Source organism: Antechinus flavipes, chromosome 3, assembly GCF_016432865.1.
Source record: "Antechinus flavipes isolate AdamAnt ecotype Samford, QLD, Australia chromosome 3, AdamAnt_v2, whole genome shotgun sequence".
Taxonomy (NCBI): Eukaryota; Metazoa; Chordata; class Mammalia; order Dasyuromorphia; family Dasyuridae; genus Antechinus; species Antechinus flavipes.
The window spans coordinates 594,936,694-595,080,872 of record NC_067400.1 but is presented as its reverse complement, the minus strand read 5'-3'; positions in this window follow the sequence as shown (position 1 = coordinate 595,080,872).

The window sequence follows — 144,179 nt, the reverse complement described above, 5'->3', positions numbered from 1 at the left end:
TCATCAAGAGCATCTGGTATTGGTTAAATACCAAATCAATGGAACAGATTAAATGAGGGAGAATCAAGAAACAATGGAACTCAATAACCCAGCATTTGATTAAGTGGAAAATATAATTTATCCACAGGAAAAACTCCTCATTTGATTGAAAAAAAAAAGTGTCTACTAATAAAACTGGAAAGTAGTCTGGCAGAAATTAAGCTTAGACCACTATCTTACACCACACTCCACAACACAATCCAAGTGGATATATGACCTTGATAAAAAAGACCATAATAAAAAACATCAGCCGAGAAGTGGATCATTTCTGTTTCACAGCTATACGTAGGAAATGTGTTCTTAGCCAAACCAAAGAGGGATAGCTATGAAAGATAAAATAGATAACTAACTCAATCAGCCAACCAACAAGCATTTATTGTTTACCGTGTCAAGCATTTCTGCTCAGCTCTTGAGATATACCCCCCCAAAAAAAGCCAAAATATGGATTTTGGTATCAAAGAGCTCATTCGGTAATGGGGAGACTGTGTGCATACAATTATATACATACATTATATGTATTGTGAAAATGGGGGGAAGACCTCATGAAGTGGGGGAGAGGGGAATGGGAATTTGGAGGAAGGTGAGCTAAGTCTTGAAGATAGTGAACAGAGAAGTCAGGAGGTGAAGATGAAGAGGGAGGAATTCCAGGAATGGGAGAACAGAGTTGGGGAAAGATGCTGGGGCTGGAGATGAGGTATCTTGTGACCTTGAGGAGGTCAGTGTCGTTGGATTGTAGTGTATTTGGAGAAGAGTAAAATGTAAAAAGACTAGTAAGATAAAAAGGCACCGGATTGAAGGCTTTTAAAAGCCCAATAGATTTGATCCCAGAGATAATAGGGAGCCATTGAAATTTATTGAGTAGGGGAGTTGACACGGTGCAAGTCTCATACTTTTCACATGCTTGGGATTGAAGCCCCCCCCCCAACTCAGTGGGGTGAAGAACTGGTAGAGGAGGAGATGGAGTACACAGGAAGGAACGACCACTGCCCATCCTTGGCCGTGGCTGAGCAGGTCAGACAGAGAGCTGCAGAGAGACAGGACTGAAAGCCAGGGTGTGCTGGGGCCAGTTCTCATCCAGGGCTCCAAAGAATTTAATTTTTAAAAAAAATTTATTTTTATTTATTATTATTATTTGTTATTTTTATATATTATATTAAACCATATTATTAATATTATTAATTAATTAATTTAATTTTTAAAAAGTGTTTAATTTTTGAGTGTGAGCATTTAGCAGCAAATGTTACAAACTGGGACTTGATTTATTGTTTTGTTGATTGTCCAGACTTAAGAGAGGGATAGGGAAAGTGTCTATAATGCAATTTAAACATAAGATTGTATCCCTTGCCTAGCCCAATGCACACCATGCACAAGTGAGCACTGAATGCAGGATCCGATCAATCAGCAGCAGTGGGACAGAGGAGATTCGGCATTCATGGGCCTGCACTGGAATCCCGGCTCTAGAATCCCCCACCTGCAAACATACACCAGGGTGATGGCTCTTCTCAAGGAGCTTGGGACCCCCCCCCCAATTTTCTTTGGGTCTCAGTTTCTTTAAAGTGAGAGGTTGACTGAAGACTTCTTTTTTAGCTCTAAATCTGACCTGGTGAAAGAGATGAATGAATAACACAGTCTCTTTTCTCATGAAAATCTGCCCTTTATTCATTTCTATCAGCCCTTCTCCTCCACCTCACCACCTGGGGTCAAAGGGGACCCCCCAGCGTCCTCATCCCGGGGAAGCCCCCGCCTTGCACCGGCCTTGCCCGTGCCCCATGCCCCATAGCCCAGCTGCTCCCCAGCCCAGGTACACACTGTACCTGGAGAGATCTATTGCAGAAAGACAAAGGTCGCTGGATGGGGGGTGGGGGTGGCGGGGGAAGCGGGATCCTGACTCCGGCAGGGCCCCGGCCCCTTGTCCTGAAGGAGAAGGCAGGATGCTGCTGGGCCGGGCTGGCCACTGGAGGGCTCTTGGTGGGGCGGTCCTAGGGTCCGGGGGCTGCCTCTCAGAGCTGGGGCCATGGTTGTGGAGAGACCGTCCTAGCCCTGGCACACCTAGGGCAGGGCGTGAGCAGGGGGACAGACAGGTGGACGCTGTGGGCAAGCGGCAGGAGGACCCAGACCGTCCATCCTGGCCCAACAAAGAGCCCTTAGAAGTGATGAGACCCTCCTGCAGGGAAGCCAAGAGCGGGCAGGGCCCTTCTCCAGGCCTGCCGAGGGGCCCCGAGGGCCCGGTCACCCCCACCTGCCCCACGCCTGCAAGCGACAGAAGACGTCGGGGGTCCAAGGAGGTCCCGGGCAGCCGAGGTGGTCACGGCTGGAGCAGGGCCAGGAGTCAGCACAGGAGCCTCCCCCGTATCTCCACATCAGGGTGTGGGGCAATTGGCTGTTCGACAGGGGACCTGGGCTTTATGATGGGCTGAATGTTATCATCCCTGATAAGAGGCAAATGTGAAAAAAATGAAAGCAAAAAGAAAAAAGGGAAAATAGACATCAAAGTGCAAGGGGATCTAAGGACACTCACCTCAGCGGGTATGCAGGACTGGCAGGCTGACAAGGCCGGGGGACTCGGGGGAGGGGACAGGCTGGGGTCCCTGGGCCAGGGTCTGCCTACCTAGGACCCTGGGGGGGCTGGGAGATCAGAGAGAAAGGGGGGAGGAAAGAGAGAGAGAGAGAGAGAAAGAGAGAGAGAGAGAGAGAGAGAGAGAGAGAGAGAGAGAGAGAGAGACAGAGAGACAGAGAGAGAGAGAGAGAGAGAGAGAGAGAGAGAGAGAGACAGAGAGAGAGGGACAGAGAGAGACAGAGAGAGAGAGAGAGACAGAGAGAAAGACAGAGAGAGAGAGAGAGACAGAGAGAAAGACAGAGAGAGAGAGAGAGAGACAGAGAGAGAGAGACACAGAGAGAGACAGAGAGAGAGAGAGACAGAGAGAGAGAGAGACAGAGAGAGACAGAGAGAGAGAGAGAGAGAGAGAGAAACAGAAAGACAGAGAGAGGGACAGAGGGACAGTGAGTAGGCCCCTGGGTTCATATGAAGGAGCCCCTGGGAGCCAGCATAAGCCCCCACGGCCCCGCTGCCATTTTGCTTGGGTCGCTCTCTGGTTCCTGTTGGTCTCCCCTTCCTTCTCTCCAGCCCACCTGGACCCTCTCCCTGGGCCCAGCTGGTCCCTCCTCGTGCTGACCGGCCACAGGTCCGGAGGAGGGCCCAGAAAGAACAGACCGAAGGCCAGACTGATCAGCAGGAAGACCCGGGTTCCAATCCAAGCTGCAGGAACTCGGGTTAGTCTCTCCAGTTAGCAAACGTTTATTAGGGATTCCTGTCTGCCAGACCCTGTGCTAAACTCTAGGACTACAGAAAAGGCAGGGCCCGGCCCTGACCACGGAGCTCACATTCTAGTGGTGGAGACTCTCCGGGCCCGAGGTTCCCCACGTGTGACGGGTCAGACTCGGGGCCTTGAAGGTCTCTCCACTGTGCATCTGTAAGTCTGTGATTCTTTGGTCCTTCCCACAGGGCCTCCATTCCCCCTCACCGCCGGCCGAGGCTAAGGCTTCAGAGTCAGGGACGCCCAGCCCTTGGCCGTAAGGGTCTGTGCCCGGGACCCCCTGGGCCGCGAGGGTCTGTGCCCGGGACCCCCCAGGCTATAAGGGTCTGTGCCCAGGACCCCCCAGGCTATAAGGGTCTGTGCCTGGGACCCCCCAGGCTATAAGGGTCTGTGCCCAGGACCCCCCAGGCTATAAGGGTCTGTGCCCGGGACCCCCCAGGCTATGAGGGTCTGTGCCCGGGACCCCCCAGGCTATAAGGGTCTGTGCCCGGGACCCCCCAGGCTATGAGGGTCTGTGCTGAGGACCCCCCAGGCTATGAGGGTCTGTGCTGAGGACCCCCCGGGCCATGAGGGTCTGTGCCTGGGACCTTCCAAGCCTTCGGCGGAGCTTGTTCCTGGCGCCACGCGGCTCCTCCTGCCCCTTTGGCCTCTGGGTGGGGCTGGCAGATGCCAGGGGGCCGGGCATCCGGAGTGCCAGGCAGGAATGGCCCTGGCCCTGGGCGACTTCACCCCATTCCCAGGAAACATAGAGGCCTTCCCCAGCAGCCGGTCTTTGTCCCCCAGAGAGCTAGAAAAGCAGCCCCCTCAGCCAAAGAGTGTGAGCGTCCGACTTTACAGAATGGAGAGGAAAATGGAGATGACCTTGGGCGGGACTGACCTTCAGACGGGGCAGGTGCCCGCCGTGGGGAGACCGCGCCAGGAGAGGCCATCTTTGCCCCCAACCCCGAATCCTGACGCGCCCAAGCCCACCTGAGATGCCCGGGGAGCCCCACAGCGGGAGGCCGTGTAGCCCTCTCGCTCTGTCTCTCGGGGGCTTCAGATCCGGGGGGCTGTTTCCTCAGCTCCCCTCAGTTCCAGGCCTCCATTCAGGGCTCAGCCCGAGTAAGGCCTCCTGCCCCAACCCTGCACTTTGAAAAGGGCCCTTCCAATCCTGCCCTTACTCTGAAATGTGTATTTATGACGTATTTCCCCAATAAAACGCGAGCATTTCATTGCGGGCAGGAGCTGGTGCCCCCAGGGCCTCATCCTCGGGGGGTGAGAGAGGGAGGGAAGACCCCCCCTGAGATTTCATTTGTACAGAGAACTTCTGTGAGGAAACTCCCTCACCCACCAGGACGAGCGTCTCCACATAATTTATTGTCCTCGGGAATTGTCTGGAGACCGAGCGGTCAGTCTGTGTCAGAGGCTTGTCCGGCTAGTTCTTCCTGACCCCGAGACGCTCTGTCTCTCCACTTCCCCATCTGGCCTGGTATACCGTAGGTGTTTAATAAATGCTATGGTTGACTGAGATCGCGGCATTTAGAGCTTTCGGGGCTCCGGGGCCTTGGAGAAGTTCAGTTAGCCCACGGCCCCGCTGGTCAGTTGTTCTAGGGAAGGACTAAGACGGCAAAGCTTTGTCTCCATCCAACTCGTTACCGGGCCCACGGATTCCTTGTCCGCCAGCAAGATTTGCATGGTCCCCACCCAGTCTCCCAGGGCCCAGCTCCCTTCTTCCCGGGCTTCCTGGAGCCCACGGAAATATCTGCGGCCGCCAAAACCTAAGCCTTCTCCTTCCTCGTGACTCCCAGCACAGAGAATGACCCCGAGGAAAGAAGAAGCGGACGAAGGTCGTATATGGTTTTTAATTTAAAAATGTATTTATTTTTGTTTTATTTTTTGAAGGTCCTATTTCTAATTTGGCAGATTCCCCCCAGGCTCCCTGCTGATTTTCCTAATGTCAGGTTGCATGGCCCGTGCTTGTTTCTGGGAGATCTCCCCTTTAAACCTTCTCCAAGCTACGGGTCTGCCTCCATCCCGTCTCAGCCGAACGCCTCTCCTGACCGGCCCGTCGGCGCAGACCACCACCAAAGTCCCAGCGTCCCCTGGAGTCTCGGCGTTGGGACAACAGACCCCTCCCAACCCTGAAAAGGGTCTGCAGGATAGACCGCGGCCGGGACCATGAACTTGGGTTTAAGGATCACGTCACCACATTTTTCTCAAGAACCTACTATGGGATATTGGATTTCTGGCCATCCAGGGGAAGGAGGGGGAAATTTGGAACACAAGGTTTTGCAGGGGTCAATGTTAGAAAATTATCTGTGCAGAGGTTTTGAAAATAAAAGACTTTAATTTTTTTTAAAAAAAAAAAAAAAAAAAAGAACCTACTATGTGTCAGGTATTATGCTAATCACTGGGTGCTACATTCATTGGCAAGCTGGGGTGTGTCCGTGGGGAAGGCAGCCTGGATGGGCCCATGCCATAAAAGGTCTGGAGAAACTGGGAGAAGAGAAGACTTAAGGAGAATATTGGGTGTTTTCAAACACTTAGGAGTTTTCAAGGGGCAAGGGGATTTGCTTGATTCTGTTGAGTTTCAGTGGGAAGAACCAGGCACTATGGATAGAAATTACATTTCTGTAGATTATAGCTCCACAGAAAGAAATCTTTTGTATAAATGTGTATATATATATATATATATATATATATATAATTTTTTATTTTTTTTTTTTTATTATAGCTTTTTATTTACGAGATATCGATGCATAATTTTACAGCATTGACAATTGGCAAACCTTTTGTTCCAATTTTTCCCCTCCTTCCCCCGACCCCCTCCCCCAGAGAGCAGGTTGACCAATACAGGATTTAACATATATTTTAACATATATTGGACTATCTGCCATCTAGGGGAAGGCGTGGGGGGAAGGAGGGGGAAATCTGGAACACAAGGCTATGCAAGGGTCAATGTTAAAAAATTATCCGTGCATTTGTTTTGAAAATAAAAAGCTATAGAAAGAAAGAAATCCTTCCTAATCATTAGAGATCCGCAAAAGAGGAGTGGGATTTTTCAGGAGCTCTTCGGAGAAGGATGAACCCCTATCAAGAAGACTGGAGAGAGGGAGGCCCCTTTGGCCCCAGCCAGGTTACAGTTTCTCCTCTCAGGAAGCCTTTAGTCATAGGGTGAGAGATGTAAAAGCCGGGGGGCTTCTTGTTTAACACTCTCGTTTTACAGATGGGGAGACAGACTCCCCAAAAGGAAACTGACTTGTTCAAGGTCACACAGTACTGGTACCCAGGTCCCCTAACTAAGGGGGGACAAAATCACTGCCCGCAGGAATCCGGTCCAGTCCTGTCCTCGGGCCCCACCAGCCCCCAGCCCAGTCCCTGCCCATGCAGGCATCTCCAGACCGCTTGAGAACCCCAGGAAGACTGGTGTCATTGGGACTGCCCCAGCCCCTTGGGGGCTGCAACCGTGATAAAAATCTTGCAGTAGAGCTGAGAGTGAATAGAGTAAGAGGGAAAAAAAACCTCCCAGTGCCTGACATTCTTTTTAGGATGCCCATAAAAAATAATGTAACCTGTAAAATCCTCAAGCTGCTTTCTGGCCCGTAACTCCCTCCGGCCCCCCTAGGCCCCATCCCAGCCACGGCTCACCGCTCAGCCCGAGTCGTCCTGACCCTCGGCGTGTGGGGGCCCGGCAGCTCCGGATCGGGGGGAGAGGGCACCTGGGGCCATTCTCTCTCTCCCTGAGCTTGTTTCCTCATCTCTAAAATGAGCATCTCGGACACGAGGATCCCCAAGAGGCCCAAATCTCGGGTCCCAGGCTAAGACTTCTCTGCCCCCTTCACGCCTGGACACGACTCACCCAGCTCGGGGTCTCCTCCATCCTCCGTCATAGAGGCTAATCTTTTGGTTTTACAAATAAGGAAACTGAGACCAAGGGAGCACTCTGTCACACAGCTGAGAAGTTCCAGAGTCGTCCCCGTGGACCCAATGTTTCTTGAGTCCGAGGCAGCCCGACCTACCCCCTGGAAAAGCCCCCTGTAGTGACCCGATGCGGAGGGAAGTGAGCGGAACCAGGAGAACACGTACCCGGGAACGGCAACATTTTGGGGTGATCCGCTGTGACTGACTTAGCCCCCATACAGTGATCGGAGGCGATTCTGAGGGCCCCGCGACGGAAAATGCCGTCCATCTACAGAGAGGGAGCTGTGGGGGCTGGACCCAGACAAAAGCAGACCAGTGTTCATTTGTTTTAATTTTTTTTCTCTGGGTCTGTTTCTTCTCTCACCACATGACTAATATGGAAATATGTTTTACACAATTGCATGTAGGTAGTTTCTATCAAATTATTTAGCATCTTAGGGAGGAAAGAGACAGAAGGGAGGGAGAAAAAATTTAAATTCAGGATTTTGTAAAAATGAATGTTTACAATGTTCTTTATATATAACTGGAAACAATAAAATACTCCTTAAAAACATTAATTAAAAAAACAAAATGGCCAATGAAATCAGGCTCCGGGACCCACGGGGGAGGGTCTGCCCCATCCCCTCTCCTCCACTGGGACTCCGGAGCCCTCTGGTTCTGGCTGGGAGAAACCTCCCAGGCTGGGAAGGCGAGAATATGCCGGGGCAGATCCTGGCTCCGGCTCTCGGGGTGAGTCACCGACGTGGGAGTATTCTCTTGGATCCGGAATCCCAACTTTTTGGTTTTGGTTCCTGGGAATTACCCTCGTCGAGGCGTCAAGGACCAAACTGCCAGTTTCCTGGGTGCCTAGGTGAAGGGCGGGGTGGGGTAGCGCGGAGGTGCCGGTCGGCTCGGACGGAGACGGCCTGGCAGCCGACCCCGTGTCTGTGGGCCTTGGCTTCCCCGTGTAGCAAACCATCGCTGGGGCAGCTAAGAAGAGCACTCGCCGTGGATTCAGAAGGACCTGAGTTCAAATCTAGCCTTGGATACTTCCTAGCTCTGTGACCCCTGACTTCCTAAGGGGAAGTTTCATAAATCACGGGTCTTTTTAGGAGATAGCAAAAGAGCACGTGGAAGGTATTTGGGAAACATAAAGGCTCTAGGTCTTGATTTATAATCAGAAGAGGTGGATTCAAATCCTGGTTCTATCTTTACTCTCTGTGTGACCTTAGGCGGGCTATTCTCCTTCTGTAAAAGGAAATTCCCTCCTCCGTAAGAGGGGTTCGGAGTAGGCCGTCTCTAAGCCTTGAGGTGGCTTAAGAGATAGGATGAAAGACCGGGAATCAGGCAGACCTCGGTTCTAAGGCTGCCACAAACACTTCCTAGCTCTGTGACTCTGAGCAGCTTATTTAGCTTCTGTCTGCCTCCGTTTCCTCATCTGTAAAATGGGGGCAATAATAACCTCCCAGGGTTGGTGTGAAAATCAAATGAAATAATATTTGTGAAGTATTTTCCAAACTTTCAAGTACTATAGCAATGCTGCTGCTGCTGCTTCTCCTCCTCCTCCTCCTTCGCCTCTTCTTCTTTCTTTTTTCTTCCTCTTCCTCTTTTTCTTCTTCTTCTTCTTCTTCTTCTTTCTTCTTCTTCTTCTTCTTCTTCTTCTTCTTCCTCCTCCTCCTCCTCCTCCTTCTCCTCTTTCTTCTCCTCCTTCTCCTTCTCCTTCTCCTTCTCCTTCTCCTTCTCCTTCTCCTTCTCCTTCTCCTCCTTCCTTTTCTTTCTCCTTCTCCTTCTCCTTCTCCTTCTCTCCAAAGTTCTCCCTCCATGAAGGGCCTCTTCTGGATTAGCAGGGCATTTAGGGCCCAGCCCTGGCCCTTCTTTCCTTTAGGGCCAGGGTCAAGGAGCAGAGCTCGAGAGGGAGGGGAGTGAGAGGAGGAGGAGGAGGGCAGCAGTCTCTGAAACATCACCTGACATCTCGGGGCAGCCCCACATAGGTGGAGAAGGCTGAACATTGTGTTCCAGAAGCCATTATTTCACATCACAAACTTATCAGAAATCCTTGCAGAGCAGGGCCTCGGGGAGGACTTAGTGATGTTTCCCAACCTCCCCAGCATTCTCTCTTGTTAGAATCCAAAGTCCCCATGCAGTCCCGGGTGAATCACTGGCCCTGGTCACCCCCACTGCCTTCCCCCCTCCTCGGCCCCTCCCTCCCTCCCAGGGAGGGTCTCCCAGAGCAGCCTCAGAAACTCAGTCCGGCCTGACTCTTCACCCCTCCCCAGGGCTGGGGTCATTTCTAACCCTGTTCTGTTGAGCAACGGAGACTCAGATTTAATCCCTTGCCCACATTATAAAAAGCCCCGGCCCTGGGGCTGATGAACAACCTACTTTATGATCTCTTCCTGGACCTCAGTTTCCTCATTCCTGCCAACCTTGGGCAACCCACTTCATTTAACATCTCAGGGGTGGGGGGACGGACTTTATGACCTCTAAACATCTTACAAATCTGGGATCTTATGAGCCCTCTTTTGACCTCTATTTTCCTCATCTGTAGAATGGGTTGTACCAGATCACAGGGTCACAAATTTTAGCAGCAAGAAAGCTCCTTGGGATTATTTAATCCCACCTTTTCATTTTATGAGGGGAGTAACTTTAAAAAAGGCAAGTGGTTTCATCGGGACTTGGTACTTTGGAATTCTATCTCCTATGAGCTGTATAATACCCCATTAAAGGGGCTATGTAGCATGTGGTTGTTTAATCCTTCGGCAGCTTTGGGACCCCATTTGGGATTTTTTTGGACAAAAATAGTAAAAGGATTGGCCGCTTCCTTCTCCAGTTCATCTTACAGCTGAGGAGACTGAGGCACACAGGGTGAAGTGACTTCCCAGAGTCACACTACTAGGAAGTATCTGAGGCTGGATTTGAACTCGGGTTTTCCTGCCTCCAGGCACGATGTCGCACTTAATGGATGGAATACTGGACGTGTGGGTTCAAATACTGCCACCAGTTGTCAGGCTCTAAGCAAGTCCCTAACCCTCTGGGCAAATCGCTCAGGCTCCGAGGGCCCTGGTTTCCTCCTCTGCGAAATAAGGAGAGTGGGCAGGAGCTCTCTGTGTCCCTTCCTAAGAGCCGGCTGACAGATGGTGAGGCCGTGAGTCCCGGGCAGTTCTGCGGCAGGGCCGGCCCCTTCCTCATCTGCTCCCCGGCCCTGGGCCCCCCTCAGTTTGCCATCCCGGCCCAAGAACCAGCAGAAGGCCCTGGTGCCTTTAAGCTGGGAAGCGCTGCCCTTCGCGGGAAGGGGAGGGCACCGGGGAGGGGGCCTCCATCCTTCAGGGAGAGGAGCCCAGACCCCATCTCGGCGAGATGGGGTCAGCCCGGGGGGCCTTTCTCTGGAAGCACTTACTCCACAATTAATGGGAGAAACTCTCATCAAACGAGGGACAAATCATAAAGTTAGGGAGATGGAAATTAGGCATGGACAAACGATCCAGGTGCAGGGGAGATTTATGGGGGAGGCTGTATTATAGCTAATGATTTCTGCTAATGATTCTCCGAAGTATAAAGTGGCACCGAGCCCGCTCTCAGTGGGCTGACACAAACCTTTTGGGCCGAGTGAAGGACGTTCCTTGGGAGAGCGGGGAGGGGGCTGGGCGGGAAGGGAGGCCGGCGGGGAGAGCGGGACGGGCCGGAGGGTCCCCAGGCCCGGGCTCGGGCCCCAGGTTCCCAGCCTGCCTCGGCTCCCGGCCCCCGGGGAGACGGTAAGAATAACAGCCCCAACCGACATTCACGGCGTCCTTTAAAGTTGGCAAAGCGATTAACGTGATTGTCACCGAGGAACCGTGATGGGAGAGGTGGGGAGTGAGGGGAGGAAAAAAGGGCCTGGGACTTCAGGAAGGGGGTGAAAGGGAGACACAGAGACAGAGAGAAGGGGGAGAGAGAGAGAGAGAGAGAGAGAGAGAGAGAGAGAGAGAGAGAGAGAGAGAGAGAGAGAGAGAGACAGAGAGAGAGACAGAGACAGAGACAGAGAGAGAGAGAGAGAAGGAGAGAGAGAGAGAGAGAGAGAGAGAGAGAGAGAGAAGGGAGAGAGAGGGATGGAGGGAGACAGAAACAGACAGAGACAGAGACAGAGAAACAGAGACAGAGACAGAAAGAGAGAGACAGAGAGAGAGAGAGAGAGGGGAGGATGGAAGGAGACAGAGACACAGACAGACAGAGAGAGGGAGAGAGGGATGGAGGGAGACAGAGACAGAGACAGAGAGACAGAGAGAGACAGAGAGAGAGAGAGAGGGGAGGATGGAAGGAGACAGAGACACAGACAGACAGAGAGAGGGAGAGAGGGATGGAGGGAGACAGAAACAGAGACAGAGACAGAGACAGAGAAACAGAGACAGAGACAGAAAGAGAGAGACAGAGAGAAGGGAGAGAGGGGAGGGATGGAAGGAGACAGAGACACAGACAGACAGAGAGAGGGAGAGAGGGATGGAGGGAGACAGAGACAGAGAGAGAGACAGAAAGACAGCGAGAGAGACAGAGTGAGGGGGGAGAGAGGGATGGAGGGACAGAGACAGAGAGAAAGAGAGACAGAGTGAGGGGGGAGAGAGGGATGGAGGGACAGAGACAGAGACAGAGCGATCTCCCCAGCTGGGGTCTGAGGCACCTTCTCTTTCCCTGAAAGTTCTGGCTGTTGGAGCTGGGTGCCAGCCCGGGGTGAGGGGAGCCAGCTCGCCGCTGAGGGAGCTGCCATCTTTCAGCCGGGTCCCTGGCACTGACAGCCCTTCCTACTGCCAGGCCTTTCTTCCCTGGAAAGACAGCTTGGGAATGCTGGTGAGAGCTCAGCTCAAGTGAGAGAGCTGGGGTCAGACCTTGCCTCTCCCACCTACCAGCAACTCCCTTGGCCCTTCTAAGCTTCAGTTCCCACAGAAAGGGAAGTAACGATGTCCGTTTGACGGGGGCTCTTCCCCTTTTCTGTGCCCCGGATCCCTTGGTGAAGGCCTTAGGGTCATCAAAAACTACAGAGAATCCCTGAGGGAAGCGAGGATGTTCAAACAGGCCTTGGCTTGGGACTGCCTCCAGTCTCTCCTGCCTAGAGCTTGTGTTCATGTTGTCTTCTCCGTTAGGCGGAGGAAGGACGTCTTGCCTTTCTTTGTACCAGCGGTGGGGATGACCTCGGGCCTGGCACACAGTCAGCGCTTAATAAATGCTTGTTGCCTTGGGACCAGCGGCCTACACTCAGTCCCAGAGCCTGGCTCCACCCTCAGCCGAATGCAGAGAAGGGACCCATGGCTTCCCAGGATTCCCGCTGTTGGCTCCTGGAGGGGGGGGGGGTCCTATCCGCTCCTGTCTCCCTCACGGGCTCTGGCCGTGCTGGGTCCATTTGACATTTACTGACACGGATCGTCCCCCTTCCTGCATCTCCCGCCAGTCCTGAGTCTGCCTCCATCTGAGACCTTGAGGGGCTTCCGGAGGGGGGTTGGACCCGAGTTCGAGTCCCAGCTGGGCCTGAGGGAGCCGCTCCTCCCCGTCTGTTTCCTGGGCCGCAAAAAGGACCTTCTTGGAGTCCGCGCCCTTTGCTCTCCCTCTGAGCTTAACGTTCCCGGGCCTGGGCTCCGGTGGGTTTGGGCTCAGAGCCCCCGGCTGCAGCGGACAAAAGGCCCAGGGAGGGTCAGGAGGAGGGGGCGCCTCAGAGACCACTAGTGCCTGCTGAGAGGGTCGATTGGGATCTATTTATGGCCTGAGGACAATGCGGAGGGCGAAGAGCCAGGAGGAGGGAGGAGGGAATCTGGAGGGAGGGAGGCCCGGCAGGAGGTGGCAGCTCCCCCCCAAAAGCTGATTTTCCTCTCTCCATCCTCCTCCTCTTCCCTTCTCTGCAGCAAGTAGCGTTTCTCCCCTTTCCCTTCCCTTCCTTCTCCCCTTCTTCCTCTCTTCTTCGTCCCCTCCCCAGTACATTTTGCAGTCCCCCCCAGGGATGTATTTCAGCCAGATGGGGGATCTCTGCTCCCTAGGAGAGCCTTCTCCCTCCTTAGGAGACCCTCACTCTCTAGGACTGCAGATTGAGGACCCGCAGACCCCTCCTCCCGGCCCGGCCCTCCCTAGCATCTCCCCCTAGGGAGAGAGGAGGGGGAAGAGGGGTCTCCGGGGGGACGTGTCCAGGCTGCCCACATCCCCAGTCTGAGGCCTCTCCCTAACCACACTCCCTGAGGCCGCCGCTCCCTTCTCTGAGACCACAGGCAGAGCCCAGGAGGAGGGACGGCCGCTCTGAGGCGAGGCAGAGGCCCGAGAACCGGGCAGTGGGAGCTACGGGCAGTGGGAGCTATGGGCAGTGGGGGGCTTCGGGCAGTGGGAGCTTCGGTCAGTGGGAGCTTCGGGCAGTGGGAGCTTCGGGCAGTGGGAGGCTTCGGGCAGTGGGGGATTCGGGCAGTGGGGGGCTTTGGGCACTGGGGGGCTTCGGGCAGTGGGAGCTTCAGGCAGTGGGGGGCTTTGGGCACTGGGGGGCTTTGGGCACTGGGAGGCTTTGGCCAGTGGGAGCTTCGGGCCTGCAGGCTGGCTCCCGGCCACGCCAGGGGCTCGGGCTGAGCCTCAGCAGGAGCTAAGAGAGGCCGGGCTGCCGGCAGTCCCAGATGGATGGCAGGAGGAAGGTGACCTTGACTACGGGCAGGTGGGAAGAGCTTCTGGGAAGCTGAATCACAGGCCAGGAGCATCCGACCCTGGCTGGGCTCCGGAAGGGGGCCCCAGGCGGCCTCAGTGTCCCCACCTGGAGAGCGCGGCTGAAACGGGCTCTGCCTGCACCCCAGGCCGGATTTCGGAGACCCCTCGGCCCCAATCTGTGAACAGATTCCCTTGGGACCCCCTGCTCTGGGAGCGTTCGCACAGTCCCTGGGGCATAGGGAGGGCCCCCTTCCCCCCCCCCAATCCCACCTGAGCCCAATTTGGCTCCCAGGCCCTGGGATAAGGTTTCCCGCCGCGCTCCCATCTCTCCCTGGTCTCACTTTCACGGTTCTGGACCAGGAGACTCGGGTGGGGGGGGGGGAGAAGCCGGCCCCCTCCCCCAGCCCCAGAGCTCACTCTTATTGGAGACTCCATCAGGCGCTCCCTTTCACCAAGAGGGAGCCCACCGGGATGGGGCAGGGGCAGGGGAGGGGCTCCGTCCTCCCCGCCGATGGCCGTGCTCTCCGCCTGAACCTGCCAGTCCCCCTCCCCCGCCCCTCCCCCAACTCTGCCCAGCTTCCATGGAAGCGGAAATGAGATCTGAAACTTCAGCTTGGAGAAGCCGTGTAGCTGATGCTGCGATAAGAGGCCCCGCTCGCCAGCTGGGAGCTGCTCCCCACCCGGCCCCCTCCTCTCTCCCCCTGCCCTCCAGCAACAGGTCTGAAGCTCCGTAGAAGGGAGAGCTATTCCCAGCACCCCCTCCCCCCAAAACATTTCCTCCTTGGGGTTCAGTTCTCTTCAACAAACATTTATTAAACACCGACTGTATGCAGAACTGGCCAGCGAGTGGCAGATTTTCAGCTGGAGGGGACCTTCACAGGACACGAATTTTCTCATTTTACAGATGAGGAAACTGAGTCCCGGAGAAGTTAATTTAGTTACCAAAGGTCACACGACTTGTAAGTTTCTGAGACAGAATTTGAACTCATGATCCCACGAGTAATGTCCAAGCCTTCTTAATCCCATGGACTCTAGCACACCAGGGCTGTCCACGGGGGTTTTCTTGGCAGAATTCCTAGAAAAAGTTACCGTGTCTTCTCCAGTGGTTTATGGCAGACAGGTGACTTGTCCAAGTAAGTAACCAGGGGGCCCAATGAAAGAGTACTGGACCTGCAGTCAGGAAGACCTCCCCCGAATACAGACACTGGCCATCGTGCGGCCATGGTGCAAGTCACCTCTATCAGCCTCAGTTTCCAAATCTGTAGAATAGGACACGAAACTAGATTATTCCTGCGGTTCTGCACCTAAGATCCTGTAGGCTTTACATGCTTTTATGAGACATTTATAAAGTGCTTAGCACAATATCCATCCGATATAAATGGTTATTCCTTACTTTTCGTCCTTCCAATTCCACCTCAGCCTACTGTGGCTCAGTTTCCTCATCTGTTGAATGGGGATAATCCTAGTACCCACTTCACAAGGCTGTTACAAGGATAACATAATATTTTAATGTGTTTCACAGAAGGGAAGGCGTCCCCTTTGCTAATCAATCCTGGTGCCTCTTCTCGCCCCTTCTCCCTGTCTGTTTATCTCCTTCCCCTCCCCCGTGGCTGTTATTATTAGTTATTTAAAGATGGATAAAACTTGATCTGGAAATTAAACGGGAGTAAAGCCAGGCAAGCGAGGATGGGGACAGTCCCGGACCTCGAATCCAAGAGTGATGGGGAGAGCAGTGTTTCCACCCCAGTGTCCTCAGCCATTGTTGCATCAGCCCCAGTTCCTGAAGACCCGGAGCAGAAAGTTCTGATCACCAAAGTCTCTGGTCCTGTCAGGTGGTTCAATACCAGGAACTGATAGGATTTTATCAGGAGCATCAACACCTGATTTGCCTAAGACACCCTGAGGGCCGTAGTGCTTTCCCATCTGATTTTTGGCTGAAACTCCCCAAATTGCATCTCCCCCACTGGAAGGTGAGCTCCAAGGGAGCAGAGGCCGTCTAACCCTTCTCTTTGTGTTCCTCACAGAGAACTTAACAAATTCTTTATTCTTTCTGTCTTCATAGCAGGGCTTTGCCCTGGGCGCCAACATGGAGGTAAAGCACGAGGCTTCCTCTCCTGGGAACACTGTCCTAAAGCCTCCTTTCCCTCCTTCACCACTGCCCCGAATCAAACAACCCCTCGTCGTGCCTTTGAATGGGCAGCATTCTGGGCCCAGGGAATGCTGTGAGCGAAGGTTCAGATACAGATGGGGAAACTGAGGCAAACCGGGTAAAGTGACACAGGGTCCCACAATCAGAAATGTCTGAGTCCAGATTTGACCCCACGTTTTTCTGACTTCCTGACTCCAAGCCTGGGGCTCTAACCACTGCATCACCCAAAGCACGGGCAGGAAGAACGAAAGTCATTGTCTCTGAAAGTCCACCGCCAATCCGCAGGTAAGTTCCCCAGAAGAGACAAACATCTGTCCCTTTTGCCCGGATTTATCATCACCTGGGAAGTCACAGCAGAGACCTGAGGAAGGATGAAGGACAAATTAGTTCTGATGGAAGAGGGAGGGGAGAGGAGGTCTGGCAGATACTTCAGCAGAACATCCGAGGGCAGTGGAAGGGCCCTGAGAACCTGGCAGGAGGAAGAAGAGAAAGGCAGGAGAATGAGGAAGGAACGCCATCTGGTTCCCAATTCTGATCGCAGCTGGCACTGAGATTGAAGAAGAAATTGGGAACCCAGCAGACTCAGAGAAATTCCTTGGGGGATTAGGGAGGAGAATGGGAAGTTCTGCGTCAAGGGCCCTTTCCCCTCTTACCCTGCTTGTCTCTCCCAGGAACTGTACTAGGAAAGGGAGGGGAAAGCCTGGCCAGTGGCAAAGTGATAGTTAAGATAAGGATGTGGAAATCCTATTACACCATCTGGAGACTGAGCTTCACCCAGAGAACAGGGACAGGAAGAAGCAGCCAGGTGCAGTGTGAAAAGTCATTCGATGATCAAGAGCGGCCATCCTCCCACTCAGCGGCATGACTACCCAGGGACCTGTTTGCCCCAAAGGTCACCCTGCCCAGGCTCACTGATTCTGACAGATTTCCTGAGGCCGTTGGATAGCCTTTAAGGGACATGGCCTAGATGAGTTGGTGGCAGGAAGGTTAGGGATCAGAATTAACTGAAAATAGTTTTTCTTCAGCTTCTCTGCTCACCCTGGCTGCATTAATTTTGTTTATGCAAAAAAATTTCAATTTCATGAAATGATATATTGTCACCGTTTCTATCCCTTGTTTGGTTAAAAATTATCTCCCTTGTCATTTCAATCAATCAATCAATCAATCAACATTTACTGGGCACGTACTATGTGCCAGGCACTGTGCTAACCCTCTGGAGATACAAAAAGAGACAAAAGGTGGTTCCTGCCCTAGGTGCAAACATGCAAACAAATATATAAAGCAAGCTATATATAGAATAAATATATTTATTATAAAATGTATATTATATAATAAATATATATATAAATATAAATAAATTTAAAAATAAATAAAAGGAAATAGCTAACAATATGAGAATTAAAGGGAGATGGAGAAAACTTCCTATGAAAGAAGAGATTTAATTAGAACTTAAAGGAAGCCATAGCTGCGTAGGATACACCGTCAGGTTCTTTCTAAGTGTGTGTGTGTGTGTGTGTGTGTGTGTGTGTGTGTGTAAGAGACAGACAGAGAGAGCTAGTTTAATATTCAGGTTACCTATTCAATGTGAACTTATTGAACATATGGTGTAAGATGTTAGTCTAAACTTAATTTCTGCTAAATTGATTTCTCATTTTTCCAGAAATTTTTGTCAGAGAGTTCTTTTCTCAAATAATGTATGTTCTTAAGTTTGTTGAACATTGGATCAATAAATTTAATTGCTTCTGATTATTTTTTCTCCAATCTGTTCCACTGATCTACTTTTGTACTTTGTAGCCATCTACTAAATAGTTTTGATGATTACGGCTTTATCTCAGAACTTCTTAAACTTTTTTTTCACTCACAACGCCTTTTTACCTGAGAAATTTTTATGTCATCCCAGATATATAGGTATGCAAATCAAACAAAGTCATAATTTTGTGACTCCTACGTTCAGTGGCAAGACTCCATATGGAATCAAGAACTACAATTTAAGAAACTAGGTTTTGCCTGATAGAACTACCCCCTCTTTATTTCTACTTTTTATTTAGTACTTCACTTGAGATTTTAGATTTTTATTTTTCCAGATGAATTTTATTATTTTGTCCATACTGCTTTACAGAATATCCCCTTCATGTTTTGGTATCCCCTCCATAGCAGTAAATATATAAATTAATGTAAGTAGCATCATTTTTTATAGCTGCAGTTTAACCACAGGGATTAATATCTTTTCAATTGGTTATGTTGTCTATCTCTTTGGATATTGTTTTGTCATTGTATCTATACAAATGTTGAATGTATCTTGTAGATGGATTTCTTTTTGGGCACTTGTAATTATATTACAAAGTTATATTAATTATATTATATATCACTAATTAATCAATTATATTGGAAATTGTAGTGCACTATTCTTATGTAATTATTTGGAATGGGACTTTCTTTCTTTCTTTCTTCCTGAATTCTATTATTTATTTAGAAACACTATTGATTTTGTGGATTTATTTCCTATCTTGTTACTTTATCAAACTATTAGTTAGTTCAGATTCTTTGTTGATTCCATGGGATTTTCATGTTGCCAACAAATAGGGATAGATTTATCTCTTTTAATTTCATTAATCCTTTTAATTTCTTTGCGATTATTCTTATTGTTAGGGTTTTAAAAATTTTATCAAGTAACAAAAAAGGAAGGAGTTAGCCTTACTTTACTCCTGTTTTTACTGGGAAAATTTCTATTCTTTCCCCATCACAAAATAATGCTAATTTTGGGTTTCACTGTTAGCTTCTTAAAAATTGAAGGGCCGTGATTTTCAATGTGTCACTGTCCCAACAATCCCCTTAATTATTTTATACACTATCTGGACTCCAGAATTGCTGAATTCAAACATAAGACAATAAAATACAAATCATATCTAGAAGAATTAAAGTCCACAGTAGAGAATGATATCAAAAGGCAGAATATGATAAGAGCCTAATTGGTGACCCAGAAAACAAGAAGCAAGGTGGGAAAATGGAAAGAGCATTGAGTCTAGAACCATAATGTCATTAGGATCTTAGAGGTAATCAAATAAGACAAAGGGACTAAAAATGATTTTTGTAATGTTTTGATGATCTCAAAAGAAGAAAGGAAAGGGAGGGGGAAAGGACACAGTAGGGAAGAAAACAGGAAGAATGTGAAAGGGAGAATTTTATCTTATATAATTAGAAGGCAGAAGTCAAAGTCTACACAAATGAGGAAGAGGGTGTCACTTGGACATCACTTTCATCTGAAACGGTCAAAGTGTTTTCTATAGGAATGTGTCTAACTCAACTGGGAAAAAGGAGAAAACAAGGAAAGGAGAAAGGAGAAAGGAGAAAATAAGCAGGAAGTGACTAAAACCATAAAACATCAAAGTCAAAACAAAAAGTTAAAAGCGATGAGTTTTAAAGAAAGATTTAAAAGGCTACAAAAAAGGGCAAAAATCAGATACTGAGCAATGGATGAAAAGAAGGAAGAAATGGGAAATTGTCTGCATTAAGCATAGAACATTAGTACTGAACAAATTTCTATTCCAAACCACTTTTCTTCTTAGTAAGAGTGGACAGAGAGCCAGGAAAAATATCAGAGAATAGGGTAGAGGGCAATAGACAATTAACGAATATAACTGTGAATGTGAATAGGATGGACTTACCCATAAAATGGAAGACGTTAGTGAAACGCATTACAAAGTAGAATCTAACAATATGTTGTGTAGGAGAAACACACCTGAAGCATAAAGGTTCATATAGATTTAACATAAAGGGCTGGACAAATGTTTATTGATACATTGATTGATTGAATAAATGATTTATTATAGTGTGCATTTTAGAGGAGATTCTTATTTAGCTAAATAAGGTTGAACTGATGGCCTTTGAGATCTCTTCCAACTCTGATGAATATTCTTTTCTTTTAAAATCCTGCCTAAATTGACTTTTTTTTTAGATAGCCTTCCATACCTTTATCTCACTCTGACTGACATGGTTTTCTGCATTTTTTGGGCAGCCAGTCTCTCTAGTGGTACCATAATCAGTTCTTTTGTAGGATTATTATTATTTTTATAATCCAAGGTTATGTTTTTTGTTGTTGTTATAATTGATGCTTTTTTAAAAAATTGGAATTATTTGGTGTTACTCTCCTTTACCATTGAATTCTCACTTTTAACAAAGAAAAATAGTTCTGCAAAACCGACACCCCAAAATAAAATTGTCTTTAACATTCCTATAATTTTCTACTTTTCTCTCAAGAGGACACAGTGTGTTTCGACAACTGTTTTCTAGAACCCAGATTGTTCATTGCAATTGATAGGAGTTGAATTGCGGATATTGCCAGCATCCTATTGTAGCTCCTCTTCACTGCCATCACACCTCTCATGATAATTACCTGGCTGGTCACCTTGCTTCAAGTATCTCCTCACTTCAGCTCATCTTCCGCTCAGCTATCAATCTTCCTGAATCACAGATCTGACCTTAATACCCTACTAGTCAACAAACTCTAGTGACTCTGTATTTCCTCTAGAATAACAATATAAAATCTTCCTTTTGACTTTTAAAGCCCTTTATAACCTGGCCCCTTCCTAGTTTTCCATTCTCTTACTCCTTATCCCCTTACACATATTCTACAATCCAGTGACACTGGTCTTCTCCCTGTTCTTCCCACATGACATTCCATCTTCCAACCCCAAGTATTTTTCCTGGCTGTGCCTCATGCCTGGAATGTCCTCCCTCTTCCTCTCTATCTCTCAGCTTCCAAGACTTCGCTCGGGTCTCAGCTAAAGTTCCACCTGCTTCAAGAGCATCTTAAGTGTCTTCCCCTCTTAGAATCTCTCCATGGTATCTTATCTATATCTTGTTTGTCATGGGCAGCTAGCTAGAGCACTGGGCCTGGAGTCAGGAATACTTGAATTCAAATGTGTCCTCAGAGACTTAGTATCTGTGTGACCCTGGGCAAGTCACTTCCTACTGTTTGCCTCAGTTTCCTCACCTGTAAAATGAGAGGGAGATGGGAATGGCTAACCACTTTGATTTTTGCTAAGAAAACCCCAAATAAGATCTGTGATCTTGAGAGAAGGAATTGATTTTTGTCTTTGTATCATCAGCCTTTCACCCAGTGTCTGGAACACAGTAGGTCCTTAATGAATGTTAATTGTCTGACTGACTGATATTATCGTACCATAGTACCATATGGTACCATATGGTACCATAACCATTGTTATCTTTGTCCTGTTTTATTCACTCTACATGTCTTCTCATGTTTTTCTGGTTCCCCCATTTTCACAGATGATTCCTTTTGACTCAATAATGTTTCATCATAGGCACATATCACAAGTTGTTTAGTCATTCTCCAAGTAATGACACCCATTTTCTTTTCCTTTTTTGCTATCATAAGGAGCTCTGTTCTTAATATTTTGTTATAAAATATTATATTATAAATATTGGATATAAAATAATTTATTAAAAATTATAAGAGATTGAACCTTTCTGTCACAGACTTCCCTGAAATATATACCCAACAGTCAGATCCATGAGTCAGAAAATTTGTACCTGATAGGGACTTTTCTAGCATAGCCCCAAATTGTTTTTCAGAATGAGAATGATGGAACATTAGCTCCATCAACAGTGTATGAGTGTTGTTAGATATAGCATTATCTTTTCTGTGTTTTTCTATTTGTATAGTATGTTTTCTCTTCCTAACTAGGTCATGAGCTCCCCAAGGGCACACACTAAATATTCCTATTTTTTTGTACTATCTCATTGTGCCTAAACCACTGCTCAGCCCACATTGGGTGCTCAGAATATTGACTTCCAGTCCACTCCCACAGATTGCAAATCACGTACCAGTCGGCCGTGATTTACGCAAACATCTGGACTTTATGTATTTATAAACCAGATATATGGGATGGGGTGGAGTGGGGTAATACTTTGAGTCACTTAAAAAAAATCTTCACTTTATTATAGTAAGAGTTGCCACAGGCATCCTTTAAATAAAGAGATTCTCTGTGATATTAAGGGCCGTGTTGGGTAAATGGGTTGTGGACTGGTCTTGGAGTCAGGATCACCTGGGCTATATCTTATCTTTGACACTTACTCACTTCATGACTGGGTGTTTCATTTGCCTTCAACTTCCTCATCTACACACCAAGGAACTGGAAACTGAGTGGATGCCCCTCAGTTGGGGAATGGCTGAATAAGTTATGGGATATGAATGTACTGAAATATTATTGTTCTATAAGAAGTGACAAACAGGCTGATTTCAGAAAAGCCTGGAAAGACTAATATGAACTGATGCCGAGTGAAGTGAGCAGAACCAAGAAAACATGGCAACAAGAAGATTCTGTGATGGCCGTGGCTCTTTTCAATGAGATAATTCAAGGCAGTTCCAATAGGCTTGTGATGGACAGAGCCACTTGCATCCGGAGAGAGAATTATGGAGTCTGAATGTGGAGCAAAGCAGAGTTTTTTCACCTTTTGTTGTTATTGTTGTTATTTGTTTGCTTGTTTTTTTTTTCTTTCTCATTTTCCCCCCTTTTGATCTGATTTTTCTTACACAGCATGATGAATATGGAAATATGTTTAAAAGAATTGCATTGCTTAACCTATACTGGATTGCTTGTTGTCCAGTAGGGAGGAGGGAGAGAGAAAATTTGGAACCCCAAAGTTTGCAAAGGTGAATGTTGAAAACTATCTCTGTATAGTTTATATGGTGTAGTATATAGTTATTTACAAAGATATATATGTGAAAAAATAAAAAAATTAAAAATTTTAAAAATATGAAAACACACAAAAAACTTCTTCATTTACAAAATGGATCCAATCATACTTCTGTCCCCGTGTCACGAGGTTCACAGGAGATAACATGTGTAAAGAACTTTGAAGTTTGCAAACAAAAAACCCCTTTATCTCATTCTGTGCCTCACAGCACAGCTGGTGAGGTGGGTACTGCAGCCAGAAGCATTTATTAAGGAGCATTTATTAAGTGCCTTCTACAGATACCATTCTATCCATCGTGCAGGTTCCTCACTGGCCACAAGGCTTCCCTGCAGGGATCCTTCCAATACACGGTCCCCTAGTAGATTTCAAATCAGATTTGAGTGATAAAAATGCCGTTTGCCACAGCTCAGGGTGACCTCTCTGTATTCTTCTGGGGACTAGAGGGAGAGTAAATGCTTCCAGGATTATATCCTCCACTGCTATTGGGCTAGCTCCTCAACATCCCGGCTTGCATTGTCACCTTGGGCATCCCGGAAAACATCGCCCGTCCTGGGAGGGGAATGGCGGCGGCGCCCCTCGTCTCTACATCAGTGGGAAGAACGGGCTCTGCCCTCTCCCTGCCTGCTCCCACTCTGTCTGGGACCCTCCTCCCAGAGGAGCAGGGCAGAGGAAAGACACAGAAAATTCAGATCATCGCCAGTTCCGAAGTGGAATCATCCCATCCAGTGAAAAGTGGAAGGAGGGTTGCAGGATCTTAGGGAAGTCACAGTGGCTGGAGGACTCAGTTTCCCCATCTGTCAGATGACTGTGTTGAACAAAACAGGGCTCTGAAATCCTTCCGGCTCTAAATCTTTGGTCGTTTCACAGATGAGGAAGCTGAATCCCAAGGAGGGAAAGGGACGAGCTCACAGCCACCCAGTTGCTGAGCTAAGTCTTTAAATTTTGTTCTCTTTCCATTACATTATAGTCACTTCTTTCTCCCCATTTTCTTTCTTACTGGCGGTACCCAAAACCAAGGAACAGGGCAATCCTCAGCTTGAGGTACGGGGAAAATATCAGTTTGGAAGTCAAGGGATCTGAATTCAAATTCTGGCTTTATCTGCCCAGTGATCTCTAAGCTCAATTCCAGTTCTATGAGCAACCCAAGCTTGGGCAGCTCCCTTTCCTTTTGCTCCCTGCCCTGATCGTCCTGGCAGCCTAGAAATCCTCGAGGGGCCTTGATTTGTTCTCCGAACCCCCCACAGGGAACGGCGAGGTAACCCATAAGGAAATCATCCTCCTAGAAGGGGTGAAGCCTTGAGGCCCCACCCCCACCCCTGGGGAAGCTGAGACTGAGGAGGGGGCTGGGAACGGTATATAACATCTCAGCTCTCTCTGATCAGTCACGCTTCCTAATTCAATAAGGTGAGAAGGAGCATAATTTGATCATATTTGTTTTGCATCACTGGAAAAACAGAAAATGAAGGGCTGCAGAGCTGCACCAATTTACTTCATCCGACCTTGATTAAAAGAAAATTAATTGTTGCATCTCTCAGGATATCACGGGCAGCAGCCAATGGCTCTCTGAATACCACAAAGAGAGGGAGCGAGAGATAGAGACAGACGGAGAGAGGGAGGGAGGGAAGGACAGGAGGAGAGCAAGCGGGACCCCCCATCTTTGCCCTTTTTTGCTCTGGGGAGAAAGTTAGTCAGAGTAGGGAGAGAAAGAGAGAGAGAGAGAGAGAGAGAGAGAGAGAGAGAGAGAGAGAGAGAGAGAGAGAGAGAGAGAGAGAAACAAAGAGAGAGAAATGAGAGAGAGAGAGAGACAGAGACACACAGAAAAAGAGACAGAGAGAAAGATAAAGACAAAAACAGATATATACATATATAGAGAGACAGACAGACAGACAGACAGAAAAACAGAGAGACAGAGAAAGATAAAGACAGAGACAGAGAAAGAGAGAGACAGAGAGAGAGTCAGAGAGAGACAGAGACAGAAAGGGAAAGAGGGAGAGAAAGAGAGGAAGGGAGAGAGTTTGTGAGTGAGTGTGTGTGTGTGTGTGTGTGTGTGTGTGTGTGTGTGTGTGTAGAACAGGGCAGGGATGAATAGAGGGCCCCCCTCTCGGGAGCCCATCCCCCTCCCTCCCCCCAGATTCCCCACTCACGCATGGGATTGTGGTCTGGAAGGCACTTTAAAGGTCATTTAGTCCAATCCCCTAATTTTCAGAGAAGGAATCCCTCGGGCAGGGAAGTGACTTTCCAACAAAATCACAGGGCAGTAAGGAAATGAATCGGGATTTGAATCTGGGCCCTCTGCTGCCGGTTGCCATGTCTCTTACATGCTCTAATGTGGTCGGGCGGCTCCCTGTGTCTGTGGCTCTCACTCCGAGCTTCCCTTGCTCCCTCAGAATCCCATTTTCTTCCTAAAACTCATCTTCAGAGGTCCAGACCACACCCCCTTCCTCTCTCCTGCCATTTTATAGACCAGGAAACTGGGATTCATGGCAGACTGTAGCTGCAGAGCTGGAAGAGGCCTTAAGCTTCCTAATTCAATCCCCACATTTTCTGATTAAAGAAAGCACAATTAGAAACCAAGTTGGGGGACCCGGGGGGTCGCAATGTTGCCTCTGAAAGATCCAGGTACAGATCGGCTCCAAACCAAGTAAAGGATGGATTCTAGAGAGAAGGTTTAAATGGGCCAGCAGAACTGGGCAAAACCAGTAAAACTGGAGAGATTTTCACACAGGCGTGTTTAGGAAAAGTCCCTTTTTCCCTCTCTGTGGTGGAACCTCGCTCAGATGAGATCTTGCACACGTAAGTGCTGTAATGAGGCAAAGAGCGCTTGGGGGGCTGTAACGGATCCTGAATTCTGTTCTGAGTGGGTTTCTGCTTGCTCATGGGGCTCGTTGGAGAATCATGCTTCTATTTATCTCCTGAAAGTGACTTAGCCAAGCCCACACAGCTACCAAATTGGGAGCCCAAATTCCTTGATTTCAAATTCAAATTCAGAGTTCTGTCTCCCTTAAAAATCTGGTAGGCCCTGAGTGGGTCCCAGGACCCTCCTTGAGGCCTTTTGGACTGAAGGCCAGCCCCGTCCCCCTTTGCTGTCCCCTGCTTCCCTCCCGGGTTTGAAAGCCCTTCCTCTACCATTCGGGGGTCTCTGTGAGGAGATGGAGATGAGGGGGTTTCTCGGCCTCGGGTCTGATTGGTCTGTCCCCATCGAGGGGAAGGAGATCCCTTTGGTGGAAGAGCTGGCCCTCTGTCCCGCCCGCCCCTGAGGTGGGGAGCCCGGTCTAGGTATGGCACGGAGGGAAGGAGCTGGGGAGAGAGCCTTGGGGAGCTGCTGGGAGGCTGGGATCTGGCTTCATGAAAACTTAATGCCTCTTAGAGGCTGTTGATTTTATTTGTTTGTTTGTTTTTTTTCTTTTTTTTCTTCCCTCCCCCCAAGAAGTCTCTTTCATTAACTGAGGCTGTCATTCCTGGCATTAAATTTTCATAGAGGGGAAGAGTAGAGCGGCAAGCTGGGAAAGTGTGCTCAGGCTGGACCACGGGACCGACGGGGACCCTCCGGGGCCTGAGTTAGAGGGGGTGGGAGCCAGGACGCTCAGGCCTTTCTCTCTGGGCCTTCTTGCCAGTTTGGGAGCCTTCTTCTTGTGGAAGGGGAGGATGAAGGAGGGAGCAGTGTGGGCCAGAGGAGGTTGGGGCTAGCCGTGGGAGACCCTTTCCAGGGAGCTGCGGAAATGGTCCCAGCCAAAGAGTATTGGGAGACATCGTCCCGTCCCCATTTCCCAAAGCTTGGGAAGGAACTTGGGGGCAGGAAGCAGGCCAGTTGCCTAGCCAGCCCCCAGACTCCTTATTTTGTGATTTCCTGGTTTTCTCACAGTTGGAAGCTAAGTTATTGAAGATCAAAGAACCATCTTGTTTTTTTTTCCCCCTGAGGCAATTGGTTAAGTGACTTGCCCAGGGTCACATAGCCAGGAAGTGTTAAGTGTCTGAGCTCAGATTTGAACTCAGGTCCTCCTGACTTCAGGGCTGGGGCTCTACCCACTGCACCACCCAGCTGCCCCTTGGGATATGTTTTAAGGAAGGACAGCCCTTTTCCAGCAGTTCTGTATCTGTTATTGTCGGTGTCCTTGAGGGGATCCAGGACATGAGAGGGCATTGGATTGGACTGAGGGAGGCCTGCGTCTATGGCTCCTAAGAATGAGTAGCCCAGAGAGGTGGGGGAGGGAATCCAAGCAGGCTCTGGACCCACCTCTCTCAGGGCCAGGTGTCCCAGGCGAGGGTCGCCTGGATGGCACTACAATGGAGCACCTGGTGTGGGCATCGGACCCTCCCTCCAACCCCATTCAGCCTCAGAACAATCACTGAAAAGGCAGCGGGAGAGAAAGGGAGGCAGTGAGGGGCAGGGGAGTGGCCGAGCGGAGGAACATATGCTCGGGAGGGTGTCTGGTTTCCTCTGGCCTTTCCAGGGAGTCCTAGGAAAGATGGAAGAAGGAGGGGACAGGACGGGCCCAAACTCCAGCCAGCCCTTCCCTCCCCCCCAGCTCAGTCAGCCCCAGGACCCGCTTCCCCGGGTGGGAGCGCCCCATTGGAACAGCCCCTCCCTGACACCGTGGAGGGGCAGCCGAGTCCTGGCACACAGAGGTAGGGGCAGCCCGCCCGCCCTGCCCGATCTGAGCATCCCTCCTTCCGGTCATCGGGCTAAAGGACCGAGCTCTTAGAGCCTCCAGTCCAACCCGCTAATTGTATAGATGAGGACCCAAAATGACTGGTTCTCTATCCCAGGGTCACTAAGCAGCAGATGAGGAGACCAACACCGGCCTCTGATTCAGCTCTTTCAGCACTTATCATCATCTTCAAATAATCACACGGAGGCAAAGAACGACTGAGGCTGGGGAGCGATGGGAGAGGGGGCTGGGGGCCTAGGACGGGCGAGCGTTGTTGGTCAGGGTGACCCATAAGGCACAGAGACCAGTTGTTCTAGCAGGAGGAAAGGGGATGGAAAGGGAACGAACATTTGTAGAGTGCCTACTATGAGCCAGGCATTGTGGGGGATGCTCAATATAGGCTAGAGAGAGCCCAGAACATGGAGGGAGCCCAGGCTAAGGGTTCACATCTCTCCTTTGACGTTGAAAATCAGCAGTCAATTAACAAGCACTTATTAGGCACCTACTGTGTGCCAGGCACTGTGCTAAGTGTTAGGAACCACAAGAAAGGCAAAAATGGCTCCTACCCTTAAAGAGCTCCCATTCTGAGATGCTCTGAGACTTTAGGTAATTCTATCACACTCTCTGAACTACTTTCTCACCTCCAGTGTCAATCCGTAGGCATTTATTGAGCGCTGACTAGGTGCCTGCTAGTAAGGCTAGTAAGGGAGAGAGCAAAGGTCTGGAGTCAGAAACAAGTCCCAATCCAGCCTCGGACACTTATAGCTAGGTGACCGTGGGCAAGTCACTTCTTCATCTGCAAAGTGAGCTGGAGAAGGAATTAGCAAACTACTCTCTTTGCCAAGAAAACCCTAAAATGGCTCATGAAGAGAGGGACATGACGGAAACAACTCAACAGCAATCCTGCTGGGTGTGTTGAACTTGGGACCCGGAGAAAGGCAAAAACCAGGTCCTGCCCTCAAGGAGCTTACGGTCTAGTGGAGGAAACAGCCTGAGAACGACTATGTCCAAACAAGACATTGAGAGGATAAATTGGAGATGATGAGCAGAAGAAAGACACCAGTATTAAGTAATTCCCACTTTCAGGGTAAAGAGGCAGCCAGGTAGTGCAGTGGATAGGGTGCAAATCCAACCTCAGATACTTACTGGTTCGTGATCCAGTTATTGCACCTGAGCCTGCCTCAGTTTCCTCATCTGTATGATGGGGGACATTATAGCACTTTACCTCCAACATCTGTTTTAAAGATAAAATGATAATAATGATAGTTAGCATTTATAGAGCACCTAATATGTGCTAAACATTGTACCAAGTGCTCTACAAATAGAAAGTCAGTCAGGAAAATCAGAAAGCAGGCTCTGTGGTCTCTCGCTCTTGGGGTTTGTTGTTGGACCTGTTTGTGGCCCTCGTTTCCTAGGGCACCGAGAAATTAAGTCATCTGAGGCAGGATTTGAAGTCAGTGCTTTCAGAATCCAAGACTATCACATTAGTCTCCTTGAATAGATACACACTATCTGTGGAATTTCATTCTTTTGAATTCTGTCACATGGAAGAGGGATTAGACTGGATCTACTTGGCTGTAGAACAAAAGAGCAATGGGTACAAGTTTCAAATAGGTAAACTGAGACTTGTCAAACAGAGAGGCACTTATTTAGTATTTCCCAAGTGCCAGATGCTGCGCTAAGCCCTGGGACTATACAAAACAAAAAAACAAGAACAAAAGTCAGGCCCTGCCCTCAGAGATTGCATCCTAATAAGGAAAGACATAGAAAAATTAGCTGAAAGCTGAGGATCCCGTATTGATGGGTGGATGACCACTGTCTATTAGTAGGGATTCTTTCTGAAGCATGAATCGGACTAGACGCCTGGGAAAGAGAGGTCCCTTCTAGCACCAGGTTCTGTAATTCTGTGAACCGGCTGTGTTTGGACCTTTGGCTATGGGCCTGTCCATTCTGGGGCCTCAATGGCCCCATCCATGTAACAGGGTTGGGCAGATGGCCCATAATGGGCATAAAGTGCAAGGCACTTCAGGAATAGAAGGCAGTGCAAAGATATCCACAAATGGGCAGGAAGATCATAATGGAGGGAGAAGTTCTGACCGGGTGTGTCCTAATGTCAGCGGTTCTGGTCTAAGTACTCGCTTGGCCCTTTACTCAGGGCTGGCCCGGACTACCGAGGCCGGGGAAGAAGGGAGTACATCCATGTGTAAGCCATGGGGATAAAAGAGAGGAAAGTATTTGTGGGGAGGAATACGCCAATGTTTTAGAAGCACAAACTATTAGCTAAAACTAATAGTTAAATTAAATTAAAAAACTAAATAGTTAAAACTAGAAGCCAAGATGTCAGTGGCAAGAGGCTGAGAAAGCACTGTTCCAGGGTGCTGAAATTTGAGGGGAAAGGGTTTCCTTCTGAACCACCGCCTTCCCTTCCATTGGCTTCACGCCCACAGCTGACAGCACAACTACCTCATTCCTAGGGTCCTACCATTCTGGTGCTCCTTTCTAGGTCCTCTTCCCCTGGGACAAAGGGAGGTGGTCACTAATTCTCTGAAATGATTGCTCTCTCATCCCTGAGTGAAATTTTCCTGGGGACTACATCATCCTCGAAGTGCCCCCACAACCTGCACACACCATTTTTGATCGGGTGGAAAATAAAATAGTTTTTGATGCAGGTGGAAAAAAAAATTAGTTAAGGCTCTATCTCGAAGGGACCTTGAGTCTGACCCCATTGTGGTACAGTATGGATTAAAGAAACAGTTCCTGATCTCAAGCAGCTTATAGTCTATTCTAGGAAAAATATATATGAGAAAAAGAATATGCAAAACAAATAAAAGGTATTATTAGCCCTTTACTGGGAACTCTCTTCCTCCTACTTACTGGCTTCCCGGCTTCTTTCACGATGTAACTCCAATCCTAAAAATAAGAGGCTTTTCTTGGTCCTCCACTATCATCCGTGCCTTCCCCCTGAGAACACATTTACACTGCATTTATCTTAGAAGATTGGTTCCTTGAAGGCTCCTTGAAGGCAGGGACTGTATTTTTTGACTGTATCTCCAGCACTTAGCACAAGTGCCTGGCACATAGTAGGTGCTTAATAATTCATGCTGACTGATTGATGTGGTGAGGGGTGGGGAAAGACACTGGATAAGTAGATCCAGAAAGACCTGGTATAGAATGAAGCATCTGAACAAGGATCTGATCTGGAGGTAGAGGGATTCCAGAAGTCACTTACGGTGACCTCTGGATAGCTTTACCTGTGAGGAAGTTGATCCTGCTATCCCCCAAATACATCTAGTGCGCTCACATCCAAACATTTGCTCCCACCATTCCTCTTTTGTGAGCTATTTTCCCTCCCTGTGTTTGCTTTTTGAATTCCAATCTATCTTTGCTGTCTCCTCCAGGAAGGCTTCCCTGCTTTATTCTACTCCTCTTGGCCCCGGTCAAGTTCTGTGTTCTATGTTCTGAGGTTTTATGTATACTGGGTGGTGCACTGGATTCAGAGTCAAGAACTGGGTTCAGATCCCACCTCTGCCATTTGCAACTGATGTGATCCCTTCTCTCTGCCTCAGTTTCCCCACCTGCAAATGAAGACATTGGACTCAATGGCCTCCAAGGCCTCTTTCAACTCGAAATTTTTGATTCTGAGATCCTGAGAGACAAACAGCCAAGTCTCTAGGATTTACCAAACCTAAGATGGAAGGAATTCCCAAGACTCGTGAAACTCTAGAAAGTGTTTACTTTGGAAAAAAAGAATTTGCCAGATAATCTTGTCTTAAAGAAGCAGTAGGCAGAGTAACTAGAGTGAGAGAGGGAGAATCAGGAAGGTCAGAATGGCTCAGATCCCACTTCTGACACCGGCTGTGTGACCCTGGACAAATTCTTTAAAGATTGCAAGCCACAGTTTCCTCATCTCTAAAATGAGTATGAGAGAAAGAAAGAGTCCTATCAAATTCCTTTTATGACACAGGTATAGTGCTGATACCAAAACCAGGAAGGGCCAAAATAGAAAAAGAAAATTATAGACCAATTTCCCTAATTAATATTGATGCAAAAATCTTAAGCAAAATATTAGCAAAGAGATTATAGCAAGTTATCCCCAGAATACATGATCAAGTAGGATTTATACCAAGAATGCAGGGCTAGTTCAATATTAGGAAAACTATTAGCATAATTGACTATATCAATAACTAAACTAACAAAAATCATATGATTGTCTAAAATGAGCATGATAACACCATAGTACCTAAATCAGAGAGTGATTGAGAACCTCAAATGGAATAATTTAGGTAAAATACTTTTCAAACTTTATAATAAATAACATAAATAATAACAAATGCCATTATCATTAATACATTGATCATATGGTACAGCATATTTTGGTAATCTGTTTTTGTGTATTATCCCTCAGCAGCAGATACTTCTACTACTGTAATTGTGACTACTATTTTTGCTACTGCTACTATTACTACCACTATTATGATTACTATTACTAATTCTACTATTGTTACCACCACGCCCATTTTTACAACTACTATTGCTACTATTACTATTGTTACTACTGCTAGTACTATTATAATTGCTACTACTACTATACCATTACTAGTATTATTGATACTACTATTCTACTATTGTTACTATTATTGTTGCTACCACTCTAGCCTTACTGCTCCTATTGCAAATATTACTATTATTGCCACTACTACTCTACTATTACTACTACTACTATTACTGCTACTCCAACTACTATTGTTACTACTATCATTAGCTAGCTGGCCAGTTAGCAAACATTTTACAAATGAGGAAACTGAAGTGACTTGTTCAAGATCACACAAGTGCCTGAGGTGGAATCTGAACTCAAATCCTATAAACTTTGTATCTTCCCCAAAGCCACAATGATCCACACAAAGTAAATATATAGTGCTTGTTGTTAAATGTTTGTTGAATGAATAAATGGTTTTTTTTTTTTTTGTTCTTAAGTTAGCCTTGCTCTTGCACCTAGTCTAGCTAACTGGACACCATGAAACCCAAAACAGAGCCCCTGCCCCCAAAAGGACTTTTCTTCCCAGCTTCAGAGGTACTTCTGGTATCTTCCAACAAGCTCTTACTTCAGGTCTTACTCAGTCTACACTTTTATCTACTTTATCTTGAATAGACAACAATAGACTGGAACTACTGAATATTTTACATCTGACCCCTCACCCAGCTGAGTGCTTAAAATGCTGATGACCTGGGTCAAGCAAACTTTCAGAAAAGTCTTTCTGGTTCAGTGCTGCATTGATTTTATAAAATCTGTCATCTTCTAACCAAGACCCACAGCACTGCTTTCTGGCCATCATCTTCTTGTCATACTCCAGCCTCTATCCCCAACCCAGCTTTCCATCTTCCATTCTGAGATCCTGGGCTTCTGATTGGTGAAAACTCAGTCAACCAGGATCCATGACAGAACTTTTCCACTCACCTTCATGCAATAATCTCATTTAGAAGGTTTACAAATCACATATATCATCTCTTTTGACCTTCATAACAACTCTGTCAAATAGGTGCTATTACTAGCCCCATTTTACAGATGAGGAAACTGAGATTTTACCTATCTTACATCTCTTTCAATCTTAATAATTAACATTTGCACAGTGCTTACTCCATGATGAACGCTGTGCTAAGCACTTGATAATTATCATCTCATTTGATCCTCCCAATAACTTTGTCATGTAGGTGCTAGTATTATTCCCATTTTACAGATGAAGCAAATGAAGCAAACAGGTTAAGGCATGTGTCCTACCTCTCTCTTTCCCTCCCTTCCACCTATATATTTGAGAACAGGAATCTGAAATGGAATTGTTTGACTCTTTGTGACCCCAACTTGGGATTTTCTTGGCAGAGACACTAGAGTGGCTTGCTATTTCCTTCTCCAGCCCACTTTATAAACTGAGGCAAACAGGGTGAAGTGACTTGGCCCAGGTTCACACAACTCACAAAGATGAGTACTCCTGAATCCAAGTCAGGTTCTCTTTGCACTATGGTTGCCTTAATAATGCCCTTTGTGAAGGAAAAAAGTCACATTAATTGTCCTGTAGTTCTACTTGGTAATACTGGGACTTCCTTGATCAAAGTTCCCCTTTATGTGTCTTCCCCTGTTAGAATATAAGCCCTATGAGTGCAGGGGCTATCTTGCCTTTTGTATCTCTAGTGCTTAGCACGGTGCTGGCATGTGGTAAGCAATTTTCATTTGCTCTTTCACGACTTCATTCATTTGTAAGACCTATGTATGATTTCACTAGTATGGCTATTCCCTCCATCTCTGGTACCAATAACAATCCCTATGCCTTAGTAGGAGCTTCATTGCTCTCAGGTGTCAAAAATAGCTCTGTGAGGGCAAGCTTCTCTGGATTTAGCTAATCTGGACCTCAGACATAAGGGATCAAGGGGAGAGGGGTCAAGTGATTATTGAAAGCCTTTTCAATTTGATAGGACAATAAAAACAACAACAACCTTTTAAAGCCTACTATGTGCCAGCCATAGTGTAGTCCTGAGAAACAAAGACAAACTTCAAAAGAAAACTCTTCCATACTCTCTGTTGAAGAGAAAAACAACATATATAGAGAAAAATAAATATAAAATATATGCAAAGTGCCAGCTGGATCTTGAAATTCTCTAAAATAATAACTCAAGTAGTTAATCAATAAACATTGAGTCCCTACTATGTGCCAGGTACTGGGAATAACAGATAGTCTCTACCCTCAAGGAGCTTTTGGTCTAAAAAGATAATTTATATGGTTCCATATAAAGAATGAAAGACTTTGCATATGTTATTTCACTCAAACCTCATAACGATCCTGGGAAGTAAAGTTATCCAATATTTTTATTCCCATTTTTCAGATGAGGAAGCTGAGAATCAAGAGGGATTGTTCAGTCACATGACCAGTAAGCTTCAAAGGCAGGATTTAAAATGAGATTTTCTTGGTAGGAAGGAAATTCTCTAAAGGCTGGTGGTGACATAGTGGAAAGAATACTGAACCTGACAACAAGAAGAATAAGTTTAAATATGGCCTTAGACATTAACTAGCTATGGTACAGCAAGTCATTTACTTCTCTGCCTCGGTTTCCTCAACTGTAAAATGAGGATAATAAATTGTTGTGAAGATTAACTAAAAATATTTGTGAAATGCACTGCAAACTTTGAAGCATTATCTGTTTTCCTTACCCTAAGCTCAGTGTACTATTTGCAGTGCTATTTTTATCTTCAGAAACTGACACATATATAGTGATTTAAACTTTACAAAGCACTATATTTGTGTATGTATGCATATGTGTGTGTGTGTGTGTGTGTGTGTGTGTGTATCCTCAAAACAACCATGGGTAGTATTGCCATTTAAAAAGCAACAACCCCTGGGTGGTAGATACTTTAGCTAATATTATCTCCTTTTTAATATAAGTATAAATAAATATAAATTTAATATAAATACATTTAAGTATAAAATAAATATAAATAGAAGCTATGAAGTTAATTAACTTGCGTTCATATAATAAATTTCTAAGACAGTATTTTAATCCAGATTTCTTTTGATTCCAGGCCAAGCACTTTTTTTTCTACTATATCATTCTGTTTTTAAATACTTTAAGGATCTTTTATTTTATTAGTGAGTTTTACTTTCACTAATGGTGATCACAATTCCCCTTTGATATAGTATTAAAGAATTGTAGATTAAAAAGAAAAACTCATTACCCTCTGGTCAGCCTAGTGATGGGACTCTCTGACCTCAGTTAAGTTAGTGCTTGGACAGCAGATACATAATCTATTGTAAAGTCCATACTCAAAGCCTTTCTAGTATGGTAGAATCTTCTAGTGTCTCTATTCAGCTGACATAGTCTTTGAAATTCAGGGTCACCTCTCAGACTATATAATGAGATGTTAAAGGAAGATGTTAGTGGAGAAAAGGCAGTGACAATAACATGTACATTCTCCTAATTGTAAGGAAATTCAATTCAATGTACATTTATTAAGTAATTACTATATGAGAGACACTATGTTAGGCACTGGGATACAAGGACCATAACAAAATATGTGAAATACCATGTTAGGCACTGAGATACAAAAACTACAACAAAATGGTACTGCCATTCAGGAACTTAAATTCTATAAGAGGTAGAAGCAATGGAGAGTAACAAAAAATTTGAATACAATAATTTAGGAAATCATAAAAGAAACATTCTCAGAAATTAAAAATAGGAAAATCCAAACTGATAGAATCCAGGGGATACTGACAAGAGGAGGCTCAAGTTTACTCTCCCAGAAGTGTAATTGCCAAGTTCCGGGGCTTCAGCAACAAAGAGGACAAAGAGGAATCCAAGGACCAGTCCCATATCCAAAAGTACCAACTTGAATCAGTCAAGATTTCAAATCTTGTGAGAATATTTTCACTTGTCTCTTCCTTTGAATGAACCCTCATTTCCTTGTAGGGAGAGAGGATCTAGAGAATATTTTCCCAATTTTTAAGGAAGCTGTTCTGTTTTCTTTTTCTATAGATTCAGATGAGTTCCTGGTGGGGAAAAAACTCCAGACTGGGATAAAGGAGACTTAGCTTCCCAACCCTTTCTCCATCATTTAATAGCAGAGGTAAGTGAACTACAGCCCGTGGGCCAAATCCAACCCACTGTCTGTTTTTGTATAGCCAACAAAAATGTAAAAACCTTTTTTAGCTCATAGACTTTATAAAAGCAGGTGATGGACTAAATCTCTGACAGGCTGTAGCTTGTTGATCCCTCTTCTATATTAAAGTCTCTTAAACTGTGGGTCATGACCTGATATGGGGTTTCATAACTGAGTGTGGAGGTCACCAAATTACAATTTATTATCAGTAAATGTTTGCTTCCTATACTATTTTATGTATCTATATACATTGTGTAAAACTTTCTACATTCTAATATATTTCTATATTTTAAAAATGTTATATACCTATATATTGCATTAAAAAATCTATATTCTAGTATATTTCTATATTATAAAATTTTATATAACTATATGTTGCATAAAAATTTCTACATGCTAATATTTCTATATTCTAAAATTTGTACATACCTATACATAAGTTGCATAAAAATTTCTATATTCTAACATTTTATATTCTAAAAATTTTATATACCTATATATGTTGTGTAAAATCTCTATATTCTAAAAATTTTATGTAGCAATATATGTTGTGTGAAAATTTCTCAGGTGAAAAGGATTCAAAAGTGGAAAAAGTTTAAGAAGTATTGCTCTATAGAACTGGGATTCCTATATACAGAATTAAGAGGATTGTTGTTATTGTTCAGTCATTTCTGGTCCATGTCTGGACCAAGTGTATGAGACCCTTCTATCCCCCATTATGTCTGGAAGTTAGGTTTGGTGATCTCTAAAGTCTTTTCTTGTTCTAATTTTTGGCTTAACTCACTTCTCTGAGCCTCAGTTTCCCATAAAATGGGGAGTTACTTCTGTCCTGACTTCTTCATGGATTTCAGTTGCTATGAGAACAAATGTTTGATAGGATGGATTCTATTAGGCCAGTCCCAAAATTTGTTCTGGTGAGTGTATCCTCATATCTTATATATAGAAGGGCATTGCTAGTATCTGTAATATTAGTGGAATGACAACCTGGCAATAGAATCACTTCACTGATATTCCAAAAGCACAGGAAACTTTTTTTTCACTTAATAATATTTTATTTTTTCCAATTATATGTAAAGATAGTTTTCAACATTCACTTTTTTTTGTTTTTTTTTCAACATTCACTTTTGATTTTTTCTCTTTTCATTTTCTTTTTTCTTTAATTTTATTTTAATAATATATTATTTTTCCAAATGGCATGTAAAGATGTTTTCAATTTTTATTTTTATAAGATTTTTAATTTCAAATTTTTTTCCTTCCTCCTTCTCTTACTTTCCTCCTCCCCATACTAGCAAGCAATTTGATATAGGTTATACATATACATTTATTTTTAATGTATTTCCATATGAATCACATTGGGAAAGAAAAAAAGAACAAAAGGGAAAAACTACAAGAAAGAAAAAAAAAGAAAAGAAAAATGAAAATTATGTTTCAATTTGCAATCAATCTTTAGTTTTCTCTCTGGATGCGGATGGCATTTTCCATTCAAAGTTTATTGGAATTGCCTTGGATTACTGAATTGCTGAGAAGAGCTAAGTCAATCAGGTGGTCATCACACAGTCTTGCTGTTGCTATGTTCCTAGTTCTACTTACTTTACTCAGCATCAGTTTATGTAAGTCTCTCCAGGATTTTCTGAAACCAGTCTGTTCGTCATTTCTTTAGAACAACAATATTCCATAACATTCATATACTATAACTTATTCAGCCATTTTCCAACTGATGGGTATCCACTCAATTTCTAGTTCCTTGCCACTACAGAAAAAGCTGCTACAAACATTTCTGTACATGTGGATCCTTTCCCCTTTTTTATTATCTCTGGGATCCAAACTTAGTAGGAACACTGCTGGACCAGATGGTTTACACAGTTTTATAACCCTTTGGGCATATTTTCCAAATTGCTCTCCAGAATGGTTGGATTAGTTCACAACTCCACCAATATTCACTTTTGTAAGATTTTGAGTTCCAATATTTTTTCTTTCCTTTCTCTCTCCTCAAGACAGCAAGCAATCTGATATAGGTTATATATGTACTCTCCTTTTAAACATATTTCCATATTAGTCATGTTTTGAAAAAAAAAATCAAAACAAAGGGGGAAAACCATGAGAAAGATTCAGTCTCCATAGTTCTTTCCCTGGATGCAGATAGTATTTTCTAGCCAACTGTTGGAATTGTCTTGGATCACTGTATTGTTGAGAAGAACTAAGTCTATCAAAGTTGATCATTGTACAATGTTGCTGTTACTGTATACAATGTTTTCCTGGTTCTGCTCGCTTCACTCAGCATCAGTTTATATAAGTCTTTTCAGGCTTTTTTGAAATCTACCTGCTCATCATTTCTTGTAGCACAATAGCTTTCCATTATATTCATATACCATCATTTGCTCAGCCATTCCCCAGTTGATGGACATCCACTTATTTTCCAATTCCTAAGTATGGGTATTTAGGGCTATGAGGTGGACCAGTGGATAAAGCCCCAGGCCTGGAATCAGGAGGATCTGAATTCAAATTCAGCTTCAGGCACTTACTAGCTGTGTGATCCTGGATATGTCACTTCACTCTGTGTGCCTCAGTTTCCTCATCTGTAAAATGAGTTGGATAAGGAAAATGTAAAGTACCCCGGTATCTCTGTCCCAAAGAGAAAACCCCAAAAGGGGCCACAAAGAGCCACAAACAACAACAAAAAGTGCTAAGTGGTGGGAATACCGATACAAAACAAACCTTATCCTAAAGGAGCTTATTTTATTGTGAGACAAAACAACACATAAAAGGAGCTTATTTTGTTGTGAGACAAAACAACACATAAGGGGAGTTGGAAAGGGAGAAAAGGATACCCTTGAAGGTGTAAGGAAGCCAGGATGAAGGGAGTCTGGCTAGTGAGACTCAGCATTCCAGGCTGGGGGCTTCTCAAACCCAATCTGGTCTCCAAATACTGACTCAAACAGAGAGAGAAATGAGCATGGGTGGGTGTTCTTGATACCAAGATACTTGTGTATGTGTTTTATCTGGACTTCTCCATGTATTTGTTATTTAGAAAGCAGGCAGGGACTGGCTGGATGGTCTGTACACATAGGGGTATGGTTGAATTACATTGAGCTCTACTGCTTGGGGAAGTCAGCTTCCTCACTCCTGCCACCTCGACATAGATACATCCCCAAGACATCTATTTCTGGGGCCCAGAATAACAAGGATGTCTACAGCAGATCTGTCTGCAGGGAGGAATGAGATAGAAGGGAGGGAGACTGTCTCCTGATGATGCTACAGTAAACCTCCCTTTCCCTGTCCTCCCACCAGCCTCCTCCTTCCTTGGCTCGCCTCCTTCCCCCATCTTCCCGATTCATTAGTGGGAACAAAAGGATGCTCCCAAGAACTCTTGTTTCTATTCACCAGGCCTGTCTGCCTGGGAATGGGAGCATCCCCTTCTTTTCTGGCACTCTCATTATCTAATTCTCTACCCTACAATTATCGGTTCCTAAGTGATATATTATCCTGGAAGCTGCCCTGTCCCAGATGCTCCACAGTGCTGGGGAGGGGGGATGCCTTTGAACTAGTCATATTTGCCCATAAAATGCCAGCCCTGAGCCGTGGCACATCAAGGGTGTCCGTTTGGCCTCCTCCCCTGCTGACCTTTGCTTTACCCTTAAGCTTGAGCGGCTCCTTGAGCTGGCTGGCACCCAGATCTGCCACTGGAGAATCCTAGAACTCCCCCTCATTCACCTCCACTCACCCCCAGAAACAATACACACACAACCCCTGTATTTAGGGGCTAATATTAAAAGGATTATTATTATTATTAATAAGGTCCATCAGAGGTAAGAGGCAGAAAGGAGCAGAGCCAGAGAGTTCTGGGTTCAGATCTCATCTCTGATACCTACTTCTGAGGCAAATCACACACTCTGAGCCTCAGCCAGCACCCTGAGGTTTAGCTCCTAAGCCATCTCTGCAAAGATGTTAGAATCCTTTCAGTGAGTAAAATCTGGTTTTTACTCCATGTTCAGCTCAAGGTGCTCCCAGTTACTAGCATCCAGCCCTCACCATCTCCATCCACCCGTGAAATTACTCTGATTTTATTTAATATTTATTCATCCATGTGCTTATTGTTTCCTCCCCTAAGAATGAAAGCTCCCTGAAGGCAGGAACGACTTCATTTTTGTCTTTTTAACCCAAGCACCCAGCAAGTGCCGGACAGATGGAGGAGGCGGGGAGAAGAGGGAGGGCTTAACCCATGCTGCTTGACTTGGACTGAACATTTGAATCTTCCATGTACAAGACTCTGGACTAGTTTCTGGGAAACACAAAGATGGAAAGAAACCTAGTTTAATGCTGTCCTTCAAGAAGCAAAGATCATAAGAAACTACACAAATCAAGATAAACAAGCAGGATGAGTGCAAAGGGTCATGGAGCCTTAGAGTAGGACGAATCCTTGGAACCCACAGAGCCTGTTCCCCTCATTTGGCCAATCAATCAGTAAGCATTTAGAAAGAGCCTACTATGTGCCAAGCTCCCTTCCTGATGTTCCTAGGTCGTTTTTCAATGGTTTCCACGTTTTTGTGACCCCGTTTGGGTTTTCTTGGCAGCAATATTGCAGTGGTTTGCCATTTCCTTCTGTAGCTCATTTTATAAACTAGGAAACTGAGGCAAACAGGGACTGGCCATATTTATGAGAATCTCCAGTGTGAATGAGGGTCTGAGAGATTCTAAACTTGCTTAAAGTCACACAGGTATTGGGTCAAGCCCACATCTCTAGACTTCAAGTCTAGCCTCTTTCTCTAAGACTACCATACTTTATTATTGTTATTTGTTTTATTGATTTCAATTTTCCATCACGTTCAATTCTGAAGCTTTTGCAGGAGACCTTCCCAGGTACAGTCCCCAATATGTACCTAGTTATCTGCATGTTTTCTTCCCATTAGAATGTTAGCTCCTTGAGGGTACTCCTTTGTACTCCCAGCATACTGGATAGCATATATTAAGCACTAAATAATTGCTTGTTGACTGACTGACTGACTAAGCACACTACCTCTCCACCCCCAGTGAGTCATCCAGACAACAGAGATTTTTAACCTGTTATGTGTGTGGAGGATGCCATTGGTGATCTGGGAAAACTTAAGAACTCCTACTCAGATCAAGTTATCAAGAACATTTATGAAGCTCCTACCTATACTACAAAGAAAAAGCACACTGAATAAATTATGGTATATGAATGTTAGGAAATATTATCATTCTGTAAGAAATGACCAGCAGGATGATTTCAGAGAGGCCTGGAGAGACTTACATGAACTGATGCTGAGTGAAATGAGCAGGACCAGGAGATCATTATAGACTTCAAAAACGATACTATATGATGACCAATTCTGATGGACGTGGCCCTCTTCAACAGTGAGATGAACCAAATCAGTTCCAATGGAGCAGTAATGAACTGAACCAGCTACACCCAGTGAAAGAACTCTGGGAGATGACTATGAACCACTATATAGAATTCCCAATCCCTCTATTTTTGTCCACCTGCATTTTTGATTTCCTTCACAGGCTAAGTGTACAATATTTCAGAGTCCGATTCTTTTTGTACAGCAAAATAACTGTTTGGACATGTATACTTATATTGTATTTAACTTATACTTTAACATATTTAACATGTATTGGTCAACCTGCCATCAGGGGGTGGGGGAAGGAGGAGAAAAGTTGGAACAAAAGGTTTTGCAGTTATCAATGCTGAATAATTACCCATGCATATATCTTGTAAATAAAAAGCTATAATTAAAAAAAGAAAGAAAAAGCACAATCTTTGCCTGCTAGGAAGCTCACAATCCCCTGGGAAAGAACATGCAAAAACTTTGTATAGACAAGAAATATACAGTATAATTGGAAAGCATATCTGAGAAAAGGCCTCGGTATTTAGCTTCTTGCAGAAGGTGTGATTTTTAACTACACTTGAATGCATTCAAGCCAGAAGACAGAGGTGAGGAGTGAGAGAATTCCAGGCAGAAGGCATTGGAGCATTGGGGAGATGGAGTGTCTGCTGAAAGAAATAGCCGAAAGGGAGTGAAGTGTAAGAAGAAGGGAAATGGAGGAAAAAGTCTAAGGCTAAGAGAGGCTTTAAAAGATGAAGAGAGTGTTTTATATTTGATCCTGAGAGCAGTGAAAAACTGCTAAAATTTATTGAGTAGGGGTGTGCGACATGGTTAGATCTGTTGCCTTAGAAAGATCACTACTACTAAACAATTGCTCTCAGAATAATATTTTTAAATGCACAAAATATAATATATAGGATTACAATGGAAAACAATTATACTAAAATAGTTATTGAAATATTTTCAAAATTACAAGTTAATGGAGCCCAGATGAAGGACCTTTTTAAAAGGAGGGAGAGGAGAGAAAGCAAGTCAGTAAAAACTAAGACTGATAGTATTTACAATATTCTGGCACTTAGCATAGTGCCTGGTACATAGAAGGTACCTAATAAATGTTGATTGATTGATTTTCTCTCTGCCTTTACAATGAAGGCAGGGAAGTGCATTTTCTCAACTTCTCTTAGTGACATAATTTGATCACCATTATCACCTAGCATCCGATTTCATTGTTTTGTTCTTTTCGATGATGTTTTTTGCATATATTGTCAACTTGGTTCTCTGACTTCCTGCATCAATTCATATAAGTCTTCCCATAGGTCTCTAAATTTCTCAGATTCATCACTTCTTTTATAGAAAAGTAATATTTCATTAACAATAATATGTTTAGCCACCTCCTAAGGACGGACATCAACCCTATGTCCAATCGTTTGCATCACAGGAAATTCTGTTATTTTGGTGTCAATCTTTGACCTTTGAATAATTGTTCAGCAGTAATGAATCAAAGGATATGGACATTTTAGTCACTTCCCTTTCTGGTATATAGTAGGCATATAATAAATGATTATGGAATTAATCAGTTAACCTTGCTATAAGAAAAATTGGCCATGGTTCAGTGAAGTTATGGGGAGATATATTCAGAAGTTGAGTACAAAACCTGGCTAGGAGGTATCTAAGTAAGATGATTATAAGCTTGAGGGCTAGAAAGAAGGAATAAGCATTTATAAAGCACCTATTATGTGCCAAGCATTTTACTAAGCATTTTACAAATATTGTCTCTTTTGATCCTCACAATAGCCCTGCAAGGAGGTGCTGAAATGGAAACCGACAGAAATTAAGTAATTTGTCCTGGATCTCAGAGCTAGTACATGTCAGAGGCTGGATTTAAATTCAGACTTTCCTAATTCCAGGAACTTTATCTGCTGCACACTTAGTTGCTTCAGAGGTCCTTGGACTAGACCTATTATTTTTACAGATGTGGAAATTGAGGTCTAGAAATAAGAAGGGATTTGCAGGAGGTAACAAAGTGATAGACATGGGCAGCTAGGTGTCAGAGGGGGTAGATGGCCAGGTCTAGAATTTTAAAAAACCCTCATCTTTGTGAGTTCAATCTGACCTCAAGACATTTCCTAGTTTGTGAATCTGGGCAAGTCACTTAATCTCTGTTTGCCTCAATTTCCCATCTGTTAAAAAATGAGCCAGAGAAGGAAATCCAGTATCTTTGCCAAGAAAATGGTAAATGGAGTCATGGAGAGTGGGACAAGACTTTAAAAAAAACCAACTGATTGGAGATAGTGATAGATGAAGGAGCAAAGGATTCTGGAGAGTATCTGCTCCAGTTTGAACCCAGGACTTGTGGGATTGTCAGCTGTGTCTAGTTTGGCAGCACAAACCCCATCATGTGCACAGGGTACATACAGTTCCGAGTCGGGCACCCCCTCCCAATTCTGTTGGGTCATGTAGAGCCCTGGGCGTTACGGGTGCCCCTTAGGAGGTGTGTGTGTTGTGTGTGTGTGAGTGTGTGTGTGTGTACAGTGTGTGCGTGACAGTGTGCACTAGGTGTGTGTACAGTACGGCATGTGTTTGGATATCAGGAGTTGGGGATGTTTAGTAATTAAATCCCTTTTCATCCTTCTGCACCTGTCTCCTTCTGAAAGCTGAGAGAACAGACGTCAACCGGGACAAGGGCTGGATTGAATGTAGGCAATTCTGAAATATTTATTAGCTCGCGACTCCACTCAATGGAGGGGAAGGAATGCCAACTAATCTGCCCGGCAATGCTCTGAATGGGGGCATTTTTCAACAGTGACTTATTATATTTCAGCTACTTTGTCAAAAATGGTATCATTTTAATCTGCTTCGGGGGCAGGATTGTTGGGTTTGGCTTTTTGGTTTTTTCCCCAAGTTCTGTGGGTATCATCTCTGCCCTCCTGACCCTCGCTCCTCACTCCACTTCACCCTGGCAGACCCCGGGTCTCCTCCCTTCTCACCACTGGCCAAGCACAGATGCCTCCTGGGACAGGGAGGAGTAACCCCAGAGAGGAAACAGGGAGATCCCAAGCCTTCCAGGGTCGTGAGGCCTGCTTAGTTCCCCCCTCTGGATCTTAGGATCCTGGGTGTCCGGGCAAGGACACTTGCACAAGCACAGAGTAGGTCAGCAGAAGGAAAAGAAAGGAGGGAGGGCTGGGGCTGGGGTGACTGGGGTGACTTTGAATGCTTAATCTATCTGTATAATGGAGGAAAGTGTGTGTGTGTGTGTGTGTGTGTGTGTGTGTGTGTGTGTGTGTGTGTAACAACGAAGTCTCTGCAATTTCTAAATCTTCCAACTAGGAAAAAAAATCAACCAACCAGATTTTCTTTTCTTGTTTTTCATTAAAAAAAAAGTTATATGGAATAGCTCTCTTTAAGGGGGAAAAGGAAAAAATATGGGAGAAATTTAGGTGATGTAAAAATAATATTAATAAAATTTATTTTTAAAAAGAATCAATGAACTAACAGACATTTATTAGGTACTAAATATATTAGGTACCACATTTAGCACAAATCTGTGATACAGCCCAGAAATGTAAAGACAAATGTGAGACATACCCTGCCCTCAAGGAGCTTACATACTAATGGAAAACCAATTGGCCATGTTAGTACATGGGACCAGGGGAGACACTGGTCTTTGGACTAGCAGGGGAAGGCCCCAGTATCCGCCTCCATTAGTGACTCAATAAAGCTTCCCGTGCCCTGGCATATCAGCCCCTGGAAATGTGAGTTGTGGCTAAATTGGAGGATTTCTTGAGGGCAGGATGATAATGGAAGAGCTCATGAGAGAATAACAGAGTTGGGGAGAAAGAATACTGAACTTAGAGTTAGGAGAGGTCTTGGTTTCAAATCAGTCTTAGACAATTAGTAATTGTGGGATTCTGGGAAAATCACATAACCACTGTCTGTTAGAATATAAAGTCCCTGAGAATAAAGAATGTCGTGCTTTTTCTGTTTGTATTCCCTAGCACTCAGAACAGTGTTTAGCGCGCAGCAAGTGCTTACTGTTTTTTTATTCATTCATTTTGTCCTTCTGAACTTCAGTTTTCTTATCCACAAATAGAGTGATCCTCACACTTACCTACCTATCAGAAGTGATTGGGTTCAAATCCTATCCCTAATATGTACCAGCAGTATGACTAGGGGTGCAAGTCACCTAACCTCCCAGTGCTCTGGCAACTCCCTAAAACTGTAAGTTTTAGAAATTCCCTGGGCCAATGAAATCACAGGTCCAGACCAAAAAGATGCATATATATCTACATAGATAAACTACTGTCCTAACCTATATATCTGCGTGTAGGCAGTCACTGATATAGAGGTAGACATAAAACTGATAGAAATGTATCTACATAGACATAGATATAGATAAAGACTTAGACTCACAGACATAGATATAGAAGTAGACATGAAGAGATAGACAAAAACAGACACAGCTGTAGACACAAGAATAGATATAAATGTAGATGTAGATATAAATATAGGTGTGAATAAAAACATCGATGTAGATGTTGTCATAGACATAAATATAGGCAAAGATATAGATGTAGATATAGACATAGAAGCAGACATGAACATAGACATAAATGTAGATGAAGACATAGACATGGATGTAGATAGAGATTGACATAGATATAGAAGTAGACATAGACATAAATATAAATGTAGAAACAGATATAGATAAAAACAGACATCGATGTAGATGTTGTCATAGACATAAATATAGGCAAAGATATAGATGTAGATATAGACATAGAAGCAGACATGAACATAGACATAAATGTAGATGAAGACATAGACGCGGATGTAGATAGAGATATAGACATAGGTATAGAAGTAGACATAGACATAGATATAAATGTAGATATAGATAAAAACATAGACATCGATGTAGATGTCGTCATAGACATAGACATAGATGTAGATAGAGATATAGACTTAGAGATATAGACATAGGTATAGAAGTAGACATAGACATAGATATAAATGTAGAAATAGATATAGATAAAAACGTAGACATCGATGTAGATGTAGATGTATGTAGTAGATATAGACATAGACATAAATGTAGGCAAAGATATAGATGTAGATACAGACGTAGATGTAGACACAAATGTAGATGAAGACATAGACATAGATGAAGATATAGATTTAGATTTATAGACATAGACATAGATGTAGAAGTGGACGTGAGTAGACATAGATAAAGACATAGACATAGAAATAGACAGTCATAATTGTAGATGTAGACATAGATATAGATGTTGATGTAATCATAGATATAAATATAGAAATAGACTTAGATGTAGATATAGCTATAGATATAGACATAAATGAAGATAAAGCTATAAACATACATATAGAGAGAGGTAGTCATAGATATAGATAGAAATGTAGATGTAGATATAGAAGTAGACAGAGATATAGATATAGCTGTAACAAAATTAGACATAAACATAAATATAGATAAATGTAGATATATAGATATATAGAAATGTAGATAAATATAGATATAGATATAGATAAATATATGTATATAAACATCAATGTAGATGAAGACATAGGCATAGGTGTAGATATACATTTACACATAAAGGTAGACATAGAGAAGTAGAAAGACAGAAAAAAATCTAGACAGAAATATAGATATAGACATAAATGTAGAAAAAGACATAGACACAGATATAGATGCAGATGTAGTCATAGACATAGTTGTAGACATAAACATCAGTGTAGGTGAAGACAGGCATAGATGTAGATGTAGTTATTGATTTAGCTATAAATGTAGACATAGATATAGATAAGAAGTAGTCATAAAGATGTAGACATAAAGATAGAAGTAAATGTAGGCATAGAAATAGGTGTAGACAGAAATGTAAATGAAGATTAAGATGTAGACTATATTTACATAGATGTAGATGGACATAGACTGATAGAGACACAAAGACACAGGCATAGATCAACTGATTTCAAGTGCCCATCTCCAATAAAATGTTCTCAGACCTCAGTCTTCCCAGGATGCAGGTAAAAATGGAGTTAAATACCTTTCTCTTTTTTCCTTCTTTCTCGAACATCTTCCTGTGCACCCCTCTAAGACTACACTCTACAAAGGCATCGCTTCTCATTGGGTGTGTGCTACATAAATGAAATCACAGTTTGGTCTACAATGGGGGGGAGGTCTATAGCTCTGACTGGGGCCTTTATTACTGGGGATTTATGGGGAGAAGGCTCTCTCCTCCTGGGCGGTGGGTCTATTTCTGGAGAGATCAGGGAGGGGCTTTGTTCTGTGAACCACTTCAGGAAGGGAAGGGGGCCAGCAAGGAATTGAGAGCCTGCACACTGGCCTGCAGTGTGACCTCTGAGGGATAATGAATCGCCTTGGCTGGCTCCAGGAAGGACATTGTTCCCATGTGACGAGGTCTAAAATCCTACAGAGTTCTTGTATCTTCTCCCTTCAGGCAGAAAGACTAACAGAAAAGCAAGCAAGAAGGGAGGGAGCATCTAAGAAACTCCCCAAGTAATGAGGATGATGCTGATGTGGGTGATGATGGCAGTAATTATTACTCATATTTACAAAGCTTTCCTTAAAGACCTTAAAGTGCTTTCATAGCAATGTTCTCATTTGTTCTGCAAACACCCAGGTGAGACATACAGGGGGCAGGGCTTTTAATAGGATTGCCATTTTGCAGACAGAAAGACTGAGAATCACTGAGTTAATTGGTTTGTCCAAGATCTACCAGGAAGGTCCCACATTGGTGTGGCCATTAATTTCAGCAACCAAATGGCCAGAAGAATAGTGGGGAGACTGTAGGGCCAAGGAAAGAACATTGACTTTGCAAATAAGAGGGCAGTTCAAATCTTGACTCTGACTCTTTTTACCAATGTGAATCTGGGCAAATCATTTAACTTCTCTGGGCCTCAGTTTTCTCATCTGTAAAATGGCATGTAGTGGAGTCACTTCCAATTCTCCATCTATGTGTCCAGAACTCAGATTTGATCCTTGAATCAGCACTGAGTACCAGCATGACTTTAGATGAATAACTTTCCTTTTCATGGACCTCAATTAGCTCCTCCATCATCTGAGGTTTGGACTAGAATTTATAGCACCTTTTGGTTCTAGTTCCTATGATCCCCGCCCTGATAATTCTGAATGTCCATCAACTCTCACCTTCGGTTCCAGAAGGCCAAGGGCTGGGCCCCTGCCGAGACTCCTCCCATGCAGCAAAGTACAGATCGCCCCTCTTCCCCTCCTCCCCCACCCTGACATCCTGATCCCCCTGGAGCTTGGCTTCTTTATGGTTTGGCCTGCTGCATCATGCCCAGTGAGTAATTAGACACGGCCCCCAGGGACGACAAATGCATTAAAAAGGGACGCCGCTCACCAGAAGCCAAAAAGCTGTTATTGTTTTCCACAGGGCAACAAGACTGGTGATGTTCTCAGACCCCAATCTTCCCAGAATGCAGGCAGAAATGGGACTGGAGACCTGGGGGAGGAGGGACAGTGCTGTCTCTTCCCCGCTTCGGGTTTGAACATTTTTTCCCAGAACCTCTCCCTAGTCTGATTCTCAGGATTGGGCCCAGTTGTAATCACCAACATAACTGGGAGACCACTGGCCTTTGTGTTATTGGTCCCTGGCCAACCTGGGGAATGGGTCATGGGTATATGGCACCAGTCAGAGTACTTTGCTCAGGGGTCTCTAGGATCTGAGGTAGAGAGTCTGCAGGCTTCCCTACCACTCCTCCCCTGGTCTCTTTCCCTGATGTCTTCAAAAGGCAAGGGTTTTTAACCTGGGATCCATGGACAGAATTCAGAGGATTCATGAACTTGGGATTAAAAATATATATTTTGCAAACTGTGCTTTATTACCATTGATTTCCTTGGCAATCATACACACTTTATTTTTATGCATATCAGACTATTTTTCTGAGACCACTTTTCACTGGTCTGCAAAAGGGGTCCATGACAAAAACGGTGAAGGCTCCCTGGCATGTGGTACCGGGATTTCTGGCGTTTCTCTGCTAACCATTGCGTTAGGGCTCACTCTTCTGTGGTGTCCACACGCCATCCACAGAGGGCTCCCGATGCATCTCACCTCCTCCAGCTCCCCTAGATCTCTCTGATACAAAGAGCTCCTGGACTTCATCACTCCCTGCTTTCCTAGACAGTATGTTTCAGTCCTTTTCAGGCTTGTCTGACTCTTCATGACCCCTTTTGGGGATTTTCTTGACAAAACTCCTGGAGTGGTTTTCCATTTCCTCTCAAGCTCATTTTACAGATGAGGAAACTGAGGCAAATGGAGTTAAGTGACTTACCCAAGATCATGCACTAGTGAGTATCTGAGGGCAGATTTGAACTCAGGCCTTTCTGACTGCAGGTCAAGCATTCTCTGTACTGTACCACCTCACTGCCCCTAGACAATACGTTATCCAGAAAAAAACCTGGTTTTGAATTCAGAAAACTTGGCTTCAAATACTCATTCTGTCTCATCCTAGTTATATAATGTTGGGCATCAGTTTCCTAGATAAAGTGATGGGGCTGACCAGACAGCCCTGGTTTCCTTCTCATATGATATTGTATCCTCCTCCAATCTCCTGTCATCATTCTTATCACCCTTAAGGAAAGCCCCATGATGCACATCCAAGAATCTATTCTTTGAGTTTTGGAATCAAAGAATCTGGATATTAGCTCTGATTCTGTCATCACCTGAGCCTCAGTTTCCCCCGCAGAATGAGTATAATAATGATTACACTACCTGCCTCCTAAGGCTATTGTTAAGAAAGTTGTTGATAAAGATGGACAGAAGCAGCTACACCCAGAGAAAGAACACTGGGAAATGAATATAAACTGCTTGCATTTTTGTTTTTCTTCCCGGGTTATTTCTACCTTATGAATTCAATTCTCCCTGTGCAACAAGAAAACTGTTCGGTTCTGCACACATATATTGTATCTAGGATATACTGCAACCCATTCAACATGTAAAGGAGTGCTTGCCATCTGGGGAAGGGGGTGGAGGGAAGGAGGGGAAAAATCGGAACAGAAGTGAATGCAAGGGATAATGCTGTAAAAAATTACCCTGGCATGCGTTCTATCAATAAAAAATTATTTTAAAAAATAATAATAATAATAAAAAAGAAAGTTGTTGATAAACCTCAAAGCAAATTATGGAAAACTTATATATTATATACAATAACTTGTATAGTATATGTGGATATACTATTATAACATCCCCATGTTGATAGAATTGAGAATTGAAAAGAAATTAGGTTAGACTTGGCCCTCCACAGAAAAGGCAGCTGCGGCCAGAGGAGTAACTTGCTCGCCCGAAGTTACCCAGATATTCAGTAGTAGCAGGGCTCTCCATCCCTATGCGCACTCTCAGTCTTTTCCAAGAAGTCTTTCTTAATCTCAATTTTAAATCCCTCAATATATTCCGTCTATATCTTGTTTGAATGTAATTGTTTGTATGTTGTCTTCCTTTATCAGACTGTGAACTCCTGGAGAGCAGGGACTGATTTTTTTTTTTGACATAGCACCTGGTACATAGTAGGTGCTTAATAAATGTTTGTTGACTTGACTTTACTAGGATCAGATAGTACCTGCCTTTGTGTCTTTCACAAACCCAGCCTAGACTCTCTTTCCCTCCCTCACTGTCATTACCAATAGCATCACCTTCCTCCACCGCCATTATCACCTCCCCTCCATCCTATCAAGGCTATTTTCTGAAGCATTTCTACAGATTGAGTTGGGGTTGGGCATTGAGCTTGTCAGATTGCAAAGATATGTTCTCTTCCTTTTGAGGGCATCCAACCCTCTTGTTTATTTTCTTTTTTTGGAGAGCAGAGATATTAAGCAACATAGGAAACTCTCAATATGAAAATTGTAGTTCAATGACTCTCTGTAATCAATAAATTTGGAATGCTTTGGATACTGTAGATTGAGTCAAGTCAAATCATTTAGTCAATAAGCATTTATTGAGCACCTAATGCTTGTAAAGCACAATGCTAGAGACATACTCACAAAAAGAGATAAAAAGCAATCTGGGTGCTTCTGCTGTAATCAAAGTCTATGGAGGGGAAATTGAAATAATCAATGGAGGGAAAGCATTAGGATGAAAGGGGAACAGGAAAGCCTTTTTGTAGAAGATGGAATTTTAGCTGGGATTTGAAAGAAGTCAGGAGATGGAGAAGAGGAAGGGAAACCTTTCAGGCCTAGGAAATTGCCAGTAAAAATGTCCGGAGCCTGGAGGTGATTGAGCAAGGAGCTTATTTACTTATTGAGCAACATGGCTTTATTTGCCATTTTAAAAAGATCCCTTTGACGGTTGAGTTGAGGATGGCCTGGAAAGGGGAGAGCCACCAGTGGGTTACTGCAGTAATGGAGGAACAGGGAGATGAGGGCTGAGGGCAGAGTCAGAGGAGAGAAGGGAGCAAGCAAGAGATGTTGCAGCAGGTAAAATCAACAAGCTTAGCAACAGATGGGATATGGGGAAGGATACTGAACTGAGCCAACACATTTTTATTATTAAGTATTGCTATAAGTCAAGCACTGTGCTAAGCATTGAGTACAAATACAAGGAGAAAGACAGACTCTGCCCTCAAGGAGCTTTCATTCTAAAGGGAAAAGACAACACATAAAAAAAGCCAAAAATGGGGGTTGTGGAAAGAGATAAAGGCGTTCCACATGGAAGCTTGGGAAAGAATGCAACCTGGAAAGAACGAAGACATGGCTGGCCCTGGATCTTCCTTAAAATGGAGATTTTGAGAGGAAACGGGCTATGAGAGAGAAGGGCCGTGGGGCTGGAGTGAGCTTCCAGAGTGAAAGGGTTTCTATGTCACGGGACAGAAAGTTAGGAGAGCCAGGAGTGTTAAATGACTTACCTAGAATTCAGTGTCAAAGGCCACACTTTATAAGTCAAAGTTCGACTCTGAGAAATCTTGTATATTTTATATATGATGACTATATTGTTTCTACCAATTCTCCTCCATTAAAATGTAAATTCCCTGAGGTCAGGGATGGTTTCCCTTCCCCATCCCAAATGTGTTTCTTTGTGTCACTAGCACCAATCTAGCTGCAGAGCAACCAGCAGCCCAGGTATGAGGCCATTCGAATCTGCCCCAGAGTGATGGTGGCAGAGGGATAGATAGGAGGTGCTGGGAACATGGAAATGACAAGACTTGACAATCAATTGGATAGAGAAGGTAAGTGTCAGAGATGAGGAGAAGATAATATGGAAGCTGTGAGCCTGAATGACTGGGAGAGAGTAATGGTGCCCTCAAAGAGAATAAGAAAGTTGGGGAAGGGCAAAGTTGGGAGGAAAAGTAAAGAGAATAAAAAAGTTGGGGAAGGGGAAGGTTGGGAAGAAAAGTAAAGAGAATAAAAATGTTGGGGAAGGGGAAGGTTGGGAGGAAAAATAAAGAGAATAAGAAAGTTGGGAAAGGGGAAGGTTGGGAGGAAAAATAAGGAGAATAAGTAAGTTGGGGAAGGGGAAGGTTGGGAGGAAAAGTAAAGAGAATAAAAAATGTGGGGAAGGGGAAGGTTGGGAGGAAAAGTAAAGAGAATAAAAAAGTTGGGGAAGGGGAAGGTTGGGAGGAAAAGTAAGGAGAATAACAAAGTTGGGGAAGGGCAAGGTTGGGGAGGAAGAGTACTGCATTGGACATGTTAATTTGCGATGTCTGTAGGATGGGCGAACTCAGTTCCTCCTGACTCCTGGGCCAGTGCCATAGGGTATAGAACAATGGCTCTGGAGTTAGGGGGAATTCAGTTCAAGTCCAGTATAAGACACTTACCAACTGCATGACTCCGGGCAAGTCACTTAACACTGCCTCAATCTCCTCATCTGTAAAGTGAGAAGGAAATGGCAGATCCCTCCAGTATCTTTGACAAGAAAACCCCAAATGTGACTCGCGACTGAAACAACTCAAGTCACCGCCACCACCACAAGGTAGCGTTTGAGTATCCAAAAGACAATTGTTGACTTAAGACTGAAGCTCAGGAGAAAGAAGGGGGTCTTAGATCTGGGAATCGTTTGCCTAGAGAGGATCCCTGACTCCACAGGAACTGACAAGATCATCAAGAGAGAAGTAAGTATTCAGGGAGAAGAGAAGAGAGCTCAGGACAAACTCTTGGGGAGGATTAATGGACCCAGTGAAGATCCAGCAAAGGAGAAGGAGAAAGAGACGTCAGACAGGGAGGAGGAGTGACCCATTAATTATACCAAGCAGACTCATAACAAATGCTTGATTGATTGCACATAGTAGGCACCTAACTTACTGACTGAATACATAGACCCTCTGGACCCACCCTAGGTGACAGCCCTACACCGTCAGCCATGAGATTCTGGGAGTGGAATAACTTCACTTTTCCATGCTTTAGTTACTTCCACTGTAAAATAAGACTGGGACTCCGATGACCAAGCAATCTACAGGCATTTATTAAGTGCCTACTATGTGCCAAGGGCGGAGGTGCAAATACAAAGAATGAGACAATCCCTCCTGGGAACGGGTCAGAACTGAGGGCCCGGAGGTCTCTTCCAGTCCCAACATTGTCTTTTTTCATTAAAAGAATATTGAGGGTCAGTGAGTTGATTTGTAGAACGGGATTGTGGGGGGGGGGGATTCTTGCCCAGATGGAGGGAAGGCTCCCGGCCGGGCTGCTGGGGGGACGGGCAGGGGAGGGGGCGGCTGATCCCAGGTGGGCCCGGGCCCCCCCTCCTGGCCGCAGGCCTCTGGGGGGCCAGGCTTTGGGGGAAGGGGGTCGGGCGGTAATCCTCCTCAGGGTCCCGGGCCTGGGCCTCGGGCAGGGAAGCAGGGGGAGGAGGCGGGGGTGGAGTCCGGTGGCAGCCGCCCAGCCGCGGGCAGACAGGCGCAGGGAGCCCTGGCCCGCGGGCGACCCCTTTAAGGCAGCCGGGGGCGGGCGGGCAGGCGGCCTCTCTTTGCTTGGTGAAACTGTTCAGTTTTAGGGCAGGCCGGGGAGGGGGCGGGGGGAGGGAGGGCACACCTGTTGTGGAACTTGATAGAAGGCTTATTTATAAACGTCCAGAGCTCGGGATTCCTGCAGGGCTGAGCGGGCCGCTGTCCGCAAGGTGAAGGTCACCGAAATGCTTGTTTATAAAAGCTGTGGCAACTGGGGGAGCCATAACGGGGCAAAACGAGGAAATTAACAAGCCCGAGGCGGGCACGGCCAGGGATGGCACGGCCCGCCCCAGGCGCCGGCTGCCCTCGCCAAGGCTGCGGCCCTGCCCGCTGCCAGCACCCTGCCCCCAGCCCCAGGCGCCTCGGCCCGGCCGGCTCGGCCCAGAGCGCCCCTCCCGGACCTAGCCCCCCGCGTCTGAGGGGGCTGTTGCCGCAGTGCTCCCCCTGGTGGGTGGGGCCTCCTCGGGCCCTTCTGCCGGCACCCCGAGAGCTTCAACTGCCCCCCAAGCTCCCCTCGGGAGCTGCTCCCCCAAATTTTCATCGAGCGTGTCCCGGCTTATGGTGTCTTTCCGTCACGAGGCTGGGGGAGCGCTCCCACTAGAGACTGTCCCCCTCTTCTTGGGAGGGGCACTCTGCGGGGGGGGGGGGCGGCTCTGGAAGGCAGCAAGCGGCCGGGAGCCTTCCCCCGCCCCCCACCCACCATCTCGCTGTTGAAATCCCCATTTCAGGAAAGCTCTGTTTTCCTCTGGTGACTGATAGCAGAACAGGTGGTCTCGGCCTGAGCAAGTGTCAAATGAACCAGCGGCTCAAAGTGGGCAATTTGCAGCTCCCTTTCTCCGGCTGACAGGCTGGAGCCCCTGCCTTCCTGCTCGTTCCCTGTGGGCAGCCCTTGGGCTTCACCGAGAAGGCCGGAGGGAAAGAATGACCTCACCCTACAACACACTCACACTCACTCACACTCACACTCACACACTTGCACAGGACACGGGGTGGGCACCGGGACGTACTCATACACAAGCAGACTCATGTTCGTACAAAATACCCCTGCTTCAGTTTTCAATTCAAAGGAACATCTTTCCTGAGAATCTGGCCTATACCGAGACCTGGGGCTAGGTACCAAAATGACCTTCCTCTCTCTCTTTGTCCGTCTCTGTCTCCATCTTTCCTGTCTCTCTCTCTCTGTCTCTCTGTGTATCTCTGTCTGACTCTGTCTGTGACTGTCTTTGATGATTTGTTGTCTCCCCCCTCCAGGTCTCTGTCTCTGAATCGGTTTCTCTCTATTCTATTTCACTTTCTCTCTGTGTGTCTCTTTCAGTCTGTCTCTGTCTCAGTCTCCATCTTTCCTGTCTCTCTGTCTCTCTGTGTATCTCTGTCTGACTCTGTCTGTGACCGTCTTTCCTGGTTTGTTGTCTCCCCCCTCCAGGTCTCTGTCTCTGAATCGGTTTCTCTCTATTCTATTTCAGCCTCTGTCTCTGTCTCTTTCAGTCTGTCTCTGTCTCCATCTTTCCTGTCTCTCTGTCTCTCTCCTGTCTCTCTGTCTCTCTGTGTCTCTGTCTGTGACTGTCTTTCCTGGTTTGTTGTCTCCCCCCTCCAGGTCTCTGTCTCTGAATCCATTTCTCTCTATTCTGTTTCACTTTCTCTCTGTGTGTCTCTTTCAGTCTGTCTCTGTCTCTGTCTCCATCTTTCCTGTCTCTCTGTCTCTCTCCTGTCTCTCTGTCTCTCTGTGTCTCTGTCTGTGACTGTCTTTCCTGGTTTGTTGTCTCCCCACTCCAGGTCTCTGTCTCTGAATCGGTTTCTCTCTATTCTGTTTCAGCCTCTGTCTCTGTCTCTTTCAGTCTGTCTCTGTCTCCATCTTTCCTGTCTCTCTGTCTCTCTCCTGTCTCTCTGTCTCTCTGTGTCTCTGTCTGTGACTGTCTTTCCTGGTTTGTTGTCTCCCCACCTCCAGGTCTCTGTCTCTGAATCGGTTTCTCTCTATTCTGTTTCAGCCTCTGTCTCTGTCTCTTTCAGTCTGTCTCATCTCGGTCTCCCTCTGCCATGTGCTCCCCCCACAACTGACCTCAGGCACACAAACATATGCTCAGTTTTCTTCCCAGATCACCTCTTCCATGAAATGTGAGGCATATTCCTCACGTCATATCTATTTTCTCCCTCAAGCTCATTGCAAAGAATTTTTAAGAGGAGCCGAATTTCTGCTCGTCACTCCTGGAAACAGGGAGGGATTGGCCCACAGAGTTCTCCCGCAGTAAAAGTTGCTCTTCGGCTGATACTTCCACTCTCCTTGTGTCCCTACACACACACAAACAAACACCTATATATGTACACACACACGTACCTACACACACAATATATCAAATATATCTGTATAATATAACTATATTATATATACAAATAGATATCTACACATATCACATATATCTATATAATATATACACAAATATATCTATATAATACATACACACACAATAAACATGTGCATGTACACACAATATATTCACACATGTACATGCATTTAAAACACAAAATTGTGTACACATACATGCACATACGCACACTTGCCCAATATACAACACACACAAACACATATGCACACAATACATGCATATACAACACACAAGAATATACAAACATACACACCCTTGCACATGTATTGCAACAGTGTACATATATACACAAATAACAGCAACACAACACACATATGGACACATTGCAGTAAACACATGTGCAACCCACCATACATATACATGATGCAATGTGTGCATATGTGCACACAAACACGTGCCCAATGCACATGTGACATGTACACACACCTATATACACCATATATAACACACATATATATACACAAACACATACACATGCACACGTGTACATCCATGTGCATACATACCCATATACAAATCCACACAGTTCTTCTTCCATACAACTGCATTAGAATCTAGCCCACATCCCTCCATCTTTTCCAGGAGAAGAGTTTGAGATACGGGGTCACATCCCTTGCTAATATACAGGTTATTCTATCGGCAGAATTCCTCCTTCGGCCGGGTTGTAATCCTGTCCAAAAAAGGTTAGTGTGGCCTGACTCAGTCTTGAGGGAGCCCCATGAGCACTGCGGTTTCTAGATGGCCCCCGACCGCTGAGCTGCTTAGTAGATCTCAGGCTTTAGGGAGAGGAGGAACCGAGATTCCTTCTGTATCACTGTCATCGCCATAGGAACCCAACCCTATGCCCCCAAGCCTGCCTTTCCCCGAGCTTGGAATCAGGAGGGCCCTGCGGTCAAGCCCCGGTTTGCCATCTTACTATTTGTGTGACTTTGAGGCGAGTTACATGTTGTAGCCTAAGTTCTCTCATCTGCAAAATGGGGATGTTACTTTAACGGCTGATCTTCCAGTGTTCCCATGAGAATCAAATGAAATCCTGGTTATAAAAGCTCTTGGTAAATGTAAATGCCAAATAATTGTGATCTATTGGTAACATTAATACCATCTTTTTATGCTGGACATCCACTTAAAAAGGAATTAAATAATGGTTAACCTCCCTTCTTTACAAAGGTGGGGGACTATGGCTGTAGAATAGGGCATACAGGACAGACTTAGCTGATTGGTTGGCTAATTTTCCTGATTTTTTTTTGTCTTTCTTTTAAAATTCTTTGGTGCAAGAGAAAACTTGTTGGGTAGGGAAATAAAAATGATGTGAAAACAAGAGATGAATAATTTAAAAAAATAATAGTGATATGCTAATTTATACTTTAATATATTTAACATCTACTGGTCATCCTGCCATCTGGGGGGGGGGGGGATGGGGGTAAGGAGGGAAAAAATTGGAGCAAAAGATTTGGCAATTGTCAATGCTGTAAAATTACCCATGCATATAACTTGTAAATAAAAAGCTATTATTAAAATAAATAAATGAATAGTGATATGTAATGCTTTAAGATTTTCCAAAAAAACTTTAAATACATAACCTTACTTAAGCCTCACAACAACCTTATAAGAGTATTTTCAGGTAGTGATACTGGGGCTCAGGGAAACAAGGAATTTGATAGGATGGTGTGGGTTAATAAGTCTCAAAGATGGAACTGGAAGCCAGATCTTTCTAACTCCTGATCCTACAATCTACCCTACACTAGATATAGAATACTTAACCTCTTTATGTCCTGGATCCCTTTGGTAGCCACTGTGTTACAGCCTATGAACCCCCTCTTCTAAATAGTGTTTTTAGATGAATAAAGTACGGTAATCCCTTCCACATTAAGACTTTCCCCATCATGGTTTCATATATTGTGTGTTGGCATGAGAAATTCAATGGGAATTTTGGGGGAATTTTGCAGAAATCTTAACACATGAAAGTCTGAAGATGACATAGAAAAAGATCTAGAAACTTAGAAATGTATAAAAACATATATAATGTTGTATAATATCATATTTTATCTTTTAATACCATAATAATTCAGACTTCTTTGGTACAAAGGTAGGACCAAAAACTTTTATACAGATTTTCCAGATTGTGGGGCATTGTACCTCTAATGAGCGGAAGTGATGACTATAATGAACACAGTATTATATTGATTGTTAACCAAATATTTTTAATTTTAATTTTTAAAGCTTTTTATTTTTAAAACATACATATTTTTCAAGGGTAAATTGAAAAACCCCGTGTTCCAAAATTTTTTTCTCCCTCCCTTCCCTTCCCCGCTCTCCTAGATGTCAAGTAATTCAATATATGTTAAACATGTGCGATTCTTCTATACATATTTCCATAATTATCATGCTGCACAAGAAAAATCAGATCAGAAAAGAAAAAAAAGATAAAGAAAACAAAATGCAAATAACAACAAAAAAGTGAAAATAGTATGTTGTGATTCATACTCAATCCCCACAGACCATTGGAACTGGCCTGAATCACCTTGCTGTTGAAAAGAGCCACATCCATCAGAATTGATCATCACATAATCTTGTTGCTGTGCACAAAGTTCTCTTTGATCAAATATTAAAAAAAAAAAAAACCAAAACATTCAGCCAAGCATGATGGCACACCCTTGGAATCCCAGACACGGGAGAGGGAGACTAAGGATGGTGGATCTCTTAAGCTTAGCATAGTGAGCTAGGCCAATGGAGGATCTGGACAGTTTGACATTAATATAATAATAATAATACTAGAATCAATCAGCAAATATTTTTGTTTAGTAATAGACATATCTGATTATCACACTATTTTGAGGTTTTCCTGGCAAATTCACTTGAGTGGTTTGCCATTTCCTTCTGAGACCAGATCTGAATTCAGTTCAAATAAAGTTCAAGTAAAGATAAGTTTTCCTGACTCCTGGCCCAACACTATCCACTGCATTACTCATTTATTAGGCACTTACTGTGTGCAGGGCATGTGTCAAACACTTCACAATTATCTTATTTGATCCTCACAATAACCCTGTAATAAAGGTATTGTTATCATTCCCATTTTACATATATAAAAACTAAATTTAGCAGAGGTTAAGGGTCAGGCAGTGAGGAAGTATTTGAGGCCAGATTGTAATTCAGATTTTTCTGACTCCAAGTCCAGTAACCCTAACCACTTGCAACCTAGCTGCCTCAATATAATATAGTGATCTACAAGAAAACAAGGAGGGGGTGGGCCCAAAGGGATAAATGAGCCAGGTCAGAAATAAAGCAGATCAAAATTCCCTTGATATTCAGTAGTGTGATTGGACTCCTGCATTGTTTTCCAATCTAGGGAATAAAAGGAGACCCAATGTTAAAACAAACAAACAAACAAACAAACAAAAAAAAAAAAACATTGGGATACTCAGGGTAAGAGCCCCTCAACTAGACCATGCTGGCTCCCGATGGGACTTATTAGTGAGAATCAACTAGGCTGGAGATGGTTTATTTCGTGGAAGGATGTTGTGTTTTTAAGGCACAGCCATCAAAACTAATAATGCACATTTGTATACCACTTTAAAGGTCACAGAGAATGATCTTCTCACGAAGCCCCAGGAGGTAAATAGATATTATTCTCCCCATTTTACAGTAGAGAAAATTGAGGGTTAAGAAGAAAGATGGCTACAAAATAAGTGTCAGATCTGGGATTTGAACTCAATTGGGGAACGTTTGATGCGACATATTATTCCTGTACCTTGAGAACCCGGAGACACCTCCCCATCCCGATGAGCCAACATCATCCTGGGAGGACTGTGGGGGCAGAAGTTTCCATTTATTCACTCTAAGATAAGTTCAGTGCTAATAATAGCCTTGCAGTCTGCACAGCACAATGGATTGAGATCTGGCCTTAACAGGAGGAGGACTTGGGCTGAAATCGTACTTCTGAGTAACTCTGTGATCCTGTCCTCCTCTGGGAAGCTTTTAAGCTGCAGTCCAGAGTTGTGGCCCGTTGCCTGTAATTCCTACTGGCGGATCCCTTGGGCTCTAGAGTTCTGAGCTTCAGGGGGTCTCCCAATAGAGGCACTTCCTAGCTGCTTGACCCTCCGTAAGTCACTTAACTCTGCTTGCCTCAGTTTCTGCATCTGTAAAATGAGCTGGAGAAGAAAATGGCAAACCAGTGTGGTATCTCTGCCAAGAAAACCCCAAATGGGGTCATAAAGAGACAGACATGATGAACGAAATTTCTATTTGAGTTTGAAACCATTGGACTAGGTGATCTCTAAAGCCCCTCTCAGCTCTGACATCCTGTGTCCTAAGTCCCTTCCCAGCTTTGACAATCTGTGTTCTATGATCCCTTCCAATTACCATAATCTTTGTTTTAATATTTTACATTCTAAGACCCTCTCAATTTCTAATATTTTATGTTCTAAAGATCCTCCCAGTTCTGACCTTCTTTGGTGTAATAAGGTCCCTTTCATCTTTGAAACTGCTAAGATCTCTTCCAGTTCTGATATTTTATATTTGAATCTCCTATATTCTGAGATCCTTTCAAGTTCCAATATTCTATGAGAGAAATTCTGTTTTAAGGCTCTTCCATTTCTAAAATTGTGGGTTCCAAAATCTCTACCAGTTCTGATAGTCTATCTACTAATTTACTATGTTCTAAGAGCCCTTTGATCTACGCTCTAAGTTATTCTAACATTCTATTTTCTAAGACTCCCCCTCCCAATTTTAACAATCTGTGTTCTCAGGTCCATCAGCTCTACCATCTTATATTTTAAGGCCCTTTTCATTCTGAACAGCCCTCGGATATTCTATATTCTAAAGTCCCTCCCAGCTCTAACGGCCCAGGAACGTTTCCTCCATGTTCATTAACGGACATCTTAAGTACATATGTACCAAGGGTCAAAGTCTCCATTTCATGACTCCCTTTGGAACAGGAATGGGACAGCCCCATGATGGAGCATGGCCTTAATATTTCCCTTCGGGGACCCTTGTGATTTTGTGGTGTAGGTGCTGCAGAGCAAATGATGGAGCTGCTTCCTATAGGATGTTAATGAAATGTGCGTTGTACTGTATCTGTGAATCAAGAGCTGGCAGCCTGGGGCAGGCAGCCAGCAAGGGCACAGGAGATGATTTTGGATGCCAAGCACTCAGCTCTTTCAATGAACGGCATGAAAAAATATAGATCCACCTGGAAACAGCAACCCCATTCCCACAGGGAACTATCTGCGGACCCTGAAAGAGAAAAATAGCAATCTGAAACTGGGAAGCCTAGATTTAGAAGAGCCCTGGCCCATGAGCCACTGATGAGAAAACTGAAATTCACAGACATTAAACAAATTAAGGCTGAATTCGAACCCAGCTCCTCTGACTTGAAAGCCATTGCTGTTTCCATTATATCAACATTATATGTTGAATAGCATAAAGAGTATGAGAATGTAAGCATAAATATAAGACCAAAGGCCATTCTCCTGAAGATAAGAGGTCAAAAGATATGAACAGGAAGTTCTCAAAAGAATTGCAAACTATTAACAACCACCTGAAAGTCGGCCCCAATGACTAAGAATAAGAAGAATGCAAATTAGAATGTAACTCCAGTCCCTCCATTGGTTTGGGGCTCTCCCTTTGTTGGTAGAGATCAATGTCCTGCTCCTCCTAAAGGGTGGGAATCAGTAGGAGAGTTTTTTTTCTGTTTTTAATAAAGTTTTTTTATTTTCAAAACACATGCATAATGATATTGGTAGAAATTTGTATATCAGAATTGCACATATTTAACATGTATTGGATGACTTGCTGTCTAGAGGAGGGGGTGTGGGGAAGAGAGGGAAAAGATTTAGAACACAAAATTTTGCAAGGGTGAATGTTGAAAAGTATCCATGCATATATTCTGAAAATAAAAAGCTTTAACTAAAAAAAATTGTTGATAGATTGAAAAAAAATTCATAGTTTTCAACATTCACCCTTGTAAAACCTGCTGTTCCAAAATTTTTTCTCCTTTCCTCCTCTCCACTCCCTCCCCAACATGGCAAGTAATCCAATATATGTTAAACATGCAATTCTTCTAAACATATTTCCACAATTATCATGGTGTACAAGAAAAATCAGCTAAAAGGGGGGGAATAAAAAGAAAACAAAATGCAAGCAAACAACAACCAAAAAAGTGAAAATATGTTGTGATCCACACTCATTTCCCACAGTCCTCTCTGGATGCAGATGGTTTTCTCCATCACAAGACCATTGGAACTAGCCTGAATCATCTCATTGTTGAAAAGAGCTATATCTATCAGAATCAATCATCCCATGATCTTGTTGCTATGTACAGTGTTCTCTTGATTCTGCATCAGTTCATGTAAGTCTTTCTGGGTCTCTCTGAAATCATCCTGTTGATTATTTTTTATAGAACAATAATATTCCATTACATTTATATACCATAACTTATTCATCCATTCCCCAACTGATGGGCATCCACTCAGTGAGAGAGAGATTTCACCTGCAAATATCCTGCATAAAATAATGGGATAAAAAATGGGAATAATCCATGTGGGAGGAAATATGATAAAATAAGCTTACTGGGGCACTATTGGTAGAGCTGTGAATCAGCATTTTAGGAAGTAGCTTGGAATTATGCAAAGTGACTAAATATATCCCTTGCCCTTTGACCCAAAATTCCAGTACTAGGTTTATATCCCAAAGGGGTCATTGATAAAAAGAAAGTTCATAATTTTATATCTATATGTGTCTCTATGTGTATACATACACACATGTATCAGAGCAGCATTGTATATGTGTGCATGAATGTGAGCAAAGAATTAGAAACAAAGTAGATGTCCATCAATTAGGGAATAGCTAAACAAATTCTGATACATGAATGTAATGGAATATGACTGTGCTGTAAGAAATGATGAATTGACCATTACAAAGAAGCATGGAAAAAGCTACAAGAACTAATGCAGAGTGGAGTAAGCAGAGCCAAGAAAATAATATACACAATGACTACACAATAGAAATGCAAAGAATTCCCCCCAAAAATAACCCCAAGTCTTGCCAAATTATCAAGAACTATGTACACGACTCCAAAGAAGAAAGATAAGAAGAGATCCTCTACTCTACCCCTTTGCAGAGGTGGGAGGGCCACAAGTGACACATATTGGATATATTTTCATTCTTTTTTATGTATTGATGAGTTATGCTGATTTTTTTCTCTCTTTTCTCTTTTTGAAAACATATTTGTTTATTAGTTATCAACAAAGCCTAGCAGCAAGAGATAGAAAAAGAAATCTCATTTAAAATAACTGTAGACAATATAAAATATTTGGGAGTCTACCTGCCAAGATAAACTCAAGAAGTATCTGAACACAATTGTAAAACATATTTTACTTAAATAAAGTTAGATCTAAACAATTGGAAAAAATTGCTCATGAGTAGGCTGAGCTAATATAATAAAAATGACAATTCTACTTCAATTAATCTACTTAGTGCCATACCGACCAAACTACCAAAAAATTATTTTTTAGAACTAGAGAAAATAATAACAAAATACATCTGGAAGAACAAAAGGTCAAGAATATCAAGGAAATTGATGAAAAAAATGCAAAGGACAATGGCCTAGTTGAATCAGACCTAAAACTGTATTTTAAAGTGGTAGGCATCAAAACCATTTGGTTCTGATTAAGAAACAAGGAAGTGCATCAGCAGAAATAGATTAAGTACCCAAGATACAATAGTCAATGACTACAATAACCTACTGTTTGATAAACCCAAAGATTGAAATAAGAACTTACCATTTGGTAAAAATTGCTGGGAAAACTGGAAAATAGTGGCAGAAAGTAGGCAAAGACCAGCACCTCAGACCCTATACCAAGATAAGGTCAAAATGGGTTCATGATTTAGACATAAAGGGTGATACTATAAGCAAATTAGGAGAGAAGGGATAGTTTATTTCTCAGATCTTTGGAGAAGGGAAGATTTTTTTTTTTTTACTAAAAAAGAACTAGAAAACATTACTATATGCAAAATGAATAATTCTAATAATTAAATTAAAAGGTTGTTGCACAAACAAAACCAATGCAGCAAAGATCAGAAGAGAAGAAAAAGCTGGGAAATAATTTTTACAGTCAGTGTTTCTGATAAAGGCCTTATTTTTAAAACATACAGAAAACAGACTCAAATTTGTAAGAATTCAAGTCATTCCCCAACTGATAAATGGTCAGTTTCAAATTTTCAAATGAAGAAATTAAAGTGATTTATAATCATATGAAAAAATGTTCTGAATCACTATTAATTAGAGAAATGCAAATTAAAGCAACTCAGATGTACTGCTTCATATCTTTCAAATTGGCTAAGATGACAAGAAAAGAGAATGATAAATGTTGGAGGGGAAGTGGGAAAACTAGGACACTAATGCATTGTTGTTGGAGTCGTGAAGTGATCCAACCATTCTGGAGAGCAATCTGGAACTATGGCCAAAGATCTATCAAACTGTGCATGATCTTTGACCCAGCAGTATCACTACTGGATCTGTATCCTAAGGAAATCATAAAGGAGGAAAAGGATCCACATGTGCAAGAATGTTTGTAGCTGCTCATTTTGTGGTAACAAAGAACTGGAAAATGAATAGATGCCCATCAGTCCCAACTGATAGACTGCAGTATATGAAGGTAATGGAATATTATTGTTCTATAAAAAATGATAAACAAGTTGACTTTAGAAAGGCCTGGAAAGATTCACATGTACTGATACAGAATGAAATAAGCAGACCCAGGAATACATTGTACACAATAGCAGCAAGAATGTGCAATTATCAAATATGAAAGATTTGGTTCTTATCAGTAGTTCGTGATCCAAAACAATCTCATGGACTTTGGACAGAAAATGCTATCTGCATCCAGAAAAAGAACTAAGGGGACTGAATGTAAATCAATACATATTATGTTTATTTCTTTTTTTCTGTTTTTTTTTTCCTTCTTGCATGGTTTTTCCCTTTTGTTTTGATTTTTTCTCTCAATATGATTCATAAAGAAATATGTATTCAAAAAGTTAATATATGTGTACAACCAGAAAAAAACAATTAAAAATTTTTAAAATAAAAAAAATTATAATGATTATACATGTATTAATCTATACCACATTGCAAGCTCTTTTGGGGGAGGTAAGAGAGGGAGAGAGAAAAAATTTGGAACTCAAAATCTTTTTAAAAAATGAATGTTGAAAACTATCTCTACATGTAAGTGGAAAAATAAAATACTATTGAGAAATAAAAAAGAAAATATTATTTGTTACTGATTTTAGATAGCGTCCCAGGTGATCCAATTATACTTATCTCATTGTGAAAGAATATGAGCTTGCAAATTCATCAAGATGAGGATAAAGCTTTCTGCACCTACCAATCTGTTCAGATATCCTCACATTTTAAAAAAGAAAAGAAAGTTCAATCTATAATGCTAAAATGTTTTAAATTACAATAATAATTTTTGTGATATTAATATATATTTATCCTTAAATATGATATTAAGAATTTAAATTTTTAAAAAAATTTCTATAACTATTCTCATTTTATAATGAACTTGAATTAGGAATTTCTTCATAGTCATGTTAATAAACAGATGAAAACTTAAAAAATATAATTTGTTATGTGTGATGGCTCTCTGGGAAAGGATTAGGGAAGAAACTGGGGAAAGTATGGTAATGCAAAAAACAGACATCAATACAAAGTATTTTTAAAGAAGAATATAAAATCTTTGAAGACAGACTTTTGGGTTTTGATTTTGGTCTCTTAGAGAATAGATATTAATAAATATTTTTTAATTGAATTTGTGGGCAGGAATTTTAAAAATGTTCTCTTTGTATCTCTGATGCTTCCCATAGAGCCTAGCACATTGTTGCTTAGTCTTTTTTTTTTCCAGTCATGTCCAACTTTTCATGATTCCATTTGGGGTATTCTTGGCAGAGAAACTGAAATGGTTTGCCATTTCATTCTCTAGTCCATTTTACAGATAAAAAAAAAAACTGAAGAAGACTGGGTTAAATGATTTGCTTAGAGTAACACAGGTAGTAAGTGTCTGAGGCTGGATTTGAACTCAGATCTTCCTGGTTTTACAGAGTGACTTGTACATAGTAGGTGCTTCATAAATCTGTGATGGATTGGGATTGGATTGGATTTGGAATCAAAGGGCCTGATTTTGAATGTTGGGGTCTTTTGATTACTACTCCTTCTACTTTGGGTAATTTTTACTTTCATGAGTCTCCGTTTCACTGCTAGATAAGAGTCAGAGACAGACACAGAAATGCTGGGAGAGGGAGGGACAGTGGGGCAGAGAGTTGCACTAGATCAGAGAATTTAAAGGAAGCATTAGAGGTCATCTAGCCCCACCTCCTCATTTTGCAAAGAAGGACACAGGCCCAAGATGGCAAAGTACAGTAGTAACTAACAGAGCTCAGCATTTGAACTCAGCCTCTTTGATTCCAACCAAAAGCTCTTTCTACTACATATTTCTAAGGTTCTCAAACTTTTAGGAAAGAGGATGTGGAGGAAGAAAAGGGGAAGAGGGACAAGGAAGCAGATTGGTGCGCCATTTTGATGTTGGATCTTGGATATGTGATCTCAGGAAATTCTCTTGTCCTAGTCCAATATTTAATGTCATCCACCATCTGACTTCCACTTGTCTATTTTATTTCACTTTATTCCCCTTCAGACACTCAGTTCCCATCAAACAAGCCCCCTACACTTCCCCTTCCATCACAAACCATTTTCTATGGCTAAATCTTTTCAACTGCTCTCACCATTTCCTGGAGGTTTGCCCTGCTCACCACCCACCTCTGAGACTCCATGGTCTCCAGCAAAATACCACCATCTTCTTCCTGCCTTTTGTGAATATGCCATCCCTAGAAGCTATGGCTTTGTATATACTATATACACAGACTGGTGTCTTCCCTAATAGAATGTAAGCTCCCACACCAGAGACTTTCATTTTTGTCTTTTATATCCTTCGCATCTGGAACACAGTAGGCATTTAATAAATGCTTATTGGATTGGAATTAGAGGGACATCATCTGTGAGTTGCCAATCTTTAAGAAGAAATCCCAGGAATCAAATGTAATAATATATGTACAATACTTTGCATATCTTAAAGCACCATATAAATGCTAGCTTTTCTTCTTCCTTCTCCTTCTCGTCTGCATTTTTCTTCATCATCCTCATCATCATTACTATCCTTATTACTTCACTGGTTTGGCAGCTGTTTCCATTAATGGAAGTCCCTGCTTTAAGTCTATAAGTTGCTGCGTTTTTTTAAAAAAAGATTTATCTCTTGATAACCAATTCTCTAGTAGAGCACAGGCTCTTTATGAGCACTGTGTGGATTTCTTCTGCTTGATTTTACTTACAAGCTAAAGCTTTGCGGGGGGGAGTAGTTATGAGAAGCAATGAGGAGGAGAAAGGATTAATGATACCCTCAAAAAAAAAGAGAAGATAGAAAAGATCATCTGTGAAATATTTTTTTAAATATATAGAAGAGAAGAGAAGGAAATTCAAAAGGGGACAGATAAAGCAATGCTGATGCTTCCATGTTAAATTTTATATATATTTCTAAAACAAACCCAAATGTATATAATGGATAGTCACAGTTTCCTATATAATCCTGTTTTTCAGTGATGTCACCAGATCCCCGAATTCTAACTCCTACTTCTATCTGGTGACCTGGTCCCCAGGATCTCCTTCTGGGTCCTCCTTGTACCTCAGTCTGACTGGACAGACTATAAGATGTTAGAGTTGGAACATTGCTGGAAAAGATTTTAGAACACTGTCAAATCTAGGAGAGATCATAGAAGGCAGAATAACAGAGCTAGTAAGGATTTTAAGCATAAAATGTCAGATCTAAAAGAAACCTTAGAACACAATGTTAGAGCTGTAAAGAACCTTAGAACATAGAATATCAGAGGTAGAAGGACCCTTAAAACACAGAATGTTAAAGCTGGGAGGGTTCTTAGAATATAGAATGTCAAAACTGGGAGGGCCCTTAGAACAGAGAATGTCAGGGCTGGGAGGGCCTTTAGAACCCAAAATGTCAGGGCTGGGAGGGCCCTTAGAACCCAAAATGTCAGGGCTGGGAGGGCCCTTAGAACAGAGAATATCAGGGTTGGGAGGGCCTTAGAACCCAAAATGTCAGGGCTGGGAGGGCCCTTAGAACCCAAAATGTCAGGGCTGGGAGGGCCCTTAGAACCCAAAATGTCAGGGCTGGGAGGGCCCTTAGAACAGAGATTGTCAGGGCTGGGAGGGCCCTTAGAACCCAAAATGTTAGGGCTGGGAGGGCCCTTAGAACCCAAAATATCAGGGCTGGGAGGGCCCTTAGAACAGAGAATGTCAGGGCTGGGAGGACTTTTTGAACACATATTAGAATTGAAGAAGACCTTGGAAATCAACCAGTCCAAATCCTCCCAAACATTTTCTCATTCCTTCTGTTTTGCTCAATAAGACATCATTTTTGTGGAAAGAGTCTCCCTGGAGTTAAGGGGCCCTCAGGGTTTTCTAGTTCTAGTTCTGGCACTGTGAGACCCTATTGTGTGAATGAGTGGGATGACCTGAGACATCAGTTTCCTCTTCTGCCCAATGACAGATTAGACTCTATAGAGTCTCTTCCAGCTCTAAAATCCCATAATGATTTCTAGGAAATTAGGGAGGAAGAGGTGTGGAATATAGGGAGAAGGTCAATAAAGCATCCCAAATTCCTGGCACAAAGTTAAGGACAGAAATGCCTTTCAGGCTGGAGGCTAGATGCTGTCTGTGATAAGGAAAAGACCTTTGTAAGCATCTAATCTAAATTCTTTTCTCCTTCTTTCTCTTTCTTTCCTCTGTCTTCTTTCTTTTTTTTCTCTTTTTTTTCTTTCTTTTTTCTTCCTTCTCTTTATTTTCTTCCTTCTTTCTTCCCCTTTTCTTTCCCTCCCTCTTTCCTTTTTTCCGTCCTTCCTTCCTTCCTTTCTTTCTTTCTCTCTCTCTCTCTCTCCTCTCTCTCTCTCCTCTCTCTCTCTCTCTTCTCTCTCTCTCTCTCTTTCTCTCTCTCTCTCTTTCTCTCTCTCTTCTCTCTCTCTCTCTCTCTCTCTCTCTCTCTCTCTCTCTCTCTCTTTCTTTCTTTCTTTCTTTCTCTTTTCCTTCCTTCCTTTCATTCTTTCATTCTTCCTTCCTTCCTCTCTCTTTTTTTTTTTTCCAAATTTATTATTTCATCACTGTTGAGAATTCCTTGGGTGGGAATCCCTTTTTTACTAAAACACATCCACCACTTTTAGTCTGGAGAGTTGCCTTTGTACACTGATGTTATTTGCCCATGTCAGAAGGCATTTTTGAACTCTGGTTTTTCTGCTTCCAGAAGGCCTGGTACTATCTACTAATGCTTCTGCCTCCCTACCTCCTGGTGTAAACATTACAGAAGAAGCCAGCTGAGAATAAGAGAGGTTAATTAAATTCATAGGTCATATAAGCAGTGGAGCAAGGATTCCAGCCCAGGTCTTTGGACCCCAAATCTAGGGTCTTTCCAAAGGCCAGTGAGCTGAGAGGGAGAAGCTGACTCCAGTCCTGCTGCTTGGGGAATCTATAGATCCAGCCAGAGACTTCTTACCTTGACTGTAACCTCCCTTAAAACAGGAAGCATCTCTCCCTAAACCCAAGCAGAATTTTGTAGTTTGAGGTTCACATGCCAGGCCCCTTCTATCCTTTGCTATCTCTGGAAATTTGTCCAAAATTATGTTCTTTGGTTCCATGACGCTATCCCTCCATCTCCTCCTCTGCCCTTCTCTTTTCTTTTTGACTTCAATCTATCTCAACCTCGGGATCTTAGGAGCACTAACAGGCTTCTAACCATTCTTTATTCACTGATCGCTGATTCACGATTACCCCACTAATCTTTTTGTTTTCCAAATATCACCCAGTTTGGAGGAATGGCTTACAAATGGGACGACAGTCAGAATATCCAAAGATCTTTCTGGGCTCAAACACTGGGCTAAATCAAGTAAGTTGACATTTAACAGGGGTGAATATAAAGTCTTATATTTGGGTTCAAAAAATCAATGTCCCAGGTACAAGATGGCGGAGGTATGGTTGGATTGTGTAAAAGATCAGTATGAATCAGCAAGATCAACTCCAAAAGTCACTGTGAGTTTGGGTTGCTTTAAAGCCATTATTTAAAGGAATCTGGAGCATTTGGGGGGGAGGTTGGGTGAGTTCCTGCCTTTATTCCTCCATCTTCTTGGGCTGCTTTAAGAGAAGCATAACTTTCAGGAATAAGAAGGTGGGAGTCCTGCTGTTCCTGTCCTGGGGTTTTGTGTTTATTCTAATAAGGACACCAGGCAGGTTGGGGAAGGGTGATTAAGTAAATTATCCGAGGATCAGCTCAAAGACTGGGAGTGTTTAGCCTTAGTTAGGAAGAGAATCTGAGAGCATGTTGTCAAGCAATTCATGGTCCATCACTTGATTTGTTTTGATTGTTTTGTTTTGATTTGTTTGGAACCTGGAACAACAAAGGAGAGTTTTCAAAGGGAAAATTGAGGCTGGATGGGAGGGTGAACTTCCTAAGCATTAAAGGTATCCAAAAGTGGAATGGGTCCTCTCGGAAGTGATGAATTCCTCACTGGAAGATTTCCCCCAGAGATTGGAGAATCACGAGTTTGGGGTGTTCTTGGTGGGGGGGATTGTTTTTTAGGTACTGGGGTGTCTTTTCAATTCTGAAATTCTTTGATTCTGTGAAATCCTCTCCTTTTCTGGAGATTGTCTCACTATTCGGGGCACAAATCGGCAAGTTTCCCCCCAAATCCCATCCCCTAAAATGGGGCCAGCCCCTTCCCCTCCCTTCGATTCTCCTTTCTCTGGTGGGGTGAGTGGAATGGAGGGATTATCCCCCAAAGGGGTGCGGGCAGCACTGGACCCCCTTTTAGAGGAAGGAGGGAGAGAGCCAGAGAGAGAGGGAAAGAGGGAGGGAGGGAGAGAAAGAGCAGCTCCTGTCCCCGGGCAGCCCTGCCAGGAGCTCCCTGCCTGGTCTCATATATCTGTCCCTGGATAATGTATATCCTGCTTATGGAAAATATGCATAATGTACCTTATACCCCAAACTGGCCTCAGTCCATATTGCATGATCTAAAATTAAATCCATTTCAAATATACAGTAGATCGAGTCAAACTAATATAAATGAAACATGATTAATAGGCCGAACACCGGGCTTAGTTAGCAGGCCTGGCTTCCCGGGCTCTGGCTGGCTTGGGCCAATTTTCTTTTTTCTTTCTCCCCCCAGCTCCCATCTGCCCCTCACCAGCTCTAGACCCCGCCTCGGGCAGCCCCCTAAGCCTGGAGGCTGGGGGCTCGGCCGGGCTCCCCGGGGTCCGGACCCTCCCTCCTTCCTCGGGAGCCCCAGGCGGGCCCCTGATTCAGGAGCCCAGATTTCCCCACTCCCCGAGCCGCCGGCTGAGCAAAGGAGCAGCATTCTTGCCATTGCGCCGTCACACACACTGGCAGTTATTTTTAGCCTGTTGGCGAGTGACTGCTCCCAGCCCAGTGTTCCCACCGTTGGGGACAAGCTCGGCGAAGAGCGCACTTGCGTGCTGAATGCTGAGCCGGGAGGGTGTGTTTGGAGCGCGTCTCTAGGTGCCCGCCGGCGTGCCCTTTCGCACACACATTTGAATATGGCTCCAGTGATTGCTGGGAGTGGGAGGAGTGGAAAGGTTGGGGGAGGGGGAGGGAGGAAGTCGAGTGGGAGGAAGAGAGGGGAGCATGTGGGTTCAGGAGGGCTTAATGAGCCAATTCTCGCTTTCCTCCCCAAAGGAGGCTCCTCTGGGGCCCTAGAGCATCCCCTGAGACATGATCACCTATGTGTGCCGGGGATGGGGGCCCACTCAAGCTGGCCATTCCCTGGGAGAACCTCTCTTTGTTGTAGGGTGGTCCTTCTACTCTGTACGCCCCCCACTCCCCTCGGGGTAAGGGATAGGGTACCATTCTCTTCCCTAGAAGTCCTGGAGAGGATGTCATTCAACTGGCTCATTTTACAGATGAGGAAACTGAGGCCCAGGTAGCCCAAACTGCTTACCACAGGGGCAAGTTGTGGCAGAATCAGGACTCAAATCCAGATCTCTGGAGGCCAAATTCGGCATTCTCCCTGCTGCTGCCCAGCTGTCTCTCCCGTGTGCTTCCATGAAGTGCATTTGCTGAGGGTGGGGAAGCCTCTCTCTGGGCTGAGAGCGCCTCAGCTTCCATCTGGCTGCTGGAGCTCCCTCTCCCGCGAGGGCTGCCCTGTCCTTTCTGGGACCCTCCCTTTGTCAAAGTGAGTCAGCGTGCATTTGTTAAGCACCCACTGTGTGCACTGTGCCCCTTCCCTTGCTGATCAGTGGCTTTCCTATGTGGAGCTCTAGCTGCCTCTCCATCTGTCTGTTCTTCCTCTGGTGAGTGCCCATGGATTCCTGGTCCTCAATCATAAGCATTTACTTAGTATCTACTATGTGCCAGGCACTGGGGATAAAAAGATGAAAACAGTGAGTGACCTTCTCTTGGGGCAGACAGCATGTGGACGGATGGAGAGACAGATATACATCTGTATGGGATTTATATTTGTGTACATGTATTTCTTTTGCAGATATATACATAGACAGTTGTAGAAATAAACACATACATACATATGCACAGCGCATGGCTTATAGGCATGTGTATTTATTTTGCAAATATTTGTAAATATATACATACAGATGTATGAGCAAACATACATAGACCCACCTATATTGCACATATGCATGTGTGTAAATGTGTTTATTTTGCAAATATTTGCAAATATACACATACAGATGTAGGAATAAACATATACACAGTGCATGGCTTATAGGCATGTGCATATGTGTATTTATTTTGTGAATATACAGATGCAGGAATAAACACATACATACAAATACACGTGTGTATTGCTTATAGGCATGTGTTTGTGTATTTATTTTGCAAATATTTGTAAATATACAGATGCAGGAATAAACACATACATACAAATACACATGTGCATTGCTTATATGCATGAGTATATATGTATTTATTTTGTAAATATTTGCAAATATACACATATAAAGATGTCTGAATAAATACATACATACATATACACACGTATTTCTTATATGCATGACTATATATGTATTTATTTTGTAATTCTTTGGAAATATACACAACATGTAGATATGTTGTCTATATAATTTCTAATATTTGTAAATGCATACACACAGAGGCAACATGTTCTGTCTTGTGCAAATATATGTGAGCACACACAGACACATGCATGTGTGAATACTAGCTCTAATGTCTTTTATAAATATTTAATATTCACATATTTGTGGGTGCGTTTAATATACCTATTTAGACAACATGTATAATACATATTGTCTATATATGTCTCCTGCAAATATTTCTATCCGTGACAATGTATATGCTGTATGTTGTCTGGTTGTCGTTTGCAAACATTTGTGAATCCGTTGACACCAGGGTTGTGTGCACCTTGCCTACATGTGTGTGTATTTACAAATATTAGGGAAAGAAGCCCCCAAACAGGAGGGAATTGGCGGCAAGATGGCTCTGGCAGCTCGGGGAGCCCTCCTGGCGAGGGATGCTCTACCTGAGCTCGCGAGGAAAGCCAAAGATCTGTGTGAGGAATCCTTCCCCTGTCTGTGCCTTGGGTGAGTGCTTGTGGGTTTCATCTGTCTGTTTCCCTTGTCCCTTTCTTTTCGTTTTGTATTGCTCAGATCCGTTCCGCGGAGGCTCGTAAGATACCTACTGGGTGCAGGGGATCTCGCCGGCTCCCGGCTCGGCTCTGCGCCTGAGTTCCGGGGCGCGGGGGGCGCGCGGGGGCACCTGTGGATCTCCTCCTCGGGAGCTCTCTCGGTGGGTCTGGGGGTCTTCCTTCGCCGGGCGGCTTCTGGTGTGTACGTGTGTTGTGTGCACATCTGTGTGTGTCTCCGGGAGGGGCGGGGGGCGGGGGGGGGGGGGCAGTTTGCCTTTGTGCTAGCCGAGGCACTTGTGTTCCCCATGTTTGCATAAACTAGACGCAGGATACAAGTTAGTGATGAATTCCATGAATACTAATCTGAGACTACCCTTGACCTTGGGGTCAGCGAGAGATCAAAACCGAACCATTTAATATTTTCCTTTTGCAGATCAATAGGAGCATAAATTCCCTCTCAATGACAACTATAATTTCTAACAGATCTATAGGACGCATGCATGCATTTCAGGCGGAGCCTAGCAGCCCGGCCAGTTGGGGAGCAGGCGAAAGGAGTTTCTTGGCTTTTCTGCCATTGAATTTCTTTTGCCTTTTTTTTTTTTTTTTATGGCTCTGAAATGCTATTTTCAGCAGCTGCTGTCATATAAATATCTCTTGTTTTTCTTCTCCTCTTTCCCTCCTGGTGAAAAGGGCAGGGGACCTATTGAAAATTCTGCTTTATCTCTTTCAGTCGGGTTCAAGTACAGGTCGAATAATCGATCCCTCCTCCTTTTCTTTTTTAAGTTTCCTGTCGTTCTTTTGCCCAGATCAGCAGCCGAGGGCAGTTTGCTTTATGTAGATCTCCCCGGAGTGTGTGTGTGTGTGTGTGTGTGTGTGTGTGTGTGTGTGTGCTCCAAGGGAGCCTGGGTGCATGTGTTCATGTATGTCCGGGAGAAGGGACAGTCTGGCCCCGAACAATGACAGCACCTTCTCCCAGACTGAAGAAGGGCAGTGGGAGAAAAGGGAAAAAGGAGGAGAAAGTTTCAGAGCCGAGACAGGCATAATTAACCCTTCCAGAGCTTTGTGGGAGAAGGGAGGGAGGGTCAAGGAGAATTAGGGGGGAGGGGAGGCAGAGGGGCAGGTGGTGTGGGATGGGGCTGGGAGCAGAGGGAGGAGGACACAGAGGGAGGGACCCGAGTCCCTGCCAGGAAAACCTTGGGGGAAGTTCTGTGGGCTAGGAATACCCCAGGAGGGGGGGAGAGAGAGAGAGAGAGAGAGAGAGAGAGAGAGAGAGAGAGAGAGAGAGAGAGAGAGAGAGAGAGAGAGATGGAGGGAGGGGGGGCCTGGGAAACAAAAATCATAGAAAACAGAACATTAAGGAGAAATTTAAAACAGACAATGTCAGAATTAAAAAAGACCTCAGAACGTAGAACACGAGAGCAGGGAGGGACACCAGAATGTTAGCTCTGAAAAGGGGAATTAGAACACAATGTCAGAGCTGCAAGTACCTCAGAAGATAGGAAGTCAGAGCAGGGAAGGACTTTAGAAACACAGAATGTCAGAAAAGCTAAAGATGGAAATAACCTTAAAGACCTTCTAATTCAATCTAATCCAACCCCCTCGTTTTACAAAGAAAGAAATTGAGACTGCAAGAGGGGAAGTGACTTAGGAAAGAAAAAAAGGCAAAGAGAGGAAAAGAATGTGAAAGAGAATGAGACTGAAACAGAATGAAAAAAAGGAAAGAAAAAAGAAAGAAAAAGAAAAAGAGAGAAAAAGAAAGAAAGAAAGAAAGAAAGAAAGAAAGAAAGAAAGAAAGAAAGAAAGAAAGAAAGAAAGAAAGAAAGAAAGAAAGCTGAATTAAACCATTAATCTGCCTGGATTTTCCACTTCACAGAGTAATCTGTTTGGAAATGACTGACACAAAGTGGAATGTAAGATTGCCAACCCCCAGCCCCCCTTCTGCAAATTCCTTGTTTATAGAGAAACAGTGAAAACAGGAGGCAAGCCCTGCCCCCCCTTCCCCCTCCTCTCCCTCCCCCTCCCTCCTCCCTTCCCCTCCCCAGGCTGCTCACAAAGCCTCCCAACTCTCAGCCACTGAGGGAGGGTCCGGCCCAGGGGCTGGGGGGCTCAGGCAGAGGACAGGAAGCTCATCCGGCAGGGGGCTTTTATTGCTGGCAATCAGAGGCTGGTGGCTGGCAGTGGCTAAAGGTGGAAAGCAAAGATGATTTAATTTATAGAAAGGACAAGGATGGCGCGCAGCAGATTTAATCATGGGAGAGTTTGAAAAAAAAAAATAAGGACCAGGCTAATGTCGTAATTTACATTTCAGGATAATAAAGAGAGAAAGAATGGGGGTGGGGGGGAAGCCAAGGGGAACCCGGGGCCTGGGTTGGGGAGAAAGGGAGCAAGGAGGGGAAAAGGAGAGGAAGGGACAGAGGGAAACGGATAGATTTGCCTAGAACACCAATAAATTTCCAACCAAACCCAGAAAGCTGAACACAGCCCCTTAAAAGTGCTGGGAAAATGGACCATCGATTTTAGACTTGATCTGCATTCTGTATTTTAATAATGCTCTCTCCCTCTCTGTCTTTCCTTCTCTCTCTCTCTCTCTCTCTCTCTCTCTCTCTCTCTCTCTCTCTCTCCCTCTCTTTTGCAAAATATAAAAGCTGATCTGATAAATATTAATTTGAACCATCATAATGTATTTGAAAATTCCAGCTAAAATGTCACCACATGGAACATTAATGTAATATTTCAAGGCCCTGAGAGCAATACTCATATTGATTGCATTTATTTTACTCTGGGGAGGAGAGATAATTCTTCAATGTGGGACACATCTGGGAGCCAAAGACGCGAAAGGGGAAGGGGAGAAATGCAAAATTATATAGATAGAAAGATAGATATGTAAAAAAATACACAACAAAAATCTAAGGAAATCTTGGCCACCCCCATCCCCAAACATGAGATTTGAATTTCTCAGCGTAGCACTTGCCAAGCCCTTCTAATTCAAGTAGGGAATGAAACCCCGTTCATCTCTCTGGAGGGGAAATAGGGCCTCCCTAGGAGGGAAAGCTCTCTGAGCTTCTGGAACAGCAGCCCCCAGCCCCTGGTGGGTACCAGTATGTGTGGGGGGAGGTGCCCAATTTTGTGGAGGCGATGGGCCAGCATTCTCTCTTTCTCTATTGAAATGTGGTGTCCAGGGAGATAGCAAAGAGAGGGGGAAAGGAAAAGGGAAAAGAGAAAGAGAGAGAGAGGAGAAGAAAAGAGGGAGAGAGAGAGAGAGAGAGAGAGAGAGAGAGAGAGAGAGAGAGAGAGAGAGAGAATGAGGAGGAGAGAGGGAGAGAAAGAGAGAGAGAAGAAAGGAAAAGAGAGAGGGGGAGAGAGAGAGAGAGAGCAGGAAGAAGGGAGAGAGAGAAAGAGAAGGAGAGAGGGAGAGGAAAAAAGGAGAGAGAGAAAGAAGAGAGATGAGAGAAAGAGTGGGGAGAGACAGAGACAGAGAAAAGAGGAAGAATGTGTGAGGAGAGAGAGAGAAGGGGTAGAGACAGATACACAGAAACACAGAGGAGAGAGAGAAAGAGATAGAGAAAGAGAGAGAGGAGAAGGAGAGAGAAGTGAATAATGGGGAGAAGAGGCAGAAGAAGAAAAAAGATGGAAGTGAGGAGAAAAGGGAAAAGAGAGGAGAGAAGAGAGAAAAGAAAGGGAAAGAGGAGAGAAGGGTAGGAGAGAAGGAGAAGAGAGGACAAAGGAAATGGAGGGAAGAGAGAAAAGGTAAAAAGAAAAGAGAAGCGGGAGGAGGGGAGAGGAGAGAGAGAAGGGGAAGATAAGGAAGGAGAGAGAGGCTGGCTGTCTGCGATCCCAGGTCCTCTCGATGTCATTAAGGATATTGATGTGTTCAGGCGTCAACGAGTCTTTGTACAAGTGAAACGTAATCCGAGGCTGGTGGTGACCCTGAGCCCCACACATCGGCCCGGCCGCCCCTCGGGGCGCCCCCCCCTCGGTCCCTTCCCCTACATAAGCAGGGGAGGGAAAGTGAGGCATCTGTGACCCTCATGTCTCCGATCTTCCGGGCACCGGGACCTGAGGTGTTTCCCTGACCCGGGACCGAGTTTGGGAGACCCGGGGTGCCCAGGGAGCTTTGGACTTGGACATGAGGTGGAGAGGGGAGGATGGCGCGGGGAGAAAGAGCCAGAAGCCCTCTCCCTGGCAGCCCTCGCACACAGCAGCAGCAGCAGCAGCACTGGGGAGGGACAGCGATTGAGGAGGGGGCCCGGGGGGCCTGAGGTTCGGGAGAGGAGCTTCTGTGTGTGTGTGTGTGTGTGTGTGTGTGTGTGTGACCTTGCCGACAACAGCAGAACTCACCCGGCCTGGGTGAAGCTTCCCATATTCCTGAGGTGCTTTACACATTTCAAGGAATTTTTGGTTTTTACAGTTCTGGTTACGGAAGCAGGGAACTCCCGGGGGGACGCTTCCCTCCGCCCATGCTGATCATCAGGTTGTGACTTCTAATCTCAGAGAGCTGCTGGGGGAGTGTGGGGCCTTGTTCTCTCCACCCCACTTCCTCATCTTCCGCACAAGCAGAGGCTCACACAAGACAATAGTCAACTTCTTTCCAGCCTCAGATTCTCCCCTGGACCCTCCCAACAACCCTGCGGAAGCGGCCGAATGTCACTATCCCCATTTTACGGAGGCCCAGAGAGAAAAGTTACTTGTGAAAGATCACACAGGGCATTGGGAGCAGAAGGCTCCTGGTCCCAGGCCAGCGTCCTGTCCACCACCTCAGGCCAAAGCAAGGAACTCACCCTTCCCTAGCACAGCTTCTAATTCGTCTCATGGCTGGGTCTAGACCGGAACCCAAAGGCCAGGGCCTGATCCCAAAGCCACTGGCCCAGGGCCCTGACTGAGCTGAGCAATGAATGAATCCGTCCCTGGATCTGGGGGGAGGGGAGCCAAGCTGGCTCACCGGAAGGTGGGCTGGGAGGGGGGAGAGGGAGGCTCTAGAGCAGGAGAGGTTTGGAAGAACCGTGTGGTATCGATTAGACCACCAGACCTGAAGTGGAAATTGGGTTCAAAGTCTGCCTCAACTACGTACTAGCTGTGTGATCCTGGGAAGAACAACATTTTTTCTGTCTGTGTGCCTCAGTTTCCTATTCTGTAAAATGAAGGGTTAAATTTGAGCACTTCTGACTTCTCACTCTATGGGTCTGGGACTTAGAGGCATCGAGAATCGGGATACATTACAGTGAAAAGAACCTTAGATCTGGGGTCAGACTCATTCTTCGGATGCTGATTGTCTGCACGGCCTTAGTCCAGCACTTCATCTTCCTGGGCCTCAGTTTCCCCCCCGGTAAAAATGACGGGGTTGGTCTAGAGGGTTCCTCAGGTCCTTTCAGATCGCAGTAATTCCTGTAAGTGCCCCCCACTGCCATCAGAGTCCTGGCCTGTGGGATCAGCCCCGGGACACGAGGGGGACCGATGTTCTCCCCCGCCCGGCTCTCCAGCCCGTTCCAGCATCTGCCCCACAAATGGTTAACCACCCTCTGTGTTCACTTAAACTGTCACTCGGCGGAGCTGCCACAATATTGTGACTGCTCCTTCGTACCCGCTTTGCTTGGCAGGCAGGCAGGCAGGCAGGGAGGCAGCCCCGCAGGCAGGGGAGTCAGGCGGCTGAGGGGGAGGAAGGAGGGAGGAGGCTGGCTCAGCCGATGAATAATGCATGACCAAGGCGCCCCCTCCTGGCCGTCGCCGGTGTCATCACGCGCTTCCATGGGCTCTGGTCCCCCTCCCTGGGAAATGTCCCTCTCACCCCCCCCCCCCCAGCTCCGAGGCTGAGGGCATCCTCCCAGAGTCTCCTCAAACGCCCCAAGAGGCAAGTCAGGGTTTGGGGTGAGAGAGAATAGAGACAGTCTCTCCCGGCCCTTATTTGCTCTCGGTGATAATTCTATCAAGAACCCTCCTTTTCTTCCATCTCTGCTGCAGAGCCCCAGGCCCGGGAAGAGTCCTGGAAGGCTGGGAGGCCTTCTTCCCAGAGATTTAGGGGATGATTGTGGGGAAGAAGGGGGGAATAAGCAGGGGAGTGAATAGGGAAGAGAAGGAATGGTGCCGTTTTGGGCTTTGGCCTTCCCGAGAAGCAGCTATGACCCCTTGTTGGGGACCATCTTCTTCCTTTTGTAATGTTATAGGCCAGAACGGACCTGGGGGGCAACTAGTCCACTCCCTCCTTTTATAGATAAGGAAGCCAAAATGGGCTGGGGTGCTGTGAGTGACTTGCCCAAAGATCCTGAGGTGACATTTCAACTCAGGTCCTGCCAGGAAAAAAACCAAACAAATAGATCTGGATCTTTCCGGTGTCAACCAGAAGAAATCATGCCCTCCTCTCAAAAGAATCTGGAAGAAAAAGGCCAGGGATTTAAGAAGAAGGCCCAAAATGTGGGCCTTCAATTATAGACTATTAGAGCTGGAAAGGGCCTTGGAAGTTTCTTCCTTCACCAGTTTTGGAGTCAGAAGGACCTGAGTGGGATCCTAGGCAAGTCCCTCACCCAAAATTAAATAAAGCAAAATCAAAAAAAGAGTATTATTTTTTAAAAGTTGCTTCCTTTAGAGTACCACTCTTTCTCACTATATAAATGTAAGTTTATATTGCTATTATTATTCTTGTTATCGGTGTTATCCCATAAAAAAGTATTAGATTTAGAACCAGAGGTCTGGGCTCAAACCCACTTTTGCCACCTAATAGCTGTGTGACCTTGGACCTTCTCTGGACCTCAGTTTCCCAATCTGTAAAATGAGGCTATTGGATCAGATGGCCCTTTCCAGGCCTGAGTCTGTATGAGACCATTATCTTCCCCTCATGTATGGCATGAACACTTCCCAGTGCTTGCCTCCACCAGGTAGGAACCTTAGTCTCCGTCAGAGCCTGCCGGGCTTAGATGACTCCTCTTACGGGAAGACTTTGTCTCTCCTGATCTACCTCTTAAAATTTTTTTGTATTGTAGAATCATATATTTAGAGCCAAGTGGGATCTTAGAGGTCATTCCATCAAAATCCCTCCTCTTACAGATCAGGAAACTGAGGCTTAAAAAGATTAAGAGATTTGACCAGGCTTAGACAGCTAGTTTGAGGCAGAATTTGAGCCCAGCTTTGCCTGGCTTTTCATCCATGCCCCATCTACTAAGCCATTCTGTCTCTGCATGCTTTTATATTCTGCTCTCCCCCTAGAATATAAGCTACTTGAGGGCAAGGACCAGTGATTTCCCCCCTTACTATCCCCAGCACTTGACATAAGGCTTTTCACATAGTAGGTACTTTTAACTGTTTGAATAATGATGATGATGATGATGAAGGTGATAATAATGACATTGATATGCCACCTGTCAGCTGCAGGCCCTGGGTGGGACTGGGAGGGGGAGGACAGAAGAAAGCCTCTCCTGGGGTTCGGAGAACTCCCTGACTTCCCCCCCACCAGCCTTCTGAGTCAATTAGCTTCATCCCTACTCCCCATCCTCGCACACACATCCCCCCACTAGCCGCTGTGATCTCAGGGAAGCCTCATGAACTCCTGTCCTCTGGGTCTCGCTGCCTCCGTCTAACAAGCAGGTAATAAAGAGGCGGGCAGAGGTCTCGGGCTAAGCTTTCCAGCGGCTGCCTCAGCTCCCAATCATGCTGGCCTCTAGGGATGCTGGCTCTCAGCCGGGGCAGCCTCTCCTCATTGATAACAGCTTCTAATGACACGTCTCCCCTCCCCCAGCCTCATTTCCACTGTCCTCCTTCACTCCCCTTCTTAAGCCCTCCTTCCCCCTCCCAACGCCTTCTCAGGCTGGCCTGGCTAATGAATGACAGCCCTACAGGAGTTGGGGGAGGTGGGATGGGGAGAGCTGGGGGGGAAGGGAGGAGAGCCAGGAAGCCCAGGAAATATGTCAGGGTGGGAACCATGTGTGCATGGGGAAGAAAATGAGTGGAGAGCACTTAGGCTCCCTTAGGGATAGAGGCAGTCAAGGGTAATAGGGATGTTGGCTGGAGACCAAACCCTCTTCCGAGCTTGACCAGTGGGGCTATTTGTGGGGTGACAGCTTTCAGTCCTGTTGCTAGACTCATTGGCCGGTCATCTTGATCTATATCTTGCCACTGGACCCAGGTAGCACTGGAGGGGAAAATGAGGCTGGTGACTTTGCCCAGCCCTCCCTCACTCCAATCCAATTCACTTGCATGTCACGGCGTCCCCTCCCTGATGTCACGGTCTTCTTGGAGAATGAAGGACAAACAATGGCCATGGCTGAATCATGGCCCCCAGGTATAGCTTTCCCTGAAGGATAAGAGAATCATGGTTTAAGAACTGGAAGCGATCTTAGAGCCATTGAGCCCAACCCTCTAATTTTACAGATGAGGAAACTCTTAAATGACTTATCAGGTGCCACAGGGGGGTGGAATCTATAAGTCCGGTCCAATATCCACAACACTGAGCCGTCTCTCAGAGGTCTTGGGCACTCTGCCCAGAGCCGTATTGGACCATTGGACGTCCGGACCTTAGAAACCCTCTTATCTGTGATCACATTTTATTGACAGTGGGGGAGGGGGGACTAATAGCCATGGATAAGTGACAAGATTCAAATCCAGGTCTTCTTGTCCATGATTCAATGAGAAATCCAGGCTGCCATATTATTCCCTGAAAGAGACCTAGTTTCCTGGGTTCTTCTCCAACAGAAAGTGCCGGATGCTCCGCCCTCCAAGGGATATCCCCCAAAGTTATGGACCCAAGCTATGAATCAGGTCTAGCCTCCACATGCCCTTGGGAAATGGTCTGGCCTAGTTCTTGCCCCAGCCCTAAGAAGGCCACCGTGTAGGCTCAGATCAGGGCTAGGTAAGATGGAAGCAGGTCATAGGTTTAGGTTTGGGGGGGCCGGTGTAAGGTCATTCATCCTCTCTAAGTCACCCTGCATAAAGCTGCATGGGCAACTTTACTCCTCACTGACTTTTCCTTGGGTCACTGCCTGCTGTTTGCCTCCCTCTGCTCTCTGGTCATTTTCTGGTTCTTCTGGTTTTCCTGTGCGTGGCTCCCTATACTGCCCGGTCACCTGCCAGTGATCCTGATGTGTCTCCTTGTGCTTTCCAAGTTCTTCCTGTCTCTCCCTGCTCTTCCTGAGAGCAAACCTGAAACTAGAACCCGAAACTAGGACCTTTCCATTCACTCATATACGTAACTCAGATTTGGGGAACATAATGAATTACTTTCTGTTGTGTCTGCTTTAATTATTGGGTTTCCTTATACTTCACACAACTGAAGGAACCGTTGGAAGAAACATGAGCTTCCTCTTGGGAAGTGAACCTTAGGGACTCTCCTCTTAGGAAAAGCTGCCTTTCACCCCATTTTCTCAAAGCATTTTTCAAAAAGAAACAATTCTGTTTGTAAGCTAAGGACTCGGTCTCATCAGGGGAGTCGATTTCCCATGATATCCAAGGTAGACAGCCTCTCAAGGACCATCCAACAGACTCCAACCTGAACAATAGACTCGAACGGGACCTCATTTCTGGCCGATGATCATCCGCCTCTGTCCTCTTGTTCCTGAGAAAACTTATTCCTCTTTGGAAAGGCTCAGGTAGTGCAAGAATAATTCCTGCTATCGAGTCAAGATCTTTCACCCATTTGTCCTTTCTCTGCCTCTGGGGTCAAACAGGAAAGTCCAATCCCTTTTCATCAGGATGTCCCTTCAGATATTTGAAAAAAGCTAGCGAGTCCCATCAGCGAGCAATGATACAAATGTGAACTGAAAGAAACAGTCCCTGCCCTCAAGGAGCTTGTATTCTAATAGGTGAAAACAACACATAAGAAGAAGGTAAAAAGAGGGGGAGGAAGGGGAGAAAAGGCAGAGAGGAAGCTTCCAGTGTGAGAAGGCCTCTGCCAGGGTCAGGATGTTTCTGTGGCCTGGACAGTCAGGAGGGAAGCCTGGAGAGGAAAGCTAGCATGGAGCTTCTAAGCCTTCATCTTCCCATAAACAAACCCAGTCCTTTCAAGGAATCTTCTCATGTAAGAACCCAAGGCCTCTCACAAGGTCCCCCTGTTCTGGACACTTTGCTCCCTATATGTGGCCTTTCTAAAATGAAGCACCCAGCAGGGATAGTCTGGTACCTTGGGGAGACCTGAAAGCTAATCTAGTCCAGCTTCCTTCCTATTTTATGGATGAGAGGAAGTGACTTATCCAAGATCACCCAGAGCATGTAGAACAGTTCCAGAGTTTGATGCCAAATTCATGTTCCCTTCCTGACAATTAAAGAGAAAAATAGCCCTGAGAAAAGCGGGCATTCAGTTCTAGTCAAGTGCCAAGTAAAGCAAACATTTATGTCTTTAAGATGCGTAATTGCATTGGGAAGCAGAGTGGGTAGTGTGCTAAATAGTGGGCCAGCCAGGACCAAGAGAAGCCCTGGGTTCAAATCCCACCTTTGATACTTGTTAGCTTGTGACCATGGAACAGTACTTTCAGCCCAGTTTTCTGGCTGGTAAAATGGGGATATTGTGTCTGTAGTACCTACCACACGGGGTTGTTGTGGAGCTGCAGTGGGTAGAATTCTTTAACTTTAAAGCAATCTAGAAGCTTCAGCTATTACTGAATATACATCACTTGAGGCACCCTTACATTTGTGGCCCCTAGACTATCCCTTGTTCAAAGGGGATCATCCTTAATAAAGATGGCATGGTCACTTTTGCACAGGTGTTGTTCTTTCATTTAACCTTCACCGGCTCTTAGAATCCCAAGGGCTGTATCATTTGCCAAGCCCAGACTGATTTCCCCTAGTCACAGGGTCATAGGATCTCTCTCTCTCTCTCTCTCTCTCTCTCTCTCTCTCTCTCTCTCTCTCTCTCTCTCTCTGTCTCTCTCTCTCTCTCTCTCTCTTCTCTCTCTCTCTCTGTCTCTCTCTGTCTCTCTCTGTCTCTCTCTGTCTCTTTCTCTCTCTCTCTCCCTCTCTCTCTCTCTGTCTCTCTCTCTCTCTGTCTCTCTCTCTCTCTCTCTCTCTGTCTCTCTCTCTCTCTCTCTCCCTCTCTCTCTCTCTCTTTCTCTCTCTCTCTCTCTCTGTCTCTCTCTTTCTCTCTCTCTCTCCCTTTTTCCCTTCCTTCCTTCCTTCCTTCTTCCTTCCTTCTTCCTTCTTTCCTTCCTTCCTTCCTTCCTTCCTTCCTTCCTTCCTTCCTTCCTTCCTTCCTTCCTTCCTTCCTTCCTTCCTTCCTTCCTTCCTTCCTTCCTTCCTTCCTTCTTTCCTTCCTTCCTTCCTTCTTTCCTTTCTTTTTCTTTCTTTCTTTCTTTTTTTCTTTCTTTCTTTCTTTCCTTTCTTTTTCTTTCTCTCTCTCTCTTTCTCTACCCTGCCTCAGAGTGTTCCATATTTACTTAGCAAAATGACATAGAATCCAAGTGCAGGGGCTCTCTTTCTTTCTTGTCTATGAATATGCTGTATTCTTCCTGCAGCTCCTTGAAGTCAAGAACTGTTTTCCGCTTTTTCTTTGTACCCCCAGTTTCCTACATGCAACTAGTGTTTAATAAACACTGAGTGGATAATGTTAGTCACTGACCCATAGGTATGATGCACTAGCCAGATAGGATGTTGACAATGAAGATGAGAATGCTGAAGGCAGTTGGGCTCCTAGTTGGCAGTGACCTGAATTACCTTGTCTCTTCACTGGCTACTTTCCCTGGGCCAGAAGTGAAAACAAGTCTCAAAGCAAGTCAGTGCCAAGCCTTGTCTGCCCATCACCATCCAGAAACTCAATCAGGCTGAGCCGCATGGATGTGCCAGCTAGGTGAGAACCCGCAAAGGTACCGTGGGTATTGGCCCAAGGTCTGCTCTTCGGATTCCTGTCACCTCTCAGCTAAGAGAGGAGGGTGGACTGTCGTTCCATTTAATTCAGGAGCTATTCATTAGGTGCCTATTGAATGCAGACTGCTGAGGTTATAGCTGGAGGAAGGTGATGGGAGCAGGGTGGGGAGGAAGAAGGTCCTAAGTTCAGATGAGACACATCCTACATGCAGAGAGGGTGAAGTGTGCCAGGACTAAAGAATTGGGGGGACGGACTCTCTTTTCTGCTCTTAGGGAGTGTCCTTTTTTAAGCACCCAGGACAGACTGGCAAGGAAAGTCTTGGGCCCGTGTTTAGAATGCCAGCCTGATCTCTCCCCAGTGAGGATAGAAGTAACTTTGCTTCTGCATTCCCAGCATTTGGTCCACTGTTTGGTACATAGTAGGTGCTTAATAAATGTTTATTATGATAAATGGAATCAGTTGACTAACTGAGATCGTGAGATTTACAACTGGGGGATAATCTAATCTCCCCTTTTTTTATTGATAAGAAAACCTGAGACTTGGAGAAAGGACTTGTCCAAGATCTTCAAAGGAAAGACTTCTTGCAACTCTGCCTTTGGACCTCCCTTATTCGGTCACCGCCAATAATGGCTCGGTTCAGTCCACGTACAAATAGATACGCATGCACATTGCTCATTGTTGACCAAAGTCTTTGGGAAATCTTGGGCCGGAACACCACTGAAGCTCCCATGAATTTCTGAGTCTCTCCCTGGATTTTCCTTCTCAGCTTCTGCCCCTCATGGCATTCTCCTTGCTCTCTAATAGAACCTTGCAGAAAGCCACAGGCCCAGGCTCCAAAAACAGCTTAAAGTTTTTCTCCTTTACTCTTATTTCTCCTTCCTCTTCCCTCCTCCCCTCAATTATTCTGAAAGGAGGAGACTAATGGCTGCAGGGTGGAATTGGAGCTTTAGGAGGAGGATCCATTACTATTGGTCCATTAATAACACCAGCCTGATGCCCCGATCCCTTAGCATTCTCCATTCTACCGTCCCCACTCCATCTTTGATTAAGAAATCATGCTCTTGGTTTGGGGAAATGGTTATAATGTGGCTCTTGTGTGGGCTGGGGAAGAAACTTGGTAGCATCAGGCTAGGCTTTTATACGTCTCCCCAAACCCCAGCTCCCTCCCACATACCCCAGCCTAGAGCTTCCGGACAAAGTCACTTCTCCGAGCACAATCTCATCCAGGTTCAGAGAAGCATTCGGATCCTGCGGCTTAAATGGTCTGGACAAATCTCTCCATTTATCCAAGGCCCAATTCCCCGCCAAACTATAGGGCTTCTGAGTGTCCCTCCAGCTCTGGAGTCTATGACCCTTGCTTATGACAGATGGGGAGAACCATCCTTTTCCTTCCATCACTTACCTCTTAGGTACAACCAGAGCCTGACTCATTAGGAGCATTAAGGAATCTTAGGGACCCTTGGCAAAGGCAGGGGCAGGGCAGACAAAATTGGAGCAGTGGCTTCTGGGAACCCTTCCAGTTTGAATTCTAGGACTCTAGGTCCCTGATGTCATGGGATGCCTGGACCAAGATCCAGAACCCCTTAAGCTTCTATACCTGGTAACTGTTCAGACTCACCCTTGCCCAGGAGACCAGCCCACTGCAGCATCCTCCAGCTGAGCTGGGGCTGGCTACGCTCGCTAGCCCGTCACAGGCAGATATTTTATGAACCTGGTACCTCAGCAAGATTCTTCTATTAATTTATTAATATTGTTAATTAAATATCGTATTTGCAAATGTAAACGTTCTAATGGTCTCGCTTCCATTTCTGAAGTTTCCAGAAAGAACCTTCTCCTTACGTTAGTCAATCGAAACAAATTAAATCTAATCAGAGAATGGGCTTGGGCACGTTCTCCTAAGTACACCGGCGTTTTAGAAGCGGGGGCTTGGCTCCTGGGGAAGAACCGAGAGGACATGATTTCTTAATCAAGGATGGGGAGACCGGGTGTGGTAAAATGGTGAATGCTAAGGAACCGGGGCATCGGGCTGGGGTTCTTAATGGACCAACCTCCCCCTCCTCCTCAAGCTCCCGATTCCACCCTGTAGACATTAGTCTCCTCCTTCCAGAGTAATTGTTTGCTGGCCTGGGCCTGTGGTTTTCTGCAAGGCTCTATTAGGGAGCATGGGGAGTGCAGTGGTGGGGAAAAGCTGAGAAAGAAAATCCGGACCCAGAGACTCATGGAAGCTTTAATGGCGGGGGGCACCTGTCCCTTTATTTTATAGACGAGGAAACCGAGACTTAAAACGAAACCTCTTCTGATACTTTCAGAACGAGGGCAGTTCCAGTCCAGGTGGGGAAGAGGGAAAGGGGTAAGAGGTCTCTACTAGGCTGGAGCAAGTGATTCAAGTGCCAAACCAACCCAATGTTTTTCTCCTTTACTCTAATTTCTCCTCCCTCTTCCCCTCAAAGGTAGACAACCCCACAGGTGTTCTGCCAGGCTGTTTGATGTGTCAAAGCCCACTTAGAGAGAAAGGGAGGAGGTTGTTTCTTAGACCAGCAGCATATAAATGAGGTGTGGTTCTCAGCCATTACATTCTCAGGCAGAGAGGGAGATTCGCAAAACAGCAGAAATTAAGTGGCTCCTGGTGCACAGAAGGCCACAGCTCAGAGGGAATTTAGAACACTGGATGTCAGAGTTGGAAGGGAGCTTAGAACAGAAAATGTCAAGCCTTAGAGTATAAAATGTCAGAACTGGGAAGGCCCTTAGAACCCAGGATGTCAGAGCTGGGAGGGCCCTTAGAACCTGAGATGTCAGAGCTGGGAGGGCCCTTAGAACCCAGGAGGTCAGAGCTGGGAGGGCCCTTAGAACCCAGGAGGTCAGAGCTGGGAGGGCCCTTAGAACCCAGGAGGTCAGAGCTGGGAGGGCCTTTAGAACCCAGGAGGTCAGAGCTGGGAGGGCCCTTAGAACCCAGGAGGTCAGAGCTGGGAGGGCCTTTAGAACCCAGGAGGTCAGAGCTGGGAGGGCCCTTAGAACCCAGGAGGTCAGAGCTGGGAAGGCCCTTAGAACCCAGGAGGTCAGAGCTGGGAGGGCCTTTAGAACACAGAATGGGGGAAAAGCCATTGTATAGGTCCCTCAGGAGCAGAAAAGTGAGTTGCCTTCTCCATCCACAGCCAGAATGTGGCAAACCTGAGGCTTAGGCCTGAATGTTTAGGACAAACTAAGGCTGGGGTTTAAGGATGTTCAGAAGGGGAGGGTTTGGCCCTCAGCTAGCAGTCAGGGTCAGAGAGAATAAAAAGAAAGATGCTTATAGAAATTTGTCCCCCATAGCTTTATGATGTCTTTAGCCTGATTATTATTTGCCTTTATTACCCAGTCCATTTTATTTTGCACCAGGTTGTGTCTCTGGGGAATTAAGGGGGGAAGGAAGCTTTCCTGTTGCCCATGGCAGGGTAAGGATGGGGAATACAGACATTGGCTCGGTGACAGCGAATGTGGAGAGCCAGCTCCCCAAGCATCCTGGGTGTGAGACCATTGCAAGGTCAAGAAAATGGCCTGACTTTTAGAGGAGAGTTAGGAAGCTCCAGAACATGCATTTCCCTCCTCCAAAGTTGTTCCAGACACCTTAGAGCCATGGTTGCTCTGTCCTTATGCCGGGTCACATAGCCCTCCAGACCATAGAACCTCGGAGGCCTTGGGAGCATCGCGTCCAGACCAGAATCCCCTCTGGGTCAATCCCTGTCCACAGCTTGTGAATCTCTGGCCACCGGGAGGGAGTCCATTCCTCCTCAAAGTACCTGTCTCATTTCTGGACATTTCTGTTCCATTAGTTGACAGGAAGTGGGCTCGTATAGCAAGTGGAACCTCCCCCTCTCATGTCGGAGCCCGAGGTCCTGGGTTAAAATCCCAGCTCTCTTGTTTACTATGTGTGTGATCCGGGCTACATTACTTAATCCACAGGAGCTGTTATGAGCCTTTTTTCAATACTTCAATGGCGTAATTTCCCTCGCCTCTTCAAACTTCACGGAAAAACACTGAGACCATTTGTGAAATGTTCTGTCTTCTCTGCTCTTCCTCATCTCCTATTCCTCCAATGTCTTCCCCCTTTAACTCTTCCTCCCTCCCTGGCTCTTCCCCTCACCAAAGCCAAGCCCCCGAGGCACCTCCTGGATCCCATTCCCTCCTGTCTTTCCCCCCTTACCTAATAGTATTGTATTTTTCCAATTACATTTAAATAAAGATACTCCTCAATGTTCATTTTTGTAAGCTTTTGAGTTTCAAATTTCTTCTCTCTCCCCCTCCTCAAGACAGCAGCAATCTGATGTTATACCTGTACAATAATGTGAAAATATTTCTATGATAATCGTGTTGTAAAAGAATCCCTCCTGTCTTCTGCAGCAGATAGCCCCCATTATCATCCCTAAATTCTTCGAAATATTCTGTCCTTGTTTATTGGCTCCATCTTTGTTGTTTACAAAGGATTCCCCACCCTTAAAACACTCTCACCCTTTATCTCTTCACCCCTTCATGGATAAACTCCTTGAGAAAGCCGTGTCTTGCTTCCTCTCCATCCTCACCTGTGCCATACTCACTTACAGAGGGCGCACCCCAAGGCTCGGCCCCGGCCTCTCTCCTCTTCCTCTATCCTGTCTCCTTGGGTGACTTCAGTTTCCCCACGAGGGAGTGAGACTATGTGGCCCCCATGTCTGTGATTCCGTCCTTTACTTTCCATCACCTTCCTTTTAGGTACAACCAGAGCCTGGACCATAGGGGCCCCTGGGCCTCAGAGGGACCCTTGGCAAAGGCAAGAGCAGATCAGAGAGGGCCGCTCCGCTGTGCTGCCCTTGCCACCGGTGCCGTGTGTGTCTGTGCGTATATTTGGGGGGGGGAGGGTGTTGGGTGGGGGGCTGTCGGAGAGGCCTCCAGGAGCCCAGTCTTTGAGGGCCCAGAGCCTCTGCTCCCCACTGGCTTCTTTGGGGGGAGATGTGGGAATTTCAATGTTTCTGAGTCTCCATTAAGCAAAGTCTTAAAAATACATTATATTGTTTTTTATTATTAATGGTAATGACACAGTGCCGGGGCTCATTAGCTCTCTTTTGTTCTAAGCAGGGTAATATGCTGATGCTGAGTAAACGCTGGGGGCCCACCGTGCTGCTGTGTACTCTGGGAGCAGGATCTATATTAAGACTGTGCACATCTGTGAGAGGAGAGGGTGGGGGCGCCCACCAGGCCTGGGCCTGGCCCTCCCAGGGTCACGAGCCTGAGAGAAAATGCCTGTGGGAAGCTCACGGCAAGCCTGGATCCCCCAGCCAGGGGCCGCGGCCGGTGATGGGGGCGACGGGGGTCGGAAGGCATAATTCTGCCCCTTCATAGTCAGGGGACCTCACGCACAGAACACTGTGGATAGGAAGGCAGGTGTGATGCAGGTCTCACTCTCTCTAACAACTTCTCTCTCGTAAGTTGGTCTGAAAAACACAGAATTTGGGAGGAGACCTAGAACATCTGATGTCAAAAGTGGAAGAGAATGATCCAATCTGGAACGTCAGAACTGGTCTTCCCAACTCAGACAGTCTCAGCCTAGAACCCGGGAGAGTAGAGATGGAGGGACCTAGAACCAAGAGTGTCAGAGCTCGGAGAATCAGCCTTAGGGAGAACCTTAGAAATCCCCTTCTCAGAGGAAAGAACCAAGACCCCGAGAGGTGAGTTAACCTTGTCTGAGGTCACAGGTTCTCGGGCAAGGGGTGGAGAAGCAGCAGGTGCGGCCCATCCCTTACCCGCCGGTCACAGTACAGGTATGGCAGGTGCTCTGTGCCCTTCTCCCAGATTATTCAGTCTCTCAACCTTTCAGCCCTCCCTCTGTGGGCCAGTCCCTCCTGATCTCTGGGTCTCTGTAAAAGAAGGGAGTCAGACTGGGTGATTCCTAAGATCTTTATAATTCTGTGAGTTAATTCAGAGTTGAAACCAGCTTGGGGCCCATAAGGCTATGCTCCAGGGTGCCGGCATTCTGGGTGGGGGCGCCCAGTTTCTCAATCATCATCTTTGCACCTAATTTGCAATTTTCTAACAGCGAGGGTTCCTTTGCCCAAGGATCCCATTGCTTTATTGTCTCTATCCAACCTTCCCCCAAACTCTTAGAGGTAAAGAGCTGACACCCTCCCTCCTGGCTTTGTTGCCCCCAAGGGGACGGTCCCCTAATTGTATTTTTGACTGTACTGCTCCCACTGCCCCCCTAGCATACATATACTCCCTGCCACTATTTTTCCCCAAGGGAAATAATCTTTTGTTTTGGCTTTGGAGCTAAGACTCGGCTTCCAGATACCGGAGGACAGTTTCTGAGTTGGCTCTGCCCCCACCCTGCTCCCGGGCTCTGACTGGGACAGCATCTCGCCCTTCCCTTCGCCTTCTTCCTCCTTGCTCGGGTCCGGCTGTTCAGGCCTGGGAATCTAAGAGGAACATAAACCCCAGAATCATCCCAACCCATAGGAGCGGGCTTTCTGCAGGCATGAGCTCCTGCCAGCTCCTCGGGGCTGTGATGTAGAGGGAGCCTGGCCTTGAGTCTCCCCCTTGGCCCCAGATATGGTTAGACATGAGACTGAGAAAAGAGCCCCGTTCACCCTCTCCACGGGAATAATCGGAGAAGACACCACCTTAATTCCACCTCCATCAGACCTCCGCAGGAAGACAGCGACCCTTTCACCTCATCAATATTCAAAAGCTTAACAAAAAAAGCTATAACTGGGGAAGTCAGAAATAATGGAATGCGGTATTGATTATTTTATGGTCCGATTAGGGGTAATTACATCTCTCAAATTTTATTTTAATGTTACTTTCTACTACTTTTAGCCTTTTAAAATTATCCCAAACATCTCCATTTAATGGACAGAACATGCCTCCAATTTCAATGTGAAATACTTTTTTTTTCTGCGAAAGTGTGACCTCGATATATTTGAAAACATAAATTACACAATGTATAAACCATAAAAAATGAATGATGAATTTAATTCTGGTGAAGCGTGAGGGATTGAGAACACAGGCAGACGGGGATACTGTTTATCCTCTGCGGGAGGGACAATCAGAGGTGGGAGGGAGACTGTGACCTTCAGGGAGAGTGGAAGAGCTGGGCCTATGACTCTCACCAATGTGGGGCCCAAAGGGCTTCGGCTTCTCCTTCTCTCACCCCAACTGATAATAATAATAACTTACATGTGGAGTGTGCCCTGAAGTTACAGAGCAGTCTCACCAACATTGTTCTCTGCCGAACCTCTAAACAACCCTGTGGGCCAGTAATTCCCCTTTTACGGATGAGGAAATGGAAGCTCAGAAAGGTGAAGGGATTTTAGGAGCGTCCGATTTGGTTTTGGAGTGGATCTTGGAAATCTTGTACAATTCTCCATTTTACAAATGATGAAATTGAAACCCAGAGAAATTAAGTAATTTGCCCATCATTATACAATTCATTAGTAATAGAATTTGAGATTCCAAAGCCTTTCCTTTCCACAACTCTGTCTTTCATTGTTCAAAGATATCTGGGTAATAAAGAGAGGAGCCAGTACACAAAATCAAACCTTCTGGCTTTAAGTCCCATGTTATTTCATTCATTCCCTCATCCATCTATCCATCCACTTATTCAAATGCTTTGTTCAATGTCTCATCAGGAACCAGCTACTTTGGGAAGTAGTGATTTTCCTCTCCCTAACAATAAGTCTTCAAAGTGACCGTATGATAGGAGGTGCAGTAGAGGGAATCCTTGGCCAGGTTTGGGCTCAAAGCCTTCTATTGTGTCTAAATCGTTAAACTCTATTTCTCCAAAGGAAAAGTAATTGACATCGACTTAGTGTTTTAAACATTTATACACATTATCTTTTTTTTTGAATCTCACAACAACCTCATGAGCTAGGAGTGACAGGAATTATTATTTTCTACATGTTATGGATGAGGAAACTGAGATAAAGTGATTTGCTTTGGGTCACATCAGAAAATAAACCTTAGATTCCTGGCTCCAAACCTAGTGATCTATCCACAACATCTTCTTACTTCGGGTTTCCAGCTCTGGGTCCTCACCCCAAAGCAGAGAGAAAAACACTTTCCCATTATCCACTGGGAACATTAGCCTGGAAGTTTCCCCACAGAGGCACTAGCATGTGTTGAGAGAGTTTCATCCAGAGGGCTGAGGACAAGTGCTATCCAGAATCCCTTAGGGGCTCAAGGAGGACCCGACTAGATAATACCCATCCAAACTGTCTGTACTTGCCATCCTCCCTGGCCCAGTTTCACCAGAAAGTCGAATTTCTCTAGCCCCCTTCTGATTTCTCCCATTCCTGGTCTCAGAATCTATTCCATGAAATGTAGTCTGGACTTGTAAACCATCTTCTATTTGTTTTCTATTTGGCTTGTCTGTGTTAGTGTCTCCCTGGCAAAATATTCCAAATATATGGACTGTTCTCAGCTATCTCTGTATGTTCTGCAGCTCCTGGCACTAGGCTGGGAACACAGAACAATCATTATTGTAATAAAAGCAACTGGTATTTATTGAATGCTTTGTGCTTTTCAAAACACTTTTGTGCCCAAAGTATAATCCTTACCATGCCCCTGTGGCAGGGGGATAGTGGGTATTTTTAGTTCCTTTTTACAGATCAGAAAACTGAGGCCTGGAGAGATGAAGAAAATTGCTCAAGGTCACACAGAGAACTGACACAGACCAGAGCTCATTTTGCAGAGTCTCAGTGCAGCTCCTTTTGACACCTAGTGTAGCATTCTTTCTTCCTAAGAAGAAAACACATTTTGGGGTGAGAAGGTGAGGGAGGTTTAAGGGTTCTGTGCTGGATCATCTTTTCTTCTCCCTCTATATTATTATACTCAGTGGTCTCATCAACTCATGGATTTAATTACGATCTCTATGCTGATGATTCTCAAATTTACCTTCCTGCCCCAAACTCTCAGCTGACCTTCCATTTTGCATTTCCAACTGCCTTTCAGACATCTCAAATTGGGTGTCCAATAGACGTCTTAAAGTCAATATATCCAAAATGGCATTCATTATCTTTCCCTCTATACCCTTCCCACTCCTATTTTTCTTATTACAATAAAGGACAACACCATCCTCCTCCTCCCTCAGGCTCCCAAGCAAGGAGTCATCCTGGACTTCTCACTCTCTCTCAACTCCTCATATCCAAGCTGTTGCCAAGACTTGTTAGTTTCACTTCTGCAGCCTCTCTTGTCTGTTTCACCTCTGCAGCCTCTCTTGTCTTTTTCACCTCAGCAGTTTCTTGTGTCTGTTTCACCTCTGCAGCCTCTCTAGTCTATTTCACCTCCAATGCCTGTCTTAGTCTATTTCACCTCCAATGCATGCCTTAGTCTATTTCACCTCCAATGCATGTCTTAGTCTATTTCCCCTCCATTGCATATCTTTCTATTTCACTTCCAAAGTCTCTCTTGTCTGCCCCACCCTCAGCATCTCACACCTACTATTGTAGTCGCCCGCTGGTAAGCTTGCCTGCCCCAAGTCTCTCTCCACTCCAATCCATCCTCCTTTCGGCCTCCAAGCTAATTTTCCTGAAGTACAACTCTGATCATGCCATTACTGCCCCCCACCCTACACACAGAAAATTCTAGTGGTTCCTTTTCACTTTTAATATCAAGTACAAAATTTCTTTTTGACATTCGAAGCTCTTTATAAACTACCTCCTTCTTACCTTTCCAATCTTCTTACACCTTATTCCCTACCATATCCTCTTCGACTCAGTGACGCTGGCTCCTGGCTGTTCCAAGAACAAGATTGTCCATTTTTCAACTCTGGGCATTCTCTCTGGAAGTCCCCTGTTACTGGGATGCTATTCTTTCTCTTGTGCTCCTACTACTGATCTCCCTTGGTTCCTTTAAGTCCCAACTAAAATCCCATTTTTACTATAAGTCTTTCCTAATTGTTCCTAGTCCTAGTGCCTTCCCTTTCTTAATTATTTCCTATTTATCCTGTATATAGCTTATTTGTATAGATTTGTTTTTATGTTGTCTCCTCCATTAGACCGAGCTCCTTGAGCAAAAAAAACTTTTTTTGCTTCTTTTTGCTTCCTCAGAACTTATCACAGTACCTGGCACATAATAGGTGCTTAATAAATTCCTGTGGATTGGAAGGTGCAATAAGAATAACGAGGAGATTGGAAACCATCCCTTCAGGATTTGTTGAAAACTGGGAATTTTTAATCTGGGGAAGAGCAGCCTGAAGATGTTTAACATTTTAAAAACATTTATACATACTATCTTATCTGAATTTCACAACAATCCTGTGATTTAGGTACTACAGATGTTATTATCCCCATTTTACAGATGGAGAAACTGAGGCAAACAGAGGTGAGTTTGATTTGCTCAAGGTCACACAAGAAATTAAATGTGAGAGCCTTTGAGGAGGCTTTCATGTAGAAAAGTGATCAACTTTGTTCTGGTTGGTCCCAATGAAGCTATGGTAGATGTTTTAAAGAAGCATATTTCCATTTAGGATAGGAACCTGAAAAAGAAATTTGGGGGGTGGGGTAGAGGGAGGGACATAAGAGCTGATTTCAAATATTTTAAAAGCTGTCATGTAGTTGAGGGACTCAATTTATTCTCTGTGTTCCCAGCGTGAGTAACTGGAGAAAAAAGAAGTTGCAGAGTCAAATTTAGGGTTGACTTTAAGGGGAAAAAGACTTTCCAATATTTGAACCATCTCAAAGTGGAATGGGTTGTCTAAGCAGACAAGTAGACAACCTTTATTGAATATTTACTAAGTAATGAAGATACAATAAAAACAAAAACAACCTATGGCCTCAAGGACCTAATATTCTAATGGGAGATGGCAACATAAAAGGGGAGAGTTGCTTCTTGCATGGGGCATGATAGTAAAGAAAGAAGTCTGGAGAGTGAGGTGCAGGATTGAAGGAGTTTATGTGGCTGGCGTGGGGCTTTGCCCATAAGTTGGAGGTCGGAGCAGTTAGGTTGTGTAGAGGACAGATCACCAGCCCTGGAGTCAGAAGAACCTGAGTTCAAATCCTGCCTAAAATACTTGATAGTTTAAAAAAAAGAGAGATACACATGAATACCAAAAAAAAATACTTGCTAGTTGTGTGACTCTGGACAAGTCATTTAACGTTGATTGCTTCCCTCCCCCTCCAAAAATGAAGGTCACAAGAGGTTGTAGGAATGGAGGGATCTTCTGGAATGAGAAGGATGCTGGAAATCGTGCGAAAGGTCACTTCTAAGATGAGAAAGCTGCTACGGATTGGTTGAGAAAGAAATCCAAAAAGGAATGAAGGATTGGTTGAAGAGGTGAGAAGTTCCCCATTCCTGGAGGTTTTCAAGCAAAGATGGGACCTTGAATTAGTCAAGTTGCATATATCAAATGGGGGATGTTTGCTGAGTTCTGGAATGAACAAGATGGTCTCTGAGGTCTCTTCCAACTGTGAGGTTCCGGGATTCTATGAAATGTTCAAGGCAAACACAAATATACCAGAAAAAAAATGTATGAGTGTGAGTATACTGGGTGAACATGGGTCATCAGGAAAAGTTTAGGATTGTAGACTGAGAAGTGGAAGAGCCCTTCAAGGTCCAAATCCCTCATTTTAAAAATGAAAAAATGGAGGGTCAGAGAGTATAAATAACTTACCAAAGATTACACATATAAGTAGCAGAGTTGAGATTTGAACTCAGGTCCTCTGACTGCATGACGTACATAAAAGACACATTCAGGGTAAATGGGAGGTAATCTTGGAAACAAGGCACTAGCGATTGGAAGCATCAGGGATATGAGTTGAGTGCTGAAGGAAACCAGGTAAACTGAGGCAGAGATGAGGAGGGAGCACATTCAAAGAATGAAGGACAGCTGCAAAAGCAAGGAAATGGAGATGGTTATTTGGAGAAAAATAAATAAGCTAATGTGGGCTAGATCACAGAGAGATGAATAGTGTAGAAGGCTGGAAAGATAGGCAGGAGTCAGGTTGTGGCAAGCTTTGAATGCCAGGAAGAGGACTTTCTGTTTATCTTGGAGTCCTTTGGGGAGGCTCTGAGGCTTATTGAGCAGAGTGGGGATGATGTATTGGGCCTAAACTTTAGAGAAATCACTATGGCAGTGGAGTGGAGGATGAATTAGAGCGGGGGAAAAAGAACCAGCTCCATCAACCAATGTCTGTGGGTCAGCTACCGTGTGCTCTTTCCCAGGGAGGATGGAATAAAGAAAACATTTCTATTCCCTGAACTGATTGTGGGCTCAGGTAAAAAATGGGAAAGCTCCTCAGAGAGGAACGCCCAACCTGTGCCTTGCTGGAAGAGAGTGATAGAGACAGGGTAGGGGAGAAGAGAGAGACGGACATTTCAGGTTAGGAAAACAGCTCTAGGGGCAGCTAGGTGGTGCGGTGGATAGAGCACCAGCCCTGAAGTCAGGAGGACCTGAGTTCCAATGTGGTCTCAGACACTTAACACTTCCTGGCTGTGTGACCTTGAGCAAGTCACTTAACCCCCTCAGCAAAAACAAAACAAACACAAAAAAACCCAGCTCTAAAGTTAAAAAAAAAAAAATCATGGATTCATAGAGTTAAAGTTGGAAGGGTCCTTAAATGCCATAAAATCCAAATTCATCATTTTACAAATGAGGAGACTGAGGAATAGATAGATTTAGTGATTGCTCAGTCATGCAGCTAGGTGGCACTGCAATGGATAGAGTGCTAAATGTGGAGGAGGCAAGTCTCATCTTCCTGAGTTCAAATCCAGCCTCAGACGCTTCTGGCTGGGTGACCCTGGGCTAGTCATTTCACCCAATTTGCCTCAGTTTCCTCATCTGTAAAATGAACTGGAAAAGGAAATGGCAAACCAGTATCTCTGTCAAGAAAACCCCAAATGGGGTCACAAAGAGTCAGACTCGCTGGAAAATGACTGAACAACAATAACACATAGCCAGTTAAATACCTCAGGCAGGATATGAAAGCAGCTCCTACTGACTCCAAGGCTAGTGAGTTATCTATTACACTGCACTGCCAATATGTGTGAAGGAGGATTAGGAGAGAACAGTTTGTAGGGACATAGATTTAAAGCTAGAAGAGAAATCATTTAATCGAACCCCTTTAGTTTTTAGAGGGAGAAACTGAAATTGGAAGGTTTAATTAAGGTAAACGGATGAGCCAGGATTTGAACCCAAGACCTGTGGTTCTCTGCCTCTTCATCTTGGTACCAAGCACATAGCCATGTGTGTACCCAGCACCCAGTCATGCCCTGGAACAAGTCACATAACCTGTCTCAGTATCCCCAAGTGGAAAATGAAGGTTTGGCTATTTTTCTCTCTTCCAAGGTTCCTCCTAGTTGTGAGGGAATAAGCATTAATTAGGCACTTACTATGTGACAGGCTTTGCGCTGAGAATATAAGTGCAAGCAAAAAGAAACACAGTCCCTGCCCTCAAAGAGCTTACATTCTAATGAGGAAAGACAACACCCAAAAAGGAGCTGAAAAGTCATGGGGAGGGGGCTTAAAACCTGATATTGAAGTTAGAACTCCAGCTGGGAGAGGAATAAAGATGGTTAGCTTGGGCCCATCTCCAAAATGGAGGCTGTAAGAAGAATTTGCCCACGGGAGAAGGGAACCTCTGACATTCTAGAAAGCCGTCCCCCAAACCAGGGACACCTAACTCTGACCCACACTGGCCGTGGGACTGTGGCCGAGTCATTTACCCTCTCCTTATTCTAGACCATGGACATCAAACGTGGAAGACTTCATGTATCCCACAATACATCTGAATGTCTCCCCAACCAGATGAAGCTGTAATTGGGAAATATTTAATAAAAATAAACAAAAACTACAATGAAATTTAGATAATATTAATATGTTGTTTGCTGAGTCAAGGACCCTTATATTCGGTTTGGCGGCCTCTATTTCTACCAAAGTTTGATCCTATTGGTCTAGAAAACTCGGGACGGGCTGGGAGTTGTAGAGAAGGTACCTTAAAGGTAGCTTCCCTTTACAATTAAGTGACCTTGGAGGTCGGGTCCCAGCCCTGCTGTTCTATGCCCTACGATCTTTGCCAAGCCGGACATCGTACATCCTTTGACGGAAGGTGTTCCCGTGTTTTTGAGAAGAAACTAGAAACGTCGGAGGGCTCGAGTCCTCGATGGAACTGGAATTGGGCTGGGCCGAGGAGGTAGTGCTCGTCTCCTTCCTCTTCCACATCCTAAAGATAGAAAGGTAGACGAACCCACCCTCCGAGAGCCATATTCCTCCCAATCACCCTTCCTGGTATTTTTCTTCACGACCTCCACAGAGGAAATTTAAGTGCCGGAGCGGTGCTCTCGACTCTGCTAATGTATCCAAATGGAAAAAAAAAGTGGAGGTCGAGAGGGAGGGGGAGGAGGGGGAAAGCGAACCATGGCGGTATCAGGTACCAGGGGAGGCCGTTCTCCCGCTTGGTGCCGCTCTCCCAGATGCTTCGGGGGCGTTCATTAGCTGGGAGGGATCTTCCTACCTCAGAATGTCAGAAAAGTCCATTTGACGGCTGGCTCTGTGCGGCCGGTTCTCTGGCGATCACTGGACTGGCCTGATGAGTATTGATTATGAGGGTCAGGGAGGGGCCCCTGAAGCCGGCCCTGAACCCACACACCATTAGGCAGGACCAGCCCAGGCGCGGCGCCTCTGATGGAAGGTGGATGGAGGCGGGGAGTGGGGAAAAGGAGGCCGCAGCATCCTTGGGAAGGACCAGAGTGCCCAGCTCCACCCTGCTGCTGGAAGGGCTGCTGGGAGGACAGGGTCAGGCCCACAGGCTGAGAGGCTGTTAGCACCCAGCTTCCCCTCCGGGTGGGCTCAGCCCCCCACCACTCTAAATCCTCCCCATCTCTGGAGCTGCTCAGAGGCCTCCAAACAGGCTGCCTCTGACCCGCCATGATCTCCCCCTTTCCTGAAGCTGTCAGCTAGACCAGCGCTTCTGAAACTTTTTCCACTCAGGACTCCTTTTCACTCGAGAAATTTTTACATGACCCCAAATATATAAAATAGACATACAAATCAGTTACTGATAATAAATCATAATTTTGTGACCCTCACTTTTCCCACTCAGGACTCCTTTTCACTCGAGAAATTTTTACATGACCCCAAATATATAAAATAGACATACAAATCAGTTACTGATAATAAATCATAATTTCGTGACCCTCACTTTTCCCACTCAGGACTCCTTTTCACTCGAGAAATTTTTACATGACCCCAAATATATAAAATAGACATACAAATCAGTTACTGATAATAAATCATAATTTCGTGACCCTCACTTTTCCCACTCAGGACTCCTTTTCACTCGAGAAATTTTTACATGATCCCAAATATATAAAATAGATATACAAATCAGTTACTGATAATAAATCATAATTTTGTGACCCTCACTTTTCCCACTCAGGACTCCTTTTCACTCGAGAAATTTTTACATGACCCCAAATATATAAAATAGACATACAAATCAGTTACTGATAATAAATCATAATTTCATGACCCTCACTTTTCCCACTCAGGACTCCTTTTCACTCAAGAAATTTTTACATGACCCCAAATATATAAAATAGACATACAAATCAGTTACTGATAATAAATCATAATTTCATGACCCTCACTTTTTCCACTCAGGACTCCTTTTCACTCGAGAAATTTTTACATGATCCCAAATATATAAAATAGACATACAAATCAGTTACTGATAATAAATCATAATTTCATGACCCTCACTTTTCCCACTCAGGACTCCTTTTCACTCGAGAAATTTTTACATGACCTCAAGTATATAAAATAGGTATATAAATCAAACATTTACTGATAATAAATCATAAATTCATGACCCTCACATTCAGTTATGAGATCCCATATAAAGTCATGACCCTCAGTTTAAGAAACTGGAATCTTCTTTCTCATTATTATCATTTTATTCTCATCTTTTTTAAAGGAACTCATTATTATTATATTATTCTTTTATTCTTTTTCAATGGAGCTCAGATAGAAACGACCCAGATATATGTTGCTATTTTGTTCATATTATTATTTGTTTTATACTTAATGTCCTATAGATTCTGGCGGGGGGAGGGAGGGGTGTAATTGCTGTTGTAGTATTAGAAGGCAGCTTGGTAAATCATCTAAAGATCTGGTCTTCGAGGCAGAGGGAAGATTCAGTTCTTGCCTCTGAGACATCCTGCCTGTGACCCTGGGTGATCACTTAGCTTTGCAGTGTTCCAGACTCCTCTCTGGGCCTGTATGCTGCAATCTCTACCAGGAGGAGTTTTCTCCCCAGCGATTCCCTGCAGCTGTGAGCTCACAGGCCCAGGCCAGTCCTTTACTGGTCCTCCTTCCTTCTCTGGCTATGGTCATGTACTCTGTGATAGCTGGGAAGGGCCTTGATATTTATTTGCATATTAGAATGTTGGCTCCTTGAGAGCTTTTTTGCCTTCTCTTTTTTATCACTATCATTTAACACAGTGCTTGGTACACAGTAGGTGCTTAATGAATGCATGCTGGATCACTGACTGACTATTCTCTCGGGATGTAAGCTTACTGAGAAAGCAGCCTGGGGACCCCCGCAGGAGCAGACAGGCCAGGAGGGACGCTGAACGTTGGATACTGATACGGTCTTTATGTCTTTGGCCCATTGGAGTCTGGAGAATGGCACAAAGAAAGGGCAGTTCTTGCCCTCACGGAGCTCACAATCTAAGGGAAGAGACAACGGGCAAATTATCACGTATGCAAGAGACACGAACTTTCTGAGTGGGAGAGAAAAGCAGAGGAAAACACAGGCCAGGTCAGGAGAAGCGGTCAGGGGGAATGGCCTACAAAAGGTCCAAAGACGTAAGTTAGGTCTTAGAGGAAGCCTGGAGAGAGAGAGAGAGAGAGAGAGAGAGAAGAGAGAGAGAGAGAGAGAGAGAGAGAGAGAGAGACACAGAGAGAGAGAGAGAGAGAGAGACAGAGAGAGAGAGAGAGAGAGAGAGAGACAGAGACAGAGACAGAGACAGAGACAGAGACAGAGAGAGAGAGAGAGAGAGACAGAGACAGAGACAGAGACAGAGAGAGAGAGAGAGACAGAGACAGAGACAGAGACAGAGAGAGACAGAGAGATAGAGAGAGACAGAGAGAGAGAGAGAGACAGAGACAGAGAGAGAGAGAGAGACAGAGACAGAGAGAGAGAGAGAGACAGAGACAGAGACAGAGACAGAGAGAGACAGAGAGATAGAGAGAGACAGAGAGAGAGAGAGAGACAGAGACAGAGAGAGAGACAGAGACAGAGACAGAGACAGAGAGAGAGAGAGAGAGAGAGAGCGAGTGAGAGAGACAGAGACAGAGAGAGAGAGAGACAGAGACAGAGACAGAGAAAGAGAGAGACAGAGAGAGAGACACAGAGAGAGAAGAGCACGGGATTATCCCAGCAATCCTGGGGGAAAGCCAGAGTACCCGTTTTCCCACTTTTACAGATGAGGAAACTGAGACTCCAAGTGGATGACTTGCCTGTGGTCCACAGCTGGAAAGGATTTGAAGTCTCCTGACTCCAAGCTCTTTCCAATAAGCCTCATGGCCTTGCATGGGCGTCCGCTCTGCCTAGAAAGGTGCTGTCCGTGCACGAGGCGAGCTAGCCGGGGTGGTCGGATCCCTCTGTGTGGACGGGCTGTTGAGACCCAGTTGGAATTCTGTCTCAGAATTCCATGTGACCTGGGAAGTCAGTGCATGGGGATCTTGGTCACGAGAGCTCCGAGGGGATCCGCTGGCTGGGCGTGCCGAGCTGGGGGGCTGGCGCCCCCGTGCCCCTTCCCCACTTACCTGAGCGGCTTTGGGCCTTCCGGCCTGGCTCCCTCCTCCCCCTCAGAGCATCCTCCCCCTCCCTTTAGCTCTTCTCCAGAAGGCCTTTGCTGGGGCCGGGCTGGGCCTATGGACCCCAGAGCCCTTCCCCGCCCCTCACACCCCCAGCACCTCCCGGTGCGTCTCTGGCCCTTCCTCCCCACACTTGGCTCCCCAGCCCAGGGCTGGTGGTTGGGGGCAGGAGTGTTTTCTAACAGGCAACAGACCCGGGGAGAGCTCCGTCTGCCAGACTCACAAGCCGGCTTTGCAGCTTCCAGCCCCACCCTCACCCCAGCCTTCGAGTCGATGAGCATTTATTAAGTGCTTACTGTGTACTGTGCCAAGCCCCGCCCCCCCAGGGCTGGCCCCAGGGAGGGGCCGGGGGCCCCAGGGAGGGGCCGGGGACCCCAGGGCCTCAGAGGCAGAGGAAGAAGCTCGGCCTGCCCAGGACCGGGTCCGGCCCACTTTGTCCCGGGGGAAGAGCGGCCCGAGGCCCAGGAGGCCGGGGTGGTTGGCGCTCCCGCCCAGCCCTGCCTGCCCCCGCTCCCCCCAGACACACGCACGAGTGGCCCGGACAGGCAGGGAATACCTTGGCAGAGCCTGCCCCAGTGTTGACTCCCAGCCCAGAGCAAATGGAAGCGGCCTCCCCCGTGGCAGAGCCTCCCCAGGGCCAGGCTTCCCGTAAAATCAATCAACCTGCCACTTCATTTGCGGGAAGCGGCTGAGATCCCGGGACACTGGGCTTGGTCCCAGGTGGGCGACGTGGGGGTGGGAGCCGGAGGGGGAGGAGCTGCCTCCAAGGAGGGGGAGGGGCCCCGGCCGGACTTCTCATCCCCCGCCGCCAACCCCGAGCATCCCCTGCCCCGTGGGCCCCTCCCCGGCCTCGGTTTACTCATCTGTAAAATAAGAGGCAGCTGAGGCCGTCTCCGGGTCGTGCACTTCATACATTCCTGATCCTGGGACGCCTACGAAGGCCAAGCTCGGCATGAGAAGCCCGGGCATTAATTAAAGCTAATAAGCCCCCCACCCCCACCCATGGTGGCTTATGGGAATAAGTGCCTGGAATTCCACCATTAGCGAGTCATTCCTTTACTCTGACCATTGTCCCTCCCGTGCTGGCGTTTTCTGACTCTGATATCTTCTCAAGGCATCCTCCGTGGGGGCAGGGCCCTGTCTCAGGCTCAGGGACCCTGGGGGGAGGGACCTCGGCACACATCATCATCATCATCATCATCATCATCATCATCATCATCAGGCAGCTCTCCAAGGGGCCGTGCATCTCCTGTGGAAAGGTCTCCCCAGGAGGACAGAAATAAGTTCCTTGAGTGGAAGAACCATTCTTTAGTGTATGTTTGCATCTTCAGGACTCAGAAAAGGGCTTTCCGTGCTTAATAGAATTTATTTGAATGGGAAACAATCTTAGAACATGGGATGTCAGAGCTGAGAGGGTCCTTAGAACCCGGGAGTCAGAGCTGGGAGGCCCTTAGAACCCGGGAGGTCAGAGCTGGGAGGCCCTTAGAACCCGGGAGGTCAGAGCTGGGAGAGATCCAGCTCAGAGCCAGAACCCAAGACCTGGGGTTCACACGGAGCACCCCAAGCCTGCTGAGCTCTCTGGGTGACAGAGCTGCCGTACAATTCTTCTCCAGGTTCTAGGTTCCACAACTGTCACTGGCCTGGGCTGATTTCCTGCTGTGATGAGGGGCAGGGGCAGCCCCGCCCACCCCCGCCCCCATAACATCCCCGCGCTTTCCTCCCCCGCCGCTCACCGAGCACCTGGCTTGCGGGGCCGCCTGTAATGAAGATTAATTTGGGAGCTCCGTGGGTCACCCCCTGACAGGCAGCTATTAATTAGGGAGAGGCTTAAAGACCCCGCGCCTGGCCCGGGCGCCCACTCGCGCCCCGTTCCCTGCCGGGCCGGCGCAGAGACCCCAGGCTCCCCCGGGCCCGCGCTGGCTCCCGGCCACGAGCAGAGGTCCCCCTTCCTGGCTGAGGAGGGGCGGGGGCTGGGGGTCCTTGACTGCGGGCCAAGCCCGGCTCCCACTTCTCCCCGAGGCTTTAAAGGGCTCATTAAAGGGAGGGGGGGGGGGAGGCTCTGGAGGCTCCTTGGACATCAAACAGCTCTTTGGAAACATCTGGATGAGTTAAGTGTAAACGAATAAGAAACAGACAACGAGGTTCCCTTCAGGAGACACCTGGGCCTCCAAACGAGGGAAAACCGCCCCGGGCCCGGCTCCTCTCCAGTTGTTGTGTTTTTCCCTGAACTTGGAAGAAACAAACCCCTGACATTACCCGGCTGCCCGAGCTGCTTGCCATGGGGAGGGGGTGGGGGGCTGATACATGCGTGTGAGGGAGTAATGCACTGTGTGGGAGGGGCCAACATGTATGGGAGGGACTGGCACACGTGTGGGAGGGGCTAATACACTGTGGGGGGGCTGGCATAAGTGGGAGGGGCTGACACGTGTGTAGGGGGCTAATACACTGTGTGGGAGGGGCTAACATGTATGGGAGGAGCTTATACATGTGTAGGAGGGACTAATACACTGTGTGGGAGGGGCCAACATGTATGGGAGGAGCTTATACATGTGTAGGAGGGACAATACACTGTGTGGGAGGGGCTAACATGTATGGGAGGAGCTTACACATGTGTAGGAGGGACTAATACACTGTGTGGGAGGGGCTAACATGTATGGGAGGAGCTTACACATGTGTAGGAGGACTAATACACTGTGTGGGAGGGGCTAACATGTATGGGAGGAGCTTACACATGTGTAGGAGGGACTAATACACTGTGTGGGAGGGGCTAACATGTATGGGAGGAGCTTATACATGTGTAGGAGGGACTAATACACTGTGTGGGAGGGGCCAACATGTATGGGAGGAGCTTATACATGTGTAGGAGGGACTAATACACTGTGTGGGAGGGGCTAACATGTATGGAGGAGCTTACACATGTGTAGGAGGGACTAATACACTGTGTGGGAGGGGCTAACATGTATGGGAGGAGCTTACACATGTGTAGGAGGGACAATACACTGTGTGGGAGGGGCTAACATGTATGGGAGGAGCTTACACATGTGTAGGAGGACTAATACACTGTGTGGGAGGGGCTAACATGTATGGGAGGAGCTTATACATGTGTAGGAGGGACTAATACACTGTGTGGGAGGGGCTAACATGTATGGGAGGAGCTTACACATGTGTAGGAGGGACTAATACACTGTGTGGGAGGGCTAACATGTATGGGAGGAGCTTACACATGTGTAGGAGGGACTAATACACTGTGTGGGAGGGGCTAACATGTATGGAGGAGCTTACACATGTGTAGGAGGGACTAATACACTGTGTGGGAGGGGCTAACATGTATGGAGGAGCTTACACATGTGTAGGAGGGACTAATACACTGTGTGGGAGGGGCTAACATGTATGGGAGGAGCTTACACATGTGTGGGAGGGGCTAATATATATGGGAGGAGCTTACACATGTGTAGGAGGGACTAATATACTGTGTAGGAGGGGCTAACATGTATGGGAGGGCTAACACTGTGGGAGTGGGCTGACACTATGGGAGGGGCTGACACGGTGGGAGGGGCTGACGGCTGAGGGCACGCAGGGGCTGGGTGCCAGGCAGATGCCCCACAGGGACCCGGGCACCGGTGTGGATGCCCTGTGGCACGTGCCCTGTGGCGCGGGCCTCTGGGTAGGCCGAGACCTGGCCCAGGTACAGGGACATTCAGGCGGGCTCTGGGAAACCAGCCCGTCAGACGCGTGAGCTAAGTCAGGGCAGTCTCCCGTGGGAGGAGACCCCGCCCAGCCCAGTGGGTGAGAGGAATCCCCCCAGACTGGGCAGAGAGGAGAGTGGAGAGGGAGGAGGCCAGAGAGCAGGAGCGGCTCAGAGCCACCTCTCGGGCCCCAGGCTGCTGCCCTCCTCACCGGGAGCACCCCCCATTCCTGGGGGCCCCCTCCCACTCCCCAGGCCCAGCCCGACACCACGAGGCGCCAAGGTCAGGTCCTGGCTCCACGGGGGCCCTCCCCAAGCCCACTCCTCCCGGCCAGGAGTGCTCTGCTCTGACAGGATTCTTCTCCAGAGAACATCCAGCTCCTGAGTCACCAGAGAAGAAGTGCCTCGGTCCCCCAGTCCCAGGAGCTCAGGGCGGGGAGGGGGCCGCCCTCTCCCCGTTCCCCCTCAGTGACATCTCCTTCCCTCCAGCCTTCATCCCCACCCCTCAGTCTCAGGCCCCCCTCATCCCTTCTTCCCTCCTTGACTCAGTCTCCCCGCTCCCCTCTTCCCCCTCTGCCCCCCTCCCCACCCATTCTGCTGCCCAAGGATTCTCCTTAAAGGCCAGTCCGACCTGTCGTCCCCTGACTCAATAAGCTCCTTTTGTCCCTCGGATCAAACGGAAACCGGCTGCTTAGCGCTCCCAGCCTCCTCGGGGACTGCTCCCTTTCTTACACTGGGAGTCGGCCAATCACAAAGGAGTTTCAGGTACAGACCTGGGACTCCATCTACTCCACAGGAGGGCTGGGCCCCTTCCCGGGGACATTCGGAGAGTCAGCCCTCATGGGCTGCACTGGGGTGGCTGAGTCTGGGCTACAGTTAAGTGCCTACTATGTGCCAGGCACCCTACTAAGTGCTGGAGACTCGAAGAAAGGCCAAAGGCTATTCTCACCTCCCAAGAGGTCACAGTTTACGCCCCTGCCCCCTTTTTGGTGAATCAATAGAACTCTCCAGATCAACCCTTCTCCCCATTCACAAGGATCTGGATTCAAATACTACCCCTGTGACCCTAAGTAAGAGTCTTCCTCTCACTGGGATCCAATTTCCTCATCTGTAAATAAAGGAATTAGACTAGATGGCCTCTAAAATCTCATCCAGCTCAAGCTCTAGGACCCAGCCCTTTCCTTAGCTGGAGAAACAGAGACATCACACTATCATGTGAAAGTGGAATCAGGATCGCCCGGATTCAAATGCCTCCTGCGATATTTATTAGTGGGCTGACTGCAGGCAAGTCGCTTAGCCACTCTGAACTTCAGGCTCTTCATCTGTACAGGGATAACAATAGCTTTTCATGGGGTTGGTCAGTTGTTTTGGTCTTTTATGTTAAAAGACCAACATGGCGTAACTATTTCTTTTTTTTTTCTTTTTATTTTTTATTAAAACATTTTATTTTTTCAAAACATACAGGTGGACAATTCTCCAACAATAGCCCTTGCAAAACCCTATGTTCCAGTTTCCCCCTCACGCTCTCCTAGATGGCCAGGATGGCATTCCTGGTTCAGGGCCAATGTACCATGGCTCCAACTATGCGTGATCAGGAGCTACCCCTGATTGAGCGCTGACACCCACTGCTGGTGGGCTGGGCTGAATCTGAAATGAGATAATGGACTGAAGTACTTGGTGAACCTTATAAACACCATATAGTGCCAGCTGTTATTGCTGGGACCCCGTGATACCCAGAGCCCTTTGACCCCCACTCCCCACAGTATCTCCCTCACACTTTCCCCGTCCAAAGCCCCGCATTTATTTCACAGAGATAGAGCCCCAGGCTCCGTCAGAGAGAGTCATAGATCCAAAAACCAAAGGGACCTCAGGAGCCAGTTAGTCCATTCCCTTTATCTGGGGCCCAGAGAGCGTAAGGGACCAGCTAAGATCACAGAAGTGCAAATCAGAAGGAGAATTTGAACCTTTCCAGAGCCACTAAGCACATAGTCCGTGTTTGGTAAATTCTTGTGAGCGAATCAATGAATGAATTAAATGAATTAAGTGGGTGAATGAATGAAGGAGAGGACCCTTAGAGAAGGTACCTAATCCACCCCAAACCCGAAGGAGCGTCCCTTCTATGAGATTGCGACATTTATCCTCTGCCTGAAGAGTTCCGAGAAGTGGGAGCCCATGGCTTAGACTCTAAGTCTAGGGGTCCTCAAACTTTTTAAATAGGGGCCAGTTCACTGTCCCTCAGACTGTTGGAGGGCCAGACTATAGTAAAAGCAAAAACTTTGTTTTGTGGGCCTTTAAATAAAGAAAATTCACAGCCCTGGGTGAGGGGGATAAATGGCCTCAGCTGCCGCATCTGGCCTGTGGGCCGGAGTTTGAGGACCCCTGGTAGAGAAAGCCCATTCCATCTGGGGATGGGAGCTTTCCTTGGTAGTAAATTCTCCCCTTTTCTCAAACTAAAGCCCAACTCTCCGGGGCTTCTCTCCTTTTCTTCTCGATTTGCCTTCAGGGGCAGAAATAGAAGAAATCAAATCCTTCTTTCTGTGATGGTCTTTCAAAAACTGTACAACTCTCGTGCCCCTGCTTAGATATTCTCCTCTTCACACCCCCTAGTTTCCTCAGCTCCTCCTCAAACTCTCATCCAGAGAGTCCTAATTTTGCATGTGGTAGACCCTTCCACAATCCAGGGAGGTTTATGGACGCCTTTTCAGAACCACGCCTTTAGATGCATGAACCACAAAGGAAATCCATTATTTTGAAAGACAAATATCAAAATATGTATTCTTTACAGTTCATAGATACCAGGTAAGGGGCCCCTGATCTAGGCTCTCTAACTTACCTGTTGTACATTTTGTCTCACTTCCCCCAATCCCTTAATGGAAATCAGAGTCAGAGTCTATGATTGTGAGTGAATCAATGAATGAGTGGATGAATGAATGAATGAGTGAATGAATGAATGGAGTCTCCCCTAGAGAGACCTTGTAGCCCAGATAATCTCAGGTAAAGACCTGGGCCCTTTCCTGAGGGAGGGGGAGCAGCAGGGTCCTGAGCCTGGATGCTGTCCCTCAGCCCCCGGAGCCCCAGGGTATTTGAGCAGAGTGGGAGATGCTGGGTGAGGGTGTGGAGGGAAGGGAGGAGGTTTGGCTGAGGTGTTCCTGAAGCTGCCCAGCATTTCCCTTTGGGGACGGAGCTCGGTGATTTCATTTGGGGGCCCTAATGGAAGATGAGATCTTGACGTGGGTGCATTTGCAATTCATGGCTCCTCTGGTGATTCCATTAAGCCTGGCTTCTGTCATTTTTGATGAATGCTGCTTGTTTTTCGTAAAAAACTGAGTTCAGGATGTGGAGTGACAAGAGGCACGGGGAGTGTGAGCGAGAGAAAAACCATCAGTGGGTCTGCGTCCATTTCAGAACCAGACGGGACATTGGAGACTCTCTGGTCTATCTCCTGCTTTCCTAAAAGGAGAAACTCAGTGGAAATCATGCAAAGGGAGAAGGGGACTCCCATAAGAATGGAGAGCCCCCTCACTACTGACACGGGAGAGGAAAAGTAGATTGCAGCAGTGGGCAAAGTATCTGGAGGAGGACCACAGGAGCATGGATTGAGAACCGAAAGGTTCTTAGAGACCAGCCAGTACAAACCCCTGACTTTGCAGATGAAGAAACGGAGATCCAGTGAGGAGAGTCAACTAGCCCAAGATATACGAGTAATAAGTAGAAGAGTTAGGGTTAGAGTCCAGCTCCTCTGACTATCTTTGATGGTCTTTCTATTGTACTAGGCTGCATCCCATCACTTAGAAGGAATGACTAAAAATTATTAGAAAAAATCTAAATAATTTAAAATATTATCAAGCATTTTTTTCTCTTCTAAACACAAAAGGGAAGGAAAGAAAGAAGTGAGGGATGGAGGAAGGGAGGAAGGAAGGAAGGAAGGAAGGAAGGAAGGAAGGAAGGAAGGAAGGAAAGAAAGAAAGAAAGAAAGAAAGAAAGAAGGAAGGAAGGAAGGAGAGAAAGAAAGAAAGAAAGAAAGAAAGAAAGAAAGAAAGAAAGAAAGAAAGAAAGAAAGAAAGAAAGAAAGAAAGGAAGGAAGGAAGGAAGGAAGGAAGGAAGGAAGGAAGGAAGGAAGGAAGGAAGGAAGGAAGGAAGGAAAGGGAAAAAGGGAGAATGGAAGGAAGAAAGAAAAAGAAAGAAGACTGACTCTTGTCTCATATAAACATAGTCAAGCAAAACAAATTCTCAATTAATCACCTTCAAAGATGTTTTGCATTCTGCATATCTATCCATCATCTTTCTGTCAAGAGATGAGTAGCATTCTTCGCCAATGGTTCTCTGGAATCATGGTTGATAATTACATTGATGGGAGTTCTTAAGTCTCTCAACATTGTCCCTTTTTACAATATCCATGTTATACTATTCATTCTGATTAGACTCACTTGGTTCTGTATCGGTTCATACAAGTCTTCCCAGATTTCTCTGAAACCATATCTTTGTTTATTTCTTATGTTGTGACAGTTTTTCAGTGCACTTATATGTCAAATAGATATAGTCATGTGTCATAATTTGTCCAGCCGTTTCCCAATTGGTTACAGGTCTCTCCCTTAGTTTTCTGTTCTTTGTTGCTACAAAAAGAATGATCATAAATCCTTTTGTACACAGGAACCTTTTCCTCTTTTCTTTGATCTCTTTATGGAGATAGGCCTAGTAGCGAATCAAAGGGCAGATGCTGTTTAGTAACTTCTGAAGCATCTTTCTAAATAGCTTTCTAAAGGGATTGGACAATGTAAATAATTAGTGAGTAAGTTTAGTTGGCAATATTAGTGTTCAATGTCAATCTTTTGATAGAAAGGAGAAGAGAAGAGAAAGGAGGGGAGTAGAAAAAAAGAGAGGGGAGAAGAGGAGAGGAAAGAAGGAAAAAATAAGCCTGGAGAGAGGAAGTGACTTGGCCACAGTTGTATGGATCTGGGGGGAAAATCTCTGGCCTCCTGCCTCCCTAACGGGTGCTCTTTCCATTAAGCAAACCTTGGAACGGCCCTGGGGTGGGATTAAGGGATGGGCGAGCCCCAGCCTTCTAGCTTCCTACTGCCTCTGTGGCTTGCTTAGCCCCATGATACTGTCTGGCAGTTGAGGTGCCATCCCTGAGCCCGTGTTGGAGAGTCCGTTGGTGAGGCCTTTGTCTCCATCCTTGACCCTCTGGCACTTGCAGGCTGCCCAGGAGAGGAACATCCCGGAGTACTCTTCGGGGCGGGGCAGACGGACTCCTGGCTTTGGTTCTGAGAGCGAGGGCACAGTCAGAAGCTCAGGGAGCCCATCCTTCCCATAGCTCTGGCCCCCAGCCCCCTCCCCCTCCCACATATGTCGACTTGGAGCAGATGGTTAAGGAGATTAAGTTCTAAGGAGGCATTAGCTGCAGTGTCTGAGCCCGGGCTTGGGTTGCCAGCCCTGCTCACACCTGTCTTGACAGCCTATGGTTCTTTTCAAAGAGCCAGTGTCCTCAGAATTTGGGAACAGAAACCCATTGACTCAGGGCAGGGCTGCCTGCCAGAAGTGTGGAATCTTCTCTCCCGATATGGGATGTTGCCCCATCAGCCAGTCCTCTCTCTTCCCCTTCAATGCCTGGGAGGGCTCAAATCAGGCCCGAGAGGATCAGAGACTTATAGGGCTTGGAATGGGAAAGAACCTGAGAGATCATTTAGTCCCCAACCCCTTCATTTTACAAAGGGGGAAACTGAGGCCCCGAGAGAGGAGTTGATTTTGCCTAGCTCACAGAACAAGTTAAGGACGCACCTTGAATCCCAAACTAGGTCTTCTGATTTCGAATCCTACTTTCTTTCCCCTAAACCATGCTTACCCGCCAGGGCACGCCCAGAGAGACGCCTGATCAGTTGTCTATCTCACTCACTCTGGGAGACAAGTAGAGGGGCCCATAAAGAATAGACACTGGGCTTGAATCTGGAAGTCTCATCTTCTTGAATTCAAATCCGGCCTCGGACTCTTCCGAGCTTGCCTCAGTTTGCCTCAGTTTCCTCATCTGTAAAATGAGCTGAAGAAGGAAATGACAGATCATTCCAGTGGCTCTGCCAAGAAAACCACAAATGGGGTCACAAAACCTTAGACACGGCTGAAGATGACTGAACCTCAGTGACAATGACAATCAATCTAGGGCTCTGTCCTTGCCCTCCCTGAGAAGAGAAGACGGAAAAGGGGCAGGAGTGAGAAAGGGAGCCATAATCCCTATCCTCAAGTATCTTAAAAACTGTAGTCACATGGGAGCGGGGTCAGGCTTGTCCTTCTTGGTCCCTCACTGAAGAACTAGGAATGATAAGAAGCAAGGGGCTATAAGGGAAAGATCCCCAGCTCTGGAATTAGAGGACCAGGACCTGGATGCAAATCCTGCTTCTGACACAAACACCTTGTGATCCTGAGCAAGACATTTAAATTCCACAGACCTTTGGTAAAAAATAATAATAATAATAAGGGAAAGGGATTGACAAAATGGGCTTGGAATTTCCTTCCTTTTTTAGATCTAGGATTTTAAGATCCAAACAATTCAAGGAAGAACATTCTAATCCCCAGATCTGTCCAAAAAAAACAGTCACTATAAGGAATACTAAATGAAGTCCATTTTCCCAGGACAGCTATTAAAATTCCCATTTGACAGATAAGAAAACTGAGGTTCATCGTGTGACTTGTCTGAGGCCGTGCAACTGGTGAGCGCTACCGATTCCATCAATAAGCACCTATTAAATACCCACTCTGGACCAAACATGAGCTAGGCTTTGGAAACACACAGGCAAAGGCAAGAAACAGTTCCTAACTTCAAGGAGTTTGCCAGTTTTTTTTTTTCCCCTGGCGGAGGCAGCACATACAAAATCAAGGCACAAAGGAGATTCAAGGTGATTGAGGCAGGGAGTATTAACAATTGGGAGATCAGGAAATGTCTAGTGTATCCTATTTTGCAAAGACTTCCTTCAAATTCCAGATCTCATCTTTGCTAGCTGTGTGATCTTGGACAAGTCATTTAACCTATATTGGCTAGCAGTGATTGTGCTTATTATTACTATTATGACTATCAAATATATAAGAATTACAAAGGAAACGAATTGTATTGAAATTTGTTGTTCAGTTGTTTTCAGTTGTGTCCAACTTTTTGTGACTCCATTTAGGGATTTCTTAGAAAAGATCATGTAAATGTTTGCTGTTTCCTTCTCCAATTCATTTTACAAATGAGGAAATGGAGAGAAACAGGGTGAAGTGACTTGCCCAGGGTCACACAACTAGAAGCAACTGGGGTCAGATTTGAACTCAGAAAGACTCTTCCTGACTCCTCCGGTCCGGTGCCCTATCCGCCGCAGTACCCCCTAACTGGCTGCCCAAGTGTAAATCACAGTTCTGAAAAGTACTCACTGGCAGTGTGTTCACAAGCTAGCTATTTCACTTGAGGTGAAATAATTTTTAATCAATAATTTTTATTAATAATTTTTTGTTAATAATTTTTATCAAAATAATTGTTAAATTAATAAGTTCATGATTACCGGGTTGAGAATTCCTAATCTCAGGAGTCCCTAGCCCCTCTCTTTTTACAGAGGAGATAAATTAAAACCACAGAGAGTCACGACAAAACATTCTCACTCTTTTTGTTGTTGTTCGCTTGCATTTTGTTTTCTTACTAGTTTTCTTTCCTTTTTGATCTGATTTTTTCTTATTCAGGAAGATAATTGTATAAATATATTGACATATATTGGATTTAACATATATTTGAACATGGATAACATATATTGGATTGCTTGCCATCTAGGGGAGGGGATGGGGGAAAACAAGGCTAAGCAAGAGTCAATATTGAAAAATTATCTGTCCATGTTTTTGAAAATAAAAAGCTTTAATTTTAAAAAAGGAAAAAAAATTATTCATAAAAACAAACAACAACAAAAAACCCACAGAGGAGAAGAGTCTAAAATTACAAAAGTAATAGGAAGCAGAGTCAGGATTTGAATTCAGGTCTTTTGGGTTTCAATCCAGACTCTTTCCACTGCTTCTGCTTACAGATGTCTCTGTTCTGGACAGGTATAACATAGAATAAAGAGTAGAAGGGCAGCTAGGTCGGTGCTACAGTGGATAGAACACAGGCTCTGGAGTCCAGAGGACTTGAGTTAAAATCTGACCTCAGCTATTACTCGCCACGTGACCCTGGCCAAGTCACTTAACCCTAATTGCCTTGCTAAAGAAAAAAAAAAAAAAAAAAAGATTGTACACAATCCATGGCTCTGGGAAAGGTTATCCCAATGTATGGGCGTGGGACACAGAGGCAAGGCAGGTACTGCATTTGCGCAAGAACATCCTAATTCTCCTAAGGGTCCCCTCACCACTTCTGCGCGCTCTCTGCTGAGCTTCACGTGCTGGCCCGGCCTCAGACACTTTGTGCCTTTGAATGGGTGCTATCTCTCCATCTCTCTTCCCCTCCGCCCCTTCCCAGCTTCTCACATCTTCTCTCCACCCAACCATGTTCCTAGGAGTGGAAACGGTATTGGACAAGGAGGAGTGGAAACGGTATTGGACTAGGATGGAAATATTATAGGACTTGGAGGCAAAAGACTTGAATTCAAATCCTTCTAACCTTGTGATGTTGGCCAAGTCATTTCCCTACTCTGTGAAAGGGAGAGTTGGTTGAATTATTTCTAGGGGCTCACAGGGCCTTCTGAAGGCAGACTTGGGAACCGAGCTTCGTCCCCTGGGAGGCTGGGCCCCCGGGAAAGCATCCGGCAGTTTCTGCTCACTGGACGAAGCCTCTGGAGAGCTCCCCAAGCTGTCGTTTCATGGCCGGTTCCCCTGGGAGCACTCTCCCTGCTCTGGGCACAAAGCCCCAGACTCCCTGGCCCCTCTCAGCCTCTCCCCAGGAGGACACCCAGGCTTCTCCATTTGCTGGGCACCGTGCAGCTGGTGCCAGGAGGTTCCTTGTTCTCCCTCTCCGTTAAATATTCCGATGGGTTTTCCAGTCTCTCTTCGGAGTCTGCGAGCCAGCTGGCGGGCAGCTGGGGGATTATAGCCCGGCTCCCGGCCAATCCGAGTTCAGGGTTTTAACCAATTTGGGTTCACCGGCGAGTCAGCTCTTCCATCTTCCTTCTTCCCCTCCCAAAATCAACACAGGAATTTTAAGAAGCACAATTGTGGCCCTTTTGGAAAGAGCACCGAATGTGCATCCTAGAGACCAGGTTAGGAGGTGACATAGTACAATGGGAAGCACGCTGACCAGAGTTAGAGGACGTGAGTTCAAATCTCACCTCTGATCTCTGTGACTTTTGGACAGCTTCCATCCCAGCCCTAGGTCTCAGTTTCCCCATCTGTAAAAGGCCTGTGAGGTCACTTCCTGCTCTAGAGCCATGCTCTGATCACACTTTGTACCCCAGCCAGTCTTTACGTCATTGAATGTCCCCTATAATACATCCTCAAAAGGAACTTTTTTGTAAAACAATTGGGGTTGTCACCCAGGGTCACCCAAGAAGAAAGTGTTAAGTGACTGAGGTCAGATTTGAATTCAGGTTCTCCTGATTATGGAGTCAGTGCTCTATCCATGGTGCTGTCTAGCTGCCCGAGGAACTCCATTTTTTGAAGAAAAGAATGAGAGACTTGGAAATTTCAGGAATCTAGGCATGAGAGAGGAGGGTCTAGGAATTCTGGGGAAGTCAGGGAGATACGCAGGAAGATACGCAGGAACCATGGGATCAAGAACCTGGATGTCTTCCTGGATTAGCTCATCCCCATCCCACCCACCCCCATCCTTCCCATGCCCACCTAGGACCCAATAATGTCGGACAATTCTTCAAGGAGGTATGGAAGCCCACTTTGGGCACCTGGGCGATTCCCGGGCCATCCAATGGGATCAGTCCAACCAACCAGGAGGCCCTCTGAGCTGGCCGAGGATCCAATTACTCGTCAGTTAAGTGAGAACATGCAAAGAACCCAGACACGGATGCTGTTTTTACCTTTTCTCCAGAGTATAAATGTTTAGGGTGGGAACACAAGGACCAAATGGAGGCAGATTCCATGGCATTGAATGCCCCAAGCATGGATGTGTGTGTGGGGGTCTCCCCAGGCGAGGGCATCGTGGGGTGGCAGGGGTCTCTGAGCCTCACCTCCACGTTAGTGCCCCTCTGGGAGGCTGTATTAGCCCAGGGAAGATACCCAGAGCCGACCCACCGGGGTATCCCATCCGGCTCTTTCCTGACTGATTTTGGAAACAAGCTGATAAAATGGAAACTCCCAGAGGGCAGCCCGGCCCATTTTTGGTCTTTCTATCCGCAGGGCCTGGCTCGCTGCCTGGAGCCTAGCAGGTACTTAATAAATGGTTGCTGAGTGATTGATTTTCCCTCTCTGAACCTCAGTTTCTTGAGCGATGGGCCCTCCGGTTCTGGCGTTCTCGGGTGTCCCCCATTCTGTCTAGTCACCCACCGATACGATGACTTCTCCCACTCTGTACAAGGCCGTCCCTGCCTCCACTTCTATATGATTCCATGCGCTGTTCAGTGCTGAGACAGTGGGTGCCATCCATCAGAGCCCGCCAAGCTCTTCCCCCCTCCCTCCCTCCATCCATTCCCGTCAGCGTGATGCTGACATCTATCAATGCCAGCCTGCCAATTCTTAGTGCCATCTGTCAGCATTGGCTGCCATCTGTACCCACCAGGGTGGCGCCCAGCAGCACAGAGCTCGCTGCCCCTGTGCCCAGCAGGGTCCGGCCGTGCCCTCGGGCATCTTGGGCCCATTCATTGATAAAGAGGACCTGGGGGAAGAGGAGGGGACACTCGAGAGGGACTGCCACCCGAGGGAGTCACATAGGCCAGGAAGAGAGAGCGAGGACGGCCCTTGGAGGTCATCTAGCTCAAATAGTCCCGCTCCCCAGATTTACAAATGAGGAAACTGAGGCTTGAAAAAAAGTAATTTGCTGAAGGTCATGGAGGCAGAAGGTAAAAGGACAAACCTAGAAAGAGCAGCAGATTCAGTCAGAGGATCTAAGACAAAGGCAAAGTAGCATAACGGACAGAGCACCGCTCTTGGAGTCAGGGACACAGGTTCAAATCCTGCCTCAGATTCTTACCAGCTGTATGATCCAGGGCAAGTCACCTCCCTTCCTGAGAACTGTTTCCTTATCTGCTTTTTACTCATTCTCCATCATCCGATTATAATAAGTGACCGTGATCATAGAAGGCAGCATAATGCTTCCTCCCCTGTTAAATCTTTAATCCTTAGTCCTCCAAATTGTTGTAAGGCTCAAATAGAGCCTTATAGAGGAGGCAAATGCTTTGCCAATCTTATGACATTGTATAAATGTTGTTATTACTCATAATGGGGTTCAAATCCTGACAGTTACTATTCTTGTGATCTTGGACAAACAATTTCTTAAGACCCAAATTCAAATCCAGCCTCAGACACATCCTAGCTGTGTGACCCTGGGCAAGTCACTTCATCCTGTTCATCTCAGTTTCCTCATCTGTAAAATTAGCATAATAATAATAACATCTACCACTCCGGGTTATTGTGAAGATCAGGTGAAGAAATAATTGTAAAACATTTAGCACTGTACTATAGACATGCTAGCTACTACCATTCTCTGAGCCACAGATTCTTCATCTATGAAATGAGTAGGGGAGAGAAATCCCTCCATCTCTCCATCCGTGACCCTACGGCACATGATCTCCATGGTTTCTTCCAGCTCCCAATCCTATAGTCTCACAAACCTATGACCCAAATCAATAAGCATTTATAATGCACTTGCTGTGCTAATCATTGTCCCTGCCCTCAAGGAATTCATGCTCTAATGGGGAAATAATCATCATTATAGTCATAATAATCACAATAATGTCAATAATAATTTTATCGTTCGGTCACGGGCGATTCTTTGTGACCTCATTTTGGGAATTTCTTGGCAAAGATACTGGAATGATTTGCCATTCTTTTTCCAGCTCATTTTACAGATGGGGAAACTGAGGCAAGCAGGCTGAAGTGACTTGCCCAGGGTCACATAGTTAATAAGTATCTGAGGTCTTCCTGACTCCAAGCTTGGTGCTCTATCCATTTCACCAATAATAATAATTAGCACTTAACATTTTCAAAGTGTTTTCCATAACTACAATGGCCTTCCCACTATAATATCATGATGTCCCTTACTTCACTGAATCTCAATTTCTCCACTGAAAAAAAAAATGGGGATATTATTGCACCCCAACCTCTAAGAGTTACTGTGTGGCAGAATATGAAACAATATATCCCGTGACAACAATCCTCAGGTAGGCCGAAAGTGGCCTTCCCCTGTCCTGATCCCAGCCCCCAAGCAACTTCTCTTTCTGGCTCCTGGGATGAGCTAGGTTTGATGCAGAAGAACCGTCCCGGGAGCCCCTCCCCTCCATCCCCTCCCAGGCAGATGTCTCTCACATCCTGCCTCAGTTCTGGTCTATTTCATCAGGCTCAGTGAGGGCGGCTTTTTAAATAAATATATTTAAAAAAAAAAACCCAACCCTCCACTTCCTCTTTGACAAGTTCATTTTGAGTCACTTTATCTCTTTCCCCTCTATATTTTCCCCCCCAATAATGTGATTAAGTGACTCAGCGCCGGCCGCCTCTGGCAGCCCGGCCTCTAATTCAGTTTGAGGACGGGGACCTTTGACTGCACTTGAGTAGACTAAGCGGGCTAAGAGAACACTTAGCTATTCCAATGCTTCCTGTTGGGAGGGGCCCCGGGGTGGGGGCCGGGAAGAGGAGGGGGCCCGGGGGGCCGGGGGGGTGGGGGCGGCGGGAGCCACGAAACAAACTTTCACATAAAATTATGGTATATGGATAATTGAGAAGTTTTAAAACCTGAATCTAATTGTACAGTCCCCCGAGAAGCCCATATCGAGCCACCCTATAAAGGCCCTGGAAGAGCCCAATGGTGATTTATTGCTAAATCCTAGGATTTTTCAATACATTATTGTTTTTAAATTGTGTTTAAATTGAGTGTAGAAGAGCAGGGGCCATTAGGAGATGCAGAAATGATGATTATATTTAAATATTCATGCACGCAGTACCTTATTATTGAATCTGAACACTAACAAAATCAATATTAAGTGCGGTTTGACATGAATTTATTTATGAATTTCGACTTTCTAAGTACTGTATTTTTTCACTCAAAAATTGTGAGTATAATGTAGTAATGATATCAAAACAGAGTGTCAGGCCGCATTAGCTGCGGAGGTTATAAACCTCCGGATTAGGGGGCCCCAGGATGCCCTCGAAAGTGCTTAGTACACAAAACCCAATTTTTTTTTTCCTTTTTTCCACATGCGCTCCCGGGTGGGAGGGAGGGAGAGAGAGGGGGAAGGGAATGTTCCAGCAGGATGGCAGGCAGGGCTTGGGGAATAGGGGGGGTGCCAGGCTGGTGGCCAGGGACTCCGGGGTTCTCTATCAGGCCCTGCCTGAGGTAGAAGGAAGGGAGCCAGCCCCTCCCTGCCTTCCAGCAGCGGGAGTGGGGAGGGCAATGAGATCTGATTCCCTCCAAGATTCAGTGCCATATCCTACATTAGACCTGGCTGTTCCCCCCCATTCTGGTGCCCCCCCTCCCCTGCCCAGATTGTTGTTGTTCATTCCTTCCACTCATGTCTGATACTTCATGAGCCTATCTGGGTCTTCTTGGTGGAGATACTGGAATGGTTTGTTATCCTTCTCTAGCTCCATTTTACAAATGAGGAACTGAGGCAAAGAGACTTGTCCAGGGTTACGCCCTAGTAACTGTCAGGCTAGAGTTGAACTCGGGTCTTCTTTACTCCAGGCCAGGCCCACTCTATCCAGTGAGCCACTCAGATACCCCCTCCCCCAATACCTTGAATCTTATATATTGAAGGCAGGGACTGATTCGTTCTTTTCCTTCCTTTTTTTCTTCCTTCCTTTCTTTTTTTTTCTTCCTTCCTTTCTTTTTTCCTTCCTTCCTTTCTTTCTTCCTTCCTCCCTTCTTCCTTCTCTCCCTACCTCTTTCTCTCCCTCTTTTTTTTTCTTTCTCTCCTTTTTTCTTTTTTCCTTCTTTCCTTTCTTCCTTCCTCCCTTCTTCCTTCTCTCCCTCCCTCTTTCTTTCTCTCTCTTTTTTCTTTCTCTCCTTCTTTCCTTTTTTCTTTCTTCCCTCTCTCCCTTATTCTCTCTTTCTCTTTCTTTTTCTTTCTCTCTCCCTTTTTTCCTTCCTTCCTTCTTCCCTTTCTCCTGCTCCTTTCTCTTTCTCCCTTTCTCTCTTCCTTTTTTCCTTCCCTCCTTCCTTCCTCTCTCTTTGAATCCCCCCCAAATTAGCACAATACCTAACATTAGGTATTTTCTAAGTGTTTATTGATTGATCATTTTCCAGTCAGCGCGGCCACTTAACTGTCTGAGTAAATCAGGGAACTCCTTCTGCCTCTCTGGATCTCAGTTTCCTCATAACAGGCCAAGTTAGACTGGATCAGGGCTCTGAATTTTCTTGTGTCATGGCTCTTTCTGCAGTCTGGGGATGCTGGTAGCTCCCTTATCCAAAGAATGCTGGGAAATGCCTCAAATAGACTGCAAAGGATGACAAAGGAAATGAAAGGTAAATAAAGGTAGAGAATTTTTCCCATCCAAGTCCCCCTGACTTGATCTCTCACCTAGCTAAAAAGGAAAAAACAAATAAAAATGATTTTCATCTCTCCAGCTCTTTCTGCTTCATGAAGCATTTTCCTCATAGCTACTCTTGGGACAGAGACCCTTCAGGATAGTTATTCCGTTTCACAGAAGAGGAAACAGAGACTCGGAGAACACATGTGACTGGCCCAGATTCACACGGATTGTCTGTAAGGGACCAGAGCTCAAACACAGATTTCCTGACTCTGAGGATTGCTCATCATGACCTTTCACCCTCAGGAGAGTGCACTGGACCATGCTATGTGTGCTAAGAGAGGCAGTGTCAGGAGCCTAGGGGTTGGGGTACTTTGTGTGAGAGAAAGAGAGAGCGCTGGTCAGAAACCCAGAGGCTGTGTGTCCCCTAAGGAAAATTACCTTCCATTCCCTGCTTTGCCACCATTCCAAGGCCTCCTTTGTTGGTCACAGGTGGGTTTTGAATCAGGTCTTCTGCAGGTGGCAGAGCCCGGCCACCTTTCCCTTGCCTCCCCTCCTTCCTGTGCCCCATTCTCCAGAAGGGCCCCCCCCAGCAGCTGGAAGAGCAGGTTGTGAGTGAAGGGCCTTGGAAGTCAACTAATCCTTCCCTCCCATTTTGCAGATGAATAAACTGAGGCTCAGAAGGGTTAAATGACTTGCCTGTAGTCACAGAGATAGTAAAGCCAGATTTAATTCCACATTAATTCCACTCTCTGAAAGACCTCCACAGCCTGAAAAGAGGGGACAGTGAGGTAGCCGTCCTGGAGACACTTCATCAGAGTGTGAGAGAATGGCCCCCCTTACGCACTTCTGCCCATTCATTCAGATCTACCCACATATAGTTCCACACAGAGAGCAACAGCCTTACCCTAGCAATGTCACAGCCATTCATGGATTCAAGCTCATGGGACCTCATGCCTTTGACCTGTTCCTGTGTGTGTGTGTCTGTGTCTCTCTTTATCTCTCTGCTTCAGTCTCTCTCTCTCTCTCTCTCTCTCTCTCTCTGTGCTGTCTTGCTCTCTCTGTCTCTCTGTTTCTCTCTGTCTCTGTCTTTGTTTCTGTCTCTCTCTCTCTCTCTGTCTCTAATTCTCTCTCTCTCTCTCTCTCTCTCTCTCAGTCTCTGTCTCTCTCTCTGTCTCTAATTCTCTCTCTCTCTCTCTCTCTCTCTCTCTCTCTCTCTCTCTCTCTCTCTCTCTCTCTCTCCTGTCTCTGTCTCTCTCTTCCTGTCTCTCTGTCTCTTTCTGTCCCTGTTTTTACACCTCTTTCTCTGTTTCAGTCTCTATCTCCCCTTTTCTGTCTTTCTGTCTCTATCTCTTTGTTTCCATCTCTGTCTCTGTCTCTCTTTGTCTCTGTCTCTCTATACATACACACACAGATATATATATGTATATATATATACACACACACACACACACACACACAATACATACACACTCACACACATGCACTTCACACTCTCAGACACAGACCGGCCACATGTACCACAGACACGCTCATACACACATCAGCCTGCTGGGGACACACATGCTCATGGACACGCGCCCCTACAGAATCCAGGACACATACCCTCACACACCACGCTCCTTTACATTTAGACACACACTCATAAGGGGCAGCTAGGTAGCTCAGTGGATAGAGTATGTGGTCTGGAGTCAGGAAGATTCACATCTGATCTCAGACACTTAACTAGCTGTGTGACCTTGGGCAAGTCACTTCGCTGTACTTGCCTCAGTTTCCTGATCTGTAAAATTATCTGGAGAAGGAAACAGCAACCCAGTCCAGAATGGGATCAGGAAGAGTCAGACAGAACTGAACAACATCACACTTTTATATTTTTTATATTTTTACTTACCATTATATATATTTACTTACACCCTCACAGTCATACATACAAGCTCAGATCCTCGGTCACACATAGCATCCTTTTACACACCCTCAATCTCACAGCCTTTGTACTTGAACATCCATCAGTAGCCATACTTTTGCACATTCATAGATATAATAGACACACACACATATGCATTTACATGCACATCCTCACACACTGATTAATAAACTCCCATTTGCCTCAGCTACCCCCCTACACACACAAGTTTTTCTCCAGCATGCCCACCGAGCACAGACCCAGTCACATAGCTCCATACTTGCATGCCCACCTTACGTACCCAGTTCTGTCACCCGGCATTTAAGCTGATAATAACTGTTTGTCGGATGAATACATTTGCCCCGATCCCCAAACCCAATATCTTCATCTCCCCTGAGCATCTTCCTGGTACATAGCTCCCCAAATAAGTAGCTTCTCTCTTCCTACATTTATGTTCCTCCAAACCCATAAGCTGACTTATACCCCCTGGATATCTGCAGAGCCCCGCAATGTACTGCACACTCCCACCTACCCTCAGTCCCACCCTGGATGTGGACCCCCATCCCCGACCCCTCCATTTAGACCAGTCTCCCACGGGCATCTTCCTTGCTCATCCTAGAACCCGTAAAAGCCTCTTCCCAACCCAACCCATGCCCCAATGCGGGGAGCGGCTGTAAGATGCAGGGGACCCCCTCGGCCCCCCGGCCCCCGGGAGGGAATGGAAGCTTGTGTCAAAGGTCAAAAAGCACTTAGAGTGTTTGATTTAGAAGATTATTCATCATCATGGATGGGGAGGAGAGAGATAAAAAGCTCAGCACCACCATTGAGGAGGAGGGGGAGGAAAAAACAACCCAACCCCGACCCGAAACTCTTTTCCAGTAAATCGATGTATTTTGCTATAATTTTATTAGGAATATAAAAGGAGCCTTTTCAAAAGTGCTTAGGACGCAAAAAAAAGAGGCGAGCGATGGAAACATTAGTCTGTCTGTATTAGGAAGCCCATAGTCACATTTTATTGTTACTGTCAGGATGCAAAGGCCTGAGCTTAAAACAAAATAATACATAATGTATTACAGGGGTATAAACATCAGTGAGCAGCGAGAGAGCGGGGAGAGCATACCCAGGCGTTTTTATTCTAAAAAGAAGATGCAAAAAAAAAAAAAAAAAAAAAGAAAAAGTGGGAGGGAGAGGACAGGAGGGGAGTCCAGAGAGGGTCTAGGAGCTAGAACTGAGATTTGCACACATGTCCACACACACACACACACACACACACACACACGGCATGCACACACAAACACACACATGTGTACACTGCACACACAAGCAGACACACACACACCTCTCCTGGCAGAAGAGGATTGAACTGGAGAGATTGAGGTTTCAGCTTGAGTCCCCAATTCCTGCCTCAGTGACTCTGTCCCTTAAATCCCACCCTGGGCTCTCCCCATCCATCCCCAGTTCCTCGGTGCTTGATAGAAAGTAACTCACAAGCTTTTTGGTCCAGAAAGTCCCAAATAACGAGTCAGATAGTTGTCACTGAAATACAGCTGGCGCTTTGTGACCCTGTTGGGGGTTTTCTTGGCAAAGATGCTGGAGGTGTTTGTCATTTCCTTCTCCAGCTTATTTGACAGATGAGGAAACTGAGGTAAGCAGGGGAAATGGTTCATCCAAGATCACACTGATTGTATAAAAGTTTCTGAGACTTCGATTGGAACTTCACTTCCCAACTGCCCCTGAGACAGGTGGATCTGATCTCAAATCCCAGCTTGCTAGCTACGAAACTCTGGGCAAGTCCTCCTCTTACAGGCAGCCTGCCTTGAGCCACAGCACCCTCCCCGTTTCACATTCCACCCCCTGGGAATAGATTTTGGGTTTAATTTTCTATAGCGATATTTCCCCCCAATAATGTAGAAGTCCCTTAAGGGCAGGAAGGGTACGTTTTAGCCTTTGCTTCCCTAGAAGCCTGGCCCTTAGCAGGACTGCGGATCTGGAGCTGGAAACATTATGGGGTTTGCCTCCAAGCCGGCCCGCTCTCCAGCATCCACGAGTCCTGTTTCAGCCAGCAGCTTCACATCTGGGGCCGCCCATTCTCCGTTCTTCCTTCCCATCTCCCCCCACACAAGCTGGTTCTCTTTGCTCCTCCTGAGTCTTAGGAAGAAGAGGATGTTAATAGGATCTAGAGTTGTGTTGCAGGTACCAAGGAAGAAATGGGCTCCAGCCCAGAAAAGTGATTGACCCAAAGCCACAGGAAAAGCAGCATCAGAGGGCCCGGGGGGCTGTCCGCTGACCTCCTGGGAGCCTCGGTTTCCCCCTTTGGAAGATTATCTAACTTGGGAGCTGAGAGTGTTTTCTTCCTGCGTGGATGCCCCGTAGCAGAGCCCATGCATCCTGATTACCTCTTTCCCCTCCCCAACAACCCCCCATACTAAGGCCTCCCCCGCTAAGATCGCCATCCCTTCACTCCGAGTGTACAGCCTTTTTGCATGTTGTCTACCCCATCCTTAGGAGGTTAGCTCCTTGAGGGCAGGGACTGTGCCTTTACCTGTCATTCTATCCCTAACACTTAGCACAGAGCCTACATATCATAAAATCCATAAGCTAATAGAAGGACTAGAATTTAAGACTATCTTGAAAGACCAAGCAAATTTTTGCGCCAATGGACTCTGCTGAACCTTCTAGATTTAAGGGAGATTCACTCCCTATTAGGAGTGAAGGGCCCTTGGTCCTTCAAGATATTTTCATGACATCCCTTCCTGATGTCAGGGTCATCCTCAGGAAAGAAGGGCAAAACACCTGCTAAATACTCAGGCTAATTAAGTAAGGCTCAGCCTGAGATGGTTCTCCTTTCCTGAGGGCGGGGAAGGGAGTTCAGATTATGGGGGGAGTCCAGCTAAGAAAAGGTTAAGGGGCAGAGAGGAAAGAGATTCAGGTGCTCTTTGTCCTTCAGGCTCTTAAAACCTAATTATCTCTATCCTTTCCTCTCTGTCTCTGTCTGTCTCTGTCTCTGTCTCTCTGTCTCTCTCTCTCTCTGTCTCTCTGTCTCTCTCTCTCTCTCTCTCTCTCTCTCTCTGTCTCTCTCTCTCTCTGTTTCTCTCAGTCTTCGTCTCTCTCGGTCTCTTCTCAGCCTTTGTCTCTGTCTCTCCCTATTAGGAGTGAATAATTTACAAACGAGTGAGTTTCCTCTCAGGGCTCTTGGGACTTGGGGACCCAGCCCCGCTCTGGGATGAAAAGCTGTGTTCTGTTCCAGGAATGGGAGCCTGAGGAAAGGGAGTGTCCTGGGTGGTCGGGGGACTGGTCTTTGCTGAATGGTGGGCCGCCATCTTCTCTGCTGGTGCGTGAGAGAAGAGGGAGAACAGAAGCCCATGACCTTGCCTCGAGCACCCCCCACTAGCCCGAAGCGGGCACATGTTGTGGTGCCCAGTGCGAGGGCAGAGACCAGACTACGACCCCTCCCTCTTATCCTTCCAAAATCTGTACCCCCCCTTTCAGTTTGCTAATGGGAAGAGGGAAGCCTTCCAGAGACCAGCCTCCCAGAGACCAGCCTCCCGGACTCTGGTCTGTGAACATTTCTTAACCAAGGCTAAACCTAGGAGCCTCTACCCGTTCCCACCCCCTTTTCCTTCCTGGGGGGCCCGCATGGCACTGAGGTGCCTGGCACCACCTGGTGCTAAGGAAGGAAGTCACTTGGGAGTAAGAAGCAGAGGTCCCCTCCCTGGGTCCTCCAGGACTAGGACGGGCGCCTCTGAAGCCAGCCTGGCAGTGGGTGCCCCAGAGCTGGACTGGGTGGGAGCGGGGAGAATTAAAGCGAGAAACGACCCAAAAAATCTCGGGAAGCTGACCTAGGCTTGTAGGTTAACCACTGATGCCCACAGCTCCCCCGCCTCCCCACTGGGCAGAGGTAGGGTCTTGGGCTGGATTGGAAGGCAGGGATTCCAGCCAAGACTCCATCTCCAAGTTCTATTTCTCCCTCCTCTCCTTCACGTGCCTCCCTTTTGGCCCAATTACCCTGATAACGTTCCCATCTCTGAACTTTGCACAGAGTGGCCCCCACGACTAGCATGCATTTCCTCCCCCGCTCTCCCTCTCAGGTCACTTCCCACACAGCTTCCTTTATCCCCCGTGGTGCTGACGCCTCTTGGGATCACTCACTATTTGTGTGATTTCTCCTGTATCCCCCCTTCTCCATAAAAGGTAAAGCCTCCAGGGCAGAGGCAGTTCTTATATACACATATGTGTGTATTATAAGTTATATATTATATATACACACATGTTTGTGTATATATGTTTGTTCTAGCACATAGTAGTATTTTAAAAAAAGTGTTAAACTGACTATCCATGTGATCTTTATCAAATGACTTAAACTCGCTCTAAAACTAAAGGACCGAATTCCAATAGACTTGTCACAGAGAGAGCCGTCTGCCCCCAGAGAGAGGACCCTGGGACTGAGCGTGGACCACAACATAGTGTTTTCACTCTTTTGGTTGTTGTTCGTTTGCTCTTTTTTTCTTTCTCATTTTTTCGTTTCTGATCTGATTTTTCTTGCGCAGCGCAGCGGTAATTGTGGAAACAGGTATAGACAATTGCATGTGTTCAATATATATTGGATTACTTGTTGTCTCGAGGAGGGGGGTGGGGGGGAAGGGAGGGTTCCAATGTGCCATTTTGCAAGGGTGAATGTTGTAAAGCATCTTTGCATGTATTTTGAAAATAAAAAGTTATTGTTTAAAACAAACTAACTAAAGGCCAGACCTGACGGTCTCTAAGGTCAGTTTGAGTGCGAAATCTATGACCCCCATGAATAAAAAAGGACCAGAGTTGGAGGTTAGCGGTAAAGGCCACGGAGAAAGTATGGTGGCCGGGATTGGGAAATGGCTGAGCAAACTGTGGTGTGGGAAGGTCATGGAACATCACTGCGCCATAGGAAACGCTGGACGTTAGGCGCTCGGGAGACCTCGGGAAGCCTCCCGGGGTCCGGTGCGGGGTGACGGGAGAACAGTTCGTGCCGCGGCCACAGGGATGTGCCCCACGGGGGGTGGTCCCACCTCCGAGGCTCATTAATCCCGGATGACGCTGGACTGAAGTCCGCTGATGCAAAGACCGGCGAATGTTTAATTCAATTCACATCAGTTCAACACGTATTTCTTCGGTAGCTCCCGCGCGCAGGCTCTTTTCTAGGCACTTCGGCTACAGCGACAAAACCCCCAAAAAAGGCGTCCTTCCCTCGCGGAGCAGCGGCTCTGTCTCTGCGCTTTGTGTCCCGGCTGTGCGGCTCTCCTCGGATTGTGCTTTTTCATAAAACAGAGAGGATCACAGAGAAAACCAGCGGCACCGACGGAGAGCCATCATTTGGTGGGAGGGAACAAGCTCACAGGCCCGGGCTGAGAACCCCTGAGGGGGAAGCAGCAGGAGCGCAGAGGAGGGTCCCAGGAGGTAACCGGGGGAGCCCTTTGCAAACCCGAGAAACTAAACAGATGCGAGGGATCGTTATAAGTAAATACACGATTTATGGGAAATAAATGCAGGATCGTTTTAGGGCCAGGAGAGCAGGAGGAGGGAGATGAGGGAAGACCTCCTCCCTCTGGGAGGACCTGGAGGAGGAAGACCTCCTCCCTCTGGGAGTCCACACGAGTCCTGTGCTTTGAAAGAAGCCGGGGAGGTCGAAGCAGAGGAAGACCTTCCAGGTGGGAGGGCCCGGAGGCAGGCGGGCAAAGGCGCGGAGGTGAGAAAACGGCAGGAGGAAGCAGGAGCGTGTGTCTGATGCTCAGGCCGGAAGGGGAAGCCACGGGCAGTCTGGAGGGGGGTTCGGGCGACAGAGGGGAGGCCTCCAAAGGCCCAGGGGAGGATTCTCCCAGAGACACCCGGGAGGAGGGAGAGCGGGATCCGCGGCCTTCACGAAGGGGACGGGCTGAGAGCCGAATGAGGGAATAAAAAAGCACTGATTGAGCGCACAGTTTCCTACTTGCTGGCGAAGAGGTTTCTCTAAGCTTTCTGCACCTCAGGTGCCATCTGTAAAATGGGTATAACAGCACACGTCGGCTCTCAGGGAGCGGGGTCAGGGGCTCTCACATTATCTAGGTTTCTCTCCGGCTCCCGGGCTGATGATTATGCACAGAAAGGCCAGAGAGCGGAGGGGGCGCCGTGGGGCGTGCCCTGTGAGACACAGGGAGCGGGCTCTGCCCACGGGGGAGGGGGCGCGCGGTGACAGGGGCTGTAATTACCGCCCGAGCATCACAGCGCGCACGGGGGAGAGCCGCTGGCTGGGAAACGGCGCTCGCGCCCCTCCCGGCTCCTGCGCCCCGGCACAGTGGGGATCACGCAGCAGCTGCGGCCTCAGCCCGCTGACAGGCCCGTAAATAAAGCTGAAGCCCTCGGGGGGGGGGCGGGGACGGGGGGGAGGAGGGGAGGATTCTAGCAGAGCCCCCACTGGGGAGTGGGGGAGAGACAGAGGAAGAGACAGAGACAGAGAGAGATAGATAGAGAGGAGAGAGAGAGAGAGAGAGAGAGAGAGAGAGAGAGAGAGAGAGAGAGAGAGAGAGAGAGAGAGAGAGAAGAGAAAGAGACAGAAACAGAGACAAGAGACAAGGACAAAGAGAGAGACAGAAACAAGAGACAGAGACAGAGACTGAACAAGAGACAAGAGACAGGAACAGAAAGAGAGAGAGAGAGAGAGAGAGGAGAGAGAGAGAGAAGAGAGAGAGAGAGAGAGAGAGGAGAGAGAGACAGAGACAGAGACAAGAGACAAGAGACAGGGACAAAGAAAGATACAGAGAGACAGAGACAGAGAGAGAAAGAGAGAGAGAAGAGAGAGAGAGAGAGACAGAGACAGAGAGAGAGAGAGAGAGAGAAGAGAGACAGAGACAGAAAGAGCTAGAAAGAGAGAGAGAGACAGAGAGACAGAGAGAGAGGGAGACAGAGAGACAGAGAGAGAGGGGGGGGGGAAGGAGAAACAGAAGGGGATGAAGACCTGGGATAACAGAAGATGGGAAGAGAAAGAATCTCCTTTGGTTTCACTGGTATTAAAGCTCATAGAGGAGACATTTACCTTGTGTGGACAGAGGCTATAGAAGGTGTGGGCAGGCAAACTATAGAACGCATAGATGCCCTGTAGTTTGCAAAGACCCTTGTTTTAGGCAATTTGTGAGAGTGAACACAGGACAGTTATCGATTTCTAAGTGGAGCTGATGAAGACCATGTGAAAGGCTTAAGGACTACAGAAATGGGTTGGAGAAGCAGTAAACCAGCCATGCTGACAATGGATTGATGCCATCATGGAAGAGCTCTCTCTGATATATATATATTTTTTAATGATATGTCTAAAAGTATAGATAGCAAAACTTATCCAATTTTATGGATCCAGCTAGGTGAAATAGCTAATTATTGAATGCCAGATTCAGAATCTGAAAAGATCTTGACAAGATAGAAATTAAAACGTTAAAATTTGTTAGAAATAAATGCAAAATCCCATGGACTGATGCTAAGTGAGATGAGCAGAACCAGGAGATCATTATACACTTCGACAACGATATTGTATGAGGATGTATTCTGATGGAAGTGGATTTCTATGACAAAGAGACCTAACTGAGTTTCAATGGATAAATGATGGACAGAGACAGCTACACCCAGAGAAGGAACACTGGGAAACAAATGTGAACTATTTGCATTTTTGATTTTCTTCCTGAGTTGTTTTTGCCTTCTGAGTCCAATTCTCCCTGTGCGGCGGGAGAACTGTTTGGTTCTGCAAATATGTATTGTATCTGGGATGTGCTGCAACATATTTGGCATGTATAGGACTGTTTGCCATCTTGGGGAGGGGGTGGAGGGAGGGAGGGGAAAAATCGAAACAGAAGCGAATGCAAGGGATAATGTTGTAAAAAATTACCCTGGCATGGATTCTGTCAATACAAAATTATTATTAAATAAAATTAAATTAAAATTTAAAAAAAGAAAGAGATGTAAAATTCTAGACTGGTCCAAAAAATCAACAGTGTAGCATGGAGAAATTGTAATTAAAGAAAAGCTGGAGGGGTTTAAGGAAAGTACCTACTCAACATGAGTCAGCAATGTGGACTGGACATCAAAAGAGCTATGAGCCATATTCATAGACATCCAGAAAAAAAAAGTTCTGATTGTATCACTATGCTTTGTCATAGTATAAACCCAAAAGTATTGTGTTCAGATCCATCTTTGGGAAGACATTGGAAATAAGTATTTCTAGGAGAGATAAATCAGGATGAAAGAACAGGATATCATGCCATGTGAAGCTAGGTTAAAAGGACAAAGGGTCTTTGTGCTGGAGAAGAGAAGATTTTTAGGAAACATGGTTCTTCCCTTTAGATATTTGAAAGATTGTTCTAGTCAAGAGAGATTAGATTTGGTCTGCTTTACCCCAAAGGGGAAAACTAGAAAGCAACTGGGTAGACATTATTAAAAAAAAAAAAAAGAGAGAGAAGATTTCAATTTGATCTAATTTTTAAAAATTAAAATTCCAGCTGATTTCAGAAAAGCCTAGAAAGACTTACATGAGCTGATGCTGAGGGAAGCGAGCAGAACCTAAAGAACATTGTACATAGTAACAACAAGATTATGTGATGATCAACTGTAATGGATTCGGTTCTTCTCAACAATGTATTGATTCAAGGTGATTCCAATAGACTTGAGGTGAAAAATGCCATTTGTTGATTTCAGAAAGGCCTAGCGAGATTTATATGAACTGATGCTAAATGAAGTGAGTAGAACCAAGAAAACATTGTACACGGCAACAATGAAATTATATAATGATTAATTCTAATGGATGTGGGTCTTTTCAACAATGAGGTGATTCAGGCCTGTTCCAATAGACTTGTGATGGAGAGAGCCATTTACACCCAGAGAGGACTGTGGGAACTGCATGTGAACCACAACATAGGTTTTTCACCTTTTTTGTTTTCTGCTTGTGTTTTGTTTTCTTTCTCATTTTGTTTTCTTTTTTATCTGATATTTCTTGTGTGGCGTGATAAATATGGAAATATATACAGAAGAATTGCACATGTTTAACATATATTAGATTACTTGCTGTCTCGGGTGGGGGAGTGGGAAGAAGGGAAGGAGAAAAATTTGGAACAAGGTTTTGCAAGGGTGCTTGTTGAAAAGTAACTTTGCATGTATTTTGAAAATGAAAAGTTATTCTTTTGAAATAAAAGAAAAGAAAATGTCATCTATCTAGAGCGAGATCTATGGAGAATGAATATGGATTAAAGCATAGTATTTTCACCACTTTTATTGTTTGTTTTTTTCTTTCTCGTGGCTTTTTCCCTTTTGGTCTGATTTTTCTTGCACAACATGACAAATATGGAAATATGTTTAAAAGCATTGCACATATTTAACCTATTATCTTGGGGATGGGTGAGGTAAGGGATGGAGGGAAAAAAACTTGAAATACAAAGTCTTAAAAATATAAGTGTTGAAAACTATTTTACATGTGTTTGGGAAAATTAAATAATATTGAAAAAAGTTTTTAAAAACATAAAAAATAATTAAAACTTCACAGATTCACAAAATCATAGAATCTCAGAGTTGAAAGGCATCTCAGAAGCTGTCTATCTCAACTTAGACCTAGACTTAGAATATTCACTAAAACCCAATAAATACCCATATTTAAAAATACATGGCACCTGGCTATCTAACCTTTGTGTGAAGATTTCTAGTGGGGAGAAACCCACTGCCTCCTGCAGGAGCACATTGCACTTAAACTTGTTATGAAAGTTGTTCTATCAAATTTAAATGTGTCTATTTACAACTTTCCCCAAAAGTCTTCTTACCTTCAGAATAACCATCCCCAGTTCTTTTTTAATCAATCTTCACATGGTATGAATTCAAGGTCTTTCACAATTTTTTTAACCCCTTTTCTAGACACTCTATGTAGAGTAACAAAATCCTTCCTAAAATGTGGAGCCAAGAACTAAACAAAATATTTTAGATTTCTGATCAAAAACTTATCACTTCCTGAATTCTGGATATATGGTTATCTTTTTTTTTATTATAGCTTTTTATTTACAAGTTATATGCATAGGTAATTTTTCGGCATTGACCCTTGTGAAATCTTCTGTTCCAACTTTTTCTCTCCTTCCCCCCACCCCTTCCCCCAGATGGCAGGTTGACCAATATATGTTAAATATGTTAAAGTATATGTTAAATACAATATATGTATATGATTATCTTAATATCAAAGATTACATTGACTTCATTGGTTTCTTTATTGCCACCTATTAAGATTCTGAGGCAAACAAAGTTAAGTGACTTGACCAGGGTCACACATCTAGTGTTTGAGGCTAAATTTTAGCTGAAGAAGATGACATTCAATTTCATCTTATTTGATTCTTCTCACTATTCTGGCCTCTCAAGATCTTTATAGATCCTGATCATGGTATGTTCATCTTCTCTCTTTGGGAGTTACAATTCAGCCAGTTCTGGATCTATTTAACTGTTCTCTCATCCAACCCACATGTTTTCAATAAGAATCGTATAAGAGATGTCAAATACTCGGTAAACCATATCTATGGCATTTCCTGATGTACCAATTTACTAATCTTGTCAAAAAAGTTTAGTCTGGCATGACCAATTGTTGATGAAGAATTGCTGGCTTTTTGTGATCACTGCTTCCCTTTCTAAATGCTTATCAGTCATCCCTCTAATAAAACATTCTAGAATTTTGGCAAGAATCAAACATAAAGCTCACTGTTCTCCTGAATCCATTCTCTTCTCTTCACCATAAACTGGGAGCATTTGCCCTTTTTCTAATCCCGTGGTACCTCTTTAGTTTTCTGTGGTCCTTCAAAGATAACCAACAGTGATCCAGCAAAGTATATACTAGGGTCTTTGGTACTCTAGTCACACATGACTTGAACTCATCGAGGTTGACTAAGTGCTCCATTAATATCCTTATTTTCTTGATTATAGATTCCCTATTAGCTATTTTTAGATGCTTTCCAGATCAAAATACTTTATTCCTCCCCCCACAAAAAAACAACAATCCAAAATTCAGAGTTAAGCTGTTCTGCTTTTTCTTTCTCATCAATTATCACTCTTCTATCTACCCCGAGCAGTAATCCAATATCTCTTTTGGTCTTCCTACTATGCTTTTTAAAAATAGACAAACTCCCATTTTCTTATTGGCTTTCTCCCCAAAGTCAACTTATTCTGAGCTTTAGTACCTTATTCTTACAGAATCCTGAAATACTGTTATACTTTTCCTTTATTATTTACCCTTGCTTACATGTCCTTTTAAAATCTAAGTTGGATAGGGAGTTCTCTGTGCATCTACCTCAGTCTTATGGACTACCTTTTTTTCTTATCAAAATAATTTCTCTTTGTGCCTTCAGAATTTTATTCTTCAGAGCTTCTTATTCTTCTCGAGTTGACTAAAATTCTAGTTGTTGAGACCTCCATTTTCAAAATTGCTTCCCCCAATTTTGAGATGTGTATCAGATGATTTCCATCCTTCCTCTCCTCTATCACAAATTCTAAGATGGAGTGGTTGCTTCCCATTCACACCATAGCAACCAGTTCTCCTTACTGGTGAAAATCAGACCCCCCCCCGAAAAAAAGAGTATCAGGCCCCCAAACAGAATTTCCCCTTGTTGGTTCCTCCACTTTTGAAGAATGAGATTAACCTTACAGCTAGGCAAGAAATTATAAGTTGCTCTGTTCTTGGCAGAGAGTTCCAAAAAAGCTAATGCAATTAGCTGCATTAAGAGAAGCAAAGCTTCTAGGAACAGGGAAGTAATAACCCCGCTGGCCTCTGCTCCTATCAGCCCTCATTTGGAACATGGTGCTCACTTCTGGGTACCACCAATTACAGAAGACATTGACAAGCTGTAGAGGGTCCAGAAGGGAGCACCAGGATGGCTCAGGACCTCGAGTCCAGAAGCAATTCATGGAAGTTGCCAACAGACCAATTTAAGCTCAGGAAAAACTTCCTAAAAATTGGAGCTGTCCAAAACTGAAACTGGCAGCCTGGAGGGAGGGTGGATGCCTCCTCTTTAGAAATCTGCAAACAAGGCTGGATGGCCATCATTGGGTACGTGATGGTGGAGTGTTCATTCAAATAGGAGGGGACTAGAGGGCCCCTGCCAACTCGCAGATTTTGTCTGGATAATAAAGACCCTTTTATATCCTGTCTGTGCCAGGTTTCTGATCGGTTCCCCAAATTCCCTACCGATTTCCCTTTATTTTCCAGGTGGCTAAAAACATGCCGATGGCAATAACACATATGATTCTGCCTTGACTGATTTTCTCCAAAATGATCTTCTCCACGTTTTCCCCTCTGGTTCCTGGATTTCTTCACACTCCTTCCTCATCGCTACCTCCTGGATTCGCTGACTTCCTTCTAATCCCAAATAAAGTATCATCTTTGATGAGAACCCTTCTCTGATCCCCCTCGCTGCCCATGTCTTTCCTCTGTTGGTTCTACGCCTGATACAGCTTACTAGCACAGAATAGTCTGCAGGTTAGACCCAGTTAGAGTGTGAACTCCTTGAGACCAGGGACTTCCTACTTTATGGTTCAGAAGGGACCCCAGAAGGTTGGGGATCACAGAATTTACAGGCTGGAACCCATCTCTAAGTCAAGGGATAACCTTTATTGTACTTGCAACGCCAATTGAAGCGGGCTAAGTTCCAAAAGAATTTAGCAAAAAACCAAGAGCAGGAAGATAGATTTATAGGACAGTTAGATCGGAGCTTACAGGTAGGTTTGAGGGGGCGGTCTGCTCACTATCGTCTCAGGAACTTGGTTATCGCTGACCAAAAGATTGTCTGTCTGACAGTCAGTAAGTTTGTAGGACTATTCTAAGGCCAGACGCCTTTAGAATCATTGACAGACAGATTGTTAGAACAATAGCACCCTAAGATCAGAGGAACTCAGGATCCCTCATATAACTTCCCTAAAGTCTAAGGGAAGAAGTAGTATTATATTCCTAGGCCAGAAGATTTCTTCAATCATTGACGGACAGCTTGTTAGAACAATAGGTCAGGGGGACCGCCAGAAGACTTTAGAATCATTGACAGATTGTTAGAAAAGAAGCATTTTAAGGTCAGGGGACCTTAAAATTATTGCTATATTTCCCCTAGAAGCTGTACTCTATCTCTATCACCAGCACCAGGCACATAGTGGGCGCTTAATAAATGCTTACGGACTAATGCTCTAGCTCTCTTCCCAGTCTCGACACACTAGTTGTGCACGGAGGCTCTCTCTTTTTATCCCTTGTTCTCAGAAAATAGCCTCCCTTTCTCATCCATACCTCTCTCTCAACATCCTTCTTATGCTTATTTCCCCCCTCATTTCTTCATTCAATTTAATTCAATCAACACTTATTAAATATCTATTATGGTCGAGGCATTGTGTTAAGGGCTAGGGATAGAAAGACAGAAATTGGACAGGGCTGAATTTACATATACATACCCACACAAAGAGAGAAATACAAAATAATTTAAAAAGGAAGAGAGTGTTAATGTCATAGAACAGACCTAACTCTGACCAGTCCCACAGCCAGGTTGAGGAATGGAATAAAATAAGACAATTCTAACAGTCAACAACAGGAAGTTCACCTAGTCAGAACCTGGAGAGGAGGCAGCACTGATTCTGATGGGCCAGGCTTTCCTGCCCTGTTTGGGGCCAGATCCCTTCTGAATCTTCCTGCTGGTTTTTGTACTTAAGCCACCAGGAAGCTACATCAATGGTCCAAGTCTTGGTCCTTTGGGTCACTTAGGTGTCAGAGGAGCTCTTAATATCTTCTAAGGAAAAACTAGCCTAGTACATACATACATACATATATGTGTATATATATAAATATATATATATTATCTAAATTTAAATATAAATATATATATTATCTAAATTAAAATATGAATATATATCATATAAATTTAAATATAAATATATATGTTATATAAATTTAAATATAAATATATATTATAAATTTAAACATAAATATATTATAAATTTAAATATAAATATATATGTATGTTGCGGTTTTAGGAAAAACCAGGCACCTTCCCAGCATAACTAACAACGTAGGGTCCCCAGGCAAGGTCTCTATTGGAGGTAGTGCTTGAACTGAGCTTTAAAGAAAGCCGGGAGTTCTAAGAGGCAGAGATAAGAGAAGGGAATAAACTTTTATTAAGCATCTACCTTGGACTAGACACATAAAGGTCAGGAGAGAGTGAATTTCAGCATGGGGGAACCCTATGGACAAAAGCATGAGTCCATAACACACTTCTCTATTGTCCTTTGATCAGCCATTAACTACACTTACCCTTTCAACTCTAAAAAGTAAAAATAATTAACACACTAACTAAGGGTATTCTTGATGATTGTGTAGGAAGAGAAGAAAATCTTCCGCGAATGATATTCTACAGCAAAATGTATAGATAGCCCTAGTAGCCCCACAGTGGACACGAAGGCACAGGAAATACAAGACCTCACGATGGTTATTGTTTGTGGGCTATGCAGCCGGAGCCTGGACCTTAGGAGGTTTAATCTGTCTGTCACCTGTAAACAAAGATGTGGGGATCAGTAAAGCAAAATGCCAACTTGAAGATGTTCTTCCAACAAGACAGCTCCCATTCCCAGTCAGAATTGTATGAGATTTCTTGAAAGATATTCCCACTGATAAAAAAACAAAAACAAATAAAGCCTAAAATAGAGAGATGTGATTCCAGAACATCCAGAACATCCAGAACATGGAGTATGTTCAGCATGTAACAGTAATGCGCAAGAATGAATGGAGCATTTCCTGGACGAGGCCCTGTACCCAGCACTAGGAATACAAATGCATAAAGGAGAGAGAGTTTCTGACCTCCGGGTGCTTATATCCCAACAGGAGGAAACAATATGTACCCCGGAAAGCGCACTGGCTCTTAGGAGCCTTGGATTCAAATTCTGATGCTGCTACTTACTACAATTATCCCTTTCATGTTGCAGGGGGTTAGTGATGGGGAAATCTAAATGAAAAATTTTGGTCCCCCTCTTTAAACCAAAGAATTCTGAATTTTTATTTTTTTTTCTTTTATGGGGTATTTACAGTAGATTATTGTAATTTGGGGCTTAAGTATTTGGTCAAAGGCTCTTTGTGTGTGCTATCTGAGGCTTCCATAAAACTCCAGAAAAATTCCCATTTAATTTCTTAAGCCTACCTGTGGTATATCAAGACCTTGATGGAGAAAGTTGCAAGGTAGAGGGGATAGCTAGATGTGCAGACTCTGGAGAAAGTTACTTAGCCTCCCTGGACCTCAGTTTCCTCATCCGTATAATAAGAGGGATCGGAATAAATGGTCTCTGAGTCCCCCTCGTGCCTCCAGATCTATGATCTGTGGTTCACAAGGCAGTCAGTTGACCTGCTCTGTCCAGAAGCGAGGGTGAGATGGATTTAATTAATTGATAATTGAAAGGAGGAAACTTGAGTGTTCACACTCAGGGTTCGGCAGACGGCATCACAAAGTTGGACGGAATGGAAAGCTTGATGTGTCCAGGGCCAGCGAGGTATAAGGAGTTAGATACATTTTCATTCACTTATTCAATAATAATAATGATGATAATGATGGCAATGATAACAACAACAGCTCTTATTTAGCACTTTTAGGTTGCGGTTCACTTATTATTATCACCGGCTCTTATATAGCACTTGCTATATATATACAGCCGAATATTGTGCTATTGTTGCTGTTTAGACACATCTGGCTCTTCAGGACCCCATTTGGGGCTTTCTTGGCAGAGGCACTGGAATGGTTTGCCATTTCCTTCTCCAGCTCATTTTACAGATGGGGAAACTGAGGCAAACAGGGTGAAATGGCTTGTCCGGGGTCACACCGGCTGGTACCTGATGCTAGATCGAACTCAGGAAGACGTGACAGTCGATCCTCATGGAGGTAGCTCAAAGTAGCCCTGCCTCCTTGCAGCTGAAAATGGATTTTGTATACCTCCTCAGTTTCCACTTACAACTCCAGAGTCATCAGTTCTTGCTCCATAACCCATTAAAAGTTGTTGGGGTTTTATTTTTCCATCAGTACCAGCTTCTCATGCTCTCCCTGTTTCATGAGCACGGGTAGGGATTTTGCAGTGTTAAAGATTAAAGTTACATGTAGTCTACAATTAAAGCAAAGTTACAGTCTACTAGGAACCCTCCTCTAGGGAGCTAAGTCAAAGAATGGCCCACGGCAATAGCCCCAAAACTGCCTGGCCAAGCTACCCCAGACACACCTGGACTGATGAGCTCTGAGATCTGGGCCAGAGCTGGGAGCCGCTGTTTGGATCCTGGAAATTCAACTGCAAAAACCAGCCCGAGCATCCCCTCGGGTCCTGATGGTGACTTCCAGGCCAGCCGAGGAACGGGACTTGTGACAGACTTGGTATTGTATTTTTCAAGCATGCTCCACGTTCTGGGTTTCAGGTTTTTACTTGGTATCCTATGGGGGGAGCAGGGAAAATTTAGGCTGGAAGTTTTCAAAGGTCTCTGCTCTGAATATTCTTATTTCTGAATTCACTTCTTTGTCCTAAAGCCCCCTTCCCATATGTGACACTGTCCTAAGAACCATTCTAACTCTGATGTTCTATATTCTAAGTAAGGTTCCTCTGAGCCCTTTGTCCTCAGGCCTCCTCTGGAGGTGACGTTGTAAATGCTAAGGCTTTACGGGCCCCAACATTTTATTTTCAAGGCCTTCTGAATTCTGTTATTCTAGGTACTAATGTCAAGAGCTCTTCTAGCTCTGATGTTACATGTTCTAAGACTTATTTCAGCACTGATGTTCTAAAATCTAAGGTCCTTTCTATTTATGACATTCTAGATCCAAAAATCTGTTCCATTTTCAGTAGTCTATTTTAAGGGTAGGACCTTCCTACTCTGACATTGTATGTTCTAAGGGCCCTCCCAGCCCTGACATCCTGGGTTCTAAGGGCCCTCCCAACTCTGATATCCTGGGTTCTAAGGGCCCTCCCAGACCTGACATCCTGGGTTCTAAGGGCCCTCCTAGTTCTGACCTCCTGGGTTCTAAGGGCCCTCCCAGCTCTGGCCTTCTGGGTTCTAAGGGCCCTTCCAGCCCTAACATCCTGGGTTCTAAGGGCCCTCCAGATCTGACATCCTGGGTTCTAAGGCTCCTCCCAGCTCTGACCTCCTGGGTTCTAAAGGCCCTCCCAGCTCTGACCTCCTGGGTTGTAAGGGCCCTCCCAGCTCTGACCTCCTGGGTTGTAAGGCCCCTCCCAACTCTGATATCCTGGGTTCTAAGGGCCCTCCCAGCTCTGACCTCCTGGGTTCTAAGGGCCCTCCCAGCTCTGACCTCCTGGGTTCTAAGGGCCCTCCCAGCTCCAAGATTCCATGATTCTGAGGGTCTCTGAGTCATAATTGCCAGCGCCTAGCTCATGTCTCATGTACCTCACAAACCCCCCAAAGAGCATCCAGTTCCCAACCACAGGAAGGCCCCCTTTTAGCAGCAGAGAGGCCGGCCCCATTATCCCTGCTGCCCAGAGGCCCTTGGGAGGTGTTAGAAGCCCGGAGCTGGAGGGGCTGTGGGAGGAGCGGGGAGTTCCCTCGTGTTCCGAGCTCGCAGTTCTCTTGAAACCCTCTCCCGTCTGGCGTCTGCCCCTGCTCGCCCAGGCTGTGAGGAGCTAATTGTGTCTCCCGCTCCCTTCTCAGCCTCAGCCTCCCGTGCTAATGACTGCAATCTAACCACGGCTGGGGCTGCTCCCTGGCCCTGCCCTAAACCGCAGGAGCAGGGAGGCCGGAGCACTCCGGAGCCCCACTGGAGAGCAGGGGAGTGGGTTCCCAGCGGCGGCAGGTGGGACCTCCCTACATTATTGCCAGCCGGTGGGTGGCCTGTGCGGTCACGCCATGGGCAGGAAAACCTCGAAAAAGCTCTGAATCTCTTCCTTTGCAGCAGACGCTGGGTTAACATTAAACAAATCAATGTTCAGAAAGCAGAAAGGGAAGAGAAGAAGAAAGAAGGAGGTTTCTCACATCTAGCTCCCTCTCCCATTGCTCTCACTGACTTTCCCTGCTCTGGCTGGGCTGAGGGATCAGTTGGCAGGTCCAGCAAAGAGGTAGAGCCCTGGGAAGAATAGGGGAGAACCTGGGAGGTCAGAGCTGGGAGGAGGGCCCTTAGAACCCAGGAAGTCAGAGCTGGGAGGGCCCTTAGAACCCAGGAAGTCAGAGCTGGGAGGGCCCTTAGAACTCAGGAGGTCAGAGCTGGGAGGGCCCTTAGAACTCAGGAGGTCAGGGCTGGGAGGGCCCTTAGAACCCAGGAGGTCAGAGCTGGGAGGGCCCTTAGAACTCAGGAGGTCAGGGCTGGGAGGGCTCTTAGAACTCAGGAGGTCAGGGCTGAGAGGGCCCTTAGAACCCAGGAGGTCAGAGCTGAGAGGGCCCTTAGAACACAGAAAGTCAGAGCTGGCAGGGCCCTTAGAACCCAGGAGGTCAGAGCTGAGAGGGCCCTTAGAACACAGAAAGTCAGAGCTGGGAGGGCCCTTAGAACTCAGGAGGTCAGGGCTGAGAGGGCCCTTAGAACACAGGAGGTCAGAGCTGGGAGGGCCCTTAGAACACAGGAGGTCAGAGCTGGGAGGGCCCTTAGAACCCAGGAGGTCAGAGCTGGGAGGGCCCTTAGAACCCAGGAAGTCAGAGCTGGGAGGGCCCTTAGAACCCAGGAGGTCAGGGCTGGGAGGGCCCTTAGAACCCAGGAGGTCAGAGCTGGGAGGGCCCTTAGAACCCAGGAGGTCAGGGCTGGGAGGGCCTTAGAACTCAGGAGGTCAGGCTGGGAGGGCCCTTAGAACACAGGGTGTCAGAGCTGGGAGGCCCTTAGAACCCAGAAGGCCAGAGCTGGGAGGGCCCTTAGAACCAGGAGGTCAGAGCTGGCAGGGCCCTTAGAACCCAGGAGGTCAGAGCTGAGAGGGCCCTTAGAACACAGAAAGTCAGAGCTGGGAGGGCCCTTAGAACACAGGAGGTCAGGGCTGGGAGGGCCCTTAGAACACAGGAGGTCAGAGCTGGGAGGGCCCTTAGAACACAGGAGGTCAGAGCTGGGAGGGCCCTTAGAACCCAGGAGGTCAGAGCTGGGAGGGCCCTTAGAACCCAGGAAGTCAGAGCTGGGAGGGCCCTTAGAACCCAGGAAGTCAGAGCTGGGAGGGCCCTTAGAACCCAGGAGGTCAGAGCTGGGAGGGCCCTTAGAACCCAGGAGGTCAGAGCTGGGAGGGCCTTAGAACTCAGGAGGTCAGGCTGGGAGGGCCCTTAGAACACAGGGTGTCAGAGCTGGGAGGCCCTTAGAACCCAGAAGGCCAGAGCTGGGAGGGCCCTTAGAACCAGGAGGTCAGAGCTGGGAGGGCCCTTAGAACCCAGGAGGTCAGAGCTGGAGGGCCCTTAGAACACAGGAGGTCAGGGCTGGGAGGGCCCTTAGAACTCAGGAGGTCAGGGCTGAGAGGGCCCTTAGAACACAGGAGGTCAGGGCTGGGAGGGCCCTTAGAACCCAGGAGGTCAGAGCTGGGAGGGCCCTTAGAGCACAGGATATCAGAGTTGGGAGGGGTCTTAGAACCCAGAAGGCCAGAGCTGGGAGGGCCCTTAGAACCCAGGAGGTCAGAGCTGGGAGGGCCCTTAGAACTCAGGAGGTCAGGGCTGAGAGGGCCCTTAGAACACAGGAGGTCAGGGCTGGGAGGGCCCTTAGAACACAGGGTGTCAGAGCTGGGAGGCCCTTAGAACCCAGGAGGTCAGAGCTGGGAGGGCCCTTAGAACACAGGGTGTCAGAGCTGGGAGGCCCTTAGAACCCAGGAGGTCAGAGCTGGGAGGGCCCTTAGAACCCAGGAGGTCAGAGCTGGGAGGGCCCTTAGAACCCAGGAGGTCAGAGCTGGGAGGGCCCTTAGAACACAGGAGGTCAGAGCTGGGAGGGCCCTTAGAACATAGGGTGTCAGATCTGGGAGGGCCCTTAGAACATAGGATGTCAGATCTGGGAGGGCCTTAGAACTTAAAATACCAGTGCTAGGACAGGTTCTCAGGACCAAAGA